General features: G+C 44.3%; 3 protein-coding genes and 1 pseudogene across 4 annotated transcripts; all 4 read right to left on the minus strand.

The window, feature by feature from the left end:
• Positions 1-25,081: 25,081 nt before the first annotated feature.
• LOC125555588 (midasin-like protein) lies at positions 25,082-63,580 on the minus strand. 2 transcript variants are annotated; one of them, XM_048718500.2, is made up of 66 exons: positions 63,101-63,580; positions 60,617-60,695; positions 59,949-60,220; positions 59,705-59,866; positions 59,463-59,611; positions 58,689-58,798; positions 58,377-58,496; positions 58,132-58,210; positions 57,768-57,890; positions 57,604-57,703; positions 57,428-57,524; positions 56,583-56,714; positions 56,447-56,503; positions 55,981-56,157; positions 55,415-55,540; positions 53,316-55,064; positions 52,680-52,747; positions 52,403-52,598; positions 52,200-52,304; positions 51,809-52,114; positions 42,934-45,165; positions 41,364-42,854; positions 41,105-41,291; positions 40,951-41,016; positions 40,539-40,621; positions 40,226-40,462; positions 39,902-40,037; positions 39,730-39,815; positions 39,569-39,645; positions 38,945-39,086; positions 38,777-38,866; positions 37,794-37,920; positions 37,226-37,380; positions 36,858-36,965; positions 36,029-36,181; positions 35,727-35,906; positions 35,291-35,488; positions 35,083-35,184; positions 34,781-35,008; positions 34,579-34,701; positions 34,235-34,316; positions 34,033-34,160; positions 33,795-33,959; positions 33,632-33,707; positions 33,275-33,387; positions 33,112-33,188; positions 32,917-33,030; positions 32,698-32,766; positions 32,462-32,621; positions 31,718-31,845; positions 31,547-31,644; positions 31,204-31,430; positions 30,815-31,051; positions 30,595-30,721; positions 30,433-30,494; positions 30,191-30,349; positions 29,703-29,921; positions 28,854-29,141; positions 28,614-28,748; positions 28,298-28,504; positions 26,556-28,223; positions 26,159-26,440; positions 25,901-26,080; positions 25,718-25,816; positions 25,506-25,631; positions 25,082-25,415 (listed from the first exon to the last, which is right to left on the minus strand). In XM_048718500.2, exons 1-66 carry the CDS (start codon positions 63,514-63,516, stop codon positions 25,383-25,385), a joined length of 16,083 nt encoding a protein of 5,360 aa, XP_048574457.2. In that variant the 5' UTR covers positions 63,517-63,580; the 3' UTR covers positions 25,082-25,382. The 2 variants fall into 2 exon arrangements, with proteins under 2 accessions (XP_048574457.2, XP_048574449.2); XM_048718492.2 differs by having other exon boundaries at positions 26,556-28,226.
• LOC147990760 (uncharacterized) lies at positions 47,883-51,802 on the minus strand (annotated as a pseudogene).
• Positions 63,581-65,887: 2,307 nt separating the features above from the next.
• LOC147990761 (uncharacterized) lies at positions 65,888-69,510 on the minus strand. Its single transcript, XM_087531391.1, has 3 exons — positions 69,434-69,510; positions 69,140-69,329; positions 65,888-66,124 (listed from the first exon to the last, which is right to left on the minus strand). Exons 1-3 carry the CDS (start codon positions 69,508-69,510, stop codon positions 65,888-65,890), a joined length of 504 nt encoding a protein of 167 aa, XP_087387517.1.
• LOC147990762 (uncharacterized) lies at positions 66,129-67,976 on the minus strand. The gene is made up of 3 exons (XM_087542889.1): positions 66,469-67,976; positions 66,296-66,380; positions 66,129-66,152 (listed from the first exon to the last, which is right to left on the minus strand). The coding sequence occupies exons 1-3, from the start codon at positions 67,974-67,976 to the stop codon at positions 66,129-66,131; spliced, it is 1,617 nt and encodes a 538-aa protein (XP_087399015.1).
• Positions 69,511-144,179: the final 74,669 nt, after the last annotated feature.

Consider the following 144,179-nt stretch of genomic DNA (forward strand, 5'->3'; position numbering starts at 1 on the left):
ATCACGTTCACCACTTCCACCAGCTTGTGCTTCTTCTGAAGGATCCAGATCCGCTCTTGAAGAGCGTCGACTTTTTTTGGATTTCCCCACTCTAGGCCTTGCTTCTGCCATGACACCAACTTCCTCGGAGGGGTGCCGATGAAGGTGGGAGACGCGGCCTAGACCGGATCGAGTGGCTCGGTGATGTAGAACCACTTGCGCTACTAGGTCTTCATGGTCTCGATGAAGGTCTCCTCCAGCCAGACCGACTTATGAGCTTACTAATCATGGTGCCGCACTTAGCGAACTCGGCGCCACCACTCGGCTTGACGTAGAAGGTCTTTAGCCATAAGCTAAAGTACGGCTCCACGTGCAGGAAGGCCTCACATACTATGATGAAAGTGGTGAGGTGCATGATGGAATTCGAGGCCGAATTATGGTAATCTAGCCCATAGAAGAACATGATCGCCCATGCAAAGGGGTGTTGGGGGAACCCCAGACCTCAGACGAGGTGGGGGATCAAGATGACCCGCTCCCCTAGATTGGGAGTGGGGACGCGTTGGCCGGGCTCTAGGGCCCGGCAGGTGGCATCGACGGGGATGTACCCCGCCGTGCGGAGCTCTGCAATGGTGGTGTCGGTGAGCTTGGTGGCTACCGACCTCCCCTTCACGTCCGCATCAGCCATTGGTGCAAATGCAGAAGGTGGGGAAGAGCTTTTGGATTGAGAATGAGATTGGGGATGCGAAGGCTCAGAGGGTTTGGGCACTAGAGCAGAAGGAGAGCGTGGGAGTATGGAATTGACCCCTCTTGCTCTTTATAAACCAGTAAAAGGCGAAGCGCCCCTCTGTTGCACCGTGAAATCGCCACGTTTTGGCCTATCATGCCGTTATGGCCACTTGGGGAGAAATAATTGATTGATGATATCCCCTAAAATGTGGGCGCGATCTCTGTTTTCATATTACGTGCCAATAAGAGGTTTACCTCAAACCACGATTCAAATAAGTAATAACCGACACATATGATGTCATGGGTGGTCGCGCTTTGGTAACGTTGTCAGTAATTGACTACCGAGCTCACCTACACTGCTAGTCTTTAAGGATAAGCAAGCCCTTCACTTCAGATAAAAAAAGGTGTGTTTTTGGTAACGCATGGCCAGATTGGTTGTGCCCCCTATCAAAAGGGAGGCACTAAGGGGCCCAGAAGCTTTGTATGGAGCTTGGCGGAGGACATGCAACTTGCCTTTCGAGTCAAAGATCGTCTAGCCAAAGACATTATCTGATGAAGGTTATTAACCTGGGCCTCGAAGACAAGTTCGAGGGCTACTGACGGTGTCCTGGAATAGGGGGTCCTAGCCCAATTGGACTAATGCATGGGCCGGACTACCGGCCCATCAAGAAGGAGAGACTTCGGAGGCCTTCAACTGAACTCAATCAAGGACTTGGCATGTACTTCAAGTATATGTGTAGATTCGGCATGTAATCCCTAGATGGCAACCGACCATGCGTAACCCTAGATACCCTTGGTGCCTATATAAACTAGAGGGCTTACTCTGTAGAGACACATTCATACCTTCATTCATCCATCGTCATACCCCTAGGGTTTAGACCACAACTCACGATCTCGTGGTAGATCAACTTTGTACTTTGATACTCTCATAATACAAGCAAGAGCAGGACATAGAGTTTTACCTGGGTAAACTACTATGTGTTCTTCCTCTTGTTACCCATCGATCTGATCTAACAACTCGGGCCGCCCTACCCCTGATCTGCCGGTTTTGACACCGACATACATGGTCTGACCATCCGCCCGTCTTACACCTTAGAACCCATTTTTATTCATGTGGTCATAACGCACTCCAGAATGCTATGTGTCATAGATGGTAGCAACACTGGGCAGAGCACCTTTTAACTTGATATTTACTGTGATAGATCACCCTAATAATTGACTACTACGCAAGCAAAAGGGTGCAATAATAAATGGATAAACATCTCAGGAAATTCTTAATAGCATGATATGGTATAGCCCTGGGCATCAGGAACTCTTCACAGTCCTCTTGAATCTTCAGTCAAACCGTCGTCGTGGCGGCAGAAAAATCATTGTCGTGGTAGCCTTTTCAAAAAGCTACCGTGGTGGCAATTTTAGTAAACATGGCCGTGGTGACCATTTCAAAAACATTGTCGTGGCACCAATTTTAGAAAACACTATCGCCGCACGAAAATTTTCATCAGCTCCTCCTACGCCTGGTACACCCTCTCCATGCCATGGTCCTCCACATACACTTGCCACCATCACCTATAACCTGTAGGCTATCTCTACATCTATTGCACTAAAGTGGCAATCCTGTGGCTCCAGCCATCATGCCGTGACGCGCAGGCCACTTAACATTACAACATGTAACCATTTAATACATAAACTCATTATCATGACAAAGGCTATACCACATCATATGCAATCCTGCAAAACAAAGTTAGATGTCCTCTAATCGATTTGGCAAATTTTAATTATGTGGCTTCTAGGGTTTGCAGATGACACTAGCTATCTACGCCCACCATCAAGGTGATAATGCTTGTTGCTAGATTAACTTTTGAGGTGTGTGAGGGAAGAGACTTAATTAAAAGTCTCTAGCCCCACACTAAACTTCGTCAAATACGCATGACCCCCTAGAAGATCATTCATATTCATCGCCCTCTTGTGTTTACGACGATTTGCTATTCTTGACTATGCATGATGAAGCCCAAAGAACTATTAGCAGATCGTCGATAGCCAGAGCCGAACGATTGTCGAAACTTTGTACAAAGCTACATCATGCCGCCAATGAACTGGACCAAAACAACACTCGAGGGAATTATAGCAAGAACATCAAACCCTCACATCCACATGTGATCCAGATCGAAACCTCCATCTACTCATAGAACCGCTCATGATGTCACTGTTGGGAAACGTAGTAGAAAACAAAAAATCGCCCTACAATCACCCAGGAACAATATGAAGATGCGTAAACAGTTTGGATCACGATCATTATCGACTCCGAGTAGCAACGGAGGTAGACAAATCGGTGTAGATCGTACTTGGAGTCCCCAGAATCGTAGATGCACGATCCTGCAAACTACCCACGAACGATCCTTCGAATGGAAGATCGAAAGCACGACCTCTGTACTTGGTTGCAAGCGTACGGTCTTCATGACTCGTCAGTGTTTCTCCGTCCAGAGCTAATCTTCGCTAGAGAATTAGAGGGAGGTCGTGCTTTCATCCCCCATACCCAAAGAATTAGAGCTAATCATCGCCAGAGAATTAGAGAGAACCAGGACCAATTAGAACTAGAACTAGAGGACTAGAGGAGGCTCCAAAACTTGTGTGTTCAAAATTGCCTAAAATCTCTAGTATATATAAGTTGGGAGGGGGCACCGCACAAGGGGGTGGAATCCTCCCTCCTTGTGCCAGCTCTAGGGGGAGGAGGAAATCCTCCCCCATGTCCAATTTGGCCTCCCTACAAGGGAATTGGGGGGCGCCACCCCTACATGGACCTATGTGGCCGAATTCTCCTTCCACCACTTGGCCTTTTAAGGCCCGTTGATATTAAATTAAATATAAAAAATCTAGCAATTACTAGATCTTTTATTATTAATTTAGCATCACCTGAAACATTTTCCACCTATATATTATTTATCAGGAATACATGGTATTGCTCGATAAATTCTAAAACCCTTCTGGTGACACCGAAACGCTTCTGGTTCCTCTCACAACTATTCTGAATATTAATGAAATAATTCCACAAATAAATCCTTGATACTCTCGTCCTACTAACACTAAGCAAATCGTGATTACCTTAAGCTTGTGACCCTATAGGTTCGGTAAAACATAGACATGAATGAAACCCCTTTCTTCAATCACTACTAGCTAGGGAAAAGCCTAGCAGTTGCGCAGGTCAAATACCTAGTAGTAGCACGGGTAGCCATGCTACTGCTACGGTGCTACGACTAACTTTTAGCAGTAGTGCGTGTTGGGCCATGCTACTGCTATCTATAGGTAGCAGTAGCGTGTGTTACAGAAATGCGCTGCTACTAATAGATGCAGCGCCTCAATTTAAAGAGTGCTACTGCTAAGCACTCGTTGCTGCTAAAATCATACCCCATGCTACTTTTATTAGTTTATGGAAAAAATTGATGCATATTTCCTTTGTATTTGTACAAGTTTTATATAATAGTCTCTAGCATATCATACACATACAAATCTAATCATATCATACACATACAAATAGTCTCATAGAATCATGTCATCATCATAATCATCATCCAACACAAATGATGTCTCTCGTCATCATCTCGAAATAGCGATACAAGTTATGACATGTCTCGAATACTTGCAACTACATCGTCATCTATCTAAACAATGATGTAGACGAGAAGATCTATCACTATGAATGAGAGCGGAACTATGAAGTACATGAGGTGGCGGTTCTGATTCCTCTATCGCGCTAGTGTGAACCTCAAGTAACTAGCTTCTGCTTCTTGTCTGCTATCGAACCCTTTATGGCTGACACTCGAGAATCGCTCCACTGGAGCCTGACACTAGGGCCACTCGTCGTACACTCCCAGAACCTTCCCTATGTACATGACATAGCACTTCTTCGCCATCAAGGATCTATGTACCCGTTAGAGATGCATCTTCATCAAGGGAATCAACATAAATATGCAACATAATATAATTGAGCAACACAAAAAGAAAGGGTGTTAGCAAATAGATGCAACATATAGTAAACTTAATTAATTAACACGGGTTCATCGTACCCAAACTAATTAACTAGAGGTACGTAGGTCATTGTACACAAACTAACAAACTAGCATTACGCAAGTTCGGCAGGGACCGCTTACATCACAAAGTTTCATCGCCACATAAAGTACCAGTTCAACCGACACATCATCATCGGCATTGTCAATCATTACTAGAAGTTCCATCCATCCGGATCATCGAGGATGCACCCTAGCTTCTTGAACGGCGTCAGGTCTTGACGTTGTAGGCCTATGTGATTTCGGGCATCAGCTCACGATATAGGGCCGTGGTGGAACAGCCCCTTCTCTTCGACGACTCATGATGATCATTGCAATGTCTCTTTGGATGCGAAGAAGTCATCTCTGAGTTTTTAATCCGGTTCTTCACCTAAGGATTCTGCCCATTTGTGGATATGATCATCGTTTCTGGTTTTCATGTGAAGCTGATGGTGATCCCTTCTGAACTCCATCATGAGATGGATGAGGTAGAATCCATTGTTCTTGCTTGATGTCAGTTGATGCATGTAGGAGAAGGTAATTTTATGCGAGAAACCCGGCCTGCTCTTCCTTTGTTTCCTGATCTCGAGGTGGCCACCCCTCATGCTGAAGCCGTGGAGAGCATCATCCAGAATATCCATTATGTGGGTGTAGTCCTTCTTCTCATAGTTTCTGGACGCGTTGAAATAGACAGCATGGCAGACACGTGGGGAAAGTATGATAAGGACGGCGTGCCCGTTGTTGTGGGGAAAAGAGAACACCTCAAATTATTCTCCACATTAGTGAGAAGGAATGATTGAAATGTACGAAAGTGTTTTCCGGCAATGACTTACATTGGATGATAAGGTAGGAGAACCGTTTCCTTGTCCTCATTCATTATCATGAAGTTTTGGATGTAGTCCCTAGCAGTTTTACGCTCAAAGTCACCGAGACTCAAGAAGGACTTGTGCATATAGAATGGATCCGCCACATAGATTTGCGAGATTTGTTCTCTCCTGATGGCTATGCTCATATGTAGCGCAAAAAGGCGGACGATTGTAAAATCGAGCTGCCTCATGAGAAACATCTCAAAGATATAATCAGACCGCGGGAAGAACATCTTCGTGGGTAGTGTGTCGACGTAGCACTTCCCCTCAGGCACACAAACCGCGTATAGCGGATATCCTAGATCTTGTGAGGCGAGAAGGCTTATCTCAGTCGAGAGCACATGGTCGTGTAGTCTCCTGAGATCCCCTGATATGCCCTCCAGCGGACCTGGCGATAGCATCGGCTCGCCCGCGACATGGTACATCATCATACCTTTGACCGGTACATAGTCTACAAAATCGGTCGGCGGAGCAGAGCCTCTCTTCGGCAGTCTCTTCCTCTCCTTTTTCTTGGGCTGACCTTCCAGAACCTTCCTTAACCCCACCACCAGTGTTGTTGGGCTAAGCACTGTACAACCCTTGGCTAGTTGACCCTACGTTGAGGCGGCATCTAGAGGCGTGTCCTGTGAGGATTGCATGAAGAGAGACTTCTAGCAATCAACCCTAGGACGTTCCTGCCCGGGCACATCATCCATCTCCTCATCCGCATGCTGATAGCCCGAGTCATATGGCTAACTCATCATTTCTAAGTCCTCAATGGTGCCTGTATTGAGGAACCTAAGAAGGTCCTCCTCGTCCATCTCATCATCCATTCTTTATTCTACGAGGGCGATTACGTCATCCACTATTGGACCCCCTTCCTTGTGCCGTCCGCCGCTCTCACCCGACACTATAGGCGCTGGTAATTGCGTAGGCGGGGTGGTGGTGTTCATACCTGCTTGCTGATGTGTCGTCATTGGTGTGATCTCGGCCGCCTCCAGATGAAGAAGATTCTTCGGCCACGGCAGCATCCAACCCTTGCAGTCTCCAAGCCGCATCGGGGTCTCGTCCTCCTCTCCCTCGAGCCATACTGGAGGAAGCAAATCCTCATGGCCCACTTTCACACTCGATAAGTTAACCCTGAAGTTGCCAACGGGGATCGACTGGCCGTGGAACATGAGTTCCAAGGGCTTCGTTATCACTGTCTTCCCCACGTCCACCTTCTGGCCTTTGATCACGTAGAGTACGATGCACGGGGTTTTTTGGCCTGCAAAGACATGTCTGCGGCGTAAAACATCCAAAAGGCAACGAAAACATAAGATTCTAGATATATGTTAGTGCGACGTGTAATTACCGTGAGGGTGTCGAGGTCAGCCAAAGACGAAGGCCCGCCTAGCACGCCAAAGACAGAGGACGGGCTGCTATGAGCGGGTGCGGGTGCAGGAGCAGGTGTTGTTGCGAGAGCAGGTGAAGGTGTGGTTGTTTTGTTCACCGAGTTACTCCCAACGAAGCTAGGCATGGGAAAATTATGTGCCATCTTGTCTGGATTTTCCTTCGTCCAGTTGATGACAGACGAGATCAAGTTAGTAGTGAAATCATGTCTGCAGGCAGCTAAAGCTGCAACGCTTGCCTGCTGGACCAACTCATTTTTGGCATGAGCTACTTTTTTCTCCTCCTTAGCTGTTTTTTTCTTGAACGCAAGCTTCACCTTCTCGTTGATGTCCGCCTGACTGAACTTTAGTTTTTGCGTCTTGGCCTCCGGGCCCTCATTGTAATAGAACTTCCATGTGGCATCATCTCCGATGCCGTGCACACGTCTATATTGCGGCTGCTGGTCCAAAGGGAGTCCCTTCAGTTCATTCAAGGCCCGTTTGAGAGGGGTGTCCCACTTGGGCCTCATCGACGAAGAGTCGCTTTCGGCTTCAAGCATGTGTTGTTTCTCCTGCAAAAGGAACATGAACCATTTACGAATGTGTGGCTGACTTGATCAGAAGCTAAATGTAAGGTGCTAAAAGAATAATTACCAGTATTCTAATCAATTTCCTCGTGATCGGGTCCATGTAAAAAACCTTCTTTTCCTTATCCCACTTGTATAGGTCCCTGATGAAGTCATGCTCCAACGGGCCGGTGAACTGCGCGAAGGGGTCTGGGATCCCTGCGGTTTCACGTTCCACGTCCTCCTTATCTCGTATGGGCCTTTTGCCAAGGTAGCCACGGCTTCCGAGGCGTTGGTTCCCTGTGTTCCTTTGTTGAAGCTCCTTGTATTTCTCATACTTAGCCTTGGCTGCGTCGGTAGCGCAAGTGTCCTTGAACTTTTCAAACTCCTCTTTTATAAGTGTCGGATTATCCTCCAAAATCTTGGACAGGGGTTCGTCAGCCCCAATAGCTCGTTTCACCCTCCCTTTCCAGGAGGCCAAATCATTGTTGAACATGACCATGGCATGGTTGTTAATATTTTTCATGGCAGGATCATCCCACGGGTCTTCTATCTCTTCATCCCAGCCGGGGAACTTGAATCTCTTGTGCAGCTTCGCTAGGAGCAAGTGCTCCATATTTGGCTTACTCCTTAAGTCATTGTTGTTGATGCTCACGCTTTCCTGTAGGATGCATCCTACTTGGTTCCCGTAGCACTTGCGAGCTTCAGCCGACTCTAATGGCTCAAATTTGCTGGGGTGCATCTTTGTGGCCATTAGTCTTCCGATGCCGAGTTTGTTAGGTTTTCATGTCCTCTTCTTCTTCTACTTCTTCTTTTCATTAGCGGCTTCGGCATCAATACCTTCCGCGTCAGTACCTTCTGCGCCAGTCTCGGCGCCGCCTTTGTTGTGGATGTCGGCGTCAATACCACCATCGAGGGTGCCCTGCAAACCTTGACTATGCTGACTAGACAAAAAGTCGAGGTAGTCATGTTCACAGTCATATTGTATGTCGTCTGCAGCATGGTCAGAAGCCCCGGTTTCTTTGTTGTTCGACATGTTTCGTACGATGGAGTCTGCTCGTTTAAGTCTTAAACTATAATAAAATGAGTAATGACATAAAAAAGCCTATGGTTTGCTGGAATGTCGTTTCATTCCCGTCGCAGCAAATCCCGGGCACTCGGTATGCCTACTTTCTAGCACAAGTCATACCGAAATTCACGGGAAATTTTGGCATGACCTTTGCTAAAAGGTGGACATATCGAGTGCCTGAAATTCGCCGGAACATAAATGAATCAACATTCCGGCGAAACATAGGCCACTCGTAGTTTCCCTGCATATAGAAAAATGGCTATGCTTGCAAATTCAGTATCACTCAATGGATATCATCATCGCGTACTGAATGCAGACCATCATGCTCAAATTACAATACAAAAAGTACTAACATTGCACTAAAAAAAGAACCTAAAATTTTGTTAACCCCCTCTCACTCACTAATATGGCACACTCTCACTTGATCACCTAAAACACCTAAAATATCTAGAATTCATTTAACAGAAACACCTAAACCCTAGAATTAACATAACTAAACACCTAAAATACCTAACCCTAGAATTAACATAACTAAACACCTAAAATATCTAACCCTAGAATTCAGTTAACTAAACACCTAAACTACAGTTAACTAAAACACCTAAACCCTAGAATTACCTTAACTAATATTACACTAAAACACCTGAACACCTAAACTATAGTTAACTTCAGTTAACACCTAAACTACAATACACCTAATTAAACTACAGTTAACTAAAACATACACCTAATTAAACTTTAGTTAACCTAAACACCTAAACTATAGTTAACTACACTTAACCCTAGAGAGGAGAGGTAGGGGATTACAGCGGCGAGGTGGAGGTCGGGGGAGACGGTGGCGGGGTGGTGGAGATTGTGACGAGGCGGCGACGAGGCATCGGAGGGTGGGGCGATGTCGTGGAGGGCAGGGGCTCCGACAGGGAGGAGGTAGGGGCTCTGCAAGGGCAGAGACTCCAGCTCTAGTGAGGGTAGGGGCTCCGGCGAGGGCAAGGCTCCGGCGGCGCTCGAGGCTGGGGTGCGGCAAGGGCAGGGGCTCCGGTGGCAACGAGGGGGGAGACAGAGAGAGTGTGGAATTGGGGGAGGAAGGAGGAGGAAGGGAGCCCACGCAGTGGTTAACTCTAACTTAGCAGTAGCACGGGCCTGGACCCGTGCTATAGCTAAGAAGAAAGGACAAACACATGCTACAGCTAAGTTAGCTATAACGCAGATCCATACCCGCGCTACTGCTATTCCTTCTGTTTTTCTTTTCTTTTTCTTTTTCTTTTTTCCTTTCTTATTTTTGCTTTTATTTTCATTTTCTTTTTTCCTTTCTCCTTTTTTCTTTTTATTTTCATTTTCTTTTCTATTCCTTGTATTTTTTTCCTTTTCATTTTCTTCTTTCCTTTCTGAGTTTTCTTTTCCGATAGACGACCGAGCCGGAACCATGCATAGTCTTCCTCGTTGGCGACTTCATCCATTCTGATCATGTTCCTTTTGCCTCTCCTCATGACAACACGGCTGGGATTCTCGGGTCGGTTATGAAGAAGCATTGTGTCACGTGCTTAGCGTGTACACATGGCTCTTTTTTGTGATGGCGTTCACGGCAACGCTCTTGGAGTTGGGTATAGACATGGTAGTGAAATATCGGTTTTATCTTTCGACATTCTTAGCCAATCTGACACGGAACATCGTCGCATTGTGCAGTCCAGAGTAGTCAAGCTCCCAGATCTCCTCAATCCTTCCATAGAATCTTTCAGTTGCGGCGTTCTCACCGGTCATGCATTCCATCGTCACCCCTGAGTTCTAAAAATCATTGTTTATATCTTTGGCCTCCATGTAGAACATGTATCCGTTGATATCATATATCTGATAGGTCGCGAGGTTGGCTGCGGGGCCATGTGCTAAGGCGTATGTGAGCAATCTGTCCGTAGAGCCCTCTTCCAGGGGATTAGCAAGAATATGCTCTTTGAACCAATGCAGGAAAGTGGAGTTGTGCTCTCTAATAACTTCGGAGTTCGTCCTAGATAGCCCCTGGTCACGATACTTCTTTGCGTTGGTTTCTTTGTGCAGTGTCACGAAAGGAGCTACCATGTCTAGGTGATGTCTCACTACTAATTTTACTATGTCAAAGTCATTGCATCGATCCGAGTAACCCACATGCAGTTCCATGTGACCTTTGGAGTGACCTTCTCCTTCGAGCCTCCCAAGGTGATTCTTAACGGGCAAACCAACAATAGGCCGGTCTCCGCCATATAGAGAATTCTTGTAGAAAGAGATGCACTCTTGTGTCAGATAGCCTTGGACGATGCTTCCATCTGGACGCGACATGTTATGAACGAATCCTTTGATGACCCCATGCATCCTCTCGAACGGCATCATGATGTGCAGGAATGTCGGCCCCAGGTCTATTATGTCGTCCACAATGTGGACACACAGATGCACCATGATGTCAAAGAACGCGGGCGGGAAGTACATCTGAAGCTCATTTAGTATCACAACAATCTCTTCCTGTAGCCTCCGGAGCTGCTTCACACCGGTCGACTTTTGAGAAATAACGTCAAAAAAAGTTGTAGAGACCAATAAACATGTCACGGACATGCTTGTCCATTATCCCTCTAAGGGCAACAGGTAGTATCTGCATCATCATCACATGACAGTCATGAGACTTCATCCCGTTGAACGTTTTCTTCTTCGTGTCTAGAAATCTGCTTATCCTCCCATAGTAAATGGGACCAACTTTGATTCCGTAAGGCACTTTAAGAATTGATCGATCTCCTTCGGACTTAAGGTAAAGCAAGAAGGGGGAAATAATTCTCTTCCTTCTTATTCACTTTTTTGCCCTGCTCCCGCGCCTCTGTCTCCGCCTCCTCTGACTTTTTACGGGGCGGCATGTGGAGATCTGCCCTGATTTTCAAATCTTCCAAGTCTCTTCTTGCCTTCGGCCCATCCTTGGTCTTATCCGGCATGTTCATTAGTGTTGCAATCAAGCTCTCAAGGACATTCTTCGTGATATGCATTTGATCAAGGCAATGAGGCATGTCGATTGTGGGCCGGTACTCCAAGGCCCAAAAAATAGACCTCATTTTCCATACCTTCAGCAACGGCTTCGACGCCTTTTTCATCATCTTTCCCGGCGCGGGGCACTGTTCCCAGTTTTTCAATAGCTCATCGATTTCAGCGCCGCTCCGCTTACGTGGAGGTCCTTGATGCTCAGCCTCACCATTGAATAGATCTCCATGGTTTCTCCACGGGTTGTCCTTCGTGAGCCATCTTCGATGCCTCATGTACACGATTTTCCAAGACCCACCATCTTTCGTTAGCTGCTGGGATGTTGTATCATCCATGCACCGCATGCATCCGCAATATTCGTGCATCATCATCATCAGCGCGGCTCTCATATAGAAATACTCGCCTTTGCTCCTCTTGGCCGGTGTCCCATGTCTTGGCCGGTGTTTTCCATAACGTGTCTAACTCCTCTTGAAGTAGCCCCAGATACAGATTAATATTATTTCCCGGTTGTATCGGCCCTTGAATCAGCATGCTCATGTGTGTGTACTTTGACTTCATGCACAACCAAGGGGGAGGTTGTACATCATACAAACATGGGCCATGTGTTATGGTTGGTGTTTTGGTTTCCAAACGGATTCATACCATCGGTACTCCCGCCAAGCACGATGTTCCTTGCATCACCTGCGAAATATCGATATTCGGCATTGAACACTCTCCAGTGGCTTGCATCCGTGAGGTGTCTCAGCTTCGGATCATCTTCATCGTCGGGCTTTTTCCTCTCCGCATGCCAACGTATGAGTTTTTCTTCCTTAGGATCTACGAAATAACGTTGCAGACGGGGAGTGATCGGTAAGTACCATACAAATTTCTGGGGAGATTTCTTTCCGGCCTTCTTGTATCGAGAAGCATTGCACACCCAACAGCTGGTTTTTTCCGCGTGCTCCTTCTGAAAATGACGCAATCGTTGATGCATGCATGGTATCTAATGTGCGGCAGATCAAGAGGGCACACGAGCTTATTGGCCTCATCCACACTAGTAGGACATAGATTCTCCGCAGGAAGAATCTTCTTTAGGTACTTGAGAGGCTCGTCCAGGCTTATGTCGGTTCATTTGTTTTTAGCCTTCGTCTTTAGAAGTTCGACCGTGAAACTCAAGTGGGTCACCTCGGTATCGCAACCATCATACAATGGAGTGTTCAAGTCTACCTCCAGTTGCTCTAGCTTGGCGTCCTCTCTAGAAGCAGCTCTGTCGGTACTCATCTCCTTGCGAAGCAGGTCTCGAACATGAGGGTCCCGCACGATTGAACTTAGTAGCGAGGAAGGTTGCAGTGTGTCCATGTCTTCTCCGCTGCCATGTTCGGCCTCTTCTCCACTGCCATGTCCAGCCCCTTCTTTATTGCCATTATCGGTCATATCTTTGCCTGGCCCAGTGTCGTCATTGGCTGCCCCATCGGCGTCCTCATCATCATCTTCAATTATCCACCGAGTCTAGTCATCCATGAAACCAGTCATGAGCAGGTGCGCCTTCAAACGACCATCCTTATAGGGGTTGAGCCAAACTCCTTTGCATCTTCAACACAGACATAAAATCTCTCTCCGGTTATTTGCATTCATGTCCTACACCGCCGATCGCAACCACCTTTCCACCCTCGTTCCACTGACCATCATTATCGCATGTGTGGTAATAATAAACAAATTTATTATAAAAATGCATGCATGCATCAAAGTCATACAAAAATTCGGCATGACCTTCCCTAAAAAGAGGACATGTAGAGTTTGCCCGAAATCCGCCGAAACGGAAATAAGTTGACATTTCGGGAAAACATAGGCAACTCAAGCACAGTTCGGCGGCAACTCATGTCACACGCACTATTTCCATCTTATTGCCCGATTAGGCAAATATATCGCACACACACAAATATGACGTTTGAGTAACCCCGAGGCTTATCGTATGGTAAGAAGTGGTCTGAGGAACAAAAACACATGTTAACACTCCGTGTTATAACAATTGATTTCAGGCAATATTACCTCAAAGTATAATGAGAAAGTTTGGGTCGATCCATTCTTCTAACGTCATACTCCCAATGTTGCTTTAGGACTATCGTTACACTTAATGATATTCTAAGATCCGGAAAACATGATCACCAGCCAGTCTTAGAGGCAAGACTAGGAACCTGTTCTTTATTGTTTATCATTTCACACATGCATGAGTTTTTCACTATATCACATATTGCAGGATCATAGCAGTTATAGCATGAAATATAAACTCTTTACTATGAAAATGGAAATATAATAATACAATATTATTGCCTCTAGGGCATATTTCCAACATTAAGTTCATAACAAACAGAGTAATGCTTGAAGCGTGATGACATAATGTATACAAAGCAAGACCAAATAATATGTTCGAGGCCCATCGTTTTACCCTTAATGCTTGAAGCATGATGACATAATGAACCTACTACCAAGCACCTCTCCTATTGAAGATAAATCAATCTAATTGAAGATAAATCAATCTAATTGAAGATAAATCAATCTAATTGGCCAAAGTAAGGACACCAGAAGATTGAACCTACTACCAACCAACTCTCCCATTGAAGATAAATCAATCTAATTGGCCAAAGAAGATGGATAGATCGGAGAGAATTGCAAGGCTATAAAATCACACATAAATAAATCTCAGAAAATAACTCGAATCTGACCGTAAACCCATAAATCATTGGATCCCAACAAACGTGCCGCGAGAATTGTAGATCTCCAAAGAGCTCGTTGTATCAAAGATCAAAGAGAGACAGAGAAAGCCATCTAACTAAGAAAGCCATCTAACTAATGCTATGGACCCGTAGGTCTTGTGGGGACTACTCACACATCATCATGGAGGCAACATGGTTGATGAAGATTGCCTCCCCAATGGTTTCCCCCTCCGGCAGAGTACTGGTGGAGGCCTCCAGATGGGATCACGGAAGAACAAAGGCTTGTGGAGGCGGAAGAATTGTTTCGGGTCTCGCACTAGGGGTTTCTGGATTTTAAGAAATTTATAGTGTTGGAATTAGATCAAACGGAGCCACGTGGGATCCACAAGCTCACAAGACGTGACCCCCCTGGCGTGCCCCTTGTGCCTCCCTCGATCAACCTGTGGTGCATCCATAAAGCTTCTAGGGTATATTCTGGTCCAGAAAAATCACTGTAAAGTTTCATCGTATTTGGACTTCATTTGGTATGGTTTTTCTGCGAAACAAAGAAATAGGCAAAAAACAGGAACTGGCACTGGGCAGTAAGTTAATAGGTTAGTCCACAAAAGGGATCAGTGGGAGGAAGAATTTTGCTGCTCCAACAAATACTTTTCTAAAGGATCAGTGGGAGGAACGGCAATTGCGGCAATCCTTCCTATCTCATCTACACAAGGCAAATCTTTACCATGATGTTGTTTAGTAAACTTAGAGAAATTAAAACAAGCACTTATACTAGCTCCAATATCACACAACCCCTGATAACAATAAGTGTCAATCTAACAGGCACACCAATAGTTTGTTGAATAATAAAACTGGAATATCATCCATAAACAAATCTTTCATACCTATTTCAAGTTGTGTTTTAGATTGATCATAAGGTTCATGAGACTTCTGAAAATCGCATCCTGAGCTACTTGGATCAAGGCGTTTGATAACACAGTTTAACCATAGTTAAACAAAAATCCTCTACGACTGGAATAACAACCGGCTTGACCTTGGCATCCTGTAACGCCCCGAGTCCGATGCGCCAGGTGTCTTCCAGTTATTCGTTGTCTTTGCCATGTCATTTGTTTGCGTGTTGCATTTTGCCATGTCATCATCCACATTGCATCTGCATGTTTTCAAAACTCGCGTCCGTCCCAGTCTCTCAGTTCCTTCTATTGTCCGTTCTAAGCCCAGACACACTTGCGCGCGCCCGCGGCACCTCCGAAAAATTATTTTATAAGTGGCCAGAAAATGTTCTCGGAATGGGACGAAAGTTGGCGTGCAGTCTTATCATAGCGTAGATAGACCGGCTGTCTAGTTTCATCGCATTCGGAGCTCGTTTGATAGCCCAACCGTTAAACATATAGCGGCATTATAGTCGGTTTATTCGTCGGACGTTTCGGTCCCCAAAACTGTCGTCGGGCCTCTCCTTCTCTTCTCTCCTCTCAGCCCAAGGCCTCTCGTCAGATCCCACTCCCACTCTAAACCAGCCACCAAACCCCCCTCCGACCGGAACCATCGGATCGCGATCGGAGGTCCAGAAACACCTCCAAACCCCTCCTAGCCCTAATCCTAGCCCCCCTTTCCTATTTAAAACCCTCCCCTTCCATTTTGGCAGCCACCTACCCCTCCTCCTCAATTTCCATGCCCCTAATCATCAGCCGCCGCCACCCTCTTCGTGTTTCGCGCCGGCCACCTCCCCGCCGCCACTTGGCGTCGTCTAAGTGGCCGCGCCGCCACCCAGCGCCGCTCCTGCGCACTCAGAGGCCGCCACGTCGTCCCGCAGCCCCTCTCCATCGTGCGGCCTGCCGGAGGCCGGATCTGGCCCGCCAGGCCCAAGCAAGCCCGAACCGTGCCGCCGTGCCTCCCGAGCGCCCGCAGCCGCAGGAGCCTTGCTTCCCTCGTGCTCCCTCGTCACTGACCCTCGTGCAACGCCTCCCACCGTCGTTCGCTCCTCCGACGGGTCACCGAAGCTGGCCCTCACCGGCAACCGTGGCCGCCACCTCTGTCAGGTCGCGGCCTCCCATCGCCCTTCTCCATGCCCTCCTCTTCCTTCCTCTAGTTCCTTCGCTCTCCCTCACATCTCTCTCTCCCTGTTTTGCCGCAGCACGGAACCGTCGCCGCCTGGAGCTCCAACCCCGTCGGATCTGGCTGGAACCCCCTGGATCCGCCCATTCCAGCCATCAAACGCCCGGATCCGTCGTCCTTCACGTCGGATCTCGCGCCGCCGGCCGCCATTTTTCCCCTGCATCACGATGACCTGGACCACGCCTACACACACGCGAGCTCTGCCTTGCGTGGGCCTCGAGGAGCGCCAAAGCCCAGCAACCACTCCCAGCGAGCAGCACCGAGTCAGCCTGCCTCCTATGCGCCGTCGGCCCCACGAGTCGGCCTAGCTGTGCGCCCTCCTGCCGGCCTGCCTCCTCCACCGACTGGGCCTCAGCCCTTGGTGAGCCGCCCAAACCACCCCCCTATGCGTTGTTGGCCCAAGAGCAGATTCGGCCCGTAGATGTTTTTTTTTCAGTTCTGCGAATTTAGTAATTATCCAGAGGCTGCCAGTTTTACAGAAAAGCCCTTGCACTTCATGCATTTAATAACTCACAAACCGTGCATCAGATTAAAATGTTTTATATATGTAAAATGCTTAGAATTGCATCTAGTTTCAGAATATGTTACTTCCATCCATGTTAAAAATGTTTAAAATGATGTTTGTGTTTATTTTGCATAATGCCATGTTAAAATGATTTATTTCATAACTAAATAACCGTAGCTCGGAATTAAATAAACTTCATATGTAAATGGGGTAGAAAAATGCATAGTTTAACATGCTGCACTTTATTTTGATGTTTAACAACTTTAAAATATGATTTAGGGCAGAACAGTACCAAATTCAAAATATGCATATGGGGATTTTCCGGAATTGTTGTTTGTTGTTCCAGCCTCATTAAAACTTGCCTAGATAGGTAGTTTTATTATGTTTCACCTCTTGCCATGTTTAACAACATTTAATATTGTTGAGTAGCATAAACGAGAGAGAACTAAATAATTGAATGTGGTGTTCCGTCAATATGCAACTCATTGCATATTGAGCTCCACTTAATTTTTAGTATTGTTTGTTGCACTTTGCCATGCCATGCCTCATTAAACCGGACATGCATCATACTTGATTGTGCATCGTGCCATGTTTATGTGATGGTTGTTTACTATGTTGTTTGCTTCTTTCTAGTTGTGCTTCTTCTCGATAGTTCCGGTTACGTTGTGATTGTGAGGATCCGTTCGACTACGTTGGCTCGTCTTCTTCATGGACGCGTTCTTCTTCCTAGCGGGATTTCAGGCAAGATGACCGTCACCTTGGATATCACTACTATCTTTGCTATGCTAGTTGTCTCGATGCAATCTCTATGTCGCGCTACCTACCACTTGTTATCAAGCCTCCCAAATTGCCATGATAGCTTCTAACCTTTTCACCCTTCCTAGCAAACCATTGTTTGACTATGTTACCGCTTTGCTCAGCCCCTCTTACAGTGTTGCCAGTTGTAGGTGCAGTTGCAGGTTGTTCCATGTTGGAACCTGGATATCATGAACTTTGTTGGGATATCAAAATATCTCTTACTTAATTAATGCATCTATATACTTGGTAAAGGGTGGAAGGCTCGGCCTTATGCCTGGTGTTTTGTTCCACTCTTGCCTCCCTAGTTTCTGTCATACCGGTGTTATGTTCCTTGATTTTGCGTCCCTAACACGATGAGGGGTATGGGACCCTCTTGACAGTTCGCCTTGAATAAAACTCTTCCAGCAAGGCCCAACATTAGTTTTACCATTTTCCTTATCACCTACACTTGCATAGGGACTTGCCGGCCCCCGTGGATTTTTATTAGCCCCCCCTCCCCCGGGCCAGTGCTCCTCTGAGTGTTGGTCCGAACCGAGTAGATTGCGGGGCCACCTCGGGGAAACTTGAGGATTGGTTTTACTCGTAGGATGTCTCATCCGGATGTGCCCTGAGAACGAGATATGCGCTGCTCCTATCGGGATTTGTCGGCACATTCGGGCGGTCTTGCTGGTTTTGTTTTACCATTGTCGAAATGTCTTGTGCACCGGGATTCCGAGTCTGATCGAGTGTCCCGCGATGGAGGATTGTCTTCGCAGATCGTGAGCTTGTCATGGGCTAAGTTGGGACACCCTGCAGGGTTTAAACTTTCGAGAGTCGTGCCCGCGATTATGTGGCAGATGGGAATTTGTTAATATCCGATTGTAGAGGACTCGAAGTAAACTCTTTTAAAATACACCAACCGTGTTGCGTAACCGTGATGGTCTCTTTTCGGGGAAGTTCGAGAAGAGAACACAGTTTGGGCTATGTTTGAACGTAAGTAGTTCAGGATCACTTCTTGATCATTACTAGTTTGCGACCGTTTGCATAGTTTCTCATCTTACTCTTGTATTCATAAGTTAGCCACCATACATTGCTTAGACACTGCTGCAACCTCACCACTTGCCCCTTCCTTACCCATTAAGCTTTGCTAGTCTTGATAGCCATGGTTATGGGATTGCTGAGTCCTCGTGGCTCACAGATTACTCCACCAACAGTTGCAGGTACAGGTTATGCGACGATCATGACGCGAGAGTGATGTTTACGGTTTTGGAGTTCTTGTCTGCTTCTTCTTTGTTCAAGGGACAAGTTCCTAGTCGACAACCTGGGCTAGCAGGGTGGATGTCGTTTGAGCTTCTGTTTATGTTTCATCCGTAGTCGGATGTTGATCTTATGTATGATGTATTGATGTAATCTTGCGGCATTTCTATGTTCTATATGTATCCCCATCTATTATGTAATGTTGATGTAATGATATCCACCTTGCAAAAGGGTGTCAATACGCGGTTCTATCCTTGGTGGGACCTTCGAGTCTCTTTAGGATAGTATCGCATATTGGGCGTGACAAGTTGGTATCAGAGCCTCGACCGACCATAGGAGCCCTCTTGATTGATCGCTGGCGTTGTTGAGTCTAGAACAAAACTTTTTGAGTCTTAGGAATATATATATATCGGAGAGTAGGATTTCTTTTTACTCCTCAACCCCTTCATCGCTCTGGTGAGGACTCCTAACGTAGATGTTTTAACATTCCTCTCCCCAATTTTCACTAAAAAAATTTAGGATCACGCGGGTATCTTGGAGTTGTTCCAATAATTTTGTGACGAGAACATTGTTCTTGGTGCCTCCTGTCATTTAGGGGTTGTGGCAGTGTCCCGGGGAGTTGAGCTCCGAGGTGTCGTCGGCACAATTTTATCGTTGCAGTTCCAGTATACCTGAGTTTTCGCCGACATTGAAAATCTCTTATATGCAGTTAGTGGTGAGATAACCTCGACGCCACCCAGTACTGGGGTGGGAGTTCAAGAGTATTGCCACAGCTCATATATCGGATGCTTTTCGAAGGTTGAGGTACACGATTTATGGAGTTTTCTTGGTTATGTGTTGATGGATGGATACAGTGGAGCGTAGGGCTTGCTAGTTGTGTGATATATATTGTGCCTCCATGTATCCCCAACACCAGATTGCATAACCAGAAAGTTTCGGGAGTTTTCAGGTGGGAATTCAAGTATCACGTAGGATATCTTTCCAATAGACACATGATACGATATGGGGTCTATCATATGTTTGTTCCGGCTTATTCCGCAAGCCAAATCCTTTGTTTTGTTTTGAGTTGGGGTATTCGAGTTGCTTCAATGTCAAGTGTTGATTCCATACCTTTCCTAAGTGGTGTTCTCATACTTCTATGTGAATACTAATCCTTCTTGATCATCGAGATTGTCTTGTCAATCCTTTTCAACCGGTGCTTTCATCTTCAAGTTATTCCATCCACTTCATCCTTGTAATATCAACTCTTATTTTCTCTACGGTGTCGTTTCCCCATCCCCATTTATCTTCTTTCCCACCCTCCCACCCTTTTGTTCACGGAGTCTAAAGTCGCTAATAGAGTATCCTTTTATTCATGATGAATGGTCATGCCAATTCTTTTCCAACCGACGTGCTCCTCTTCAAGTGGATCTGATCATTTTCAACATCCGCAAGATCAATTCTAAGTTTTCTCAACAGTGTTTGTTTCATCTGTACCAAGTTGTCTTTGTTTTCCCCGCCCTCCCACCCTTTTCTTCAAGGACTCATATTTCCTAATCAAGTATCCTTTTTTTATTGATGGGAAGTCTCTCAATTCTTTTCCGTCAATGTTATTATCCGGTGACTCTCACGAAGATAGTAAGGAAGCTTACAGTTCATCATTCTTCATTCTCTTCCTTCTCCGGTGGTCTAAAATCAAGTTTCGTTGTTATTCATAACTCTTCCTTTTGGTTTACATGATTTCCATGTTGGAATTTCTTATCCATGGATGTCTTACTTATTCACCTCTCTCTATTCATATCCGGAGTGTTGGAGATATCTCAAAAGATTCGCATTTTCCAATTCTTAATCGATTCAAGCTATTTCGAGGTGGATATCTCGTTCAAGCCATTTAAATCAACCGGTGCATTATCTCTTCCGCAGCAATCCTTTCCAACGGTACTTCTTTTCAGTGGGCCCTAACCCATGGGTCTTTTTCCAGGATCTTACCTGACTCTTCTAATTTTCTAGAGTTATTCTAAAATTATTTTCGAAGTTTGACGTAAGTATGGATTTCATCAGCCAGATGCTTTTCCAAGATTGATTTCAAACCATTTTCATTGTTGGATTAACCTCTTCGCTTTATATTCTCCCAGAGTACCTCAACAATTTTGGTGGTGTTTCTTGTCATCATTCTCAACATTTGAAGACCGAAGAAGATTTTTTCCTCTAAATCTTGTCCGTTCTCTTAGAGATTCATGGTTCTAGCTTCATGTTATCCTCTCAAATTGTTTCTAATCATGCGATTCTTTTCTTAACCATCCGAAGTATTTCAGGAGTTGTTTTCCGTTTCGATTATCCGGAGGCCTCCATTTCAGAAGATTCCTTCGTTCCAAGCCTTCAGCTTCGTAAGTTCCTTTATTTGTACCAGTGCTTCGTTCAAGCATTCTTTAATCAGTTCGCGATCTCTTTGTTCTCTTGCTTCTGGATTCACTCAAGTACCTTCGTCCGTCTGTAATGTTTTCTGGAGAGTCATTCTCTTTTTTGTAATTCATTTTCTAATTCTTACGGTGGTTCGTTCTACATTCCTATTCCTTTGTTATCGTATCAATTCATTCGTTCTTTGTAGTCCTACCGGTGGTTCATGAAGACTTTCTCAAGTTTTGCGCGATATCGCCCCTAATCTCTCCCAATGTGAATAAGTAGTATGCAAATCCATTGCTTCTCATCAATCTAATTGGTGGAGGATAAGCATAACACAATTCTTATTCTTCTTTCATCAAGTTGTTTAATCTCTTCCTTTTGGAGTTTGCTCGTCATATCACATTCTCGGTTCAATGTGTTTCATCTTTTCTTTTCCAGAGTTCAAAGTTTTCTCGGTTATATCATCGGAACCTCCATCTTAATCATCGCAAGGCTTTAATCTTATTCTTTTCATACTTCAATTCCATCTCATCATTCTTTTGTTATCGGAGTTCTTCACGGTGGTTCGTAAGGATTTAATTCATTCTTCAAGAGTTCATTAAGATTCTTGTTGGAGGAGTGCAAGTATCTTTTCCTCTTGCGTCTCGAAGTACAATTAATTCTCCGTATTCTTTTGAAGTGGAGTTTTGTTCATCGTTCTTCTTAGCTATGCAATCATTCCCGGTTGTGGCCGATTACCACCTCATAATTTTGAGATATTTTTCCATAAGGCCACAACAAGCTTATTCTTTTCGTTGTTGAATTTCCAACAACTCCGTTCAATATTTCCTTCTAAGTTTGCTTTCGAACTCAATTGTGGTAGAAGATGTCATCTTCTTCTCCGTTCTTTTCATTCAACTCTTTCAATTCGTACGGAGGCCTTGTGTGGTTTCTCTCGTCTAGTATCGTTCCATCTTATCAAGTTCATGTTGTATTCTTTCCATGTTTAGCCGGAGTGCTGCTGGAATTCTTTCGTTCTTATTCCTATTCTATCTTGTCCTAACCAGAGTAGTTTCAGAGTCTTTTTCCTTGAGCTTTTGATTCTCGTCTTAATCATCGTTCCTCTTTTCTACTCGAGTGTTCTCGACTATGTTCATCTTCTCTCTTGCACTCTTGGTTACCTCATCCTCTTTTCTTCCGTCTCGGTTCTAAGATCTCGGGACGAGATCTCTTGTTAGTGGAGGAGACTTGTAACGCCCCGAGTCCGATGCGCCAGGTGTCTTCCAGTTATTCGATGTCTTTGCCATGTCATTTGTTTGCGTGTTGCATTTTGCCATGTCATCATCCGCAATGCATCTGCATGTTTTCAAAACTCACGTCCGTCCCAGTCTCCCTGTTCCTTCCGTTGTCCGTTCTGAGCCCAGACACACTTGCACGCGCCCGCGGCACCTCTGAAAAATTATTTTATAAATGGCCGAAAAATGTTCTCGGAATGGGACGAAAGTTGGCGTGCGGTCTTATTATAGTGTAGATAGACCGCATGTCTGCCGTCGCACTCGAAGCTCGTTTGATAGCCCAATCGTTAAACATATAGCGGCATTATAGTCGGTTTATTCGTCGGACGTTTCGGTCCCCAAAACTACCGCTGGGCCTCTCCTTCTCTTCTCTCCTCTCAGCCCAAGGCCTCTCTCCACAGCCCACTCCCACTCTAAACCAGCCCACCAAACCACCCCCCCTTCGACTGGAACCATCAGGTCGCGATCGGAGGTCCGGAAACACCTCCAAACCCCTCCTAACCCTAATCCTAGCCCCCCTTTCCTATTAAAAACCCTCCCCTTCAATTTTTGGCAGCCACCTACCCCTCCTCCTCAATTTCCGCACCCCTAATCATCAGCCGCCGCCGCCCTCTTCGTGTTCCGCACCGGCCACCTCCCGCCGCCACTTGGCGCCGTCCGAGTGGCCGCGCCGCCACCCAGCGTCGCTCCTGCCCACTCAGAGGCCGCCACGTTGCCCCGCAGCCCCCTCTCCACCGCGCGGCCCGTCGGGCCCAAGCAAGCCCAAACCGTGCCGCCGCGCCTCCCGAGCGCCCGCGGCCACAGGAGCCTGGCTCCCCTCGAGCTCCCTCGTCATTGACCCTCGTGGAATGCCTCCCGCCGTCGTTCGCTCCTCCGGCGGGTCACTGCTACCTCTTGAGCACCGTTGGTTTTCCCTTGAAGAGGAAAGGGTGATGCAGCAAAGTAACGTAAGTATTTCCCTCAGTTTTTTAGAACGAAGGTATCAATCCAGTAGGAGATTACACGCAAGTCCCTCGTACCTGCATAAACAAATAAGAACCTCGCAACCAACGCGATAAAGGAGTTGTCAATCCCTTGGTCACTTACGAGAGTAAGATCTAATAGAGATAATAATAATAATAATAATAATAATAATAATAAGATAAATATTTTTGATAATTTTATGATATAGATTAAAGTAAAGATTGCAAAATAAAATAGATTGGAAACTTATATGATAGAAGATAGACCCGGGGGCCATAGGTTTCACTAGTGACTTCTCTAAAGATAGCATATTACGGTGGGTGAACAAATTACTGTCGAGCAATTGATAGAAAAGTGTATATATGCATCACGTCCGCGACAAGTAGACCGAAACGATTCTGCATCTACTACTATTACTCCACACATCGACCGCTATCCAGCATGCATCTAGAGTATTAAATTCATAAGAACAGAGTAACACATTAGGCAAGATGACATGATGTAGAGGGATAAACTCAAGCAATATGATATAAACCCCATATTTTTATCCTCGATGTCAACAATACAATACGTGCCTTGCTGCCCCTGTTGTCACTGGGAAAGGACACCGTAAGATTGAACCCAAAACTAAGCACTTCTCCCATTGCAAGAAAGATCAATCTAGTAGGCCAAACAAAACTGATAATTCGAGAAGACTTGCATAGAAGAATCAAATATTATTCATAATACATTGCTTAGACGCTGCTGCAACCTCACCACTTGCCCCTTCCTCCAACAGTTGCAGGTACAGGTTATGCAACGATCATGACATGGGAGCGAGGTTTATTGTTTTGGAGTTCTTGTTCCGCTTCTTCTTTGTTCGAGGGATAGGTTCCTAGTCGGCAACCTGAGCTAGCAGGGTGGATGTCAGTCGAGCTCCTGTTTGTGTTTTATCCGTAGTCGGATGTTAATCTTATGTATAATGTATTATGTAATCTTGCAGCATTTGTATGTTCTGTATATATCTCCATCTATTATATAATGTTAATGTAATGATATCCATTTTCCAAAAGCGTGTCAATATGCGGTTCTCCACCTTCGTACCTAGCTTCACCAACAACTCTAAGCTCCTACAATTGCACCTTATGCCCAAGCTAACTCCACTACAAGTTTGAGTATAAGCTCCACCTTATAATCAAGCTACTCCCTCCGTTTCTAAATATTTGTCTTTCTAGTCATTTCAAATGGACTACACATACGGATGTGTATAGACATATTTTAAAGTGTTAATTCACTCATTTTGCTCCGTATGTGGTCATTTATTGAAATATCCATAAAGACAAATATTTAGAAACGAAGGGAGTAGATGCTACTACAAGTTCCTACAAGTACGACACTTATACTCGAGCTACATGCTACTACAAGTTTGAAGCCTCGGGCGACTACTTCAAGTCGGCCACCTAAGTGCCTACAAGCCTCGGGCTAAAACAATCACCACTCCTTCAAGAATTCTCCACCGGGTCATCCCTGAATCCTCTTAGGGCACAAGATTAGTGTTGTATGGTGACAATGGCAAGCGATTTTGCATTAATCCCTTGGTATTGCAATGTGCGTTTTACTCAAAATCTGACCTCCCATAAGTCATTTACGTGGAAATGTAGCATATTTCGTACAAAGGAATGTTTACACAACAATTTGTTCCGAAGTGTAAAACAAGCTACAACAGGTGTGGTATATTTTGTACAAAACCCGGGACTTTGGACCACTAATTGTTCCAGTATGAACCTAGAGAACACCCATGGGTTTACAATATCGGGTTCCCTGAGCAATTTGACAAGCTGGCAACGTCCCCAAAGATCATTGGTTCGCGCTCTGCATCAGCTCAAACCACTGCGCAGCAGAAAACAGCATAGATATGAATCCAGCATCCATTTGTTAACTAAGGAATGACATGAGCCAAAAATGTGTGTTGCTCCATACCTGTCTAAGCAAATCGGCCAGTGTGCGAGGCAGCGCTTCGATGTTCTTCAGCATAACATAGTAAGGGAACGGAAATGAGTCCATATATTTTCCCAAGATTAGCTTGTCTCCTTCATAGCATGCTTCCTGGAAAGAAAATGCCGTCAGAATATAAACTACCTAAGTTAGATGGCTGTGCAAAACAATGTCAGTGAAAGTATTGAAGTACACACCAGTGAGTTCATAATGGATTCCTCATGACTATCTAGGAGTACATATGCAATCATTCTCCTTCTGTTTAGAACATTCCTGATACAGCGCCTCAAATTTTCCTGCTCCCATAAAGTAAACTTCAGCACTAAAACAATAAGCATTGTTTAATCCATAAGCAAATATGAAAGAAAAAGTGTTTATACCTTTTCATGGAACTTTCCATCAGATATTACAAGTATGAGTTGCTGAAGTGGATTTTGTCCTGATGGCGTGCGCGACCTTGCCACAGCAGCATCAAGCATTATATTCAGATGCATCAAGAGATCCGCAACTGGTTGATCCTCAATTTTGTTGTCTTGCTCAAAGGACAGACTAGAGATCATCTGCAGAGAGAGAGACAGAGACAGACAGACGTTAGTATTACTCTATTATAACTGACGAAAGCAAAAGAGATGCCCTACCTTGACTCCAGCTTCGGCATTGAAGATCTGATCAAAATCATGCAAGACTTTAACATTCCCTCTTTTCCCGAAACTTGCAACTGCAAACTGTCCAACCTCAAGCTGCGACATGGCCCGGCAAACTGTAACTAATGCTTCAATTGCAACTTTTCCACACTTGCCCTCGGACATGCTTCGTGAGTCATCGACAGCAATAACCACCTGGTAATTTCGTTTATTGGGTTTAGTTCGTCGCAACCATATCTTGTCCCTGCGAAACTGGCTCGCAATATATGGAATGACCTGACAGAAGAAAAAAATAATGTTTGTATAAGTGCACATTCTTGAGAGGGACATCAAGAGAAAAAGAGGAGAGCATGTTACAATGACTGACAAGGGGCAAAGAGAATACAAGTACCTTCTTCATGTTTATTCTCTTTCCAGTTCTGTAATCTCCTTGAAGCTTACTTGCAAGAGTTGGTTCCATGACAAGGCGCAATTGCTCAGCCAGTTCTTGGGACAATTTCATGGTAGCCAGTTCAAGATTTCTCCAGTCCATGATAGTCCTTTCAGTTTCTTCATTAATTATGTCCAGATCCATATGAGTAGACATCTCCCTGTCACTGGTTAGGGCATCCAGCTGAACCATCCTGTCATCTGTCAGACGCTGCTTGAATGAAACAACATCTCCAAAAGTGTCAATTATTTCATCTTGAACCAAATCCTCAATGGATGCATCAGTCTGAATATCTCTTCTCTCCAATCTGTTGGCACTTTCGGACTTGTTGGCACGTGATTGCGAAGTTTGAAGATGGGGCATTTCAGGCTTGTCATCCCCGGGTATCCTCTCATCGGGTTGTTCAACTTCGGCACGGGTTTCATCTTCTAACATAGGTTGCCTGACTTGCAGCTCGTCATTGATTTGATCAGCTGTCGCATCACCTAATGCTTGAGAGGTGCTCTGCTCACCCTCAGGCACATAACGAAATTCAGTAGCACTCTCATCATCAATATGGTGTTCAGTTTCGGGTTGATGATCCTGGGTATCATCTGAGACTCTTGCTCGTTCTTTCCAGTCCTCCAATGCGTCCCCAATGCTCCTGAAAGGATTTGTCTGCTTGATGTGTGACGGTGGAGCATCAGGCTGCAACTCTGGCTTGGAGTTGGACAAATTTCTTGAACCTTCACCAGAGTTGGGCATAGAGATTTCCAGACTAGGCACTTCATTACTTGAAAAATGGACAGAAGGAGCAACTCGACTGCTCATGTCCATGCTGTTGGCCAAGTTTGCTTCAGATTCTCTGTTGGAGTCTGTTTCCAATTGGTTGGGTTGTATACCTTGTGAAGGATGTGCAAGTGACTCCATTTTGTCCAACTGTTGCTTCTCCATGTTGTTTGGCTCGACATTTCCATCTTCATCATGATCCCCTTCATTATCAACCACATTGTTACCATCATGTGTGGCATCGTCTTCCTCCATATCTTCTGACGCAACTGCACTATCATCTTCTTGCTGCCCCTCTTCTGGGCCCATATCTTCGTTGTCAGGATTGTCAGCACCCATGCCATCGGTTTGTTCTGCATCATCCATGTTGACATCCTCATCATCATTGTCCAGTTCAGAGAGTTCAGGTCCTGTTCGATCATCATATGCATCAGCTTTGTTCATTACATCATCAGTATTCTCATCAGCATCCTCACAAGCACTTGGTTCATCATCCATATTATTATTCTTGCCTTGCTCGTTATCATCTGTCTCCACGGGATCTGTCTCCATGGGACATTCGTCCTTAGCACGCAATTCCCTATCATTCTCATCTGCCCCCTTGGCTAATGAACCCGACTCATACTTCTCGTCAGACGTCTTAGAATCATCATCTTCATTCTTGTCCCAGGATTTCTTGGCAACCATTTCACTGGCATCACCAGTGTCACCCATCTGATTATCCAAGTTGTCTTCACCCTCGCTGCCCGAGTCATTGCTTTCATTCTCAGAAACATCAGCTAATTCAGCAGCAAAATCTCCTTCCATTTCAATTGCTTGATCATCATCCTTAGGAGTTTGATCTGCCTTACACTGAGCATCCTGCTAAATATCAGCAGACGGGTTAGCTTCACTAAAAGAATCTAAGATTAAAACTATTGTTCAAACACACTAACCATTTCATTGGTGCCCTCAAGTTGTGATATATCATCAATTTTAGAGCTTGCACTCTCTTGACCTTCCCCCTCACCCATGCCAGTTCCAGTTCCTGTTGCATCTTTCTGTCCGTCTGAAGCATCTTCAGCTGCATCTTCGACACAACCAAACCCCTCCGCACATAGATAAATAAAAAGATCCCCGAGTGCATGAGTCATTTCAGATGTCTGGAACCATTAGGGGAAAAAGCCAATGAGAAGGGGGGGAGGGGGATCATTACAATCAAAGCAGGGGAAAAGGACAAGTAAAACTTTACTAAACCAAAGACAAGCTTACTCTTCTGTGAGCTTCCAAAAGTTCAGAAAGTATGCCTTCGGCTGATGACAGGATCACACGCAGCAAAACACGAAGATGCATTAACTGCGCCTCTATTATAGAACACATCTCAGGTTTGTAGTCCAACAATTTCCTCTGTTGGGTAACAATAAGGATCAGATGGCAAAGCAAAAAAATCCATAGGTATTAAAGGTGAAGGAACACACACCAAGAAGACAAACAAAGGGCGAAGGAACATACCACTAAAACAGAAAGATTTTCACCAGCGTCACAGACATGGTCCATTTGAAGATTCATGACATACGAATGCAAAATATCTTTCCAGGAAGTAATATTTCCCTCTAAGGAGGGTTCTTTAGTTTCATCAACGGATCTCCCAAGACCAGTGAGCTGTCCTACAACACCGACAGCTAGTGCGAAAGTTTCCTTAAAAGCTTCTGTGTATGAATCTTCAGGCTTTCGTTCATCAGAGAATAGTCCATACTTGTCTTTAAGTTCTCTAGAGAAACTCTCTGTTGCTATCTTCCCCTACACGACATTAACCCATGCTTAAGAACCAAACATCCATACAACACAAACGAAATGCATCAAATAGTAACACATGAGAAATTCCTCAAGCATGATTGCAAAATGAAGAGACAGAAATTTGAAATAACTACATCCATACAGGAGCAAGATATTATTAGTCCACCTGCTGCAACATCAGACCAAAACATAAATTCTTCTTTTTCTGCATTTTGGGGATGCCTATAGTAAAAAAAGTGTTCTGTAGTGCATAAAATAGGAAGAAGTCTACCAGTCACCCAGCAAAACAGGGCAACTGAAAATGTTACATAACTCTCAGTAACATTTCTGCAGGACCTACACCTCTTAAGCATACTAGAGGAAAAACTAATAAGCATATCACCAGTACAACAATCAAAACACCAAGCATCCTTTGCATTACACGTCTTAAGCATACTAGAGGAAAAACTAATAAGCATATCACCAGTACAACAATCAAAACACCAAGCATCCTTTGCATTACACGTCTTAAGCATACTAGAGGAATAAAATTAAGTATCCTTTGCACTGGTAATTAACACGAACCTTGTCCAGTAACTCTTCGAAACGAGAGAGCAGAACTTTCTTCACAGATCTCAGTGAAACATCCTGGTGGCATAAAACCTGTATATCCTCTCTAAATGTGTCGACAAGCTGGCAATTTGCAGCAACAAGTTGCTCCATCTCTATTGTAGCAAGAGGCATATTTTTGTGGGCACCAGCAAGGATATTGTTGGATCCAACTAAGAATTTGTCTAATAAATCCTGCAAAAAAATAGAACAGAATTATGAACTTATTCGAAGAATATTCGGCTCAGATGGAGCAACTTGTTATAGTACTCAAAGAATATCCGGCTCAAGTTATTGGACCAAAAAGGCACATTGCAATGTCATCAACTTATTCAAAGCATGCATAAAAAATAAGGCATAAATTCTCAGATGACAACCAAAAGGACCCCTACCGTTCCTGGTTTCAGCTAGCTCATACACATACGATACGCAAGCTGTAAGTGTCAAGAAACAAACAATCTTACCTTGGATTCAGAAAATCTTGTAATAAACTTCTCCAAAAGAGTTGACATCGCGGCAACTTCTACTTCAAAGTTGTCACAGGAGGCATGATGAGAACCTTTGAAGGTTTTGAGCAACAAGTTGGTGTCCATGGCCATAGCTAGCACATTGTCAAAAAATTGCTACATAAAAAGTGCAAAAACACGTGTCAATTAAATACATAGAATCCATACAACTTCAAAGCTTGAAGTAGTGGAAATCATACCTTTTGCTGCCACATGGAAATTAGCAGTACATTTTGGCAGGATGATAGAGATTCGCTCTTCCCTACAAAAGGATAGGTCATAAGTTTTCACTTAGGATAAGTCATAAGTTTCACTTACTTAAATATATAACAGGAAAAGAAAAGGCACAGATCTAGAGGTACCTCCTGAACCTAATAATAAGATCATATGCCGGAATTGGTTCAGCTGCTCAAATAGATCATAAGCAAGATGTCTTTGTTCACATAACGTAGTCAAAAGATGGTTCATAAAGGACGCAGCCTTATTAACCTGCAAAAGATGGCTCAACCAATTAAACCATAAACACGAATTCGATAATGCATCATCTGTGGCATCAAAACAACAAAACGTAAAGGAACTAACCTCTTGCAAGTCTAGATCTTTGTTAAATTTCAAGGAAATTTGCCTAAGTTGTTGCACCGTTGCCAAACATCTGAAGTACTGCTGATTTGCAAGCTTCCAGTTATTTGCGCCCAATAGGGTAGAATGAATAGTGCTAACATCTTCACACGCTTTTTGCGTGATCACTTGGAGTAAATGTGTTGTGTTGTATGACTGCTCCAAAAACAATGGGCTTGGTGCATCCAACTCGTTTCCCCACTAGAAGACATTAAGTTGTCAGAGTCAATTTTGCAGACAAAAATCAAGACAACATTAAAATAAATAAATTTCTTTTAATTTCACATCACAGCATTCAACAGCCAAACAACATATAGCGCAAGTGGAAAATCAGTTTTTGCCATTAGCAGTACCTCATGACTAATTGGCCTGTGCTTTGAGAGTCCACATTCCTCAAGTGTCTTGAACAAACTGGACAAAGCAGTTTTCTTCTGGTTCTTTTTACCATGCTTCAGTATAGAACCAAAATCAGCCGCGTTACAAATCCTCTCAAGTGCATACCAAAAGAATTTCAATTTGTCGTTGAGTTCAGCTTCATCTTGTTGGTGGTCCATATTGTGCACAACAGCATACACAGATTCTGTGAACAAAAAGAACAATGGTTCACAATAATAACACACACTAAAGGAAAATGAAGGGACAAAACACGTGGGAAAAGAACAAGTTTCCACAGAGGGGTGGGTGGGGGGTTATCACCTTTCACGTTGGGAACTGCAGCAGCACTATCGTTTGCATGCAATAATGTTTGCAATGACAGAGAAGCCTGGCTTTTCCACTTGTTGTACCACAAAAACCTGGAAGAAAGAGGGGAACCTAAGAACATGCAATGGTGCAGATTAAATAAATATATGGTCCTTATGGGACAACCTTTCACTAAGTTTCTCCGTGTCAACAGGAAACTGTGATTCAGGTATCTCAGGATCAAGCCAGCATGGAACTTTTCTTGCTGTAGCCTCTTCATTCAGTAGGGTAATAACAGGTTTCTTCAAAATATCCTATAAAAAAGTAAACTGCCCAATAAATGTATTTTCCAAAATTGTTATTGAAGATAAGCATAAATGTCAGAACAATGGAGCACTAAGCAATACACCCTTTATTCCTGTATGCAGGATGCATTAGGTTTTGTTAATATAAGGCTTTGGACATTACTCCATTAATACATGTTTATATGATACAAATCAAAGTTACCAGTAGGTACTTTTGAAAACGGATCTAGTGATACCAATTTAATGTCAATAATTCTTTTATGGAACACATAAAGTAATTCTTGGTGTGAAAACATTGTATTCACGAAACTTAATATGCCCTGCATACGGAAAGAGAGGGAGTGGTAGTTTAGAAACCCTATTATACATGATTGCTTCGATAATGGCAAAAAGACTAATGGAAGTGCTAACGACTAGCAGAAAAATGTTTCTGTTGTAATTACAACTAGAGATCATTCGAGAGGAAATTTCCAACTAGAAATGTAACTAAGTAATTCAATTGACTGTTGTTTGATGGGCACAATAGGGTTGCAGAAGAAGCCCTATTCACAGTAACAGAATAAGCTAAGCTGCCCTAGCAAATTCATTCACATGAAAATAACCACAGTAAGCAATTAGTACATACATTGAACCGTTGCAGAAGCTTAAAAATTTTCTGCCTCGTCCTCTTGAAATTTTCAATCGAAGCAAGACTGTATGGATCTTGATCCCATCGATAAAGCTTAACCTGATCTTTCAACTCCTTTTCAACTGATTCTTTACTGACCTCAATTTGCTGAAGAACACTGAGGAGCAAAAAAACCTATTATAATCAACCATTAAGAAATGAGCTAGCAATAACTTCACGTGACAAAAACTTACAGTGACAAAAACTGCATGTAGTAACCAAACACGTTGTACAGAATGTTCTGGATTTTCTTCACTGGAGTACTGCCAAGAGAGAGAGAAGATATTAATATATTAAGGCACATTTTGAGAATGAAGGGACCAGTTTGAAAAATATCAGAGATGCAAAAACACGAAAAACCCAACTTCCATAAATAACATGAGATCAACTACACAGCAAACTCTAGACCTCACCTTAAATAAACACCCACACTAGAACCATCAGAAAATTCACCATGGAAGGCAAGGAGGAGATGCAATCGTGTCTTGAATTCTCCAAGATTTGATGTTTGGACGAACTCCTCTATGCTGCATTTTGGATCAAGCTAACATAAGAAAATATAGACAGAGACATGAACAGAGAACAAATGCAGAAGCACTGAAGCATACCTCTTGATTATAGACAAATCATCATTCGTTGGAATGTCACAAGACTTTGAAAGCAATGCTCTCAGTGGAAACCATAGCTGCACAGGTCCAACAATATATTATGTTGAGCAAAACTGAAACTATTAATAAACTATAATGGCACGCAAATTAAATACAAACTCACTTTTGCAGCATTAGTTTCATACTTTCCCTGGACCTCCTCAAGCAGGATAGGCCAACATTCTAACTCAAGCCTTTGCCATGAAGATAGAAGCATGAATATTGCTGGAAGATGATCTGTGGGGGAAAGAATTAGAGCAATTGAACAGCATAGCTTCGATTTACCAGAGATTTGAGATGCTGGAAATGTTACGGCCGTAATACAAAACAAATTATACAATTTTACCACAAAAATTTTACAGCACGTAAGCACAAGTAAATAAACAGTCCTACATTTTAAAGTATACGATGTTACCACCTGAACACAAAGGTGGGAATGAGAAACTAGAATTCGTCTTGCTACTGAAGATTCAGCCTTTACCTTTAAGAAAGAACTTGGAGTCATTTTCCTGCAATGTTTGAGCTTTCCCAGCCAAAAGTTGCAATCCAAGTAAGACCTGCAAAAATAAGGGGGCAGTAGACAAGGATAGCTTAGTATTGAGCAGCAAATTAGTATTATACAAGCAATTTATTGGGTACCAGACCTTAGAAAGTGGAGCACTCAGGGGCATTGCCAAAAGGGAAGCAATTATCTCCAATATTTTCAGTAAACCTGGATGATCGGGCCACTCGTCTAAAAAGGTCCTAACTTTCTCTTGAAGTGCAGTTAGTGGCTCAACCATTTTGAATAAAACAGGAGGATTCGGGTCCTGCAAATAAGCAAGTAAACTTAGTAAGAAGGAACGACTGGGCATCAAAGGTATAACTTGCAGGACTCGATACCTTGTAAGCATTATAACTATTGCTGCCTAGAGAGGCTGCACAGGTTCGCTGATATTCTAGACAAACACGGAGTAAATGCTCAGGCATGAGTTTCTCATCTAGTGTTGAAGAAGTCAATTCTGGCAGGCCTGGAAAATGATATCAAAAATCAGCAAAGAGTCCAGCATACACCACTGTCTGAAATCATAGTCCATGTACATACCTTTCAATATTCTTGCACCAAAATCGTACGAGTCTACAAAAGACTTAAGTTTCTGCTGATCACTAATTTGGAATCTTTCAGTCTGAAACAAATACATCAAGAAAAATATTAGTTAGCTATGAGAATGTACAAATTTTTCAGTCTGAAGTTCCTGCGTTCATCTTATTTATTATCTTGGCCTCCTATGTCAAAGAAATTACCATCTAAAAGAAGGTCAGAAAGCCAACACCCAACAAAGGTCAAGAAAATTATCAACTACTGTTACCGTGAGCATCCATATAGGCATTCGAACTGATCATGAAAGTTAACAGAAGATGCATCTTCTTTCTCATGTTACTATTTACCTTTTCAACAAGATCAGGAGATCCAAACAATTGGTTATGTGTTAATATAATACATTTCAGAGCAGACTCTGGAACAAGATCCCATTTGTCTTCAACAGAACCATCATCTTCGTCACTTCTCTCCTGAATAAAACAATAGTGTTCAATAAAAATATAAAATGAAAATACAAGCACTAGTAAGGAATACAGAACATTGGAATACCATAATTTTGAAAAACTCAAGCTCCAATTTTTCTTCATTATCTGGACCAGCATTGCCATCAGAGTCTATATCTGAAATTGAAGGCACATCTCCTTCAAAGATGTCCTGTATATCGATGATACGGGACCTGAACTTGTAATACTGAGAACCATCATTTTCCCTAGCCTTCACGCTAGATTTCATATTGATCCACATGCTTTCAAAATAATCGAAGATCTTCTTCAAAGACTGGAAAGAGAAACTGGTAAGACACACATTATTTCAATTCGAGGTTTATTAACCATGACGATAGGAGTACATACCAGATAAGAAGTTTTATCCATGATAAGGGAATGAAAGATACGGTATGTTGTCCGTACTAAAGAAACGTGATGAAATGTTACTAGCATCTGCGAATGGGATCTCTGCAATCAGTACAGAAAACACTTACAAACAGCTTCATTCTCCAAATACTTATAATCTACAGAAGCATAAAATTGAATAGGATAGAAGACGGTTCAATTAACTAACCACTTCATCTGCAACTTCGCCAACATTTAACTGACTCGACACACGAGACAGCTTCTCCAATATATCTACATCCTTGAACTCACTGTATTGAGTTTCCAATTGATCACCCATTGAATAATTTGTTAAATCTGGAACGCCCACTACAGTCATTCCAGCAACATGTCCATTGGGAAACTGCATAAAAGTAAAAACTGCACCCTGCAGAACAGAAAATGATAACAGTACAGCCATAAGCACCATATATTCATTGAGTGTGTTCCTATTAACATTAACCAGGGACATTATATTGCTTCACAACATCTTCAAACAGATGTGAACTATTGTTTGGTGAAGAACAAATTTGACTATATGAAGTGCACTCTAGACATTATATTCTAAAAGATTGTCCATGGAAGAAACTTGCATATTTCAACTTCAGCTGCAAACATATACATACCAGAACTTTTTCAATATCATCTTCTTTCACCTTCTTCAAATATTCTCTCTCAAGAGAACCAGATAGAGCAATTGCCAAGCCAAGTTTCATTTCGTATACGGCAACTTGCACTGGCTGAATCAAATCCACATATTCCCCATACTCTTCTGTCAGCCTCTTAATAAAGTTACTTGATGTTATCTGTCATAGAATGATTGCACGACCAATCAATTTTAACTGCGGTTATGAGGAGTGGAAGAGAAGAATAAAAACAGCCCCATGGCTATAGCTAAGACATTAAAATCAGTCCCAACAAATCTCACCTGCCAATTGCAGATTCTATTGACCTCCAATTGCCCAGCACCATTGCAGTTTAAATGAATTAACAGATCCTTGCAGTCAGACAACCGTCCCTCAAACTCACAGCATGCTGCAATCAAACTCTTGTGTTTAGACTGTCGAGGTCGAAATACAACCTGCAATAGTGTATGAGGACAAGTAAGAATCTCGTCCATTTGCATGCATAGATTACATAATGCAAGATTCAATAATCAAGTTGAGGGCTTGGCATGCTTCATCTTATGCAATAGCCAATCGATCCAAACATTTAGAGATAAATTTCATATTAGCCAGCTATTCCAGCTTGTAGCATCACCAATTCACCACCATGGCCAAGAAACCACCGTAGCACCATATCACAGAGAGAACAATGTACATTATGCATTTTATCAATAAAAAAAAGCACATGCATACAAGATTGAATAATCATGTTGAGGGCTTGGCATGCTTCATCTTGTGCAATAGCCAAGCGATCCGGACATTTAGAGATAAATTTCATATTAGCCGGCTTTCCACAGCTTGTAGCATCACCAATTCACTACCATGGGCAAGAAAACACCGTAGCACCATATCACAGAGAAAACAATGTACATTGTCATGTTACTTCCGGAGATAGGACATTCATCTAGCTGTGAAACATGAATATTTACAATAGTGCATCTAATTCCTGACCAGCAAAGAATTAAGAAGTGAAAGAAAAAACTAGCAGCATGGTAGAATCGGCAAGATACCACGGGATTAAAAAAAGTATGAAACATCTAGAACTTAGAATTGAACTGCAAGCTCTGGGTGCTATGCTATTATAAACAGAACCTTTGACCGGAGATTCTTCTCTTCAGTTTTCAGCTCTTGCATTAACTTCTGATCATGACAATCTCCTGCTAAGTTAGAGCCCGCCAATTCTTCACATTCATGACGAACCTATTAGAAAAAAGATGTCATAAATTTACTTGACCTTTTCTTGAGTAAAGACAATGTCTTATGAACACCCTCTAGGTATATGATTTTATAAAACAATCAAAATACAGTTTCAGCACTAACAAAATAGCAATGACTTTATATGAATGACTGATACAACATAGAAAGTTGGATTATATGAGTTCACGATGCTTGCATTGCACCATTCTGTATAGCACAAAACAGCTTACAGGAGCTATGTGCCATAAACAAGAGATTTTTACCTTTCCCTTGAGATCTACGAGTGAAATCTTCTCCAGAATCTGAGAATGCATAAAAGCAGATAGGAACGCAGGATCTGGATTGTATGAGCTCAACAATAGCTGGAAACGCAACATCCCAATATATACCCAGGCAGCCCCAAGATGCAATAAAGAGTCTGCAAGCCCAAAAAGATAATTAAAAATAAGTGCACAGCGTCTGCTAAAATGAATAATCAGAAACAACAAAGAGAGCAGAATTCAAAATATTGTAGCAAGCCCTTCACGTTGAGACAGCCTGTTGCGGAATAACACGTATGAAGGATTTGTAAACTGTAATGGGTGGTGCTGTGCCTAAGTGTTCTCCGTAGTCACTCTTTATCCTGTGCTAAACAGGATACTATCTCAACAACTCATCAGGCCAGAAAGCAGCACATAATTGAGCTAACCAATGTAAATCCATATATATTCCGTTAAAAAAGCAAATACATATATCATACCAGCAAGTTTAGACACTGTTGAGGCTGAATTGGTAAACTTGCGTATATCACAAATCATTCATTCTAGTTCTAGAGATCCAAAAAGAACATACCACGCGAGTACGATGAGTACAACTCCAGAAGCAGGGACCCTATGAGTTTATTTGACCCTGAGAATGAAGCAAGTACTCCATGACTTGATGAAGATAACAATGCACAAGCAGTATGGAGGCATTTATCCTGCGATAGAGCAAGACATGTCAAGAAGAATGCAAGGCCAGAAAATTGTTTCAAGAAAAACAAAAGGTCGGCAATCAAGGGTACCATCTACCAAGATGTACTGTGATTATTAGTGACAATGGAAGACGCCACATAAGAAGAAATTACAAAGACCATAATATGATGAAGTTCAGAAATTACCCTGTATAATGTTGGTCGATTATGTTCACATTACTCAGCACCTAAGAACAAAACCTACAACCATACTAACTTGTGTTGCTTTGGATGCACACAGGCATCGGTGTGAAAGGATTTCTTGTTTGCCATTTACGTGACTGTAGACAATCCTTCAGTTTTTTACTTGTTTTGCGCCCTTATTAACTACCCATCTTTCAATCCCCAATACCAATAAGAATTTAATAGGCACATCTGGTGAAAAACTTGTCCTTGGAAAACATATCGAAAAGTATTCGCAACAAAAGCTTCCAGTGATGACATATATTTGGATTGAGATAATATTGTTAGATTTCTATGCTAAAATATAACCCACGGTTCAGGTTTCAAGCATGAAAGCTGGTAATCGCAGTAAAAAACAAGTGTGTACAGGAATTCAAGGTCACCATTATCATTCATTATGTAGTGTGCCCACAAATTTTCCAAACAGAAATTAATAAATTTCAACAGTAGCTTAAAATCTAAACCATAAAATGTCCCAAATAAACGCTGGCGGAGTCTCTGGCATAGAAAATGCACTTCCGCGTGTCAGCTAAAATGGTGACTATGATTAGAATTAAAAGAATGTAAATAAAGTACATGCAACTCGCAAGTAATGTGGTACACAAGACTTTAAACAACATCACAAGGATGATACACAAACCTCCAGATGATGTTCCGATTGTTGAAACAGGATGTGCTCCAACTGGCTGTACTCTTCTGGCTTGAGATGCTTCTTATGGGCAAATATGATCTGCAACAGATTGTCAGAACTCAGAACAGCAACTAAAAGGGATGGTTGCAAACCAAACAGGGATAGATAGAACATTACCTGTTTGAAGAGGGAATCAGCAGCAGAATAGAGACCATCAACTAAGTTTCCCGCATACGAGACACCTTCCCAGAGACTTCTAGATGACATTCTAAGCATTAAACTGTTCTTCTGATAATCCATCACACATAAATCACCGCGGCTGCAGAAACAGACAAACAATAAGAATATTGTCATCCTGTAGAGCATGTACAATGGGGTGTTGTCAGCTTTCTCTTAGGGATGCCACGTAGGGTAACTGCTAAGTTGGAAGAGAGAAAATAAATAAGGGGTGTCCCTTCTCTTTACTAAGAGATGACCTCTTAGCGCTTAAGATAAGACATTTTTCTCCATTGTACCACTGCCAGATGTCATCTCTTAGTCATACGTTTGCTTATTTAATTTTGATCACCACATAATTCTAGGCGCATGCAAAAAGTAACTGCAACAGATAACACTAAAGAGATAAACCATTGTATAATGTGCTTTTATTGTCATAACTAGATGAAGACATGGAGGCTTAAACAGAGGACTGCCTTCTCAACCACTGTACATGCCCTTAAGGCACAAATATCAGCATAATCACCTCCAAGCAGTAGCGCATAAATGAGAAACAAGGAACAAGCACTATGTGAGATGACATACATAATAGTATTGATGGCGTCCATTTTTGTCAGGTGTGCTAGATCAGAGGTTTCATCGTGTGTAAGAGGGAACAGGGCCTGAAAATGAATAAAATCGTGAGGAAAGAATCATGGTTGTATTAAAATACTTACGGAACTGTATGTAAAATCTAAGAGAAAAACCTTTGGACTTCCAGAGCAATAAGTCCACAGAGACGTATGATAGTTGTACCATATTTCAAGAAGCGAGCTAGCAAATTTTGCATCGACTGCACAGCATTTAAGTGTCAACTTCAAGTTATAACCCAAAAAACAGACAATGAGTTGCACCCAAAGTAGAGATATTGATTTTTACCATTCTCAACTGTGTCCCAGGTATGATGAATCCACCAAACGATCTTATGCTGGGTAAACTCCAAAGGAGATCTTGACGATAACTCCAATGAGTAGTCAATAGCATATGTAAGCAGGGCTTCTGAGTTTGCTATACTCTGTGTAGCAAAAGAAAAAACTGCATAGTATTACAAATGTCTGCCTCCTACTGATATCTCACAGAAATTATTCAGTTATCATGGGAAAGAATAGACAACAAATATAATGGGTTCAAGAGCAACAAATTGTATGATCGATCAATGGAGAGGACAAAATAATCCAAAAGTTAAGTGAGAGGGAGAGAGACCTGGCGAATTTGAGAAGAATCTATTTGTATCCACTTGGATAGGCATTGAAGTAAAGCAGTGTCCAAGTTCAAGCTCTTCAAATTGAGCAAAGGAAGACTCGCTAACCAACCATTGAAACCACAAGTGTTACACAAGATATCAGATGAGACTGAGCAACAGACTTTAACTTCAGCATTGGAAGTCTTCAACAATAATCCTAGATTATTCCTCTCATACTCAACCTTTCGAACAAGACTCTACATCAGGAAAATGTAGTAAGACAAACAGTTGAGGATAAAGCCATCTTAGGAAAACTACAGGTAACTAAAAAACCTTATGAATTTCATCCAACTGGGCCAGAACTGTCGACTCCTCTTCCTCAGGCTCAGATACAGCACATAAAGCTATATAAACACCTTGACACAAAAACAATAGTCATAAAGGGTTAATGGGTCAGAATGTTTCAAACTGGTAATATTATACTTAGCAAATGAAGTGAAAATACATATTAAGAAAGCAACTAGACCTTCGTCAGTTAAACAAAATTGTGTTTCAGCTACATCTAAAGATCAAACCACAACTAACATAAGAGAAAAAGAAGATAAAGTATATTGCCGAACATAAAAATAAAAATGAGGAACACTCTTCTTTATAATAAGTGTAGCTCTTCCTACAAGTCCTCCGTATAATACCCTAGAAAAAGTATTAGCATCAAGGAGATCTCTTGGAATAATAACAGGAGTACCTTCCAACGCAAGGCATCTAAGATCCTGATTGGCTGACAACATGGCATCAATTATTTGTTGCTTATCTGCAAGCAGCAAAAGGTAATTAAATTTGGATGGGACCAAGATAAGAACAAGTGATTCTTTTTAGCTGCCAAATCTGCAATATATTACCATCAAGCTGTTTCTTTGAAAGATTCTTGCATGGCCAAACAGCTGCAGAAAATGCTACAATTTCTTGGAATTTGTAGAAGACTCTTCCAGATGATGGTACAAGAGGATGGCCACCATGGATCCACAAAGTTGGTTTGCTATTTTGTGAATTGAAATCTTGGAGGTTGTTCAGATTGACGCTTTCCATCTGTATGATTGTGATGTCAGTTCACAATCATAGTATATTACCAAGAAAAAAATGATAATGATTATAACTTACCAGAAAGATACCAACTACTTCTGGGAATTTTGGCTGCAGCTTCAGAATTTCCTTCCTCAGAAGATTCCAAACAACTGGTAAGCCCTCAAACTGAGACGAGACTATCATCTTCCATATTGATCTGTGATAATCCAGGATACGAGTGTATATCTGCAGCAGCTTCCGAGAGCTCACAATCAACTTGAGTACCTCATCCTCCAAGCATCTGAGGGACTTCAATGCCGGCAACAAAGCAGCTTTTAGAACACCAAAATCAGGAAGAACTGTCTCAGATTGCCATTGCCATAATGTAAGCCGCAACAAGTTCAAACCATTAAGAGCCTTATGAAGCCGCTTTTGGCAAGTTTTAAGGGTGTCACAACCAGCCATATCCAGCAACCTCGTCGACAGCAATGGAATAGGATGAACAGCATCAACCTTGTGATAAGCAGTTATTTCCCCATAACATTCGAGGATGCTATGCCAGACAGGATGCTCGGATTCTTGCTTAAGAATATTACCATAGTTTTCAAAGAAGCTGCAGTATGGCTGGAGCAGACCATTATACCATTTAAACCATATCCCATACAAATCAAGATCGCTCTTCGTAGATTGCTCCATTACCCAGTTTGCGGCAATGAAAAGCATCTGATCAGCTAACTCTGAATTAAATCCCCCAGTTACACGAGTCTTAAGAGAATGCTGACCGGACAAAGTCGGAAATTGCAGTGCATATAAGCTTGAAGCAGGAAGAACATATGGATGGATGTTACTAGGTCCTATTAAGGATGAACTACCTTCCAAATTGTTTAGTTGATAAGCAGCATACTGGGCACCCAATGATTGTAGATACATGCAGTTTCTTTGGACACAAGATTCTTTCGAGTACCAAATAAAATCCCTTAGTTTCAGTTCAATTGGCCAACCACCAGGCAAGGACAACGAAAAATCACAAGGCAAACCAGCTGAACAACCGTCAACATTGGTCAAAAACCTTAATTTTCCCTCCTCAACAACATCAGATCCACTAACTTGACCCAACGAGGGTAGGTAAGTGTGTTCCCAACTTAGATGTAGGCTCCAACTAAGCTGATTTCCTTTAATAAGAAGTTGTTGGAACAGTTGAACCCATCGTGTGATCTCAAGAATGGTAATATTTATACCAAGACGTAATCCCGCAGCTTTTGCATAGAGGTGTGCTTCAGTCATTGATGAAATCAATTCCATTCTAGGTATACCACAAGAAATTAAAAATCTTGTCACGTCCTTCCTCTCACTAGTCTCAGGCACATTCGGGCACCCTTCCAGACACCGACTTTGCTCCATCAGAAATATCTCCACTCCTCTATTTCGCATGGCTCTTGAAACTTCACCATACTTCGCATTAACTGTCAAAAACATTCTGAAGTTAGTATGAGCCTTCAGAACTACAGGATTTCCATCAACGAGACCACATTCATTCACTACAATGGACCTTTCTTTCTCAAACAAAGAATTTATTCTATCAAGTACCTGAAAGATCAAAGAAACAAAAATTAGCAAAACCAAATTGTAGGATAAATGACAGAGTACAAGAGATTAGTAAACATACAGTAGGATTACACAAATTCGCATTGTCCAGAATAACCCATTCACCGCGTTCAATGGCCCTGATCAAGTCTCCAGCGACCCATTCAAATTTAACTGGTTGGTATAGAGCTTCTTTCTGCTGCAAGCTGTAGATGGACTTCAGTGTTTTACTCAAATCACCTTTGGTCAGTGATATAGGCAAGTCAAGCAATTCCAGATCACTCTTCATCTGCTCAACTATGTCTATGACCAAGCTCAATGGTGGCAAAGATGCATTCCTGCCCATCTCAATAAATGTGGAAGTGTCGATTGAAGAATACTTTTTCGCAACCACAAATTTAAACCATTTCTCAAACAAACCCTTTCTGACCATAATCAAATCCTTCTTCCAACGTATATCCATACTCAAGCTGAAATATTCATTAACATAACGCTCAACTTGTGATATGACCTCTTTGTAGTGTCTGAAGAAGTTATACTGTTCAAAGCACCCCAGCAATTCTGACACATCAGTTGCAGATGACAAATTCAACTCATTCAATGTATTGCCAGACAGCTGAGCAAGCAAGCGGATTAACGAGGTTTTCCCAGATGAGTGTTGTCCGACAAGAATGCACAACCAACCTTGATGGATACAGTGGATAGCAGCTTCAAGGCTATGAAGAATACCAGGAAGTATGTTTAGTTGGTTAATCTGAACTGCATATGACCGGGAATTATTTCTTCTAATAGACGCATTTCCAACAACTAAGCAATGCGCATTGACATAAAGCATTTTCGACTGATGAATGCTAGGCTTTATCTGAAAGACTTCTTCAAAAAGCTTGAGAACTTCATTGCGGTCAACCGCAGTTCGCATTCGTTGAAGATATACAGTATTTAGAAAGCAGTCATTCTTTGAAGTATCTGGCGAATCTGCTATCATCTGACAAGACCTCATAATATCACGTAGATTAAATTCCCAAGGAGAACCTCCTTGGCCATACTTCCTGTGTATCATGGTATCTGTGAAGAGCCTATTGTTAAAGCAAATCAGGTTTCTGAGCAGATCATCACCGAGTAATGGATATTCTGATTTACAAATGGAAAAATAATCGTCTTCTTTTAATTCATCAACATAAACCTTGGTGAAGCGGTTCAAGAAAGACTTGGGGAGGCCTTTCCGCCCACCACCCTGTGATGAAGGATTCTGGCACGCAAAGACACGAAAGGACTGTGGACATTTGTAGGTCTGGCCAAGCTCGGGTATATAGACCTCTGCACGGTGGTCTAGAATGGCATTAAGACCCTCTAGGACAGATTGGGGGGCCAGATTGAGTTCATCCAACAGAACCCAACTTCCATTCTTTAAAGCCTGAAGAAGAATACCATCCGACCAGGCAAATTCTATTCCATTCTCCCCTTCAAGTGGTAAGTCCGAACCTAAAAGATCCATCATATCTGTCTGCTCAGATAGGTTTATTCGCACGACATTGTGACCAGAAAATCCAGCTAATGACATAATTAAGCTTGTTTTACCAACTCCAGGACTACCTTCTAACAAAAGAGGTTTGGGTAATTGCATGCCACGCAATACTCGCAAAACATTCTTGCTGGTAGTGGGTGCCGTGAATAAAAATCCCTGTTGCTTACAAGCAAAATGACCTTTAGTGATATAGAATGGTGCAATGCCAAAATCATCTGGATGATTACAATCAATATCAGTTTTTGTTATATCATCACCCCAGCCATAGTTCTTTAGATCATTCAAGCCTGAATTTAAGGGTTTCCCCTCAACCTTCTGCAGCTCTTCTAAAATAAAGGACATGCATGTTCTTCTCAACTCAGTAGCCTCCGATTTAGCAAGATTCATTCCCAATGTGAGCCCATCAAGTAGTACAAGGAACAGACCATGTATTAAAGCTTGTTGTGATCCAAGTTTCATCTCTGTCAAATTGATAAACGAAATCCAGGATAACAGATCGCGTATGGTGAGCATTCTTCCAGTGTGCAGGTGGTTGAACCACTTCAAGAAATTAACAATACAATCTCCAAAGCAAGAGAGTTCAGCTTCGCTGAACCTCTCTACAGCTATGCTCTTGAGTTCATCAACATCTGTAACAGCTGGAACCCACAATTCTGTGAATCGGTTTCTTAGTGCTGGAGAAAGCTCTTTTTTTCCATAGTCGCCACCTGGATTCATTGTTGCAAGGATAAAGAAATTTGGATGTGCTACAATCTTCTCTAGCACAGAACCACCTTGCTCGGCCAGTGACTACAAAATAATAAAGAAGACACAAATGCACAATCATAATTAATAAAACTGAATTTCAAAAGAGAATAGTTGATTGTTCAACAAGCCTTTGGAATCAAAGACAACAATTGCATGATTGGATAAGCAGGGGTAAGCATGAGAGAACTATTGTTATGGCGCTGCTAGAAGGAGGGCGCAAGAAGGCCGGCCGGGGGCCTTTTGCCCACGGCCGGGCAAGATGGAAGGATTTCCTTCTTAATTCTTGCTTGATTAGATTGATACATCTCCTCTCTTTATATAGAGAGGTTTACTTGACTCCCAAGCAAGGCTTACTTGACCCCTAAGAAAGCGACTCTTATCTCTAATTAACCCTAAGACTAACGGGCCTATTAGGCCCATTACGTACTCTAACACTACACCCCACCTGGACATGCAGCTTGTCCTCAAGCTGCAGCCTAAGAGCATTACTAGTAGTACCCCTAAACCCTCAAACCCTCATAAATAACCGCTTTTTTGCGGGTTGCAACAAAAAAAACGCAAAGACTAGAACCCCTAAACCCTCAAACCCTCAAAAAAAAAGTAAGGGTCCAACCCTCAAACCCAATTTCGAACCGTAGAAGTGAGGGCTGGAGGGGGGCGCTCGACCCCAGCCCGCACTCCCTTCCCCCGTCGCGCAGGAGGGAAGTTTCCCTTCCCAACCTCCCGCCTCCCGGCCTCCCGCGCCGCCGGCCGTCGCCCGCCGCCAATCCGGCCGGCCCCCCGCCTCCCCTCGACGCCCCCCGCCTCCCGCCCCGCGCCCCGGCCGCCCCGAGCCCCGCCCCCCGGCCTCCCGCGCCGCCGCCTCCCGCCCCCCGGCCCCGCCCGCATCAGCCTTCGGCCCCGCCCCCCGCCCCCAGCCGCCTCCCGCCCCCCCCAGAGGCCAGAGGCAGGCCGGCCTCCTCGAGCCGCCGCGCCAGACGCCCCCGCCTCCCCTCGACGCCGGCTGTCGCCCGCCCCCAACCCGCAGGTATGCTTCCTGTTCTTCCTTTTTGTTTTATTTTTTTCCTTTTTGATTCATTGTTGGCACCCACAATTTATTGTTTGTTGTATTGTGTAGATGGAGGTGAACAACAACGACATGGACTCGTTGTCCGATTCGTCGGGTTGGTCGTCATCCGACGATTCGGACATCGACGAGTTGTTGCAAGACGACGACGTCGAGATGATGAGCCTCCTCATCGACGTGCAATCGTTTGAAAACCGCGTGAGGCTGATGGATCAGAGGAGAGGGTCGAAGATGGGGCGAGTCACCATCTACCGGAACCGCGCTCTCGGACACGAGCATTTGATGGAAGACTACTTCGCAGAGGTACCTACATACCCTCCTCGTCTCTTCCGCAGAAGGTACCGAATGCAGCGTAGTTTGTTTGTGAAGATTGTCAACGATTGTGAGGCCGCCTCCTATTACTTTAAACGTCGTAGATCCGCCGCCGGTATCATGGGGTTTAGTGCATATCAAAAGATATCAGCAGCAATGCGGGTACTCGCTTATGGCATACCCGCGGATTATACCGACGAGTATCTTCGCATTGGGCAAGATACAACCACGGAGTCAGTCCGTAGGTTTGCCAAGTTGGTCATTCGGCTGTACGGTGAGCAGTATCTTCGGGCACCAAACGAGGAAGATACAAAGAGATTAATGGAAATGAATGAAAAAAGGGGATGGCCGGGGATGCTAGGTAGTCTTGACTGCATGCATTGGAGGTGGAAAAATTGCCCAAAGGCATGGCACAGAATGTATTGCGGTAAAAGCCGTGATGCTACCATTGTGCTTGAGGCCGTAGCATCTCAGGACACATGGATTTGGCATGCATTCTTTGGGTTGCCGGGAACACTCAATGATATCAATATCCTCAATAGATCTCCTTTGTTCAAAAGATTAATTTCTGGGGATGCTCCAGCTTGCAACTACAAAATCATGGACAATGAGTACTCAATGGGATACTATCTCACCGATGGCATCTATCCCGAATGGGCAACTCTTGTGAAGTCCATCAAGGAGAAAAATGGGGTGCCCTTAACAAGAAAAGAGGCTCATTTCACCAAGGCACAAGAGGCAGCCCGCAAGGATATTGAGAGAGCTTTCAGTGTTTTGCAAGCAAGGTTTGCCATAGTTCGTGGTCCAGCTCGGTTTTGGGACAAAAAAACCTTGATGAACATCATGAAATGTTGTGTGATTCTACACAACATGATCCTAGAGGATGAAAGAGGGTTAAACCTCCCTTGTTTCTATGACAATGTTGGTACCCGTGTGCAACCGGAAAGAAATCCTTCTCGCATACACGCTTTTCTTCAAGCACATCGTGAGATTGAGGATGCAACCACTCATGGTCGGCTCCGGGATGATCTAATAGAGCACCACTGGCAGTTGGATGGGCGGCGCATTGGCCCATGATGTATCTTTGTTTTACTTTTCTATGTCCTATTTGATTCGAACAATTAGTGTAATTTGCTCAAACATTGTTGTAATAATTTGAATGATTGTTGTTTTATTCGATGTTGTAATAATAACTAGAATGATTATTGTTTTATGTCAAATGTGATGGAATTTGTGATATGTCATATGATGAAATGTGATGAAATGTGTGATATATGAAATGACAGTTTTAAAGGTTGGGGTTGACGCAAAGACTAGAACCCTCAAATCCAACCCTTAAAGCAGTTTAAGGGTTGGGTTTGAGGGTTCTAGTCTTTGCCCCTGTTTTTCAACCCTTGAAAGTGTCAAAAAGTGGCACTTCTCAACCCTTAAAACTGCTACAAGGGTTTGAGGGTTTAGGGGTTCTACTAGTAATGCTCTAACCAACTTATAACCATGACTCGACGCAACCCAAACCTAACACCTAAAAACAAGCCTTTTACATCTCGGCTTGTTTTATTATTCTCAACCTGAAATGGACTGGGACGATTTATTTTGGACCTCTTAACAAAAAGTGGATACCATCCGCACGTCGGACGTGCACGTGTACAGCCACCTGGATCCCATGGACACCATCTGGACAAAAGGAGTGCATGTGTATGGCCACCTGGAAGTGGTCGCAAGAGTGACCAGCAGAGGCGCCCTTGCGGCGCCCGGTGACGGAATGCAGTGGTGCTACGTGGTGCGTTGTTGTCGGTGACACCATGCCTTCTTCCTGCCGGACGGCTGTTGGTCTGCACCGCACAGGGAAGAGTGGGGGGCTTGCGATGGAGAATGACGAGGAGGGGTGCGCCCCCCCAACCGCCAATGTCGCAGACTTGGAGGTCGCTGCCCGTGGGGAAAACAGCATGCCCGCTGCCCGTGGGGGAAACCGCATGCCCAAGATCCCCGGCGCAGCGGATGAGATCGAGGTCCTTTGTGCAGCGAAGGGCAACTTGGAGGAGCGGCAGCTGCAGACCACGCATCTCCCGCACACGCCGACGCGCTAGGAGGCCGCGCGCAGTAGCCTGCAGCCTCACCGCCGCCGACACGTGGCGGGTAGCGATCCAAGACGGAAGCGGTGACGGCGACGGCGGGGACTGGACTTGGTGGAGCGGGACTCCCGCCGACGCGGTCGATGCGGGGCCGGAGCTAACCGGCGGTGGCTGCGGCGGTGGCGCACCGGGCAGCGGCTGCTGCGGCGGAGCGCCGGGCGCGGCGGAGGCCGGCAGGAGCGGCGGCTGCCAGTGCAGCCAGGGCCAGGCGGTGGTGGCGATGGATGGCAGCTGCAGTGGCCCGGCGAGCGCGGCGAAGGCCGCCTAGTGCGGCGGCTGCCACGACAGCCAGGACGGGGCGATGGATGGCAGCTGCAGCGGCTGCTGCAGCAGCCCGGCGAGCGCGGCGGGGGCCGCTTGGTGCGGCGGCTGCCACGGCAGCCACGGCGGCGCGGTGGCGGTGAAGGGCGGCGCAGCGGGTGTGGCCCATAGGACCCGGCCAAGAACAGGTGGATCTCCTGGACCGCCTGTGTTAGGTCCCGCAGCGCCCCGGACACCTCCGGGGTGAGGACGACGGGGGCGGGCGCGACGGAGGATCCCGGCGCGGGCAGGAGCGGGGCGACGGTCGTGACCGGCAGCGGAAGAGACGGGTTGGGCGGCGGTGAAGACATGATCGAACCGAAGCTAGCTGATACCAAATTGTTATGGCGCTGCTAGAAGGAGGGCGCAAGAAGGCCGGCCGGGGGCCTTTTGCCCATGGCCGGGCAAGATGGAAGGATTTCCTTCTTAATTCTTGCTTGATTAGATTGATACATCTCCTCTCTTTATATAGAGAGGTTTACTTGACTCCCAAGCAAGGCTTACTTGACCCCTAAGAAAGCGACTCTTATCTCTAATTAACCCTAAGACTAACGGGCCCATTAGGCCCATTACGTACTCTAACAACTATTAAGAGGTACTATAAAGGCACAGAATAGTGTAGAGTTACATGAATCTTAGGGCCAGTTCTTTTGAGGTGCAGCTTATTCATAAGCTGCGATGGGAATAAGCCTCATAGAAGCTGCCGTGGAAATAAGTCCATGAGAATAAGCTATACAGTTCTTGTCTCAGCTTATGTTCCGAGTTCTCTGGAGAAAAGTCTAGAATACCCCTAAGATGTAATTGTATGACATTTAACTGAATTTTCTGTATATTGTAGCAGGAACTTGGACAACTTCATTCATACTCTCTTGCACTTGCAGAAAATACTAGCAGGACCAAACCAAATAACAATCAAAATGCTAGTGCTTGCATACAAATTTCTGAATGCATTCACTAGCAACATTCATCCTTTTTTTACAGCAAGTAGAAACTTGGACATGACCAAAAACTTCCTGTCAACAAAAATCAGCTACATGTATAACTATGTATACAGTTACCTGACATGTAACTGACAATTTCTCATGAAAATTCATATGCATCTCCGTGAATACTTCATTTAATCGCCGTGAGATTGTCAAGCATTTGCTGCTCGATGGACAATCAGAGAACTAGCAGTAGGTGGCCATGGCGTCCAGAGAAGTGCAGGTGTCGGGGCAGTGTGTTGACGACAACGGCGGCGATGTACCAGGGGCTTCTTTGCCATGGGACGAGAGTGAGCGGAGTGGGGCGTCGGGGAGGAGCAGCCGGCATCGATCCATGCGGGGAAGGGGTCGGCGTCGATCCAGTCGAGCCCGGAAGCCGACGCCCACGGCCGCCGAAGGCGGGCAGCCGTCCTGCTTGCCAGAGGGGTAGCCGGTGTGGAGCAGAGCAGAGGGAGGCGGGGGAGGAGCGCGTCTACCCAGCACCGCCGGCGTCCGAGAGGCGAGGCGAGGTCAGCGGCTGGAGGCGGGGTCGACGGCGGCGGGGAAACCCAAAAAATTCTCAATCGCGGGAGGAGAGGGATGACAGGGGTGCAGAGCGCTGCGGGTGTTTTTTTCCTTCAGGGGTGGTACAGGGGAGGGGCGCGGTGGCATTTCAGCTGTAATTGTGTTCAAGTGCGAGGGCAAAGGGATATACCGCTTCGGTTTTTAAGTGATTGCCGCGAGAAGCTGCGGGAAGCTGCCCTGCCCCCAGCTTTTTTCCATTGTGAAGGAGAGAGCTGTGGAAATAAGTTAAGCTCCACTTCTGAAATGAGTTCTTTTGGGCTTTTGGCTTATTTTCACAATAAGCTGAAATAAGCTGCAAAAGAACTGGCCCTTATGGGATAGGTCAGGTCAGGGCTATGAAAGGAACTGTCTTTTATGAGAACAAGGAAGAAGAAACGTCATTGCACTGTAGTATTTGCTATCTCTAAACCCCTCTCTCATCCAAATATATGTACATCCCTTCTAAAACCCAATCCTCTTCAAACCATGTCATCTAACCATCCCCGCAAAAAAATGTTTGTAGTTAGTAACAAGATAAGATCTGCCTTTGCATCATGATAAGAGAAATCGATAAAGAATTTTAACAAAGACATGTGCCTAAGTTTATCTATACCAATATAAAAAGACCCAAATGGGCAGATCCAAACTATCTCGACCGTCAAATCATGTTATCTAGTGGTTCAAATCGCTCCAATGTTGAGCACCAAACACGTTTTGACTCAACACTATCCCTTGAAATCTGCCATGTAATTAATATCTTACCATTCCCACGAAAAAATAATTGATATCTTACCAAATACCAACATGCAACAGATATATCTTACCTAAAATAACGTGCAACTAATATCCCACCTAATATAAATGTGCATTGCACGTACATTATTACTAGTAGCTTAAAAACTACGTTACATGAATGGATGAAAACCTAAAATTTTACCAGATTGCTAAGGTTTTACTGTAACTAGATTCCACAGCAAAGCACGGCAATGCAAAGCTGGCTCAAACACCTCTACACCAGGAAACTGAACTTAACAATATCATCAGTGTAAATGCACAAATACTCCCTCCGTCACATATTAATACCCCCCGAGTAACATTTAGAGTAAAGGTATATGTGTTATCTAAAAATTGTGTTATTTAGGCCCTATAGTTTGCACGTTTATCATCTATTAGGTGCCCAAATTTGCAAGGTTGTATCACTTAGGTCCATAAGCTTGCGAGTTAATCCATTAGGCCCCTAAATTTGCAATTTCAGCTCCTTTTTTATTAACCTAATTATCCATGAGTTGCTACTTTAGTAAGAAAAGCAGGCAGTTCCAGCATAAAGAAGCAAACTGAAGAAAGCATACCAATTTTCTTTCAGGTTCCAGAACACTGTTCAGCCGTTCAAGTACACTGTCGTCAGCCAAAGAAACTTCGTCAATAAGGAAAAGATCTCCGCTCTTCATTGCTTGCAAAAGTGGCCCATCCTGCCAAAGAAAAATTGCCTTCGACTTCTGATGAAGATGCATCAATTTCAACTTAATTTGCTCCATGTCATCAATATCTTGAGGTGGCACCTCCGGAAACAGTTCCTTTTCTTTTCTGTATCTATCAAGTATTTCATTCATACGATTCACGACGCTAATGGCTCCAGATATATCAGATGGAAATAGCTGTGAACAATAGAGAATCAGTTACCTAATTTGAGAAGTGTATATCTGCTGTTGAAATACCACATGTTAAAAACAAAGAACATACCACATCTCCAGCAACATGAATGAAAATTTTCATTCCCTTCAATGTTGAAATAAGATGCTTGTACTCCAACGCTATTGTTGACCTATCACGCACAGGACAAAATCCCTGCAAGTAACAGCATTATGCTAGTGAACCAAATATCTGAAGCACAGCAACAGCAAATAACAACTCATGGTAAAAACTTGAGAGACAACAAAACCTACCCCGATGAAGTCTGATGTCTCAGTATATTGGTGGCAGTTCAAAATGTGTAACTTCACTCCAAGAACAGCACTCAAGACCTGGCATACTGTTGTTTTCCCCCCACCAGTTTCACCAACAAGGAGGACAGGTTCCCGTGACCTGTAACAACGCTCAATGAGGAAGAATAGCCTCCACATACTTTTCGTCCAAGTGATACTGCAAAGCTCAAAAAGATATTGCATTAGATGCGGAGAAGGCAAAAACACATGCTGTAGCCTAAAGTAAATGAGAACTCACTGTCCAAAGCTTTCTTGTACTCTTTGTCTTATAGCATGAGAAGATAAGCTCTCCCCGTAGATGCTTTCCTGCAAAGAAAAAAACACTCAATTAGACGACTGGCTCAAAGGCCATGCAGCAATCATCAAACAAGTATCAACATACAGAAAAGCATAAATATGCCATGCAGAAACTCTACTTCAATATTTTTTTGCATTAATAAATAACATAACAGGGAAAGGTCACTGCAGAGCAAACAATGTCAAAAGAACAAAGAAGTATTTTCTAGAATGAGAATCCTCGCCCATCAAATAACATCCGTCCTCTAGTAGAGTATGTCAGCATATAGTTTCCAATGTATTGCAAAATTTCATACATGTACATCAACTACAAATCGACACCTTCTAGTACCTCACATTTAGAAAAACAGTCCAGTTCATTTTTACATTGAATACCTGCTAAGCAGCATCCACACATTTTCAGAAATTTAAATCATGTTATTTTAGTATCAAGTGCCATATAACATGATATCAGTGCAACATTATGATTTATCCACAAGTGTTTTTAAAAAAGTGGACTTTCATCTACCATGACATCGAATAGAAGAAAGAAAGTTAATGAATAGTTAGACATACGCCATAGAAAGATTCAACTTACCAAGTTATATAGATCAGGGATGTTGAGTTTAACACGTAGGTGACGTTCCAATGCTTCTTGAACAACTATTTTCTCATTGTCGTCCCTCAATCTCTCTGCAAGAAGTAAATACCCATCCTTAGCCAGATCCTCATATGACTTCCCCTCGAATGTTCGGTACCGATTGGCCCAACGGAATAAATCTCTTGGTGTAATGAAACCATGTCTGCCGGCAAACACTCTACTGTTTTGTCTATGCATTTGCAGATCTTTCATAACTTGAACCATTTTTGTGGCATAACTGCGAGCAACCATACAGCGCTGCTCCAAAATTGTGATTAGCTCATCTTCTGGGATTTCATCAACATTCACTTCAATGAAACGGTTGCGGAATGCCCTAGACAGCATTTTACGTCCCCCATAGAGCACAGGTGGATTTTGAGTAGCAAAAAGCATAAAGTTAGGATGAGCAGGAATAGTCTCTTGAAGCTCTGGAACAAACAGCTCCCTGTTGTCATCTAACAGCCGATTCAAAGCTTCCAAAACATCAGAAGGTGCAAGATTTAGCTCATCCAACACAATCCAGTGCCCCTCACGTACAGCCTTCACCAAAGCACCCTCCTGAAACTGAAGCTTCCCGTGACTGTCAGGGACATACGTACCAAGATATTCTTGAAGATCCGTATGCTCATGGTTGTTTATGCGGACAAATTCATGGCCAGTTTTTGCAGCAAGATACCTCACTAAGCTAGTTTTGCCACTTGATGTTGGACCTTGCAGGAGAACAGGATATCTTTTAATGTAAACAGCCCGGGCAAGGTTGACAATGTGCTCAGTAACACTGCTGGTTAACACATAGCTGGACAAAAATTCATCTGATTCGGAATCATTTAGTTGCTTAGGCTTTTCAACAAAGTAGTCAGCAAAAGAAATGCTTGGTGGCACTCTTCCATTCAACAAAAGAGATACTATTAAGTTCTTAATGATTTTTGCACTAGGGACATCCAGCATTGTAAGAAAGAACATACAGAAGCCATCATAAAGAGCTTTTCTGAAGCCAAAAGATTTCTCTGCCATTTTTACATAACCTAATGCACGAGAAAGAGATCTCAGAGTAAATTGGGGCTTCTGATTGGCTCCATCCTGCAGCTTCTCCTCAGATTCCTTTTTCGCCGCCTTATAGAAACAAACAATGCTATCTATAACTCCTTTAGCAGTATGCAGACCATCCAAATATTTACTGACAAAAAGACGGAGATCATCATCATCCATGAGATCATCAACAAAGCATTCTGTAAATCTGCTCCTAAAAGCATATGGCAACTCTCTTTTCCCAGCATCCGTTGCCGGATTCATGCAAGCAAACATACGAAAGCGAGGATGACGTTCAATATAATCCACATCACCCCTTTCAGCAAGGCACAGCGTGCCCTTCTCTCCATCCAGTACAGCACCAATTCTCTGAAGAGTCTCTGGAGGTGCAAGGTTGACCTCATCAAGCAAAATCCAATGGCCATTTCTTAAAGCTGAAACAAAAGCACCCTCTGCAAACTGAAATGACATGCCACTTGCTGAACCAAGTTGACTATGGGCAACATTTAGCCTGGAAAAAAGGGAGTCCCATTCACCCAAAGACCTTTTTCTCTTATTGGAACCCCCTTCAAGTAGCTTATGAGCATTCTTAGCACACTTCGCCAACGAATTTAATAATTTTACCCAATTCTTCTCCATTGCATATACATCAAAATAACGTAAAAGATCTTCATTCCCCTGAACAACCAAACAATTCAATTAATAAATCAATGTAGATGATCTCTATGGCTTGCATCGTGTATGCAAATCTTAGGCTTATGAACAAGATAATCTTGGTCAATAATGCAACTTATCGTTCACTTCACCCACAAGCTTAAGCCAACCTTGCAATAAACCACGAGCCACAAAAAGAAAGTTTATATGTCTTAAGCTGAACAAAATAACATTTTTAAGATTTGTCTTGGTAAGCGCATCTTAAACTTATGATCTATTAGAATATTAGAAACAATAAGATCCCAAGCTAACTGCAAGCTACATTGAGCAGGTTAGTACGGGGCAAAACCATAAGAAGCTAACAATGGCCGCACCTTTTTAGAAAAACTTTGAAAAAATAGATCCTTGAACTCCATATAAAGAGGAAAGCATATTGACCGAGCATCTGTAGGCTTAAATCCACCAAGGAGATCAGATATATCACTTTGCTGGCTTAAGTTCTGAAAGATGTCAAGACAAGATATTAGTATATTGCAAATCTCAAAAATTGTGCGACCCCGCTAGATCATATAAATTACAAAAGAGAAACACATTTTGGACTTTTTATGCCATGGCAAAAATGGAAATACAGATTTTATGCCACTAGCTGATAATCTTCTGTCCTTTCAAACATTTGCAAACAGTAACACTGACACATGCTGTATTGCTGTGCCCAACTTCCACCATGGCCACTGGTGAAGCAAATGGTAGCCAGGGCAGCACTACTGAATGGTGTAGAGGTGCTTTAGGAGATTATATCCTTTCCACAATATTAAAACTTTTGCACCAGCATAAGCAGATACAATCAATTTCTGGGTAACAAATTTGATAATCAATGGATTTGCAATGGTAAACAAGTTATGCTTTCAACACAAGGTAATTTGTTACTGTTTGTCCGTACCACTACAGTCAAAGGTTGTTTAAGCCAGGAAGCAAGATTTTGCACGAGAGTAGTCTTCCCCGTGCCGGTTTCGCCAACAAGAAGAACAGGCTCATTGAACTTTATTGAACATGCAACCCTCTCAAGAACATCTAGTGCGCTGCGAATATCAGCAAAAGGCCCCTTCTGAATTAATGCCTGCATAGTTTTTAAACCCAGCGTGAGCAAACAAACAGAAGCTTACAAAATAATACTCCCTCCGTTCCTAAATATAAGTCTTTGGAGAGATTCCACTATGGACCACATACGGAGCAAAATGAGTGAATCTATACTCTAAAATGCATCTAGATACATCCATATGTTGTCCATAGTGAAATCTCTACAAAGACTTACATTTAGGAACGGAGGGAGCACCTCTGTAGTGACCTAAAACGTCTTATAAAAGTTTACAGAGGGAGTATGTACTAAAGAAAGGAATAGTAATTACTGGTTTGTCGCTGCATTGCAGAGTAACTCTGCCAACTTGCAAGTCAGTGTGCCGAGCCTGTGTTTTAGGAACTATTAATTTTGTCAAAACCAAATAAACAAAACATGTGTTATAGATAAGAAATTGCTACACATGCCTGAATAATGGGCTTGTCGGTAGGATGCATGGTTTCTGCCTGATGAAATAAACCCAATATTCTAGCAATTTCTCTTGCTACATATTGCCTTTTATCCGGAGATGATAAGGAAGCAGCAAAAATATCAGCAGCCTGGATTTAGGAAGACAAAGGTTACTGAGAGCCTGGAAAGCTCATGGTATCCCCATGGGAAGTTGTTTCTTATGAATCACTGGTTCCCACTAGGAAAATGGCATGGCAACATGAGTGCATATCAAAAAAAATCATCTTTCCTACCATGTACTTTATGTAGGTGCCTTTTCACAGACAGCAGTACTGTTCTACATTATACAGCATAACCATACTGCAAGTCCATTAACACTATATCCTTAAATAAAAATACTGTAGACAAAGTTTAGCTGCCAACATTTGGCCTTGTATCATGGGATTGGAATTCAACTCCAAGAATAGTAGTGTTTTGGAGTATTGCATCCAAAGTGATCGTAAAATACATGTCTGATGATGAAGAATTATACAATGGTTCAGTTCTCAAAGTGTTATTACATTCATAAAAGCAGAATAATCAAATAGTCATTTTTTCTTCTCAACGCATGCATTCGGATACTCGTAAACAAAAATACTTTCAATCATGTCCAAGATGCAAGTTGAACAAGCTGGTTTTCATCACATTAATTCTAGTTATAATGGTATTGGAGTATAGATAGGGCAAACCAAAACATGTTTAAAAGTGACAAATCTAGATTATGCAGTCACAACATTTGACTGCAGGCTTCCCACAATGACAAGGGCCGGTAGCCACAGGTAGAATGTCAAAATACATATTAGAAGGAAGAGAAAACAAAAACCTCATAATAGATGAATTGGTAACCACTAGATGCAAGTCCCAGACCCTCAAAGTTGAGATCAACTCCAACTATTCTCTTGCACCATTTGAGCAGGTCCCTAACAAATGAAGATTGTAAGGATTGTTCTCATCGAATGTTAAAATAAGAAATACACTGTAACAGCAAGAATTATGCACCTTAATGAGAATCTGTGTAGAATGCCATCAGAAAAACCTCCAGCTAAGTTGAGCCCACCAAACTGGTAAGATACCAGAGAATTGACCTTCTCAAAGGTATCTACATGGAGATATGTTAGTTACACAATTCACAACAACAAAAACGACAATATAATTCTATCTACCTATGAGTTTAGAGGAGATAGTATCCAAGCTTGGGTAGCATCCATTAACTATATTAACCATGTCTTCACGGTTAGGTTCTCCCAGCATCACTTTTCTCCACAGGCCACTATAGGTTAACCTCCCTGATTGAAAAGATTCAAACAATGAATGATTGTCAGATTACAGGTCACTACTTTGCTCATTGAAGATGAGAAGTTGTGGGGTTGTAAAAATGTACAACTATCACTCTGTGGTTGAATAGTTTGTATCACGACTCTGGTTTTATGTAATTTTCAAGTACACACCTATGAGCAGAAATGTTTTGTGGTGCATAGTAAAGCAAGATGTGACATATTATGCAGTATTTTAATCAAATGGACAAACCTTCCAGGGCATGTGAAAAATCATGCTTTGAGGTGGTGACAGTAGCAAATAAACGGAAACCATCGGCAACTTCAACTGCCTGCGTTAGAAATTAAAAATCCGCAACTGGTAAGCACCACCAGGCAAGTGGCATTCATCAAAATGTACACATATTCGGTACTTTTAACAACAGAAATAATACACCTCTTGCAGTCGCATTGTAGTTATAATTACGTTAAACAATTAAAAGAAAAAGGCAATTTCACCTCCGCATGCCCAATTGAGAAGGAGCTTGAACCTTCCAATAAGGGTAGTAAGATTGACTGCACATCAGTGGGTGCCTTGTCGATGTCTTCAAACACAATCCAAAACCCTTTGACAATGGCCTGACCCATAAGATGGTAAAGATAAATATGTGAGAACAATCCCCCAGAAATATATATAGGGTCTGACCAAATCAAGGTGCCAAGGCACTGGTGCCCCAGATAATTTACCTATATACATATACATACATACATACATAAAGAGAGAGAGAGAGAGAGAGAGTGAGAGAGAGAGAGTAATGCTCATGTACAGACCTGTGTGAGAGAACCAGGAGCCCACTTGAATTCACCAGGTTTTTCAGTGCAAACATAACTCCCAACTAATGTCCGGCCATCCATTTGCTCGTCCATGTGGATAAAAAGTACTGCAAACATAATTGGCAATAAGCACTTAGTAAAAAATATGCACTGAGAATTACCAGTATCAGGGATGACATGATTAGTTGAGTTCCAAAAGTGTCGAGAAGATATAGTTTTCAATGGACAAAATTACAATGAAAGAACACTTTCATTCAAACTTACTATGACAAGTGCAGACCATGGGTTTGGCTTAACTCAAGTACTGCATGATAAAACAGGGAGTTCACCTCTCTATTGCTGGAACACAACATTCCTATGCAGCTATTTTCATGATATAAATATCTAACGAACCTCTATTTCCCCTTTCTGATTGTCAAGTGCAAGTGTCAACACATTAACAGTGAAATAGATTGTGTTGTATACAAAACTGAATACTGGCTGTACATGTTTTTCTGGAATAAACAGGCCAACATGTATATTAATAAATTTCAAGTCAGAAATTAGCAGACAATAGAATGCTTTACCGGTGAGTATACAACAGTTTCCATGGTATACTCCCTACAGGTGAGTACGCAACAGTTTCCATGTGCGCTCTCTTTTATACATATATAAGTACATAATCCTATAGAAAAATCAATTGGGCAGAACCTTCAGGGTAGTTTTGAACTTGCATAAAACCTTCTAGCAGATTTCTAAATGTTATACCAGTTGCAGGTTACAGATATATACCTCGATTCCCGCAATTCTTTGCCAACTCATTAATGAGTGCGGTTTTCCCCGCTCCAACCGGACCATAGAGAAGTACAGGCCACCTCTGGCTAACTGCCATCAGAGCTACCTCATGACTCTTGTGCATAGTAGCAGTGAGCACAAACGGACTAACAGAGAAAAACAACTTAGAAATTGTATAAGCAAGATGAATCTAGCAAGCCATAGAGCAATTGTAGTTAGATGAAATGAAATGCTCATACCATATGTTACATCCAATGTTATATTCCTTTCCCGTTGTAACCTCTGACCAATCCAACAAAGTATCAGACAAAGAAGTTAAATCAATGTTAGAATTGCCTTCCTCAGTCTGCAGATACAAAGAGGCTTTCTCTAACGAAGTGTCCGTGCAAAACTCCTTCCATCTACAAATCAATAAGTGTACCATTGAGACATGGAAGTCGACATCAAGAGAAAACAATATTAAAACAGAGTGTGAAAAGGAACCTCAGTAAACATGTAAATGCATCATCCGCCCCAAGACCAAAACTTGCATTGCCCATATCACTTGCTTTAAAAACCACCACGAGTATTTGTATTGCACACCATCTTAAATCCAATACAACACTATGAAGTGAGTCGTCCGCTAGCCTATAATCAGTTGTACCATTTACAAGGTCCAAAAAGCAAGACCAGTCCCATTGTTCACAAAATACCCTGGGTTCCAATTCTAGAAACCGGTATGATACTTGGGTGGCATCAAGGAACAGATGTAATCCCTGAAAGCAAATAACAATAAACATGTCACCGCACTGATAAAAATGGTTTATTAGTATGAACTCTGCGGAAGACGCGCCTAGAGAAAAAGGCTAGTAGTGCCACATGCAAAAAAAAAGAAATGCAGCACAAAAATCGCATTATGTCTCCACAGAATGTATAAATATTTTAGCAACACTAACTTGCCACTTTTTAAACTCACATTAACACACTGCATTCATCAAAATAATGTTACTTTGTCACTGATTTAGTACAACTTTGTACTTGTACTAAATCGGCGACAATTAATATGGATCAGAGGGAGTAACATTATGTGAACAAGCAAATAAGTTGCTGAGGTAATTTTGCAGAAAGGAGAAAAAACATGGGCTTCAAATTTACCACATGAATATTAATACCTTAGTAAACGATGAAACACCTTCACAAAGAAGTCTCTGGAATGGCGGTGGAGAGAACTTGAAATACTTTAATACGCGTCTGCAAAAATAACAGTTTTTAGCTAATTATATAACATAGAGCAGCTCATCATCACTTACATGCCATGATTGCACGAAATAGTTAATGTAACTGTGGAAGATGAAATTTATAATAAGTGAACAGCAGTTATTATAAAATTTATCAAACCAATAAACCAAATACGTCTTGTGAATTCTAATCCATTAGTTCTCTCTGATGGGCTTATGTGATTTGCTGAGAAGTAGACCACTAAATCACTGCATGCTACTTTTCAATAGAATGAATTTATCACTAGTCCTTAGGATGTACTCCCTCCGTTCCTAAATATTTGTCTTTCTAGAGATTTCAACAAGTGACTACATACGGAGCAAAATGAGTGAATCTACACTCTAAAATATGTCTATATACATCCATATGTGGTAGTCCATTTGAAATCTTTAAAAAGACAAATATTTAGGAACGGAGGGAGTAATAAATAACTCTAGCACCAAGTGAAATAATATCACAACATACTCCCTCCTTTTTGGTTTGTTAAGGCACACGTGTACTCCTAGATCATTTTGATCAACGAAATGTGAGTTATGTGCCACCGAAAGTATACTATTAGAAACGTCTTTCATATACAAATTGAATGGTACTGTTTTGTACAATATAATACATATTTAAGTAGTAAAATTGATGATCCAAGAATATGCAAACGCCTTGTAAACTGACAGTCCTGCCTGAAAATTACAATACCTGTGTAAGCATGCTTGAATTCTTGATCCTATCTGAGACTAGTGGACTGTAGCTTTACAGATTTCTCAAGATAAAATAACTAATAAAGCCTGCCATAAAGTTTTTCTGTGTGACTTGGACTTGCTACATGTAATTCCAAGATTTAAGTGAACCATTAAATACCTACCCAGAGAGACTGTCAAATGCAGTAACTATTGTCCATACTCACTATATACAGGCATGGACGGTACACGTGGTATTGCCTCAATTCTGACCAGAGGAGATTTTAGAGGAGATTTTGATCATTTTTCAAAGTATATATGTGGAAGAAATGGAATTTCATGAAGACCTCTGTCCATGTCACTTTCCAAGCTAAACGGCTAATGGCAGGATGGGGCAACAGCGCTGAATGAAGTTTAACTAGCCAAACATAGACAGCAGATCCACCAGAAATCATTTAGGGTAAATTCCGCATGAAAATCATTGAATCATACATAAATCTATGTTAATTGTTGTGAATACCAAGGGTCGTTGCTAAAGGAAATAACCAGGACACAGACAGTGACACAAAAGGAAGCAACAAATTTTCACGCACATTCAACTCTGAGGACAGCATGGACATACCATACACAATGATCCTGGTCAAGCAAAAATTGTCCAACTGGCAGATCAAAATGACCGCATCGTTATTGTTAGCTAAGACCTGAGGTTAGATGCATTAACTATTTTGATAACATTGCATTGGTTATTGGAGATAACTAAGAGAGGACTCGTCCTGTTACAATTAAGAAAATTAGATGAATTATTAGTCTAGACCGCCTCTCCTTGATTTAGTTCCTCTTTACCTCAGCAAGAACCATCTGCCACCCTCTTCAAAGGGTCATTCTTCCTTCAAACCAGTGACGCCAACCTCTTTTCTACATTATTTCCTCATTAATGTAGTAGTGTACGACACAAAGGTAGCTATTTTTGTTTTCCCTATATAAATGCAAGAGATACCACTAATATAATTTATCAAACTGCGAGTATCTACAAATTGATTTCCATTGCCCTTCAGTGTTTAGCAGTTGCCTTTTAACAGGATTGTAGATAGCCTCAGCAAATGGCATATCACTTCACATACTTTCTCAGTGTCAATGCAGAACTTTGTGTGACGCAACCCCTAACTTTTCTGATAACTGTAAAGTCAAATGTAATGCGACGCTCCCCAGGAACATGGGAGGTCAATGGGTTCGTGTATGTTGAAATAGACCTGGTCCCAGAGTACACGATATGGGATATTATACCACAAAATATAAACAAATACAGAATCTAACTCAAATGAACACTGAAGACAATTTGATACAGAGCCTGACTCAGATGAACTCAAAGGTCAAAACTGAAAACGATTTGCCAGATTCCACACATCGTCAAAATTCTACAGAAAAGACGTTTATACTGAGTACAAAGCATTGAAAGTTAAACCTTCTGTGTGACTCGACCCATTAAACGAATGCAAACATTTCTAGTGGCATGGAAATTTTGGTGTGTCCATACCTAATAGAAGGTCAGTGTTGCGGTGACTTTGAGTAATAACGAACTAAATGACGAGTCAATTTTTTGTACCGAAATACAGATGTGCAAACAGATAAACACGTTGATTGTAGCACTCGAAATTTAAATTCCATTGAATCATGCGAGAGTGGCGTGGGAAACGACAGCCAGTTTACCGAATCAAGTGGGGCGCAAGGTCGAGGGCCCGGGAGAGCGCGAGGCACGCGAGCTCGTGCAGCCGCAAGCCCCTTCCCCTGGAGAGGTAGAACTCAACGACGCGGGTATCCCCCTCCCCGACCTCCTCCTCCTGGCTGGATACACTGTCGACGAGGAGGGCGGGCGCTGCGGTGCGGAGGAGCTCAGAGGCGTGGTCGACGAGTGCGGGCGCGAGTGGACGGAAGCAGCCGATGATGGGGACGGTGTAGCGTGGGTGGAGGAGCGGCTCGGCGAGCGCTGCGGCGAAGTCGTCCCAGGTAGGTGCGGCGGGCGCAGACGCGAGGGCGAGGAGGCACGGGTCGGCGCCGAGCGCGGGGCAGCGGGCGAGGAGGCGCGAGAGGGCGGCGGAGGTGGAGAAGCTCCGGTCGAGCGACATGTCGGGCGGCAGCGACACCGGCAACGGCGGTTGGGGGGAAGGGAAGTCGTCAAATTTCTGTGTGCGTTGCGTATATATGGGGGCGCTGGGTTTAGGGTTTTAGGTCGAGTCTTGCCGGTGCGGAGGTAGCGCCGTGGCGGTCACGTTCGGCTCGGTTGGGGACCTGATTAGGGCGGTTTGGAGGATTTTTATAAAAAACACATAGAAATAAGGATCTTGGAAGAAAAAAATTATAATACGTTCGGTTTGCAGGAAATGTGTATAGGAATTTCGTAGAAATACTATTCATTTCCTGTGTTTTTGAAGAAAATTACACATCCACTCAGGCATCCTTTGGTTCATAAGGTAGAAAAATTGTAGGAATAGAGAAGTCATAGGAAATGAGATAATATGTATCTCAAACCCTATGAGTAGGAATAGAAAAGAAGATGCCCTTTAATTCACATCATAGGATTTTTTTTTCATTGAGTCTAGGCTAATGTTTATTTTCCTATAAAATGTGGAGAATAGGAAGAATTTCTCCATAAAAATAGGGTTCCATTCCTACAAACCAATGGGCTCTAAAGGAATTTTTCCTATAGAAATCATATCCCATAAAATTCCTACAAGATTCCTATAAACCAAAGGAAGCATCAAAACTTATTTTGCGCATAGGAACGAGGCGAGTCAATTCCTTAGGGTGGCAAGTGTCATCCTATAAAATTCTTATACTAGTCCTAATTCCTACGTTATGAAATCCTCCAAACTGAATGAGTCCTAAAACTTTTTTTTTCCTCTGTATATACTCTACTACTACTCCCTTTTGTTTCAAAATAATTAAAGTCTTGAGATTTTTATATTTTACTCCCTCCGTTCTTAAATATAAGTCTTTTTAGACATTTTAAATGGACTACAACATAGGGATGTATGTAGACATATTTTAGAGTGTAGATTCATTTATTTTGCTCTGTATGTAGAATGTAGTTATTTGTTGGAATCTCGAAAAAGACTTATATTTGAGAATGGATGGAGTATAAATTATAAGCTTTTTAAAGTTTAATCAAATCTATAGAAATATATACTCCCTTTATTCCTAAATATTTGTTTTTTTAGGGTGTGCTTGGCTGCAGTCATGGGCCGAAATGTCACGGGTTCAATCCATTCTAAGGCCTCGTTCTCGCGTTCGGTTATCAAGTGGAACGATCATCCCCTCGTTCCCACAAACCGAATATTCGGGCCAAATCCGAAACGGAGTGAGACCTCCAAATCGAGCGGACCACGCCGAACCGCTCTTCTCCTCGCGCTCGCGCAACCCTATCTCTCTCGGGCGATTTGATTTTTTGCCACCCCTTACTTTGGACTTTGATAATTTGCCAATCCTTACTTTGTAATTGATCTGGTGACACTTCTTTGTTTGGACTTTGATCGTTTGCCACTTTTCAACACAAAACAAACTTTGTAAATAATAGACAACATAAGTGAACAAAATAGAGGACTATTATACCCTTGTACCTCTCTGATCCAAACATACCACAGGATGAACTCGTACTCCTGTACCTCCCTCCTCTCCTGCACCTTCCTGCTGCTCCTTGCTGGCCCTTGCTGCTCCTCGCCGGCCCTTGCTGCCCTGCTGCTGCCGCCCCCTCTTGCTCCCCTCATGCATCTTCTACCCTGCCGCTACTGCCCCTACCACTGGAGTCTCCTTTTGCTGCTGCTCCTCGTCAAGTTTTGGTCCAAATTTGCTCAAACTAGTTGAAATGCATAGATTCGTTGAACCAATGATCCAAATTGCATGAAACTTTCTCAGATTAGTCACACATATATGAATGATTTACTGTATTTTTTTCAATTTTTTCTGACAACTTTTAAATTTCGGTCAAAATGTGGTCAAACTAGTTAATCTGAAAGTTGAGATGCATTTTCCCGTTGAACCAATGATCCAAATTGCATGAAACTTTCTCAGATTAGTCAAACATATATGAATGATTTACTGTAATATTTTCAATTTTTTCTGGGTTGTTCGGAAAAAAGTTCAAATTTTGGGCAACATATTGGCCCAATTTGGACAGCATTTTGCTTGTTATTTCACTTTTCAAGATATGTATGCACAGAACAGAAAATTCAAACATATATTTCCAGATGAACATATTCATACACCATGACACAATATCAAGACAATATAGCAAAATAAAGCAGTTTAACATGATCATACACCATCTACCATAAGGCCATAATTTCTGCCATGTTTTACAACCAAAAGCAGGAGGCCATTGTAACTGCCATGTTACAACCAAAAGCATAACACAATAGTTGCTGCCATGTTACATCCAAAGTAAAGGATGCTAAGTTTGTCATATTACAACCAAAAGCATAGAGAAGATCAAGCACAATACTAGTACTTCCTTCTCTTTGGGGTCAACTTTCTAGCTTTCGAGCTTGAGGCCATGTCATATGTTATCATGGTGTCCTCCACAGTTGGGGTAGGTTGCTGCGACGCCTCATCAGCCAATGCCATGGCCAACATCCTTCTTGTGACTGGATTGGGACTTCCTTGGAGACTCTGTGGCATAGTGATCATGTGCCTGGTTGGAGTGACAGCCACATCAAGTTGTGGTGCTGCATGTGTTGCCTCATCAGCCAACGCCGAAGCCAGCATGCTGCATGTATCGAGAAATGTAATAAGTGCAAGTTAAAATAGACATTGTTGTAGTATGTGGATGTGTTACCTTCTTGTCACTGGTTTGGGACTGCCTTAAAGACTTTGTGGCATGGTGATCATGTGCCTATTGGGAGTGACAACTTCAGGTTGTTGGGATGCCACTTCAGGTTCCAGTGCTGAGGCATCATCATCAACTGGATATCTTGGTGCTCTCTTCTTTCTTTTCCTGCACAAGGTAGTACACAGTAAAATAAGTGATGAAATAAACATTGATCATTACAAGTGATGAAATAAACATAGATCATTAAACGTACCTTGGCCTTGGTCCATTCAGCGGACAGGTGGACTGCCTGTGGCCTAAAATGTGGCATCTTTTGCATCTATTCTTGCTGCCTAGCTGTTTTGGTTCTTTCTTCTTTTTAGGACCACCATCTCCACCTTCAAGGAAGCTCTTGTACATGTTTTTTCTAGGCCTTCCAACACCTATTTTCTTGTCTAATGGAGCCTCCATGTCAAATGGAAATTGTACATGTGGCCATTGAGACCTATCTGTCAATGGCTCAACCTCTCCAGCATATGCTGCCCAAAACTTCTCTAGAGAGAAATAGTCATGCACATAATCCTCCCATTTGGGGTTCCTTCTATCCAGCAAGAAAGCAAGTGCATGCTCACAAGGCTTCCATGTGTGCTGCCACTCCAAGCACGTGCATTCGCTTTGGGTAGTTTTCACAACATGTCGCAAGTTGTATTTACTTGTATCCCTCACCTCACAACTTGCAACTCCAGATTTCCCAACTTTCAAATGTTTAAGTCCCCTTGTCCTATTATGAATTTGTTGGATGATGGCTGGAATAATTTTTCCTTTCAGTTTCATTCCAATCTTTCTCCTTTTCTCACGAAGTTTCATGACTAGCTCTCTAAGAGTGTCAGCTAGCTCATCAGGTGGCAACTCTTTGTAATCTTCAATCCAGCCATTAAAAGACTCGACAAGGTTATTATTGATGTAATCACATTTAATTGAGGGGTCAAACATGCATCCCATCCATTTTAAGCTATGGTATATTGAGAGATACTCATGCACATCAGGTGCTTCTGCTAGGATTTTATTCATGTGGTAGTTAAAAACTTGTGGCCTATATGCCCTAGCAGCTGGCCACATTCTGCCAAACACATCTCCTTGGAACTTTTTAGAGAAGTTAGCCATGAGATGCCTAAAACACTCTCTTTGATCTGCACGAGGGAATATTTTTTTGACTGCATTCTCTAAACCTTTACATGCATCTGTGCATATAGCTAGAGGGGAAACATGACCTAATGCCCTGTTTAGTTGTGACATGAACCATGTCCAATTTTCATCGGTTTCACCGTCAATGAATGCAAATGCTAGAGGGTACATCCAATTATGCCCATCTAATGCTGTACAAGCTGCTAAGTGACCTCTCCATTTACTGGTGAGTGCAGTTGAATCTATACTAAGATATGATCTACAACCAACTTTAAAGCCATCAATGCAAGGTTTAAGAGCCATAAAGATTCGGTTAAAGCGAACAATACCGTGAACCATCTTCATATCCACCTCTACAATGCTGCCTGGGGATCTCTTCTCAACTTCTGCTTTGAAGTTAAACAAATATTGAAAACTCTGCCTCATGCTACCATATATCTCTTTCTGTGCTATATCTTTGCCTTTCCACACTGTATGATACTCAATGGTTGTGCCATATGTATCTTCCAAATGCCCCAACAGCTCTTTGCATCCAATAGTAGGGTCACTCTGTATAATGGGTACAGTCCTCTGTGCTACCCATCCTTGAGATGTCATGCTGCTTTTTATTCTACCAGTAGAAGAGCACTTGTGCTTCACGGAAATCTTGGTAACCTGCAATACAAGAAGAAACACATCACAACATAGGAAAAACTTATGAAAAACATAGAAAAAACAACAACAATAACAATCCTTAAATAGAACGTTAGTACCCTTATGCTTTGTCCATCAGTCCTTATTCTAGCTGTAATCCTCCATGGACAACCCTTGGCTCTACATTTGCCAAGATATCTTTTCTTATCAGTCTTATATCCCCAAATGTCAATTTCCCTTTTAATTGCATATTGTCTGATAGCCATCCTAAAATCTTTCATTGAAGGAAACAAAGCACCAAGATACATCTGCGGGTTCTCTTTGTCATATGCAATCTCCTCCTCTGGTGGCAGCCTCAATGAAAAGCTGACGATCCTCCTCATCGGTCATGTAAACTTCCTCACTAGGTGGAGAAGGTGGTGGCTCGGGGACCGCCTCATCGTTGATACCAAGAATATCACACATATTCTCTTCGGTTATGAGAATGTCGACATCATTGATACCAAGAGGATCGCACATATTGTCATCACATATGGGAGGATCTATCTCAATCAAGCTCCAATCTATGGGTGGTTCTTCCTGAGTAAGCACAGAGGACTCACATCTCTCACTACTATCAACCACATCACAAACACTTTGAAATTGCATTGTAGCTGGGTGGTCAACATCATCCGGTGAAAACTCCATATCATCTGGAAAAACTCTATACTGACTCCCCATTGTCTGTGCCAACTCAAAAGCTGACAAGTTTGAATTATCAACAACCATAGATGAGCTAGCACTGCATTCTACAGAAGTGTTTGTTGTTGCCTTCTTACTAGCAACACTTGGCTTTTGGGAGCTGGTGGGTTTTTGGGTTTTCTAGGAGCACTTGGCTTTTTGGGGGCAACTAATTTTTTAGGAGCTGGTGGTTTTATGGGATTTGTTGGGGCAGTTGGCTTTTTGGGAGCCCTCTTCTTTCCTACTTTCTTTGCAATCGGTGCCTCCAATGTAACAACCTCAGCTAACAGAAACGATTTCTTGGCCTCAAAGTCCCAATGATTGCCAATAAAGTGCGAACTCAGTTGTTGACCATTAAGTACAAGATCAACAGTGCTCTCAATGGTGTCTAATGCAAACAACCGCACCTCTTGGCCAATCCCCATTTTGATATGTTGTGCCACAGCTTCATTGAAGCTAACCCATGACATACCGGAAATGTTAAAATCAAACACAACATCATGCTTGTCAACAACTTGCTCGCTTCCATCATCAAGCTTGTAGACATAAGGAGCTACTCTAATAGTTAATGTATACACCAGCGGCGGCTGATGCGGCCTACTCGATAATGACCAATAACAAACAACATACGATGGAGTTAGCGTTTGTTCACTAACGTGCATTCAGATGAGCACCAAAAATAAGCTACTTTGCTTTCTCACCTCGGCTTGGGAACAAGCAAAGGAGGAAAGTCGAAGCCGTCTGCAACAACGTGCTCACCCCTCTCCGGTTCAGCCATCTCCAACACCTAGCTCATCTGAGTTATGTGGCCTGTAACAGCAAGAAATCAAGCAAACATCATGAGATATACAACAGCAAGTAAGCAGCTCGTGTACAGAATGACTTAGAACATCAACAGGGTCAACTTGCTCGTGTACAGCACATAGCTGCAGCAGCAGAAGCACACAAAGCAGCGGTGGCACACCACGGCCACAACCAAGCCAGAAGCCGCCTCGCCGCCTGCCCTAACCCTAGGGTCGGCCGCCGCTGCTCCGCCTAATGGTTACCCTAACCCTAGGGGCGCCGCCGGGGAGATGAGCGCAAGAGAGGGAGGGAGCAGGAAAGAGGAAGGGGGGAGAGGGACTCGCCAGGGCCGCCGCCGTCGAGTATCCCCAGGGCCGCCGTCGTCGCTGTCGTCCAGTAGCCGCCGGGGTTGTCGTTTGTGCTGGAGAGGGGATGAGAACGAGCTCCTCTATTCCTGGTCAATCGAGATGTAAGGGCAAGTATGTCTTTTTCTACAGGACCCATATGACAGAGGGTAAAATAACAAACACCCAGATAAAGAGTGTCATCAGATTAAATACAAAGTAAAAAGTAGAAAATAGTCAATGTACCAAGTAAGGGGTGGCAAATAATCAAATTGCCCATCTCTCTCGTACGACTCCTCTCCCCATCTCTCCTCTCCCGCGATTTGCGCCGCTGGCCCTCCTTCTCCGGTCTGCGCCGCTGGCCATCTTCCTTCGATCTACAACGCCGGCTCCCTCGTCTCATCCTCCTCTGAAACACAGTCTCCCTCTCCTCTGAACCACGCGTGGCGAGCGAGCGGGTTCGTGTCGATCTTGCAACAGGGCAATAGCGGAGCCACACGTCAGAAAAGCGTCGCGCCGCCATGCTCGACGGAGAAGCCGGCTGTGGTCGCGCGTGGGGACGCCAAGGCCAAGCCGCTTATCCAGCCGGTCGCCACGCTCGGCTGTTGTTTTTCTTCTCTTGTAGTTGTTATTTATCTTGTGGTTGAATTCGATTCTTGTATCTCACACCCCTGTTCGTTGCGTGGATGGATGGATTCTATTCATTGATGCTCAAACAAAAATTGCTTGAGTCCGGTTCGATGATTCTCACACCCCTGTTCAGCGAGGCATACTGCAGTTTTGTTGTCCCGGTTCAGTTCTGTGAGGCAAACTTCAGTTGCAGGAACTACTTATCCAGAAAAGAAAAAGTTAAATGTACAATGACTTTGTTTTACGTGAAACTTTGGCACCGATTTAAAAAGTAAAAATGTTTATCTCCATGTATATGTAACGCCCTCGATGCGGCTATATCTCCCGCGTGTCGAAGCACGACTTAGAGGCATAACCGCATTGAAAGCAATGTCGCAAGTGAGGTAATCTTCGCAAACAACCCATGTAATACAATAGGGGAAAAGATACATAGTTGGCTTACAATCGCCACTTCACACAATTACATGAATAAAGCATTACATCATCCAAATACAAACAAGGTCCGACTACGGAACCAAAATAAAAGAAGAACCCCAAATGCGACAAGGTTCCCCGATCGACCCCAACTGGGCTCCACTACTGATCAACTAGAACGAAACAACACAAAGGACAAGATCTTCATCGAGCTCCTCCTTGAGCTTGGTTGCGTCATCTGCACAGACTCATCGGCACCTGCAAGCTGGTTTTGGAAGTATCTGTGAGTCACGGGGACTCAGTAATCTCGCACCCTTGCGATCAAGACTATTTAAGCTTATGGGTAAGGAAAAAAGGTATGAAGTGGAGCTGCAGCAAGCGACTAGCATATATGGTGGCTAACATACGCAAATGAGAGCGAGAAGAGAAGGCAAAGCACGTCCAAGAATCTATGATCAAGAAGTGATCCTAGAACAACCTACGTCAAGCATAACTCCAACACCGTGTTCACTTCCCGGACTCCGCCGGAAAGAGACCATCACGGTTACACACGCGGTTGATGCATTTTAATTAATGTCAACTTCAGGTTTTCTACAACCGGACGTTAACAAATTCCCATCTGCCCATAACCGCGGGCACGGCTTTCGAAAGTTCAAAACCCTGCAGGGGTGTCCCAACTTAGCCCATCACAAGCTCTCACGGTCAACGAAGGAATATACCTCCTCCCGAGACGTTCCGATCAGACTCAGTATCTCAGTTCTTCAAGACACTTCGACAGGTTAAAACAAGTCCAGCAACACCACCCGAATGTGCCAACAAATCCCGATAGGAGCTGCACATATCTCGTTCTCAGGGCACACTCAGATGAGACATCCTATGAGTAAAACCAAACCTCAAGTTGCCCCGAGGTGGCCCCGCAGTCTGCTCGGTCGGACCAACACTCAGAGGAGCACTGGCCCCGGGGGGGGGGGGGGGGTTAGAATAAAGATGACCCTTGAGTCTGCAGAACCCAAGGGAAGGTGGTAGGTTGTTAGTGCAAATGGTAAAACCAAGGTTGGGCATTGCTGGAGGAGTTTTATTCAAGGCGAACTGTCAAGGGGTTCCCATTATTACCCAACCGCGTAAGGAACGCAAAATCCGGGAACATAACACCGATATGACGGAAACTAGGGCGGCAAGAGTGGAACAAAACACCAGGCATAAGGCCGAGCCTTCCACCCTTTACCAAGTATATAGATGCATTAATTAAATAAGATATATTGTGATATCGCAACAAGTAACATGTTCCAACAAGGAACAAACTTCAATCTTCACCTGCAACTAACAATGCTATAAGAGGGGCTGAGCAAAGCGGTACCATAGCCAAACAACGGTTTGCTAGGACAAGGTGGGTTAGAGGCTTGGTTCAACAAAGTAGGAGGCATGATAAGCAAGTGGTAGGTATCGCAGCATAGGCATAGCAAAAGAGCGAGCAACTAAGCAAGCAAAGATAGAAGTGATTTCGAGGGTATGATCATCTTGCCTGAGATCCCGCAAGGGAGAAGAACGAGTCCATGAAGAAGACAAATGGACGTAGACGAACGGGTCCTCACAAACGCGACGTTATCGGAACCAACCCGAAGAAGCAACACTGGAAAGAAGCAAGCACCATAGTAAACAACCACCACATAACATGGCATGATGCACAACCAAGTATGATGCATGTCCGGTTTAAATATGCATGGCATGGCAAAGTGCACAAACAACCCTACAAATTAAGTGGGGCTCAATATGCAACGGGTTGCATATTGACGAAACACCACATCAAGTTATTAAGTTTGATCTCGTTTATGTACCCAACAATATTAAATGTTGTTAAACATGGCAAGAGGGTGAAGCAAAGAAAACTACCTATCTAGTCAAGTTTAAATGAGGCCGGAAACAACAAACAACAAGTCCGGAAGCTCCTCATGTGCATATTTTAAGGTTTGGTACTGTTCTGCCCTAAACCATGTTTTAGAGTTGTTAAACATGCAAGATGAGTGCATCATGTTAAACTAGGCATTTTTCCACCCCATTTACATATAAAGATTATTTAATTCGGAGCTACGGTTATTTAGTTATGAATTAAAGCATTTAAGCATGACATAGGAGCAAATTTAAACAAACAGCCTTTTAAACATTTTGAACATGGATGAAAGTTGGATATTATGAATATAGACAAAATTCTAAGCAAGTTTCATATATAAAACATTTTAATCCGATGCACAATTGTGAAGTTATTAAATGCATGAAGAATAGGGACTTTTCTGTAAAACAGTCATCTCTGGAATAATAGACAAATTCGCAGGGCACAGAAAAAAACAGCTACGGGCTGAATCTGAGAAGAACTGGGCTGCTCACCACGGGCCTTAGCAGGCCGGCTGGCCTAGCGGATCTGGTGCGGCTGCTAGGTCTGCGCGGATGGGCCAAGGGTAGGTTGGGCCTTGGAGAGGCAAGGAGGCCCACGTGAGGCGAAGGAACTGGGTAGGTCGGCTGCTGGGCTCGGCTCGCTGGATCTGGACCAAGTCAACGAGGGGCGGCCTCGTTCGTGAAACAGGGCGACGGCTGCGGTTAACGGGCAGGGGCGGTTGGATCGAACGAAGAGGAAGGGGGCGCAGTCAACAGCGAAGCGAGACCAGGCGCTGGGGTCGTCCTCCTCGCGTGCGATGACGAATCAGAAGGGGGCGGCGCAGGGACTTGCTCTGGGAGGCGAGGAACGGCGCGGGAATGGAGGCAGCGATGGGGATCTCTGGTGGCAGAGCTCGACGCGGAGGCCGGCGGTGGCTTGACTCCGGTGGCGCGGGGCTGATGCAGGGCTCGGGCGCGAGGGCGCCATGGCAGGGAACGGCAGCAGCGCTTCGACGAGGGGCTCCTTGGGAGGCGCGGGCATGGCCCAGGTTGAAGAGGCCGGTTCCCGTCCGGATCGAGCCGATGCGAGGTGGTCGGGCGGCAAGCTCCTGTTTAGAACAGAGAAAGAGAAGCAGGGAGGTAAGAGGAGGGAGGCAGATAAACAGCAGGAGGAGGAGAAGGGTAGCTGTGCTCATCTCGTGATCGCCGGCAGTGGAGCTGGTCGCCGGATGACGAGGCACGGTGGAGGAGCACGGGGAGGCTCGTGGCTCCAAGGATACTGGCGCGGTGAGGAGATCGGGACTCGGGCAACCCGATTGACCAAGCGTGCAAGACCAGGGAGACGGTCGGGGAGGATTTTGGATCGGGGAAGATGGAGGTTGCTGGTTGGATCGATGGGGATCCCGAGGTGGAAGCGACCAGGCGGCGGCGTGCGGAATGGGTGGATGGATGGGACAAGGCTAGGGTTCCGTCTATTTATATAGCAACGAAGATTTTTGGTTAGGGGTATTTGGAGCCTCTGATCAAAATCGGACGGTCGCGAATAAAATCTCTAGGGAGTCCAAATAAGAAAACGGTGACGTTTTGTAGACGTTTGGGGATGATCCGGATCCAACGGTGACGACTGCCCGGGTCGGGTCCGAAACAATTTCGGACGCACACGTGAGGGGTTCGATGCACTGTGCAGAGAGGGTTTCGGACCGTGCGGTCGCATCGGACAACTCCGGAAGCGAAGAGGGGAAGGAGGATGGACTAGGTGGGCTGTGGCGAGACTGCGAGGGGGAGAAAAGAGAGAGAGAGAGGGCCCGACATCTGTTTCCGGAGACCGAAAACGTCCGACGATAGACCGGCTATAGTGCCACTATAGTTTAACGTTTGGGCTATCAAACGAACCCCGAATGCGATGAAACTTGACAGGCGGTCTATCTACACTATAATAATACCACACGCCAACTCTCATCCCATTCCGAGAACATTTTTCCGGCCACTTATAAAATAATATTTCGGACATGTCGCAGGCGTGTGCAAGTGTGTCTGGGCTCAGGACGGACAACGGAGAGAGACTGAGGGAATCCAGACGAATGCAAGTTTTAAAACATGATAATGCAATGCACATGATGACATGACAAGATGCAACACGCAAGCAAATGACATGGCAATGACGGCGAATAACTGGAAGACACCTGGCACATCGGTCTCGGGGCGTTACAACACTCCACCACTACGAGAGGATCTCGTCCCGAGATCTAGAATGGCACCGGAGGGGAAAACGGAAGAGAAAGAGAAGAGGTAAAACTAAGTTGCTTCTTTGACAAACGAGTGAAACCAAAGAACCTTGAAAAGGTTAAGCCAATTTGAGAAAAGAATACAATGGAGATGAATGAAGTTAACAGTCTCCGTCAGAAAAGAGAAACAAGGAAGAGCAACTTTGGGCAGCACTCCGATTGAAAAGAAAAGAAATTGAATAAGAACTTGGCCAGATGAGAACATACTTGATGAAATCACAACACACTGCCTCCAAAACTATTGAATGAATGTAACAAGGGGTAAGAACGATTTCAGACGGCACTCCGGTTGAGAAGGGAGCCAAAACTTGACAGAATGGGAAGAACTTGAAAAGAGGGCATGACACTCCGGTTAAATGGATAAACCAAGAAAAGAACACGATCCTGACAAAACAAGAAGATGGGTTGAAGAGAGCAACATCACAATGCCTCCGGAACGAAAGAATAGAATATAGATAATTGAAATAAAAGAATGGAGAAGCAAATGCCACTTCTGTCACAAAAAGAGTTTGAGAAGGCATCCTTAGGAGAAGGGTCGAACGGAGTTGTTGGAACACCAACAACGAAAAGAATAATCTTGATATGGTCTTATGGAATACATCTCAGATTATGGGGTGACAACCTGCCACTCACGGGAAGAAGAATTGAATTGATATGGACAAGGAGACGAGAAAGTTATTTCACCGGGAGGATAGATGAAGCACTATGATCATATATTATCACCATTAATAGCAACAATCCTTAGGGAAAGCTTTAGTGAAATATAACCCAGATGACTCCAATGACGAGATTGATGGATTTAAAATATCCCAATCTTGACAACATGTGAATCATGAAAACATGAACTCAAATTATCAAGAATGACATAATACCACCTCCAATGATACAGTAGACAAAAATGCACTCCGGATTACAATATGAAGAAAGCTTGAGCTCCTCTGAAAAGAAAGTTGATGAACGTTTCGAGAAGGAATATAAAACCTTGATGAACCATCATGTAGAACCTTCATGAAGAACTCCGGTAAACAAAAGATAACGAAAAGAGAGAGAAGTTGAAAACACAAGGTGAAACCTTGTAATGATTTAGATGGATCTCCATGATAATTTGAGCTTGGAACTCCGGGAAAGAAAGATGAGCACTTGAAACCAAGAATAAGTATGATGAGCCACTCTGGAAAACAGGAATTGAATAAACTCGATGAAACAAGAATAAGAATTACATTATGCTTATCCTTCACCAATTAAATTGATGACAATCAACGGATTCGACATATTACTTATTCTCGTAGAAAAGATTAAGAGAGATATAACACAAACTTGAGAAAGTCTTCAACGATCCACCGGTAGAATTTGAAAAGCACGAATGCATAGATATGATACACGAAGGAAGAAAACTCTTGAACGAACCACCGTAAGAATTGAAGATGAACGAAGTAAAAAGGATGAATCACCGGGTAAGAATTGTGAAATGAACGAAGATACTTGAAGGAATTTAGATACAAGAGAACGAAGGGATCACGAACTGATTAGAGGATATTTGAGCGATGCACCGGTAATATTTGGAGAATGATAGCTGAAAGCTAAGAAAGAATAAATCTGAGATGATGGGCTCCGGATGATCAAACTGAAAAATACTCCTGAATTTTCTCCGGATAGGTGAAAAGAATTGTCACAATCGAAAACAATTATGATAGGATGGCATAAAGCTAGAATCACGAATCTTGAAGAGAATGGAGCAAGATTTAAGAGAAACTCGGTCTTCAAAATCTGAGAATGACGACGAGAAACACCACCAATAATTATTGAGGCACTCCGGAATGAAGAATGGAAAGGTTGAGTCAACAATGAAAAGAATTTGAAAGATCTTGGAGAAACCCTCTGACTGATGAAAATTCATTCTTACGTCAAACTTTAGAAGATTTGAGAATACTCTGGGAGAATAAGAAGAGTCAGGTAAGATCCTGGGAAAGACCTGTGGGTTAGGGCCCACTCAAAAGATACACCGTAGAACGATTGCTTGGAAGAGAGATTTGTACCGGTTAAATAAAATGACTTGAATGAGATAACAACCTCGAAATAGGTTGAACTGATCTTGAATGAAAAGACGAGCCTTCTGAGATATCTTGAGCACTCTGGAACAATAGGATAGCGAGAGGTGAACGATTAAGAATTGCACCGGCATGAGAAAGCATTTGAAACGAGGAAAGGCTATGATCAGCAAAGCTTGACTAGAATCCACCGGAGAAGAAAAAGAATGAAGAAAGATAAACTAGAAGCTCCGTTAGGATCTTCATGAGAATCACCGGATAAGAATATGAAGGAAAAGAATGGAGAGGCTTCACATGAATCAAAGGATACTTGATTAAGAAATCTGAGTCCTTGAAGAAAAAGGGTGAGTGGGTGGGAAAAACGAAGGAAACTTGGAGACGGGTGAAACAAACACCGTTGAGAAGAAGTGATAATTGATCTTGCGGAAGTTGAAATGATCGGATCCACTTGAAGAGAAACACGCCGGTTTAAAAGAAATTGGCATGACAATCTCGATTATCATGAAGGATTAGTATTCACATAGAAATATGAGAACACCATTTAGGAAAGGCATGGAATCAACATTTGACTTCGAAGCAACTCGGATACCACAACTCAAAACAAAACAAAGGATTGGCTTGTAGAATAAGTCAGAACAAACATACGATAGAGATTTCGTCCGAAGTTTTCGTGGTGGGGCCTACACGGGCTCGATCGTACAGCACCATCATGTACAAGGCAGTGCACATGACATACGAAGCGTCCCCGAGTCGGCATAGCCAAGGACTCTTTAAGACACAACGAGACCACTGTAAAACCAACCGTGGATAGGCGGACCACTAGACGTCGAACCCCAATTTCATATCATACATCTGTCGGAAAGATATCCTAAGAGCTACTTGATTTCCCACTTATAAACTCCCGAAACTTTCCCAGTTATGCAATCAGGTGTTGGGGATATAGGGGAAGCATAATATCTCACCCAAAACTAGCAAATCCTACATCCAGCTGTATCCATCCTTCAACACATAACCAAGAAACCTTCAGAAATCATCTACCTCAACCTTCGAAAAGCATCCGTTATACGAGTTATGGCAATACTCCCGAACTCCCGCCCCAGTACTGGGTGGCGTCGAGGTTATCTCACCAACAAACTGCATAAAAGAGATTTTCGATGTCGGCGTACTAAACTCAGGTATTCCAGAACTGCAATGATAAAATTCTGACGACAACACCTCGGAGCTCAACTCCCCGGGACACTGCCACAAAACCCCTGACAGGAGGCACCAAGACAATGTTCTCGTCACAAAACCATCGGAACGATTCCAAGATACCCGTGTGATCCTAAAAAAATTTAGTGAAATTTGGGAGAGAAGAGACAAAACTCTACGTCAGGATGCCTCACCAGAGCGATGAAGGGACTGGGGAGTAAAAAGAATTCCTAAACTCTCCGATATATAATTCCTAAATGACTCAAAACATTTTTCTAGACTCAACAACGGCTGCTAAAAACGATCAAGCAATGGGGCTCCTAAGGTCGGGGAAGGCTCTGATTACCAACTTGTAACGCCCTCGATGCGGCTATATCTCCCGCGTGTCCAAGCATGACTTAGAAGCATAACCGCATTGAAAGCAATGTCGCAAGTGAGGTAATCTTCGCAAACAACCCATGTAATACAATAGGGGAAAAGATACATAGTTGGCTTACAATCGCCACTTCACACAGTTACATGAATAAAGCATTACATCATCCAAATACAAACAAGGTCCGACTACGGAACCAAAATAAAAGAAGAACCCCAAATGCGACAAGGTTCCCCAATCGACCCCAACTGGGCTCCACTACTGATCAACTAGAACGAAACAACACAAAGGACAAGATCTTCAACGAGCTCCTCCTTGAGCTTGGTTGCGTCATCTGCACAGACTCATCGGCACCTGCAAGCTGGTTTTGGAAGTATCTGTGAGTCACGGGGACTCAGCAATCTCACACCCTCGCGATCAAGACTATTTAAGCTTATGGGTAAGGAAAAAAGGTATGAGGTGGAGCTGCAGCAAGCGACTAGCATATATGGTGGCTAACATACGCAAATGAGAGCGAGAAGAGAAGGCAAAGCACGTCCGAGAATCTATGATCAAGAAGTGATCCTAGAACAACCTACGTCAAGCATAACTCTAACACCGTGTTCACTTCCCGGACTCCGCCGGAAAGAGACCATCACGGTTACACACGCGGTTGATGCATTTTAATTAATGTCAACTTCAGGTTTTCTACAACCGGACGTTAACAAATTCCCATCTGCCCATAACCGCGGGCACGGCTTTCGAAAGTTCAAAACCCTGCAGGGGTGTCCCAACTTAGCCCATCACAAGCTCTCATGGTCAACGAAGGAATAGACCTCCTCCCGAGACGTTCCGATCAGACTCGGTATCTCGGTTCTTCAAGACACTTCGATAGGTTAAAACAAGTCCAGCAACACCACCCGAATGTGCTGACAAATCCCGATAGGAGCTGCACATATCTCGTTCTCAGGGCACACTCAGATGAGACATCCTACGAGTAAAACCAAACCTCAAGTTGCCCCGAGGTGGCCCCGCAGTCTGCTCGGTCGGACCAACACTCAGAGGAGCACTGGCCCCGGGGGGGGGGGGGGGGGGTTAGAATAAAGATGACCCTTGAGTCTGCAGAACCCAAGGGAAGGTGGTAGGTTGTTAGTGCAAATGGTAAAACCAAGGTTGGGCATTGCTGGAGGAGTTTTATTCAAGGCGAACTGTCAAGGGGTTCCCATTATTACCCAACCGCGTAAGGAACGCAAAATCCGGGAACATAACACCGATATGACGGAAACTAGGGCGGCAATAGTGGAACAAAACACCAGGCATAAGGCCGAGCCTTCCACCCTTTACCAAGTATATAGATGCATTAATTAAATAAGATATATTGTGATATCCCAACAAGTAACATGTTCCAACAAGGAACAAAATCTCCATGTTCCAACAAGGAACAAACTTCAATCTTCACCTGCAACTAACAACGCTATAAGAGGGGCTGAGCAAAGCGGTACCATAGCCAAACAACGGTTTGCTAGGACAAGGTGGGTTAGAGGCTTGGTTCAACAAAGTAGGAGGCATGATAAGCAAGTGGTAGGTATCGCAGCATAGGCATAGCAAAAGAGCGAGCAACTAAGCAAGCAAAGATAGAAGTGATTTCGAGGGTATGATCATCTTGCCTGAGATCCCGCAAGGGAGAAGAACGAGTCCATGAAGAAGACAAATGGACGTAGACAAACGAGTCCTCACAAATGCGACGTTATCGGAACCAACCCGAAGAAGCAACACCGGAAAGAAGCAAGCACCATAGTAAACAACCACCACATAACATGGCATGATGCACAACCAAGTATGATGCATGTCCGGTTTAAATATGCATGGCATGGCAAAGTGCACAAACAACCCTACAAATTAAGTGGGGCTCAATATGCAACGGGTTGCATATTGACGAAACACCACATCAAGTTATTAAGTTCGATCTCGTTTATGTACCCTATAATATTAAATGTTGTTAAACATGGCAAGAGGGTGAAGCAAAGAAAACTACCTATCTAGTCAAGTTTAAATGAGGCCGGAAACAACAAACAACAAGTCCGGAAGCTCCTCATGTGCATATTTTAAGGTTTGGTACTGTTCTGCCCTAAACCATGTTTTAGAGTTGTTAAACATGCAAGATGAGTGCATCATGTTAAACTAGGCATTTTCCCACCCCATTTACATATAAAGATTATTTAATTCAGAGCTACGGTTATTTAGTTATGAATTAAAGAATTTAAGCATGACATAGGAGCAAATTTAAACAAACAGCCTTTTAAACATTTTTGAACATGGATGAAAGTTGGATATTATGAATCTAGACAAAATTCTAAGCAAGTTTCATATATAAAACATTTTAATCCGATGCACAATTGTGAAGTTATTAAATGCATGAAGAATAGGGACTTTTCTGTAAAACAGTCATCTCTGGAATAATAGACAAATTCGCAGGGCACAGAAAAAAACAGCTACGGGCTGAATCTGAGAAGAACTGGGCTGCTCACCGCGGGCCTTAGCAGGCCGGCTGGCCTAGCGGATCTGGTGCGGCTGCTAGGTCTGCGCGGATGGGCCAAGGGTAGGTTGGGCCTTGGAGAGGCAAGGAGGCCCACGCGAGGCGAAGGAACTGGGCAGGTCGGCTGGCTCGGCTCGCTGGATCTGGACCAAGTCAACAAGGGGCGGCCTCGTTCGTGAAGCAGGGCGACGGCTGCGGTCAACGGGCAGGGGCGGTTGGATCGAACGAAGAGGAAGGGGGCGCAGTCAACAGCGAAGCGAGACCAGGCGCTGGGTTCGTCCTCCTCGCGTGCGATGACGAATCAGAAGGGGGCGGCGCAGGGACTTGCTCCGGGATGCGAGGAACGGCGTGGGAATGGAGGCAGCGACGGGGATCTCTGGTGGCAGAGCTCGACGCGGAGGCCGGCGGTGGCTTGACTCCGGTGGCGCATGGCTGATGCAGGGCTCGGGCGCGAGGGCGCCATGGCAGGGAACGGCAGCAGCACTTCGACGAGTGGCTCCTTGGGAGGCGCGGGCATGGCCCAGGTTGAAGAGGCCGGTTCCCGTCCGGATCGAGCCGATGCGAGGTGGTCGGGCGGCAAGCTCCTGTTTAGAACAGAGAAAGAGAGGCAGGGAGGTAAGAGGAGGGAGGCAGATAAACAGCAGGAGGAGGAGAAGGGTAGCTGTGCTCATCTCGTGATCGCCGGCAGCGGCGCCGGTCGCCGGATGATGAGGCACGGTGGAGGAGCACGGGGAGGCTCGTGGCTCCAAGGATACTGGCGCGGTGAGGAGATCGGGACTCGGGCAACCCGATTGACCAAGCGCGCAAGACCAGGGAGACGGTCGAGGAGGATTTTGGATCGGGGAAGATGGAGGTCGCTGGTTGGATCGATGGGGATCCCGAGGTGGAAGCGCCCAGGCGGCGGTGTGCGGAATGGGTGGATGGATGGGACAAGGCTAGGGTTCCGTCTATTTATATAGCAACGAAGATTTTTGGTTAGGGGTATTTGGAGCCTCCGATCAAAATCGGACGGTCGCGAATAAAATCGCTAGGGAGTCCAAATAAGAAAACGGTGACGTTTGGGGATGATCCGGATCCAACAGTGATGACTGCCCGGGTCGGGTCCGGAACAATTTCGGACGCACACGTGAGGGGTTCGGTGCACTGTGCAGAGAGGGTTTCGGACCGTGCGGTCGCATCGGACAACTCCGGAAGCGAAGAGGGGAAGGAGGATGGACTAGGTGGGCTGTGGCAAGACTGCGAGGGGGAGAAAAGAGAGAGAGGGCCCGGCATCTGTTTCCGGAGACCAAAAACGCACGACGATAGACCGGCTATAGTGCCGCTATAGTTTAACGTTTGGGCTATCAAACGAACCCCGAATGCGATGAAACTTGACAGGCGGTCTATCTACACTATAATAAGACCACACGCCAACTCTCATCCCATTCCGAGAACATTTTTCCGGCCACTTATAAAATAATATTTCGGACATGTCGTAGGTGTGTGCAAGTGTGTCTGGGCTCAGGACGGACAACGGAGAGAGACTGAGGGAATCCAGACGAATGCAAGTTTTAAAACATGATAATGCAATGCACATGATGACATGACAAGATGCAACACGCAAGCAAATGACATGGCAACGACGGCGAATAACTGGAAGACACCTGGCACATCGGTCTCGGGGCGTTACAGTATAGATGGGCACTTACAAATCCATTCCATCCCATCCATCAAACCAAACATCAATATGTAACCATTCCATTCCTTTGAATTATCCGCACCAAACATGAGAATGGAACGGACCCATTATACTAGAATGAAACTATGACATTCCATTACACTTCGTTCCCGAACCAAACACACCCTTAGAGATTTCAAATGGACTACCACATATGGATGTATATAGACATATTTTAGAGAGTAGATTCACTCATTTTGCTCCGTATGTAGTCACTTGTTGAAATCTCTAGAAAGACAAATATTTAGAAACGGATGTAGTATATAATAATTATATAAAATCAAATACATGCATATATATAATATGAAAATATATTCCATAATTAATCTAATGAGGTAATTTCGGTTTTGTAGTTGTTGACATACTTTTTATATAGACTTCGTCAAACTTTAATGGATTGACTTAGGACAATTCCAGAACTTCAATTTTTTGCCAGCTCCAATGCATGACCGCAAATGGACACGGTTTTTGTCCGCTTTTCATCCGTGTGGGTCGGCCAAAGGGGCGACGACCGGCCTCTTCTCTGTTTGCGTGGGCAGTGCGCCCAACCGGCCGGCACATTTGTTCTGCGTGGATAGCATACCGTCACATAAAGTAATCATCATATGCTACCACTCCCTCCCGAATACGATTGAACACATGTCTCGCCATCCGGAAGCGGCACCGGAAAATCTTGGGATTGGAGTTGAAATACGTGCGAGTGGAAGATTTGACTCGGGAAACAGCAACCATGGAAAAGGGAAGGGCAAGAACTACGACTCGGATGATTGGAGCTGAAATATGTGCGAGTGGAAGATTTGACTCGGGAAACAGCAACCATGGAAAAGGGAAGGGCAAGAACTACGACTCGGATGATGAGAAGAAATCAAAGAAGTTCTTCAAGAAGAAGGACAATTACTCCAAGTCCTCGTCAAGATCTTCCTCACGAAACCCTCCAAGTCTTCGTCCAACCACGAGAACACCTCTCTCAAGGCCAAGGGTACATCAGCAAGGAGATGGACTCTGATGAAGAAGAATCATCCGACTCCGAAGAAGTTGTTGAATCTGAGGATTATTTGGACTTTAGAATGGCTGGCATAGCATGTGCTTCTGGCCCAACAACGAACTTCTTCGAGAATCATTTGAGCGACAACGAGTGTCCAGCCTTCTGCTTCATGGACAAAGCTTCGAAAGAAAAGGACTATGTGTTAGAATACAACTTGTATTAGGATTATGATTCCTACTCGGTTTGTAATAAGGCTAGGTTAGGTGCGGCTTAGCTCTTATATATACTTCTTGTACCGGCACAATATTGCATCAATAATTATTCAATATAATTATACATGGTATCAGACTTTCGATCCTAGGGTATGGCTAACCCGCCAGCCCTGCCACCGCTGCCGCCGCCCGGCTACTTCGAGCGGCGCGCCACCATCGTCGCCGCCAAGGTCGCCGCGACCATGGCCTCCTCCGCCTCTACCTCTACTCTAGCTCTACCTCCACCAATACCCCCTTCCATCTCCTTCACCGACATCATCTCCGATATTAGCCCCTACATCCCCGTAACCCTAGACCTCGCTGCTCACAACTACTACGTCGACGTACACCTTGGGCGATGCAGTCTCCGCTCTCACGTTGCCGACGACTCTCTTCCTGAACTTCATGATCTACAATGGGTCAAGGATGATCTTGCCATTATTTAATGGATCTACATGTGAGTCTCCACAGAGATCTTCAATCTCGTCCACTGTGACGGTGCCTCCGCCGCCGATCTACGGGCGGCCCTTCGTCAGCTCTTCCAGGACAACGTCGATGCTCACGCCAACAATCTCCACACCGAGCTTCAGAATACAGTGCAAGGTGATTCACCAGTCAGCGTCTACTGCCAACGCCTCAAGGTGATCGCGGATGAACTCCGCGAACTTGGTGATCCGATCGACGATCGCCAGCTCATCAACGTCCTCCCCGTTGGGCTTAGCGAGCGGTTCGAGAAGAAGACCTCCTTCATCCCTATGATGCATCCGCGTCCCTCCTTCGCCGAGGTTCGCTCGATGCTCCAATGGGACAATCGTGCCCTAACTACGAAGGACTCCCGTCCTCAGGTCCTCATTGCTTCTCCTCGCCCGCCTGCGTCGACGCCGCCACCGCCACCTCCACCAATAGCACCTCCTCAACCATCCAGCTGGCGTCCAAGTCCCAACTACCGAGGCAAAAACCCTAGGCCACCACAGTTCCGCACGATGCCCGCTCCTGCTCCGCCCCCGGCTCCACCAACTGCACCACCACCGCCCCCGGCTTCATCAACTGCACCACCACCGCCGCCCAGATGGCGCCCATCTCTTGATCCATGGACAGGGCTAGTCCAGGCGTGGCCTATGCCATGGTCCGCCCCTACGCCATATGGTGCCCCGCCTGCCTATACCGGTGGCTGGCAGCCCGGTGCTCGCCCTCACACCGGCGCGCCCGTCCTCATGCCTCGACAGCCGACGGCCGCCTACCATGCTGCTCCCTCTACACGCCACCTATCTACAACACCAGTCCGTATGCATCCTATGGCGCTCCATCGCCCTCCTACATGCAGTGGTACAATGACGGTGTCTCTCTCTTTACGCCGATGCCGCTCCTACTGCCGACGCCACCACACCCGCAAGCTCCCATGCCTACACCGGCCTCTACTTCTACTCCGAGTTGGGACCAAGTTGCTTTTCTACAAGCCATGAACAACTTTGCTGCACAAGGGAACTCAGGTATGGATTGGATTTTTGATTCTGGTGCTTCTCGTCACATGTCTGCATCGACTAATTTGCTTTCTTCTTGCACACATTCGTCTTTTCCCTCTATTACTCTCGGTGATGGATCTTCTATTCGTATTTACTGTGTCGGTCAGGCTCAAATCCAATCCCCAATTAAGCATTTGCTTCTTCGTGATGTTCTTGTAGCTCCTGCTCTTATTTAAAATCTGATTTCTGTACGCCAAATCACCACTGATAGTCATGTTTCTGTTGAGTTTGACCCCTTTGGTTTGTCTATGAAGGACTACCTGACCAAAGCCGAGATCGCTCGATTCAATAGCTCCGGTGATTTATATTCTCTCCATGGTGCTCCGATCGCTGCTCCTCCAACATCTATGGTGGCCTGTTGATCTATGGCGCCAACGTCTCGGCCATCCCAATAAAAATGTGTTATCCACATTTCTTAGTGAATTTTCAATACCTTGTCATAGAGACTCTCATAATTCTTCTATGTGTCAGTCATGTCAATTGGGCAAACATGTCCGCCTTCCCTTTAGTTCCTCTCAATCCTCTAGTACTTCTCCTTTTGAATTACTTCATTGTGATCTCTGGACATCACCCATAGAAACTGTATCTGGTTTTAAGTATTATCTCGTGATTCTTGATGATTTTACTCATTATGTTTGGACTTTTCCTTTACGTAACAAATCCGACGTTCATAATATATTCCTTAACTTTCAGCGCTATGTCTCGGTCCACTTTTTCCTCCCTATAAGATTCATCCAATGTGATAATGGTCATGAATTTGACAACTTTAAAAATCGAAATTTCTTTCTGCGATATGGAATTCTCTTGCGCTTCTCCTGTCCTTATACCTCCCCTCAAAACGGCAAAGCTGAGCGTTCTCTTCGTACTCTTAATGACATCATTCGCACTCTGGTTGTTCAATCTTCTATGCCTCCGAAGTTCTGGGCTTAGGCCCTCCACACGACCACATATTTACTCAATATTCGTCCATCCAAAGTTAACCCACAAACTACTTACTTCTCTTTATTTCTCTCTCATCCAAATTACTCCGACGTTCGCATCTTCGGTTGTCTTTGTTTCCCAAACTCCTACTCCACTTCTCCTAACAAACTTTCCCCGCGCTCTACCCCATGTGTCCATCTAGGTTTTTCTGACGAGCACAAGGGTTATCGTTGTCTAGATCTTGTTAGTGGCCATGTTCATGTGTCTCGTCATGTAACATTCGCTGAAAACATTTTTCCCTTTTCTGAGCGTCAACAATTAGATCCCAACTCACCCACGCCGTCCACTAGTTCCTCTCGTCACAATCATCATCCCTTCTTTCACCCGCCGACCTATCCAGTGAAACCAGCTAAATCCTCTACCGTGGTAGCGGATCCTGCCACGACCACTTCTCTCATTACCTCTGCTCCGGCAAAGGAAAAACCATTACACTCTGTCGCGGCAGACCTCCTGCCACCGCAGTCTTCACCGCCATCTCCCGCGTCCGCTTCCTCCGTTGCGCTGGACACGTACACCACATCTTCCCCACCCCTCCTACTCATGCTATTCCCGTTCCAGCACCGACTAACGATCATACCATGCGCACACGTGCCAAGTCCGGGTTTTGCTTACCTGCAAAAGATCGTCTCAATCTTCATGCATATATATCTCCTTCCTCTCTACCCAAATCTTACAAATCAGCTCTCCTAGATCCTAACTGGACCACAGCTATGAAAGATGAATATGATGCCCTTCTGCAAAATAACATGTGGCAGTTAGTTGCTCGTCCTTCCAATACAAATATCATTTCAGGCAAATGGGGTTTTTGCCATAAATTTAATTCTGATGGGAGTCTTGCACGTTATAAGGTTCGATGGGTATGTCGTGGTTACTCTCAGCAACACGACATTGATTATGATGAGACTTTCTCTCTAGTTGTCAAGCCCGGCACTATTCGCATTGTCCTTAGCATCGCCATCTCTTCTTCCTGGCCAATTCATCAACTAGATGTCAAAAATGCTTTTCTTCATGGCTCTCTTCAAGAAACGGTCTATTGTCAACAACCTCTTGGCTTCGAACATTCCTCCTATCCTAATCATGTTTGTCTTCTTCAAAAATCTCTTTATGGTCTTAAACAAGCACCACGTGCCTGGTTCCAATGCTTTTCTACTTATGCTCAAACCATCGGTTTTACCCCTTCCCGTTCTGACACTTCAGTCTTCACCTTTCATCACAACAACAATACTGCTTACCTTCTTTTATATGTTGATGATATTATCCTCACAACTTCCTCACAACAATTTTTAGATCATATTATCTCTCTTCCTCGCCATGAATTCTCTATGACAGCTTTAGGTCGTCTTCACCACTTCTTAGGTATTGCTGTTATCCGTGACTCCTCTGGTCTTTTCTTGTCTCAACGTCAGTACACTCTGGATCTTCTTTCTCGTGCTGGTATGCTTGATTGTCAAACTTACCGTACCCCTGTTGACACAGGTTCCAAACTCTCTGCCAACAGTGATCCTTTCTCTGATCCTTCTCTTTATCGTAGTCTTACCGGTGCACTTCAGTATCTCACTCTCACTCGTCCTGAAATTTCTTTTGCTGTCCAACAAGCTTGTTTATACATGCATGATCCTCGTATTCCACACTACAATCATGTCAAACGTATTCTTCGGTATCTCAAAGGCACACTAGACTTAGGTCTTCATATCAACAAATCCTCTCCCACCTCCTTGACAACTTACTCTGATGCAAACTGGGTTGGTTGTCCAGATACTCGTAGGTCCACATCCGGATTTTGTGTTTTTCTTGGTAACAATTTGGTTTCTTAGTCTTCAAAAAGGTAGGTTACGGTCTCCCGCTCGTCTGCTGTAGCTGAGTACCGCGATGTGGCTCATGCGGTTGCTGATACGGTTTGGTTGCGCCAGTTGCTATCGGAGCTGCACCGTCCTATTGAGCAAGCTACCATTGTTTACTGTGATAATATTTCAGCTGTCTACATGTCAGGGAATCCGGTTCAACACCATCACACCAAGCATATTGAGATCGACATTCATTTTGTTCAAGAGAACATGGCTCTCGGTCAAGTTAGCGTTTCCACGTGCCTACTTCTGCTCAGTTTGCTGATATCTTTACTAAAGGCCTGACGACTACTCCGTTCCAAGACATTCGTTTTAGTCTCAACGTCGTCGAGCCTACCGTTGACACTGCGGGGGGATGTTAGAATACAACTTGTATTAGGATTATGACTCCTACTCGGTTTGTAATAAGGCTAGGTCAGGTGCGGCTTAGCTCTTATATATACCTCTTGTACCGACACAATATTGCATCAACAATTATTCAATACAATTCTACACTATGTCTCCGGGTGTACCGAATGGATCATGGATAGTGGATGCACTAGTCATATGACCGGAGACAAGTCATTGTTTGTCGACCCCGACTTAATTGCTTCATCTCTGAAGTATATTACTTTCGGTGAAAACAACAAAGGAAAGGTAATTGGGCTAGGTAAAATTGCTATATTCAAAGACAAGAACATTGACAATGTTTTACTTGTTCAGTCTCTTGGATTCAATCTCATGTCAATTGGCAAGCTATGTGATCTAAGCATGCTAGTTCTATTTTCCATCACCAAATGCGTTGTCTTTATGGCCACTGACAATTCCATCATCTTAGAGGGAAATAGAAAAGGTGATTTATACATTGTGTATTTCTCTAAGGGACCCTGAGTCCAGACTTGTTTGCTTGCAAAAGCAACCGAAGGTTGGCTATGGCTCTACAGATTTGGTCATGCAAGCATGAGAAATTTGCAGACCCTAGTGAATAAAAATCATCTTCATGGCATTCCTGATGTGAAATTCGACAAGGGTTGCCTATGTGTTGCGTGTGAGGACGGAAAATTGGCCAAGAAGTATCACTCATCAAAAATTGTCATGATCACGACAAGACCTCTGGAAATTCTTCATATGGACTTATTCAGGCCTCAGAATTATGCCAGCTTCGGTCGCATTCATTATGGTCTGGTTCTTGTTGATGATTTATCTCGCTATACTTAGGTATTCTTTCTCAAAGACAAGACATGCACCCAAGACATCTTCAAAAGATTCGCCAAGAAAGCTCAAAATGAATATGATGTGTGCATAAAGCACGTCAGAAGCGACAATGGCATTGAGTTAAAAAATACTCATATTGAGGATTTTCTCGATGAAAATGGTATTAGTCACGAGTTCTCTGCTCCATACACTCCCTGATACGTCTCCAATGTATCTATAATTTATGAAGTATTCATGCCATGTTTACAATATTTTTATATGATTTTGGTATGATTTGATTAGAACTAACCCGGACTGACGCTGTTTTTAGCAGAACTACGGTGGTGTTGTTTTTGTGCAGAAATAAAAGTTCTCGGAATGCGATGAAAATCAACGGAGATTTTTTCTGGGAATTATGAAAAATACTGGAACGAAAATCCACCGGAGGGGAGTCACGGGGGCCCCACGAGGGTGGGGGGCGCGCCCACCCCACGGGGGCGCCCCCTTGCCTCGTGGACTCCCCGAGGTCCCCCCTGACGTGAAATCAACGCCAACTTCTCCTATAAATACAGAAACCTCCGAAAATTAACCTAGATCGGGAGTTCCGCTGCCAGAAGCCTCCGTAGCCACCGAAAACCAATCTAGGCCCTCTCTGGCACCCTGTCGGAGGGGGCCATCATCACCGGAGGGCATGGAGGAGGATCCCGGAGGGGCCATCATCGTCATGAAGGCCAAGGACCAGAGGGAGAACCTCTCCCCATCCAGGGGGGAGGCCATGGAGGAGGAAGCACAAGGGGGAGAATCTCTCCTCCTCTCTCTCGGTGGCATCGGAGTGCCATCGGGAGGGGAATCATCGCCGCGGTGATCGTCTTCATCACCATCATCATCACCATCCTCATCTCTTTTACACGGTCCACTCTCCCGCACCTCGTTGTAATCCCTACTTGAACATGGTGCTTTATGCCACATATTATGATCCAATGATGTGTTGCCATCCTATGATGTTTTGAGCAGATATCCTTTGTCTTTGGGTTGATTGACGATCTAGATTGGTATGAATTGTATGTTTTACTTTGGTGCTGTCCTATGGTGCCCTTCGTGTCACGCAAGCGTGAGGGATTCCCGCTGTAGGGTGTTGCAATACGTTCATGATTCACTTATAGTGGGTTGCGTGAGTGACAGAAGCATAAACCCGAGTAAGGGGATTGTTGCGTATGGGATAAAGGGGACTTGATGCTTTAATGCTATGGTTGGGTTTTACCTTAATGATCTTTAGTAGTTGCGGATGCTTGCTAGAGTTCCAATCATAAGTGCATATGATCCAAGAAGATAAAGTATGTTAGCTTATGCCTCTCCCTCATATGAAACTGCAATAGTGATTACCAGTCTTGTTAACAATTGCCTAGGACAATTCCGCACACCGATCCACCATTATTCCACACTCGCTATTTATAATACTTAGTAATATATTCTAACTTTATGATAACAGCACCTACTTTCATATTTTAGCTCTCCGATATCATACAAAGTTATCCACTTCATACCCACAACGTAGTTTTATTTCTCGTTTCTAGTTGGAAGCAAACGTCCGGTGTACATAGAGTCGTATCAGTGGTAGATAGGGCATGAAAGAATATTGATCTTACCTTTAGCTCCTTGTGGGTTCGACACTCCATACTTATCACTTCCACCTTTGGAAATTGCTACGATGATTCCCTGCACTTGGGGATTATCAAGCTCTTTTCTCGCGCCGTTGCCGGGGAGCAATAGCGTGGGGTTGATATTCTCGTGTGTGCTTGTTTGCTTTCTTCACTAAGTAGATTTTGTTTTTCCTTTTTTGTTTCTGTTTAGTTGTGGGTGAAACATACAAAAAAAATTAAAGAATGAAAGTACAAAAAAATTACTTGCCTCTCATGCCTAAAAAGTTTTTCAAAAAGAGAAGTGATTGGAAAGTTATGCATTGAAGAAGTGAGGGTCGACCTTGAGCACTCGTGATCATGCTCACGGAAACAATGTAGAATTTTTCATGGAAGCTTCTCTGAAAATAATTATCCCCTTGTGCATATCCATTGTATTATAAAAATAATGTGCCAAGCTTTGGTTTTAGGATGACTAGATTGCTTGTTTACTATGTGCAGAACAAAAAACAGAAACTTTGGCTGTAGCGCATGATTTTACATTTTTTACCAGAAAGTCAAATGGGTCTGAAACTTTTTGCACATTACTTCTGTACAAAAGTTTCAAATTTATTTCATAATTTTTGGAGTTACATAAGTTTACTAAAGCTCGAAATTACTACAGACTGTCCTCTTTTAGACAGATTCTGTTTTTCGTGTGTTGTTTGCTTATTTTGATGAATCTATGGCTAGTATCGGGGGGTATGAACCATGGTGAAGTTGGAATAAAGTAGATATAGTTCTAATATGAAATTGGAATGAGTTTGAAACAGTACCTAAAGGTAGTGATTTGCTTTATTATACTAATGGATCTCACAAAGTTTTTGTTAAAGTTTTGTGTGGATGAAGTGTTTGAAGATCGAGGAGCTATCAATATGAGAAGAATAAAGAGAGGCAATATTTCAAGCTTGGGGATTCCCAAGGCACCCCAAGTAAATATTTCAGAGGATACTCAAGCATCTAAGCTTGGGGATGCCCCGGTTGGCATCCCATATTTCTTCTTTAACAAATACCGGTATACCTCGGTTTTTGTTTCGTTCACATGATTTGTGTCATTTGTGTTTTTCATTTTATTTAATAACCATGCTAGTATGAGATGTCCCTTCATCAATTTATAGAATACTTTGTGTGCTTCACTTATATCTTTTAAGTATGATCTTATAGAATTGCTATTTGAGCTTCACTTAAATCCTTTGAGTATGGTTTTATAGAATGCTTCGTGTGCTTCACTTATACATTTTGAGATTGGATATTGGTTAGTTTATATTAATTGTAGAATGCTCCATGAACTTCACTTATATATTTTGTAGTATGAATAATACTATCATCTAAAGCGGGTTTGGAAGAGTGTCAACTTTAGGAACTAGTGATCCCGCTATTCCGAATGAGGAGAATTTTGCTTATGTGAAGAGTGGTAAAATTTATATGCTTGTAGATGATGAAAAGAATGCTTTGTGTGATGGTTATATTGTTGAAACCATTCATTATGGTACTGAAAATTATTATGAGGGAGGAATATATGCTTGTAGGAGTTGCAATAATATCAAGTTTCCTCTCTATGTGCTTAAAGTTTTGAAGTTATCTTTGTTTTTCCTTCCTATGCTAGTTGATCCTTGTTCCTATAAATTGTGTGCTCACAAAATCCCTAGGCATAGGAAGTGGGTTCGGTTTAAATGTGCTAGTCATATTCTTCATGATGCTCTCTTTATGTTTCAGTTCTTATCTTTTATGTGAGCATCATTGAAATCATCATGCCTAGCTAAAAGGCATTAAAGAAAAGTGTTTGTTGGGAGACAACCCAATATTTATCCTTACTGTTTTTGTGTGTTCTCATGATTAAGCTACTGTATAATCATGTATTATAGCTTTTGTTTCAATAAAGGGCCAAGTAAGACCTTTGGGAAGACTTGGGTGAAAGTTATTGTGATCTTGCTGTAAAAAACAGAAACTTTGTGCTCACGAGATTAGCTGCCATTTTTTACAGAAGAGTGCTTTGGTGCTGATTATTTCTGCATAAAATTAATAGAAAAATTCCTCACGTCCACCAATTTATTTCATAATTTTTTGAGTAGCAGAAGTATGGTTAGTGTTCAGATCATTACAGACTGTTCTGTTTCTGACATATTCTGTTTTCATTGCATAGTTTGCTTGTTTTCTAGTTTCTATGACTTATATTTCTCAATATAAATTGTAGAAATGATATGGTACAGTAGGCATTGTGTGAGAACAATTATGAGTCTTGTCTTTGACAGTACCAAAGTGAATGGTTTACTCTTTATCATACTAACCTATCTCACGAAGTTCCATTAAGTTTTGTGTGATTGAAGTTTTCAAGCTTTGGGTGAGATATCGATATGAGGAGAATAAGGAGTGGAAAGAAGCTAAGCTTGGGGATGCCCAAGGCACCCCAAGGTAATATTCAAGGAAGACTCAAGCGCCTAAGCTTGGGGATGCCCTGGAAGGCATCCCCTCTTTCGTCTTCAAAAACTATCGGTATACCTTACTCGGAGCTATATTTTTATTCGTCACATAATATGTGTTTTGCTTGGAGCTTATTTTCAATTTTACTTGCTGTTTGAATAAAATCAATGGATCTGAAATCTTAAATGAAAAAGAACACTCCCATGGCTAGTTAATTATTTGACTACTCAGTGTCCTTCACTATTATCTTTTGGAGTAGTTTGTCATTTACTCACGTGCTTCACGTATATCCTATGAGTAAATTGTTGAATAATTGAATATCATAAATCTGAATTTATATATGTTTCATATGCTTATACCATGGGGAGTAATGACTTCACATAGAATAAGTATAGGTAGTAAACTTATTGAAAGTTTGCAAACGTAGAATTGTTCACTTGAACAATTCATGAAAGAATATTGAAGGAAGAGAGATTTCACATATAAATACACTATGTTGGACATATTTTATAATTGTGAGCACTCATTAAAATATGACATGCTAAAAGGTTGATGTCGGACAAGGAAGACAACGTAATGGGTTATGTTTTCTTATATCCGAAATAAAGTATATTGTCTTGGATCATCCAACATGTTGAGCTTGCTTTTCCCCCTCATGCTAGCCAAATTCTTTGCACCAAGTAGAGATACTACTTGTGCTTCCAAACATTCCTTAAACCAGTTTTGCCATGAGAGTCCACCATACCTACCTATGGATTGAGTAAGATCCTTCAAGTAAGTTGTCATCGGTGCATGCAATAAAAATTGCCCTCTAAATATGTATGATCTATTAATGTGGGGAAAATAAGCTTTTATACGATCTTGTGATGTGGAAGAAATAAAAGCGACAGACTGTATAATAAAGGTCCATATCACAAGTGACAATATAAAGTGACGTTCTTTTCCATTAAGATTTTGTGCATCCAACCATAAAAGTGCATGACAACCTCTGCTTCCCTCTGCGAAGGGCCTATCATTTACTTTTATCTTCTACCTTATGCAAGAGTCATGGAGATCTTCACCTTTCCTTTTTACATTTTATCCTTTAGCAAGCACATTGTGTTGGAAAGATCCTTACATTAGAGAGATGCTCCCATATTTATTTCATATTTTTTGATAACTTTTGAACCGTTAGAAGTTTAGGGAAACTTAACTAGTTCTGTGGCAAGCTATGGTAGACACAGTTTTACCTATATATATATATAGTGATACTATTCATCACCCAGAGTGCAGAATAAGTTATTCTTCACCCGAGGTAATCTTACGATCATTTCTGAATTAAATTATGTTTGGAATTCAAATAGTTACATTTCGATTGATTCACTACGTAAAATTTGGCATAAGAAAAATTAAAATATAGGTCATAATACAAGAAAATCTGCAGTTTATGTGTATTTTACACTATGTTTTTACGTTTGTAATTTTACATAACATAAATTATTTTTTACGACGATTATATATTTTCTTACGGTCTATTTTTACGTCGGAAATAAGACAAAACTTACGAAACGTAAAATTACGGTGCATTGATGATAAAATAGAGGGGGGTGAAGAATAACTATTCCTCACCCAGGGTGACGAATAGCGCGACTCTATATATATATATATATCCAACTGGATGTAAGTTATCATGAACTATTATTGTTGACATTACCCTTGAGGTAAAAGTTGGGAGGCGAATCTATAAGCCCCTATCTTTCTCTGTGTCCGATTAAAACTTTGAACCCATAAATATCACGTGAGTGTTAGCAATTGTGAAAGATTAGATGATAGTTGAGTATGTGGAGTTTGCTAAATCAAAGCTCTGACATAGACCCTTCCTGAAAATAAGATGAATTGCAATTGTTTGATGACTGAGAATATAGTTTGTTAGTTTCAAGAAATTTTATGATCTATAATTTAACATGTGAATAGCTTGTTACTTGATCATGAAAAGTTTTATGAAGATGAGCCACCGATATGATATATAATGATGCTAGAAAAAGTGAGTGGAACTATCATTGATCAAACTTGTGCACTTGCTAGCATTCACACTTCATAAATTATTTCTTTTATCATTTACCTACTCGAGGACGAGCAGGAATTAAGCTTGGGGATGCTGATATGTCTCCAACGTATCTATAATTTATGAATTATTCATGCCATGTTTACAATATTTTTATATGAGTTTGGTATGATTTGATTAGAACTAACCCGGACTGACGCTGTTTTCAGCAGAACTACCATGGTGTTGTTTTTGTGTAGAAATAAAAGTTCTCGGAATGCGATGAAAATCAACGAAGATTTTTTCTGGAAAATATGAAAAATACTGGAACGAAAATCCACCGGAGGGGAGTCACGGGGGCCCCACGAGGGTGGGGGGCGCGCCCCCCTGCCTCGTGGACTCCCCGAGGCCCCCCTGACATGAAATCAACGCCAACTTCTCCTATAAATACATAAACCTCCGAAAATTAACCTAGATCGGGAGTTCCGCCGCCAGAAGCCTCCGTAGCCACCGAAAACCAATCTAGGCCCTCTCTGGCACCCTGTCGGAGGGGGCCATCATCACCGGAGGGCATGGAGGAGGATCCCGGAGGGGCCATCATCGTCATGAAGGCCAAGGACCAGAGGGAGAACCTCTCCCCATCCAGGGGGGAGGCCATGGAGGAGGAAGCACAAGGGGGAGAATCTCTCCTCCTCTCTCTCGGTGGCATCGGAGTGCCATCGGGAGGGGAATCATCGCCGCGGTGATCGTCTTCATCACCATCATCATCACCATCCTCATCTCTTTTACACGGTCCACTCTCCCGCACCTCGTTGTAATCCCTACTTGAACATGGTGCTTTATGCCACATATTATGATCCAATGATGTGTTGCCATCCTATGATGTTTTGAGCAGATATCCTTTGTCTTTGGGTTGATTGACGATCTAGATTGGTATGAATTGTATGTTTTACTTTGGTGCTGTCCTATGGTGCCCTTCGTGTCACGCAAGCGTGAGGGATTCCCGCTGTAGGGTGTTGCAATACGTTCATGATTCCCTTATAGTGGGTTGCGTGAGTGACAGAAGCATAAACCCGAGTAAGGGGATTGTTGCGTATGGGATAAAGGGGACTTGATGCTTTAATGCTATGGTTGGGTTTTACCTTAATGATCTTTAGTAGTTGCGGATGCTTGCTAGAGTTCCAATCATAAGTGCATATGATCCAAGAAGAGAAAGTATGTTAGCTTATGCCTCTCCCTCATATGAAACTGCAATAGTGATTACCGGTCTTGTTAACAATTGCCTAGGACAATTCCGCATACCGATCCACCATTATTCCACACTCGCTATTTATAATACTTAGTAATATATTCTAACTTTATGATAACAACACCTACTCTCATATTTTAGCTCTCCGATATCATACAAAGTTATCCACTTCATACCCACGACGTAGTTTTATTTCTCGTTTCTAGTAGGAAGCAAACATTCGGTGTACGTAGAGTCGTATCAGTGGCAGATAGGGCTTGAGAGAATATTTGTAACACCCACGATGCGGCTACATCTCCCACGCATCGGAGCACAACTTAGAGGCATAACCGCATTGTAGGCAATGTCGCAAGAGGGGTAATCTTTACACATCCCATGTACTGAACAAGAAAGAGGTACAGAGTTGGCTTACAATCGCCACTTCACACAATACATGAATAAAGCATTACATCAACAGATACAATCAAGGTCCGACTACAGAACCAAAATAAAAGAAGACTACCCCTAATGCTACAGATCCCCGATCGCCCCAACTGGGCTCCACTACTGATCAACTGGAAACGGAACAACATAACGAATACGATCTTCATCGAGCTCCTCCTTGAGGTCAGTTGCGTCACCTGCACGATGTCATCGGCACCTGCAAGCTGGTTTTGGAAGTATCTGTGAGTCACGGGGACTCAACAATCTCACACCCTCGTGATCAAGACTATTTAAGCTTTTGCGTAGGTAAAAGGTATTTGAGGTGGAGCCGCAGCAAGCACTAGCATATATGGTGGCTAACATATGCAAATGAGAGCGAGAAGAGAAGGCAAAGCACGTTCGAGAATGTATGATCAAGAAGTGATCCAAGTCTACTTACGTTCAGGCATAACTCCAACACCGTGTTCACTTCCCGGACCCCACCGAGAAGAGACCATCACGGCTACACACGCGGTTGATGCATTTTAATTAAGTTAAGCTTCAGGTTTTCTACAACCGGACATTAACAAATTCCCATCTACCCATAATCGCGGGCACGGCTTTCGAAAGTTCAAAACCCTATAGGGGTGTCCCAACTTAGCCCATCACAAGCTCTGACGGTCAACGAAGGATATTCCTTCTCCCAAGACAATCCGATCAGACTCGGAATCCCGGTTACAAGACATTTCGACAATGGTAAAACAAGACCAGCAAAGCCACCCAGATGTGCCGACAAATCCCGATAGGAGCTGCACATATCTCGTTCTCAGGGCACACCGGATGAGCGCTCTTTACAGCTAAAACCAAACCTCGAGTTTCCCCGAGGGGGCGCTGCAAAGGACTCTAGTTTGGACCAACACTCAGAGGAGCACTGGCCCGGGGGTTTAAATAAAGATGACCCTTGAGTCTGCAGAACCCAAGGGAAAAAAGGCTAGGTGGCAAATGGTAAAACCAAGTTTGGGCCTTGCTGGAGGAGTTTTATTCAAAGCGAACTGTCAAGGGGTTCCCATTATAACCCAACCATGTAAGGACCGCAAAATCAAGGAACATAACACCGGTATGACGGAAACTAGGGCGGCAAGAGTGGAACAAAACACCAGGCATAAGGCCGAGCCTTCCACCCTTTACCAAGTATATAGATGCATTAATTAAATGAGAGATATTGTGATATCCCAACAGTAATCATGTTCCAACAAGGAACAAACTCCAATCTTCACCTGCAACTAACAACGCTATAAGAGGGGCTGAGCAAAGCGGTAACATAGCCAAACAACGGTTTGCTAGGACAAGGTGGGTTAGAGGCTTGACATGGCAATATGGGAGGCATGATATAGCAAGCGGTAGGTATCGCGGCATAGGCATAGCAATAGAGCGAGCAACTAGCAAGCAAAGATAGAAGTGATTTCGAGGGTATGGTCATCTTGCCCGAGATCCCGCAAGGAAGAAGAACGAGTCCATGAAGAAGACAAACGGACATAGTCGAACGGATCCTCACAAACGCGACGTTATCGGAACTAACCCGAAGAAGCATCACCGTAAAGAAGCAAACAACATAGTAAACAACCACCACATAAACATGGCATGATGCACAACCAAGTATGATGCATGTCCGGTTTAAATATGCATGGCATGGCAAAGTGCACAAGCAATCCTACAAAAGTGGAGCTCAATATGCAACTCCATTGCATATTGACGAAACACCACATTCAAGTTATTTAGTTCTCTCTCGTTTATGAACCCAACAAGATTAAATGCTGATTAACATGGCAAGGGGTGAAGCAAAACAAAACTACCTATCTAGGCAAGTTTAAATGAGGCCGGAAATAACGAACAACAATTCCGGTAAATCCCCATGTGCATGTTTTAAGGTTTGGTACTGTTCTGCCCTAAACACAATTTTAGGGTTGTTAAACATGCAAAGTGATGCCACCATGTTAAACTAGACATTTTCCGACCCCATTTACATATAAAGTTTATTAAAAACCAAGCTATGGTTATTTAGTTATGGATTAAATCATTTTAGCAAGTTATTTAAGCAAAAATTTAAACAAACAATATTTTAAACATTTTAGACATGGATGAAAAAGACATATTAAGAAACTACACAACATTCTAAGCAACTTTCATATTAAGTTTGTTTTAATCCGATGCACAGTTCAACAATTATTAAATGCATGATGCTTGGGGGGTTTTCTGCAAAACTGTTTTACTGGAATAATTAGGAAAATCGTAGATCTGAAAAAAAACATGAATGGGCCAAAACAGAGGCCAACCCAACTAGCAACAGGGGCGGGGGCTGCTCACTTAGCGGGCCATGGCCCAAGACGGCGAGGCCGGATCTGGATGTGGCCTTGGCGCGGTGCAGTAGAAGCAACCGGGCGGGGTCGCGGCCCATGGAGATCGACGGGGAGGGCGCGGTCGATCTGGAGTCGGTCAACGCGAGCGCTCTCCTCTCTTGCTCAATCTGGCAGCAGAGCGAGCAGAGGCATGATGCAGGGGAAAACTTGGCGCAACTCGGCGAGGGTCGGCAGGGACGTGGGGACGGTGAGGAGGCAGGTTGCGGACGCGGCTGGAGGTGGGGCCCATGGGCTGACGAAGCCACATACGTGAGTGGAGGAGCTCGTTGCCCGCGACCATGGCTGCTCTCCCACGGCTCCGGTCAGCTCGAGGGTCTCCGGTGATGGAGAGAGCATTCCATGACGGAGCTTCGTTCGGTTCCCTGGGAGCAAAAGAGAGACATATGTGATACGAGAGGGAGAAGGAAAGGAAGAACGGAAGGGCAGTAGGGAGCGGAGGGGCGGCCTGGTGGTCGAAGTCGCCGGCAGCAGGGCTCCTCTCCCTGGCTCGCGACAAGGGAGACAGGGAGGTCTGTGTCGGCTCGGGGAAGAAGGCGGCGGGGCGGATTGGGCGGTGGCAAAAACCAAGGGAGGCGGTGGAGGCTACCGGTTGGTGGAATTGGATCCGGAGGGATCCCGAGGTGGATGGCGGCGGCTCGACGGGACAAGTCCCTATATTTTAGGGTTTGTCCAAATAGACTAGGAGTGGAGTATATATACATCATAGATTAGGTTAGGGGCTACCTCGTCCCTCCGATCGCAATCGGACGATCATGAATAAATAGCTAGGGAGTCCAATTAACAAAACGGAGATGTTTTGTAGATGTTTGGGGATGATCCGGATCCAACGGTGACGACTGTCCGGGTCGGGTCCGGGACAACTTTCGGACGCGCGCGAGGGGTTTGATGCACTATGTAAGGAGGGGTTTCAGGGCCTGGCGGTTGATAGCGGACTGTGCAGAAAGCTTTGGGCTGAGAGAAGAGAAGAGAGAGAGACCCGGCGATTGTTTCTGAAGACCGAAAACGTTCGACGAATTGACCGACTATATTGTCGCTATACTTATCTGTTGGGGCATCAAACGAACTCCGAATGCGATGAAACTTGACAGGCGGTCTATCTACACTATAATAAGACCACACGTCAACTCTCATCCCATTCTGAGAACATTTTCCAGCCACTTATAAAATACTATTTCGGACATGCCGCGGGTGCGGGCAAGTGTGTCTGGACTTAGAACGGACAACGGAAGGAACGGGGAGGCCGGGACGGATGCAAGTTTGAAAACATGATGATGCAATGCACATGATGACATGACAAGATGCAACATGCAAGCGAATGACAAGACAACAACATCGAATAACTGGAAGACACCTGGCGCAACGGTCTTGGGGCGTGACAACACTCCACCACTACGAGAGGATCTCGTCCCGAGATATAGGATGGCACCGGGGAAATCAGAAGAGGAAGGGGAAGAGGTAAAACTAAGCTACTTCTTTGACAAATGAGTGAAACCAAAGAACCTTGCGAGGTTGAACAAAATCAAGAAAAGAATACAACGAAGGTGAACAAAGTCAAAAACACTCTGTTAGAAAAGAGGAATAAAGAACATTGCGAAAAACCTTGAGGTTGAAGGGCAAGATATATATTGAAACCACTCCGGTTAAAACAAGATAGAGAAGGATTAAGAATGATATAATTTGGAGAGCACTCGGACTGAAAAGAAAAGGAATTGAATAAGAACTTGATAAGATGAGAAGATACTTGATGAAATCAACAACACACTGCCTCCGGAACTATTGAAAGAATGGCACAAGGGGTAAGAAAAACTTTAGACAGCACTCCAGTTGGAAAGAGAGGGAAAACTTGATAAGATGAGAGAACTTGAATGAAAACATGACACTCCGATTGAATGGATAAGCAAAGGAAAGAACATGATATTCACAATACGATATGATAGGACGAAGAGAGTAACATCACAATGCCTCCGGAACAAATGAAAGACTGGAATGTAATGGACGGAGGGGAACAAGATCTTGAGAGAGCATGCTTACAACAAAAGCTGGAATGGCGTTGTTGGATTATCAACAACGAAAAGCACAAGGTTGTAGTGGGCTTATGGAGAACATCTCAAAACTTGAGGTGAAAACCCGCCACAAACGAAAACAACTGCTTGCTTGAGAGCGACGGAGAGATGAAATCGTCTTTCATCGCGAGAATAGGAGGAAACTTGGATTATTGATAAGCACCATAATGGAAACATTCCTTAGGGAAGGTTTTAGGTGAAATATAATCCAAGATAACTCCAATGAAGAGATAGATGGATTTAAGATACCTCATTCTTGTGAATGAAGAATGATATATTACCACCTCAAAAGATAAGGGAGAACAATTGTACTCCGGATTGCAAGATGAAGAAAACTTGAGCTCCTCTGAAAAGAACCTCAATGAACACTTCGAGAAGGAATTAAATCCTTGATGAACCATCATGTAGAGCCTCCATGGAGAACTTCGGTAAACAAAAGGATAACGAAAAGAAAGAGAAGTTAAAAACACAAGGTGAAACCTTGTAATGACTTAGATGGATCTTCGTGGTGACATACTTGAAAGAGCTTGGAACTTCGGGAAAAGAAAAGATGAAACAAATGAAACCGAGAATTTGATGAGCCTCCAGAATAAGGAATTAATCACTTGGATGAAGCAAGAATAAGAATTAAGTTATGCGTATCCTTCACCGATTAAATTGATGACAAGCAACGGATTTGGCATACTACTTATCCTCGTAGAAAGATTAAGATAGATATAGCGCAAACTTGAGAAAAGACTTCAACGATCCACTGGTAGAATTTGGAAGGCATGAATGAATAAATTGATATGATAAACGAAGGAAGAAGAATCTTGGAAGAAACACCATAAGAATTGAAAGAATGAACGAAGTAAAGGGATGAATCACCGGTAAAAATTAGCAAATGAACGAAGATACATGAGAGAGTTTAGATACAAGAGAACGAAGAGATTATGAACTGATTAGAGGATATTTGAATGATGCACCAGAAAGATTTGGATAACGAGAGCTGAAAGCTGGAATGAAGATGGCCTTCGGAGGAAAGAAATGGAAACAACTCATGCAATGCTCCGGATGGGTGAAAAGAATTCTCACAATCGAACACAATTATGAGAGGATGGCATCAAGCTAGAACTGAGTATCTTCACGAGAACGGATATGATTGAAGAGAAACTATTCCTCGGTCTTCAAATGTTGAGAATGATGACGAGAACCACCACTGAGAATTTTTGAGGCACTTCGGAAAGAAAATTGGAAAGGTTGAGCCAACGATGAAAAGAATTTGGAAGATCTTGGAGACTAGACATATGACTGCTGACAATTCATTCTTACGTCAAACTTCGAAAAGAATTTGAGAATACCTTCGGTAAAAATTAGAAGAGTCAGGTAATATCTTGTGAAAAGACCTATGGGTTAGGGCCCACTCAAGAGAAACACCGTTGAAGTGATTACTTGAAAAGGAGAATGCACCGGTTGAATTAAGTGGCTTGAATAAGATAAGACCTCGAAATAGGTTGAACGGATCTTGGATGACAAGACGAGCCTTCTGAGATATCTTCAGCACTCCGGAACAATAGAATAGCGAGAAGTGGACGATTAAGAGGTGCAATGGCATGGGAAAGCATTTGGAACGAGGAAAAGGGATATGATCAACAAAGCTTGACTTGAATCCACCGGAGAAGAAAAAGAACGAAGAACGATGAACTTGAAGCTCCGTTAGAATCTTTCTGAGAATCACCAGATAAGAATATTGACGGAAAAGAATGGAGAGACTTCCCATCAATAAAAGAATACTTGATTAAGAAATCTGAGTCCTCGAAGAAAAAGGGTGGGAGGGTGGGAAAACAAAGGCGACTTGGAACGGATGAAGCAAACAGCATTGAGAAGAACTAATAATTGATCTTGCGAATGTCGAAAATGATCGGATCCACTTGAATAGAGACACACCGGTTAAAAGGATTGACATGACAATCTTGATTATCATGAAGGATTGGTATTCACATAGGAATATGAGAACACCACTTAGGAAAGGTATGGAATCAACACTTGACTTAGAAGCAACTCGAATACCACATCTGAAAACAAAACAAAGGATTGGCTTGCAGAATAAGCCGGAACAAACATATGATAGAGATTTTGTCCAAAGTTTTCATGGTGGGGCCTACACGGGCTCGATCATACAGCACCATCATGTACAAGGCAGTGCACATGACATACGAAGCGTCCCCGAGTCAGCATAGCCAAGGACTCTTTAAGACACAATGAGACCATTTTAAAACCAACCGTGGATAGGCGGACCACTAGACGTCGAACGCCAATTTCATATCATACATTTGTCGGAGAGATATCCTAGGAGCTACTTGAATTCCCACTTATAAACTCCCGAAACTTTCCGGTTATGCAATCAGGTATTGGGGATACAGGGGAAGCATAATATCTCACCCAAAACTTCCTACATCTAGCTGTATCCATCCTTCGACACATAACCGAGAAACCTTCGGAAATCATTTACCTCAACCTTCGAAAAGCATCCGTTATACGAGTTATGGCAATACTCCCGAACTCTCGCCCCAGTACTGGGTGGCGTCGAGGTTATCTCACCAACAATTGCATAAAAGAGATTTTCGATGTCGGCGAAACTCAGGTATTCCAGAACTACAACGATAAAATTGTGACGACAACACCTCGGAGCTCAACTCCCCGGGACACTGCCACAACCCCTAAATGTTAGGAGGCACCAAGAACAAACCATCAGAACGATTCCAGGATACCCGCGTGATCCTAAATTTTTTTTAGTGAAATTTGAGAACAGAAGAGTCAAAACTCTACGTCAGGATGCTTCACCAGAGCGACGAAGGGACTGAGGAGTAAAAAGAAATCCTACTCTCCGATATATATAATCCTAAATGACTCAAAACATTTTTCTAGACTCAACAACGCCAGCAATTCGATCAAGCAGGGGGCTCCTAAGTCGGGGAAGGCTCTGATTACCAACTTGTAACATCCACGATGCGGCTACATCTCCCACGTGTTGGAGCACGACTTAGAGGCATAACCGCATTGTAGGCAATGTCGCAAGAGGGGTAATCTTTAGACACCCCATGTACTGAACAAGAAAGAGGTACATAGTTGGCTTACAATCGCCACTTCACACAATAGATGAATAAAGCATTACATCAACAGATACAATCAAGGTCCGACTAAGGAACCAAAATAAAAGAAGACTACCCCTAATGCTACAGATCCCCGATCGCCCCAACTGGGCTCCACTACTGATCAACTGGAAACGGAACAACATAATGAATACGACCTTCATCGAGCTCCTCCTTGAGCTCAGTTGCGTCACCTGCACGATGTCATCGGCACCTGCAAGCTGGTTTTGGAAGTATCTGTGAGTCACGGGGACTCAGCAATCTCACACCCTCGCGATCAAGACTATTTAAGCTTTTGGGTAGGTAAAAGGTATTTGAGGTGGAGCCGCAGCAAGCACTAGCATATATGGTGGCTAACTTACGCAAATGAGAGCGAGAAGAGAAGGCAAAGCACGTTCGAGAATGTATGATCAAGAAGTGATCCAAGTCTACTTACGTTCAGGCATAACTCCAACACCGTGTTCACTTCCCGGACCCCATCGAGAAGAGACCATCACGGCTACACACGCGGTTGATGCATTTTAATTAAGTTAAGCTTCAGGTTTTCTACAACCAGACATTAACAAATTCCCATCTGCCCATAACCACAGGCACGGCTTTCAAAAGTTCAAAACCCTACAGGGGTGTCCCAACTTAGCCCATCACAAGCTCTGACGGTCAACGAAGGATATTCCTTCTCCCAAGACAATCCGATCAGACTCGGAATCCCGGTTACAAGACATTTCGACAATGGTAAAACAAGACCAGCAAAGCCACCCAGATGTGCCGACAAATCCCGATAGGAGCTGCACATATCTCGTTCTCAGGGCACACCGGATGAGCGCTCTTTACAGCTAAAACCAAACCTCGAGTTTCCCCGAGGGGGCGCTGCAAAGGACTCTAGTTTGGACCAACACTCAGAGGAGCACTGGCCCGGGGGTTTAAATAAAGATGACCCTTGAGTCTGCAGAACCCAAGGGAAAAAAGGCTAGGTGGCAAATGGTAAAACCAAGGTTGGGCCTTGCTGGAGGAGTTTTATTCAAAGTGAACTGTCAAGGGGTTCCCATTATAACCCAACCGTGTAAGGAACGCAAAATCAAGGAACAACACACCGGTATGACGGAAACTAGGGCGGCAAGGGTGGAACAAAACACCAGGCATAAGGCCGAGCCTTCCACCCTTTACCAAGTATATAGATGCATTAATTAAATAAGAGATATTGTGATATCCCAACATGTCGGATTTCGGGTTCCGGCAGACCCTTGAGGTTCGAACACTGGGGTGCGGGCGGAGATCTCTCCCCTACCGATCTGCGTCTGATCCTCTCATTCGAACTGAGATGAAAATGATGAACATCACAAGAGACATGGGGTTTATACTGGTTCGGGCCACCGTTGTGGTGTAATACCCTACTCCAGTGTGTGGTGTGGTGGATTGCCTCTGGGGCTGATGATGAACAGTACAAGGGAAGAACAACCTCGCGAGGGGTGTTCTTGAGGTGGTGCGGTGTGTTCTACTTAGTCTCTACTGGGTTCTCCCCTTTCTTCCTCTCCTTCTGTGGAGACTGGCTCTATTTATAGAGGCCCTGGGCCTCTCCCCAAATAATGAGCGGGAAGGGCGCCAACACTTGGCCATTTTGAAGGGGAACATATGGTACAAGTTATCCTGACCAAAGGTGGTCTTCGGCTGCCAAAAGCACTGGTGATGACGCCGTCTTGGGCTCCACGGTGACCTCCGTCCGGCCGTCCGGCTGGTCTTGGTCTCGTTGCACCAGAATGGTAATATTTGCCTGATACCTTGGCCTGTGCTTGCCCCCATTGCACCAAAGGGGAAACAAGGACACTGCACAGGCCGGCGCCCGCCTGGCGCCCGCCTGGTCTCGATCGTCATGGCTTGCGTCACGGGTTCCTCGCGAGACACCCTTGCATTGATCTCTCCGCCTCCTCGCGAGCCTGCCTGACGAGGCTGCCTCTGAGGAAGCTTCATGTCGTCCGCCCCGCGAGGCTTGGCCCCTCGCGAGGGTCTTGAGCTTGGGCTGATGAAGATGGGCCGTGCTGGGCCCCTGCCTGAGCCACGCCGCAGGCCGCAGGCAGGCAAGTCTGGGGACCCCCATTCCCAGAACACCGACAGTAGCCCCCGGGCCCAAGGCGCGCGCGGGCTTGGCTTAGCAGAGAAGCGAAGGGGCAAGCGCGAAGCGCCACAAGCCCTAACAGCCTGCGGCCTTGGGTGCCACGTGGCGGTTGATTGGACGTGGGCGTCTGTGCCTCCCATGATGCCTCGGCAACCGCATGACTCGACAAGTTCCTGCATGCAGAGATATGGGTCATGATTACTTGAGGTCATGGTGCTCGGCGGTTGGCCTTCCCCGGCTATAAGTACGGGGCTGCGTGAGCTCCGCCAGTTCACCCCTTTCCATTACTCCTCCTCTTCTTCCTCATCCTTGCTTCCTCTTGCACCAATGGCACCGATCCGCCGGTTTTCAGCTAAGGAGAAGGGAAAGGCCCCCAGAGAGGGTCCTGACCCCCTCCCGCCGAAGAAGCGGCCAATCCTCTGTCACCGGGACGAAGGCGGCTGGCAGGTGGTGTCGAGGCCGTGGTACGAGCGGCCGCCGCCTGGGGAGGTGCTAGCAAGTAGCATTCCTTAGGGTTAGCACCTTTTGTTCCATGCGAGGAATTAAAGCAACACCCTGCGGGGGTATGTAAGGCGTCTGCCGCACTTTTTGTAAATATTATATCCTTAATATGAATTGGCGTGAGGTGTCCGTTTTGTCCCGGCTAAGCTCCCCCTTTCTATCCTCACGAGGACTTGGCGCTCTACGCTGATAGGTCCCAGTCCCTAGGCAAGCTTCAGCCGTCGCTGGTATGCCAGGTCGCGATGCCGTGGTCAAGGCCAGGAGGTGAGCGGCCCGAGGTCCGGTAAGAGCCCCCGAGTCGCGATGCTCGGGAGGTCCCCTTTAGCGCTCAAGCAATCCTTGCTGGGCGAGAAAGGAAGGTAGCGTCGTCGTGAGAGAGTTGCACTGGGCGGGGATTTAGCGCTGCGTTGGTCTAGCTCTTGAGAGGGCGCGACTTATCTTGTGCGTCCGATGTAGCTCCTCGGAGAGGCGCCCGGCTCGAGAGGCGGTGGCCGAGGTATTGCTGGGTGAGGCCCTCGCGAGCTTCTTCCCGCTCCCCCGCACTTTCCTTAATGCTCTACGTCCTCAGGTCCCGGCCCTCGAGCCAGCTCAACCGCCGCTGGTATGACAGGTCGCGATGCCGTGGGTCAAGGCCAGGGGGTGAGGGCTGGAGAGCCAGTAGGAGCCCATGAGTCGCGATGCTCAGGTACCCCCCTTTTAACGTGCAAGCGGTCCGTGCCGGAGAGAGAAGAGAGAGCTCATGATGCCCCCAACATTGCTCCTGGAGTAGGTCCTGCACACCAGTCATAAAGAGAAACAAGACCTGTTGTTACGGTTGCCTGCCAACCCTTGGTCGCTCCGAGGGAGTGATTGGGGCACTGAGGGCCTGGTGAGGTGGCACCTTGCGGGGCTGCCGCAGCCAGAGCTCGACCACTTAGATTTATCAACGTTGCAGGGACGGACCCATGCGCACGCGCCGTGCCAGAGCGAGCGGCTCTTCGGATAGGCGTCGATCAAGCAGGTGATTAGGTCAGGTATGTTAAGCACATAGGAGGAGATCCAATTTCAAGCAAGTGCATGTAAAAGCAACCGCCGCTGGGTCGGGCCCGAGCGGCATGGGGATGGTGCAGTCCGAGGGGCGCCCCCAACAAGGTAAGTAAAGAGCATAAACAAAATGGACACATGCCGCGGGGACGGACCCACGTGGCCTGGGAATGGTGCAGCCGTGTGGGCGCTCCCAGCTGAAAGTAGAACTCTGAAAGATGTCACCTGGTGCTGTTGAAGATGAAGTGATGCTGAGGAAGTGAGCGATGCGCGGTGAAGACGTCGGCCCTCATGAGCCCCCAGGCCCAGGGGCCTCGGGAGGCTCCGGCGGCACATGCAGGTCTTCGGGGACCATCGCCATCATCGCCAGGTCCGCGCGATGCCTGACCTCCTGAGCCTCTAGAATGCTCCTCAACAGGCGCTTATGTGCGGTGACCACGCTCGGCAGGCCGAAGGGCATGCGAACGTAGCTGTGACGTGGTCCCATGCAGCACCCTACGGCCGAAGGCCATAGGCGCTCCTGGGACGCAGCTCGGTTGAGCTCTGGTATGTCGACGTAGATGCACAGTCCTCCATCCTCACCCGGATGTGAGGCCACGGCAGGTAAGCGGCGGCTGCCGCGCATGACTCTGGACTCTTCTAGCTCATGGGTGTTCCTTGCGATGAACTCCTGGGGTTTGGTCTCCTTTGACTTGTACCTTCCTGAGGGAAGCGTGCTTGAAAGCAGCCCTCCAAGTGGTGCCCGAGCGCCTCCCCCGCGACCTTGGCAAGGTCGGTGGCTCTCCAAGAGAGAGCCCCCGAGCCCCGCCCGAGGAGGGCGTCGGGCACGCCTTCCTATGCGCGAGAGGGCGGCGCTCCCTGATCAGGTGCGAATCCTGACGCAATACCTCCGGAGGTGCCTGCTTCCTTATGGCTCGGGCCAGGTGAGGTCTTCTTATTCTTGAGGGTCGCCTCGGGAGGCCTCCCGCTCCTGCGATCTGGGTCTTCGATTGCTGCGTCTTGGAACGCACGCTCAAGCGAGCACACAGCATCCCTTCCTTCACAGGGTACGGTGATGACTCCACTGCTTCCTGGCATCTTGAGGACATTGTAACCATGGTGAGTCACTGCCATAAACTTGGCTAGGGCTGGGTACCCGAGGATGGCGTTGTACGGCAGGCGGATGTGAGCGACGTCGAAGTCGATGAGCTCGGTGCGGTAGTTGTTGCGTTGCCCGAAGGTGACCGGAAGGCGAACCTGCCCAATTGGAACAGTGGAACCATCGGTGACTCCTGAGAAAGGCTTGGTCGGCTGAAGCTGGTCGTACGGCACTTGGAGATTGTCGAACGTCTCGACGGACAGGACGTTGAGTCCTGCCCCGCCATTGATGAGGGTCCTGGTGACCTGCACGTTGCTGATGACTGGGGAGCAAAGCATCGGGAGGACTCCGGCCGTTGCTGCACACTTGAGCTAGTCTGCGGAACTGAATGTGATCGCGCACGAAGACCACCTGAGAGGGCGCGTGGCCTCAAGCTTGGGAAGGACTGCATTCACCTCGCGAGCAAACTGCTTGAAGATGCGCTGCGAGGCTGGGGCCTGGGCGCCGCCCAAGATGCAAGCAATTGCACGCGGCTCTTGGAAGCCCCCAGCCCCATCGTCTTGGTGTTGGTCGTCGTTCCTCCTTGGTGGAGGCGGCAGAGGAGGGAGGCCTGCATTGCCGTTCGGGTGGCCCTCACGAGGCTGGTCCCTCTAGCCTCCCTCGCGAGGCTGATCCTGCCAGTGGTCCTCGCGAGGGCGGTCACGCCATCCCTGGCGAAGGCCACGGTGTTCCCATCATCCGCCACCTCTTCCTCCTCCTCGGCCATAGCCCCTGTCGTTGCGCTTTGGGCGTCGGGCGATTCGCCCATCTCGCACGGCTCTGAGTTCTTGACATTCATTGGTGTTGTGGGTGTGGAGGTCGTGGTACACGCAGTACCGTCCGCCCTTGGATGACTCAGGCTGATCCCTGCGTCGCTTGGTGTCCGGTTCCGCTGCTAGCACAGCAGCCCCCTTGCGCTTCACGTCCTTGGCCTTGAGCTTCTTTTCTTCCAGGTCAGCAGCCGGGAGCTCGAGGAGGGAGAGACGCCCTTCCTCAGCCCTGGCGCACTTGGTCGCCAGGTTGAACAGCTCCAGGGATGTGCACAGGTCTTCATGGATTGCTAGCTCTTCCTTCATCTTGACGTCGCGCACGCCGTCGGAGAAGGCTGAGATGATAGCTTCTTCAGTTACCTTGGGGATCTGGAGGCGAGCGTAGTTGAAGCGCTGGATGTACTTCTGCAGGGTTTCTCCTGCCTGTTGCTTGATGCAGCGCAGGTCGCTCATGGCCGGGGGCCGGTCGCGAGTGCCCTGGAAGTTGGCGATGAAGCGGGTGCGCATCTCGCTCCAGGAGGAGATCGTGCCGGGAGCCAGGTTCAGGATCCAGGTGTGGGCGCCGTCCTTGAGCGCCATGGGGAACCAATTCGCCATGACCTTTTCGTCTCCGTTGGCGGCTACGATGCCCAGCTCGTAGAGCTGCAGGAACTCCGCGGGGTCCGCTGTGCCATCGTAGCGGGAAGGGAGGTCAGGCTTGAACTTGCCTGGCCATGTGACGCCGCACAGCTCGGGGGTGAAGGCGAGGCAGCCCGCCGTGGTCACCGGCACCCTTTGTTGGTGCTGGACTTGTTCTCGCGGGTCACCACGCGCCGCCACCGGGAGCAGCGCGGGGTCTTGTCGTGGAGGCGCCGGGGCGCGATCTTGGCGCGCCGGCGATGGGAGCACGCGAGCACCTTCCCGGGGACGTGGGATCTCTTGGCAGCTCCCTTCTTACTGCGCAGGCACCGGACGTGGAGGGTCCCGCCCTGGGGCTACGCGCCTTGGAGCCAAGGCACCTTCTTGGGGAGGAGGCAGCGGAGGCGCCTCCTGATCCTCGCCCCCTGCATGGGACGGAGGGCGAGGCAGCGAGAGGGACCGCACGGGTGTAGGATCTAGAAGTAGATGTGTCTAGAGGGGGGGGGGTGATTAGACACTTTGTGCTGAAGTTGCAATTTTTAGGCCTTTTTGGTTTGAGTGGAGTTTTAGGCACAATTTCAACATACACAATACATATCAAGCAAGCATGCAAAGAGTATATGAGCAGCGGAATGTAAAGCATGCAACTTGCAAGAATGTAAGGGGAAGGGTTTGGAGAATTCAAACGCAATTGGAGACACGGATGCTTTTCCCGTGGTTCGGATAGGTGGTGCTATCCTACATCCACGTTGATGGAGACTTCAACCCATGAAGGGTAACGGTTGCGCGAGTCCACGGAGGGCTCCACCCACGAAGGGTAATGGTTGCGCGAGTCCACGGAGGGCTCCACCCACGAAGGGTCCACGAAGAAGCAACCACCCACGAAGGGTCCACGAAGAAGCAACCTTGTCTATCCCACCATGGCCATCGCCCACGAAGGACTTGCCTCACTAGCGGTAGATCTTCACGAAGTAGGCGATCTCCTTGCCCTTACAAACTCCTTGGTTCAACTCCACAATCTTGTCGGAGGCTCCCAAGTAACACCTAGCCAATCTAGGAGACACCACTCTCCAAGAAGTAACAAATGGTGTGTAGGTAATGAACTCCTTGCTCTTGTGCTTCAAATGATAGTCTCCCCAACACTCAACTCTCTCTCATAGGATTTGGATTTTGTGGAAAGAAGATTTGAGTGGAAAGCAACTTGGGGAAGGCTAGAGATCAAGATTCATATGGTAGGAATGGAATATCTTGGTCTCAACACATGAGTAGGTGGTTCTCTCTCAGAACATATGAGTTGGAATTGTGTATGTGTTCTGATGGCTCTCTCCACGAATGAAGAGGAGGTGGAGGGGTATATATATAGCCTCCACACAAAATCCAACCGTTACACGCAGTTTTCCAATCTCGGTGGGACCGAATCAACAAACTTGGTCGGACCAAAAAGGTAAACCTAGTGACCGTTAGAGATTTTTGGTGGGACTGACATGCAACTCGGTAGGACCGATATGGTTAGGGTTTGGGCATAACGTAATCTCGGTGAGACCGATTACACAAACTCGGTGAGACCGAGTTTGGTAATAAGCTAACCAGAGAGTTGGTCAGGTAAACTCGGTGGGACCGATTTGCTCTTTCGGTGAGACCGAAAAGTTACAAAAAGGAAATATAGAGTTTACACTGCAATCTCAGTGGGACCGATTCGCTCTTTCAGTGAGACCGAAAAGTTACGAAAGTGAAACAGAGAGTTTGCAATCCCATCTCGGTGAGACCGAGGTCCCTATCGGTAGAACCGAATTGCTAGGGTTTGGCAGTGGCTTATGACAAGTGAAACTCGGTGGCGCCGGATAGGAATAATCGGTAGGTCCGAGTTTGGCTTTGGGTTTAGGTCATATATGGAAGTGGGAAAGTAGCTGAGGATTTTGGAGCATATCATTAAGCACATGAAGCAAGAGGATCATTAAGCAACACCTCATCCCTCCTTGATAGTATTGGCTTTTCCTATGGACTCAATGTGATCTTGGATCACTAAAATGTAAAATGAAGAGTCTTGAGCTCGAAGCTTTAGCCAATCCTTTGTCCTTAGCATCTTGAAGGAGTTCCCACAACCTTTAGTCCATGCCACTCCATTGTTGAACTTATCTGAAACATGCTAGATAGAAATGTTAGTCCAACAAGAGATATGTTGTCATCAATTGTCAAAACCACCTAGGGAGCACTTGTGCTTTCAATCTCCCCCTTTTTGGTAATTGATGGCAACATACATCAAAGCTTTAGATAAAGATATAAAGAACAGCAAGTAAAGCTTTGGAAGGACATGTAACAAGCATAGGCTCCCCCTACATGTATGCACTCATGTAAATATGAAATATAGAGGCATGTGAGAGCATAACCATGACAGAGTAGGCAATGTGTTACATGTATCTTGGCGATATGCATCAGAGCAAAAGATTATCAAGGAAAATACCTTCATGCTCATGAGTCCTTCTTGCAAACAGTATGTACATAAGCAAGAACTCCTCATACTCAGGATTTTGATGCATATACTTACCTTGTGGTCTTGAGTTGGCTTAGGATGGAATGAACCTGCACAAACAAAGTTAGATAACACAGGTACATCCACTAGCCAGAGCAAACAAAAGAAACCACAAGAATACCAAAACTGGGATGACATGTAGAGAGTGAGTACAAGGTACCACATTGGATTCAACATGTCCCCAAGAATAAAGATATGCAATGAATTTGACTGATTTCTTTCCCTTAGGTGTCTTGCTCCCTTGAATCTTACATGGGATATTGGGAGAAGATAGGGAACAGAAAATCAGAGCTGAAAGATACAAATGGATAGAACTTCATGCAAATACATGTCTTTCCCCCAAAAAGGCATGTGACATCTCTCCTCTTGAACATCAAGCATCTGGGATCCTTGAGTATTCTCTCCCCCTGGAAATCTCTTTCTCCCCCTTAATACTTTCTCTCTTGTAGGTTTGGTCCTTGAGACTTTTTCTCTCCCTTGATGTGATCTCTCTCTCCTACAAGCTTTGATGTGATCTCTCTCTCCCCCTTTGACATCAATTTCCAAGAAGGGCTTTCTGGAATCCGTCGTATAGGTTTGGTCCTTGAGACTCAGCACAAAGCAATGGATAAAACTGTGATGCTTGTAGAGGACAAGATTCATTGAGTAGAGCTGGATCAGAAGAAATATAGAACAAGTGGCAAACTGTTTTTCCTGTTGCGAAGTCGGTGGCACCGAGTGGTATGTTTCGGTGGCACCAAAAAGATTCGGTTGGACCGAAAATTACAAGTCGGTGAAACCGAGTTTACACAGAGAAAAACATTTGTCACCTCAGCTCACTAGACATGTAGGATCTCACAAAGATTTGCAATGAATTACCTGAAGGATTTGCAAGGAATTAAATGTAGAAAATGCAGAACAAAAACAAAGAGAAAAAAAGAAGAAACTGAAAGATCTAGATGAAGTTTTTTTTTGAAAAAGAGAAAGAAAATAAACATGCATGAGACAAATGCAATAACACAGAAAAGAACACAAGAGAACTTCATCTAGAGTTGGGCGGTGACATAGTCACCTATGTTAGAGTATATTGACTTAGGAGTCAAGTGAGAACACTTGATCATAGGTCATACTCATCGTTTAAGCTCAAAATGGGGTTACCATTTTTCGTTTAAGCATCTTGATGTATTCACATCTTGTTGAGTTGCTTTGACTCATGTCTTGGAGTAAAGCTTCTCTAAGATGGAATAACATACCTTGGGTGGTGGTGTGGTTCTTGCTCATGTAGTTGAACTTGTGTGGGTGCTCAAGGTTGATGTAGCTCATCAAGAGTTGGGAGCACCACTTGGGGTTTGAGTTCATCTACCTACATGGGTTAGTTCTTGCAAGGGAGAGCACTTGTGTATCCAAAAATGACAATCATGAAGCTCAACATAGAATTTGTCAAAGGATATGTTTGAATGGTTTTGTGCTTCCTTGTCTTCAACCACCATTGTGTAGAGTCTTGGTGATGTAGAGATTGCTCAAGATGTGAGTGAGTCGCAATCTCATGGAATTAGATTCAACCAAGCACCTACATGGGTTAGACAACATGCAAGGTGCAAATATATCCAAGACATAAGATAGTTATCATAAGAGATATATCATGGATTAGTCATAAGCTCATGTCTTGCATGTATCCAATGGAGTTTCTACTCCAAGTTCGAAGCATCAATGATGTTCAATTCTCCTCTCAACCTGCAAAACACTTTCTCATCAAGAGGTTTAGTAAATATATCCTCTAATTGCTTATCGGTGCGAACGTGCTTAAGATTAATGTCACCCTTAGCAACATGATCTCGAATGAAATGATGACGAACTTCAATATGCTTAGTTCGAGAATGTTGTACAGGATTATGACCAATTTTGATAGCACTTTCATTGTCACAAAGCAGTGGAACATGTTTCACATAAATCCCATAATCTTTAAGAGTTTGGGTCATCCAAAGTAATTGAGCACAACATGAACCAGCAGCAATGTATTCCGCTTCGGCGGTGGATAAGGATACCGAGTTTTGTTTCTTGGAAGACCAAGACACAATAGATCTACCAAGAAATTGACAAGTACCCGAAGTGGACTTTCTATCAACCTTGTCTCCGGCATAATCCGAGCCGGAATAGCCAACGAGATCAAAAGAAGATCTCTTAGGATACCAAATGCCAAAGTTTGGTGTATGGATTAAGTATCTCACTATCCTTTTCACAGCCTTAAGATGACATTCTTTAGGAGCAGCTTGATATCGTGCACACATGCACACACTTAGCATAATATCAGGACGTGAAGCACATAGGTATAACAATGAACCAATCATAGAGCGATAAACCTTTTGATCAACCGGTTCACCATCTTTGGTCAAATCATTATGTCCACTAGTAGGCATGGGTGTAGACATACCTTTGCATTCTTGCATATTGAACTTCTTGAATAAGTCCTTGGTGTACTTCGTTTGAGAGACAAATGTACCTTCCTTAGTTTGCTTGATTTGCAAACCGAGAAAGAATTTGAGTTCACTCATCATAGACATCTCAAACTTCTCTGACATTAGCTTTCCAAACTTTTCACTAAAGAGAGGGTTAGTTGAACCAAATATGATATCATCGACATAAATTTGGCATACAAATAGTTCTCCATTAACCCTTTTAGTAAAAAGAGTAGAATCAATTTTACCAATTTCAAAACCACTTGCAATAAGGAACTTGGTCAAGCATTTATACCATGCTCTAGGAGCTTGTTTAAGACCATAAAGAGCTTTGTGAAGTTTGTAAACATGATTTGGTTTCTTAGGATTGATAAAGCCGGGAGGTTGTTTGACATAAACTTCCTCCTCTATTTCACCATTTAGAAAAGCACTTTTAATGTCCATTTGGTACAAGGTGATATTATGGTGATTAGCATAGGCAAGTAAGATGCGAATGGACTCAAGTCTAGCAACGGGAGCATATGTCTCACCATAGTCCATACCTTCGACTTGTGTGTACCCTTGGGCGACGAGACGTGCTTTGTTGTGAACCACTTGTCCATCTTCATCTTGCTTGTTGCGAAACACCCATTTGGTACCAATGATGTTGTGGTTGTTGTCGGGCTTCTCAACCAATGTCCAAACTTGGTTTCTCTCAAAATTGTGTAGCTCTTCATGCATAGCGTTTATCCAATCCGGATCTTCCAATGCTTCTTCAACCTTCATAGGTTCAATGCTAGAGATGAATGAATAGTTTTCCCAAAAGTTAGCTAAACGAGTTTTTGAGCGAGTGATTCTCCCGGTTTGTATATCATTGAGGATTTGCTCGACGGGATGATCTTTGGCAATTCTTGCTCGAACTCGTGAGAGCTTTTGCTTGGGTCTTCGTTGAACATCTTCTTCATCTTGTTCTTCTTCTTGGTCTTCTTCATTGTTGATGTTGTCGTTCTCTTGTCGTGGTGGAGAAAGAGGTTGTTGATGTTCGTCTTGATGCATTTCCTTGTCTTCTTCATCTTGGTGTGTCCCACTTGTGGATGCTTCCGTGTCGATTCTTGGTTCACCTTGTCGTGAAGTAGAAGCTTCCACTTGGACGGATGAAGTACTCTCCTTCACCTCCGTTGGACGAATTTTGCCAATGGACAAGTCTTGGATTGCTTCTGAAGGGTCTTTGTCTCCTACATCAATTGGCAATTGCTCTACTTGCGAGCCATTAGATTCATCAAACTTCACATCTACCGTCTCTTCAACCTTTCGGGTGAAATTGTTGTAGACACGGTAAGTGTGAGAGTTTGAGCCATAATCAAGTAGAAAACCTTCATGAGATTTAGGAGCAAACTTTGAACGACGATGCTTATCAAGAATGTAGCACTTTGAGCCGAATACTCGAAAGTATCCAACTTGGGGTTTGTTACCGGTGAGAAGCTCGTATGCCGTCTTGCCGAGTAGCTTGTGAAGATATAAGCGATTTGTTGCGTGACAAGCTGTCTCAACCACTTCTGCCCAAAAGTGCTTCGGCGTCTTGTATTCATCAAGCATCGTTCTTGACATTTTGATGAGCATCCGGTTCTTCCTCTCAACAACTCCATTTTGTTGAGGTGTGTACGTAGCCGAGAACTCGTGTGAAATCCCTTCTTCGTCAAGAAAGGTGTCCACATTTGCGTTCTTGAACTCCGTTCCGTTGTCACTCCGAACCTTCTTGATCTTCACGTCAAACTGATTTTGGGCCTTCCTAGCGAAGTTTATGAAGATCTTCTGGACCTGCGACTTGTCATTAAGAAAGAACACCCACGTAAATCTTGAGAAATCATCAACTATAACTAGACCAAAAGAATTTCCACCGAGACTCTTGTAGGCGTTGGGACCAAAAAGATCCATATGAAGTAGCTCGAGTGGCCTTCTTGTGGTCATGATGTTCTTCACGGGATGCCTTCCTCCAACCTGTTTACCTGCTTGACAAGCACTGCAAAGTCTATCCTTATCAAATATGACATCGTTAACTCCAAGGATATGATTTCCTTTAATAAGCTTGTCAAGGTTTCTCATGCCAACGTGACCTAGTCGTCTATGCCACAACCAACCTTTTGAGGATTTAGCAACGAAGCAAGTTTTAGGTTGTGCCTTTTTAGAGAAATCGACAATGTAAAGATCACCTCTACGCATACCGGTAAAGACCATTTTATGATTGTCTTAACGAAATACTTGGCACTCTACCTCAGTAAATAGGACATTCAAACCGAAATCAGCAAGTCTAGATACTGAAAGTAAGTTGTAGCCAAGAGATTCAACGAGCATGACATTTTGAATGGAACTATCATGTGAGATGGCCACCTTACCAAGGCCAACCAATTTACCCTTTGAATTATCACCAAAGGTGACATATTTTCGAGGGCCATCATTTTCAGCAAGCTCACGAAACATCTCTTCATCTCCGGTCATATGATCAGTACATCCACTATCAAGAACCCATTCCTTTCCTCCTGATTCATATCCCCGAAGATTTGCCATAAGACCAAAATGTCTCATTGCATCATCAAGATCGAAGTCACTATCATCATCATCATCATCATCATCATAGTATCCATGTTCATCATGATCTTGTGACTCATCATTTCCTAGAGAGGGTAATTCATTAGATAAATGATCATCAAAGTGGTCACTTTTATGAATTCTTATAGCTTCGAATATGATATCACTAATGATTCCAACATCTCCTTTAGCATGCTTAAGATTGGTAAGTTCAAATAGACAATTACCAAAACTAGGATCACTAGAGTTCATCTTACTCAAGGCAATAGATTTATGGAGAATTTCATCCAAAGTTTTCAAGGAATGATCAGGAAATCGTTCCTCAAGAAATTTCCATATAGTATAGGCACAATTAAGAGTAGGCAAACTAGCAATCAAATTTTTGGGCAATCCTCTAATGATGAGCTCAATAGTTCTAAGATTGCGAATCATGTCAATATCTTCATCTAGTGTAGGATGCAAAGGATCAATATGAGGTGCACAAGGACTAGCAATATACTTGTTCAAATGATATTGATTGAAGATTACAAGCATCTCATTTTTCCACTCGTGAAAATACTCTCCATCAAGAATAGGCACTCTATGTCTAAGACTCCCTAAAGTAGACACATCCATCTTCCTCCAATGGTGATTAAACTAAGGCAATGGAGACCAAAGCTCTGATACCACTTGTAGGATCTAGAAGTAGATGTGTCTAGAGGGGGGGGGGGTGATTAGACACTTAGTGCTAAAGTTGCAATTTTTTTAGGCCTTTTTGGTTTGAGTGGAGTTTTAGGCACAATTTCAACATACACAATACATATCAAGCAAGCATGCAAAGAGTATATGAGCAGCGGAATGTAAAGCATGCAACTTGCAAGAATGTAAGGGGAAGGGTTTGGAGAATTCAAACGCAATTGGAGACACGGATGTTTTTCCCGTGGTTCGGATAGGTGGTGCTATCCTACATCCACGTTGATGGAGACTTCAACCCACGAAGGGTAACGGTTGCGCGAGTCCACGGAGGGCTCCACCTACGAAGGGTAATGGTTGCGCGAGTCCACGGAGGGCTCCACCCACGAAGGGTCCACGAAGAAGCAACCACCCACGAAGGGTCCACGAAGAAGCAACCTTGTCTATCCCACCATGGCCATCGCCCACGAAGGACTTGCCTCACTAGCGGTAGATCTTCACGAAGTAGGTGATCTCCTTGCCCTTACAAACTCCTTGGTTCAACTCCACAATCTTGTCGGAGGCTCCCAAGTAACACCTAGCCAATCTAGGAGACACCACTCTCCAAGAAGTAACAAATGGTGTGTAGGTAATGAACTCCTTGCTCTTGTGCTTCAAATGATAGTCTCCCCAACACTCAACTCTCTCTCATAGGATTTGGATTTTGTGGAAAGAAGATTTGAGTGGAAAGCAACTTGGGGAAGGCTAGAGATCAAGATTCATATGGTAGGAATGGAATATCTTGGTCTCAACACATGAGTAGGTGGTTCTCTCTCAGAACATATGAGTTGGAATTGTGTATGTGTCCTGATGGCTCTCTCCACGAATGAAGAGGAGGTGGAGGGGTATATATATAGCCTCCACACAAAATCCAACCGTTACACACAGTTTTCCAATCTCGGTGGGACCGAATCAACAAACTCGGTCGGACCGAAAAGGTAAACCTAGTGACCATTAGAGATCTTCGGTGGGACTGACATGCAACTCGGTAGGACCGATATGGTTAGGGTTTGGGCATAACATAATCTCGGTGAGACCAATTACACAAACTCGGTGAGACCGAGTTTGGTAATAAGCTAACCAGAGAGTTGGTCAGGTAAACTCGGTGGGACCGATTTGCTCTTTCGGTGAGACCAAAAAGTTACAAAAAGGAAACATAGAGTTTATACTGCAATCTCAGTGGGACCGATTCGCTCTTTCGGTGAGACCGAAAAGTTACGAAAGGGAAACAAAGAGTTTGCAATCCCATCTCGGTGAGACCGAGATCCCTATCGGTAGAACCGAATTGCTAGGGTTTGGTAGTGGCTTATGACAAGTGAAACTCGGTGGCGCCGGATAGGAATAATCGGTAGGTCCGAGTTTGGCTTTGGGTTTAGGTCATATGTGGAAGTGGGAAAGTAGCTGAGGATTTTGGAGCATATCATTAAGCACATGAAGCAAGAGGCTCATTAAGAAACACCTCATCCCTCCTTGATAGTATTGGCTTTTCCTATGGACTCAATGTGATCTTGGATCACTAAAATGTAAAATGAAGAGTCTTGAGCTTGAAGCTTTAGCCAATCCTTTGTCCTTAGCATCTTGAAGGAGTTCCCACAACCTTTAGTCCATGCCACTCCATTGTTGAACTTATCTGAAACATGCTAGATAGAAATGTTAGTCCAACAAGAGATATGTTGTCATCAATTGTCAAAACCACCTAGGGAGCACTTGTGCTTTCAACGGGGGAGCCCCCGACAGCACTGACGAGCTCGATGATGTGGGCGAGCCAGTCCTCGTAGAGGTCGTCGACGGGGCGATAGTGCAGGAGCTCCCGCGCGAAGAGCAGTGAGGCGTGCACATCCATGGGTGCGCGACGGGCGTGGGATGACGAGCCAGCTGGAGTCAGCAACGGGGTGGCGGTGCGGCCATCCCGTCGCACCGAAGGATGCCGGGACGAGGCCTGCTGCTCGTTCCCTGCCGGGCTGGTGGCGGCGTTGGCGGCGGGCGACGGGGAACGACGAGGGGGGCCGCCGACGGGGGCCGTCTGGGCGATGCGAGTGGCGCGAGCAGCCCGGCGCTCGGCGCGAGCCCGACGAGCGTCAGCCATGGGCACGACGGAAGGTCACATGCGAACAGCGGAAGAAAGGTTCCGGCGCATCCCTACCTGGCACGCCAAATGTCGGATTTCAGGTTCCGGCAGACCCTTGAGGTTCGAACACTGGGGTGCGTGCGGAGATCTCTCCCCTACCGATCTGCGTCTGATCCTGTCGTGCGAACTAAGATGAAAATGATGAACAACACAAGAGACACGGGGTTTATACTGGTTCGGGCCACCGTTGTGGTGTAATACCCTACTCCAGTGTGTGGTGTGGTGGATTGCCTCTGGGGCTGATGATGAACAGTACAAGGGAAGAACAGGCTCGCGAGGGGTGTTGTTGAGCTGGTGCGGTGTGTTCTACTTAGTCTCTACTGGGTTCTCCCCTTTCTTCCTCTCATTTTGTGGAGACTAGCTCTATTTATAGAGGCCCTGGGCCTCTCCCAAAATAATGAGCGGGAAGGGCGCCAACACTTGGCCATTTTGAAGGGGAACATATGGTACAAGTTATCCTGACCAAAGGTGGTCTTCGGCTGCCAAAAGCACTAGTGATGACGCTGTCTTGGGCTCCACGGTGACCTCCGTCTGGCCGTCCGGCTGGTCTTGGTCTCGTTGCACCGGAATGGTAATCTTTGCCTGATACCTTGGCCCGTGCTTGCCCCCTTTGCACCAAAGGGGAAACAAGGACACTACACAGGCCGACGCCCACCTGGCGCCCGCCTGGTCTCGATCATCATGGCTTGCTTCACGGGTTCCTCGCGAGACACCCTTGCATTGATCTTTCCGCCTCCTCGCGAGCCTGCCTGACGAGGCTGCCTCTGAGGAAGCTTCTTGTCGTCCGCCCCGCGAGGCTTGGCCCCTCGCGAGGGTCTTGAGCTTGGGCGGATGAAGATGGGCCGTGCTGGGCCCCTGCCTGAGCCACGCCGCAGGCCACAGGCAGGCAAGTCTGGGGACCCCCGTTCCCAAAACACCGACGCAACAATAATCATGTTCCAACAAGGAACAAACTCCAATCTTCACCTGCAACTAACAACGCTATAAGAGGGGCTGAGCAAAGCGGTAACATAGCCAAACAACGGTTTGCTAGGACAAGGTGGGTTAGAGGCTTGACATGGCAATATGGGAGGCATGATATAGCAAGTGGTAGGTATCGCGGCATAGGCATAGCAATAGAGCGAGCAACTAGCAAGCAAAGATAGAAGTGATTTCGAGGGTATGGTCATCTTGCCCGAGATCCCGCAAGGAAGAAGAACGAGTCCATGAAGAAGACAAATGGACATAGTCGAACGGATCCTCACAAACGCGACGTTATTGGAACTAACCCGAAGAAGCATCACCGTAAAGAAGCAAACAACATAGTAAACAACCACCACATAAACATGGCATGATGCACAACCAAGTATGATGCATGTCCGGTTTAAATATGCATGGCATGGCAAAGTGCACAAGCAATCCTACAAATTAAGTGGAGCTCAATATGCAACTCCGTTGCATATTGACGAAACACCACATTCAAGTTATTTAGTTCTCTCTCGTTTATGAACCCAACAAGATTAAATGTTGATTAACATGGCAAGGGGTGAAGCAAAACAAAACTACCTATATAGACAAGTTTAAATGAGGCTGGAAACAACGAACAACAATTCCGGTAAATCCCCATGTGCATGTTTTAAGGTTTGGTACTGTTCTACCCTAAACACAATTTTAGGGTTGTTAAACATGCAAAGTGATGTCACCATGTTAAACTAGACATTTTCCACCCCATTTACATATAAAGTTTATTAAAAACCGAGCTACGGTTATTTAGTTATGAATTAAATCATTTTAGCAAGTTATTTAAGCAAAAATTTAAACAAACAACATTTTAAACATTTTAGACATGGATGAAAAAGACATATTAAGAAACTACACAAAATTCTAAGCAACTTTCATATTAAGTTTGTTTTAATCTGATGCACGGTTGAACAGTTATTAAATGCATGATGCTTGGGGGGGTTTCTGCAAAACTGTTTTACTAGAATAATTAGGAAAATCGTAGATCTGGAAAAAAACATGAATGGGCCAAAACAGAGGCCGACCCAACTAGCAACAGGGGCGGGGGCTACTCACTTAGCGGGCCATGGCCCAGGACGGCGAGGCCGGATCTGGATGTGGCCTTGGCGCGGTGCAGTAGAAGCAACCAGGCCTTGGGGGTCGCGGCCCATGGCGATCGACGGGGAGGGCGTGGTCGATCTGGAGTCGGTCAACGCGAGCGCTCTCCTTGCTCGCTCGATCTGGCAGCGGATCGAGCAGAGGCACGATGCGGGGGAAAACTTGGCACAACTCGGCGAGGGTCGGCAGGGACGTGGGGACGGTGCACAGGCAGGTTGCGGACGCAGCCGGAGATGGGGCCCATGGGCTGTTGAAGCCACATACGCGAGTGGAGGAGCTCGTTGCCCAGGACCATGGCTGCTCTCCCACGGCTCCGGTCAGCTCGAGGATCTCCGGTGATGGAGAGGGCATTCCATGACGGAGCTTCGTTCGGTTCCCTACGAGCAAAAGAGAGACATATGTGATACGAGAGGGAGAAGGAGAGGAAGAACGGAAGGGTAGTAGGGAGCGGAGGGGCGGCCTGGTGGTCAAGGTCGCCGGCAGCAGGGCTCCTCTCCCTGGCTCGCGACGAGGGAGACGTGGAGGTCTGCGTGGGCTCGGGGAAGAAGGAGGCGGGGCGGATTGGGCGGTGGCAAAAACCAAGGGAGGAGGTGGAGGCTACCGGTTGGTGGAATTGGATCCGGAGGGATCCCGAGGTGGATGGCGGCGGCTCGACGGGACAAGTCCCTATATTTTAGGGTTTATCCAAATAGACTAGGAGTGGAGTATATATACATCACAGATTAGGTTAGGGGCTACCTCGTCCCTCCGATCGCAATCAGACGATCGCAAATAAATAGCTAGGGAGTCCAATTAACAAAACGGAGATTTTTTGTAGATGTTTGGGGATGATCCGGATCCAACGGTGACGACTGTCCGGGTCGGGTCCGGGACAGCTTTCGGACGCACGCGAGGGGTTCGATGCACTATGCAAGGAGGGGTTTCGGGGCCTGGCGGTTGATAGCGGACTGTGCAGAAAGCTTTGGGCTGAGAGAAGAGAAGAGAGAGAGACCCGGCGACTGTTTCCGGAGACCAAAAACGTCCGACAATTTGACCGACTATATTGTCGCTATAGTTATCCGTTGGGGCATCAAACGAACTCCGAATGCGATGAAATTTGACAGGCGGTCTATCTACACTATAATAAGACCACACGTCAACTCTCATCCCATTTTTTGAAAATTTTCCGGCCACTTATAAAATACTATTTCGGACATGCCGCGGGCGCGTGCAAGTGTGTCTGTATTCAGAATGGACAACAGAAGGAACGGGGAGGCCGGGACAGATGCAAGTTTGAAAACATGATGATGCAATGCACATGATGACATGAAAAGATGCAACACGCAAGCGAATGACAAGACAACAACATCGAATAACTGGAAGACACCTGGCGCAACGGTCTCGGGGCGTCACAATATTGATCTTACCTTTAGCTCCTTTGTGGGTTCGACACTCCATACTTATCACTTCCACCTTTGAAAATTGCTATGATGATTCCCTGCACTTGGGGATTATCACTCCCCAGCAAGATGGAGTTGTTGAGTGAAAGAATAGAACTCTTATCAAGATGGTGAGGACAATGCTCAGTGAGTATAAAACTCCCATTTGCTTCTGGGCTGATGCTATTAACATTGCTTGCCATGCTGTGAATCGTGTTTATATTCACACGCTTCTTAAAGAAAACTTCATACGAGCTTGTCATTGGCAAGAAACCAAATGTTTCTTATTTGTGTGTTTTTAGTCCACCTTGCTATATTCGTGATATGAATCACAGCTCCATATTTGCACCTAAAGCACATGCAGGTTTTCTTCTTAGTTATGGCTCAAACTCGCATATCTATCGTGTCTATAACTCTCATCATGGGAAAGTTATGTAAATGGTAAATGTGCGGTTTGATGAATCTAACGGCTCTCAAAAGGAGCACCTGCCAAATGTGATAGATGAACCACCTATTTCGGATGATATTAGGCAAATGGCTATTGGTGACGTCAGGCCTGTAGACGGAAATGCTCCTGACTCCTCCGATGATGATACTCCTATTGTTCGAGGAAGAACTCATCAAACTACCACTGAAGAAAATGCCAGTCTGAACCCAAATGGCGGTCCTAACCCAAATGCCGAGCAAAATGGCAATCCCGATGGAAATGGCAATGCCAATTCAGCTGTTGATACTGGGGAAAATGGTCATTTGGAAGGAAATCCTCATCCACGAGTTGCAAATCGAGTTGACCTTGCATTAATTCTCGAAGATCTCGAGAATCCAGGTTATCGACCAACTACTAGTTCTCGCACTCGTTTTGGCTAACTACTATGGTAGTTTCTCTTTTGTCTCATTAGCAGAACCTACCAAGTATGAAGAGGCCATGAATGTTCCTGACTGGATGAATGCTATGCAAGAAGAGTTGGTGTAATTCGAACTAAATGATGTGTGGGAATTGGTTGAGTGATTGAATCCTAAGAAGCACAATATCATCGATACCAACTGGATCTTCCGAAACAAATGAGATGAAGATGGCATTGTGGTAAGAAACAAAGCACGTTTGGTTGCTCAAGGATATACACGGGTAGAATGTATAGATTTCGGTGAAACTTATGTTCCTGCTGCTCGCCTTGAGGCAATTTGCATTCTTATTGCCTATGCAAATTACAATGATATCCTGCTTTATCAAATGGATGTGAAAAGTGTTTTCCTCAGTGGTTAAATTAATGAGTAAGTTTATGTAAGGCAACCACCTGGCTTAGAAAATCCTTAGTTCCCTAACAAGGTTTTCAGGTTGAAAAAGGCTCGGTATGGGCTCAAGCAAGCCCCTCGGGCCTTGTATGACACTCCGAAATATTTTATGCTCGAAAAAGGATTCAAGCCAAGATCTACTCTATTCACACATGCTATTAATGGTGATCTATCCATGTGTCAAATATATGTGGATGCTATTTTTGGTTGTACTAACAATGCTTGCAGCATGGAATTCGGGCGAATGATGTTCAAGAAGTGTCAAAATGTCTATGATGGGTGAACTTAAGTTCTTTCTCGGACTACAAATTCATCAATAGGACAATGTAATTTTTCATCTCTCAGGAGAAATATCGGAGAGATTGCCTAAAGAAGTTCAAGATGCAAGATTGCAATCATAAGGGCCACAAAACTCGTATGCCCATAAATGGTCAGCTAGATGCTGATGTGTACGGTAAATATTATGATCGGAAAGCTTATCATTCCATGATTGGTTCTTTGCTCTACCTATGTGCATCTAGACGTGACATTATGTTGAGTGTTTGTATGTGTACTTGTTTCCAAGCTGCACTAAAAGAATCGCATCACTGGCCAAGCGGTCAAGCGTATTCTGAGATATTTGGCTCACACCCCCACATTAGGTCTATGGTATCGGCCAGGCGGTCAAGCGGTCAAGTAGAGTTTGACCTCATTGGATATTTGACTTGGATTATGCAAGTGACCGGGTTGACAGGAAATCTACTTCGGGGGCATGACATTTCCTCGGTAGATCTTTGGTATGTTGGTCGTCAAGGAAGCAGAATTGTGTATCACTATCTACGACTGAGGATGAATACATTGTTGCCTGCACATGCTACACTCAGTTGTTGTGGATGAAGTAGACTCTAAAAGATTATGGCATCAAGGTCAAGTAGATCCCTCTATTGTGTGACAATGAGAGTGCGATCAAAATTGCACACAATCTTGTGCAGCACTCTCACACCAAGCAAATTGAGTTCAGACGTCATTTCGTTCGCAATCATGTTGCTCGAGAGGATATTGTGATCAGTCGCGTCAAGATCGAGGAGAATCTTGCTGATATCTTCACCAAGTCTCTCGATGAGAAAAGATTCTGTGTGTTACGGTGTGAGGTAAATATCCTAGATTCTACAAACGTGTAGTAAGCTCGACTCGGCACCCGTACCAACACTTCCACATCTTCGAAGGAATGGGTGCATAACACTTCAAGAGTTTGAAAATTTCGACAAAGTGAAATTTTCTTTTTGAGAGTGAATACATTAATGAAGAACTAGACTAACCGGGTGTCGTGACAAATTGTACGATGCTCGGGGTCATACAGTTCTTATGCGGTGGGTCATGATATGTCTCCAGCGTATCTATAATTTTTGATTGTTCCATGCTATTATATTATCTGTTTTGGATGTTTTATATGCATTAATATGCTATTTTATATGATTTTTGGGACTAACCTATTAACCTAGAGCTAGTGCCACTTTCTGTTTTTTCCTTGTTTTAGAGTTTCGCAGAAAAGGAATACCAAACGGAGTCCAAACGCAATAAAACTTTCGTGATGATTTTTCTTGGACCAAAAGACACCCAGGAGACTTGGAGTGCAAGTCAGAAGAGCCACGAGGCGGCCACAAGGGTGGAGGGCGCGCCCAGGGGGGTAGGGTGTGCCCCCAACCTTGTGGGCCCCTCATTGACCTCCTGACCTAGATCTTCCTCCTATATATACTCATATACCCCCAAAACTTCTGGGGGAGCCACGAAACCACTTTTCCACCGCCGCAACCTTCTGTACCCGTGAGATCCCATCTAGGGGCCTTTTCATGCATCCTGACGGAGGGGGATTCGATCACGGAGGGCTTCTACATCAACACCATTGCCTCTCCGATGAAGCGTGAGTAGTTTACCACAGACCTACGGGTCCACAGCTAGTAGCTAGATGGCTTCTTCTCTCTCTTTGATTCTCAATACAAAGTTATCCTCGATGTTCTTGGAGATCTATTCGATGTAATACTCTTTTGCGGCGTGTTTGCCGAGATCCGATGAACTGTGGATTTATGATCAACTTATCTATGAATATTATTTGAATCTCCTTTGAATTCTTTTATGCATGATTTGATATCTTTGCAAGTCTCTTCGAACTATCGATTTGGTTTGGCCAACTAGATTGGTTTTTCTTGCAATAGGAGAAGTGCTTAGCTTTGGGTTCAATCTTGCGGTGCTCGATCCCAGTGATAGAAGGGGAACCGACACGTATTATATTGTTGCCATCGAGGATAACAAGATGGGGTTTTCATCATATTGCTTGAGTTAATTCCTCTACATCATGTCATCTTGCTTAAAGCGTTACTCTGTTCTTATGAACTTAACATTCTAGATGTGTGCTGGATAGCGGTCGATGTGTGGAGTAATAGTAGTAGATGCAAAATTGTTTCAGTCTACTTTACATGGACGCGATGCCTATATTCATGATCATTGCCTTAGATATTGTCATAACTTTGCGCTTTTCTATCAATTGCTCGGTAGTAATTTGTTCACCCATCGTAATAATTTCTATCTTTGAGAGAAGCCTCTAGAGAAACCTATGGCCCCCGGGTCTATTTTCCAACATATAATCTTCCATTTCCCATCTTATAAGTTTTCGATCTACACTTTTAATTTCCTATTTACTTTCTTTGCAATCTTTTACTTTCCGTTCCATAAACTAAAAATATTACTTTACCGTTTATCCATCTATATCAGATCTCACTTTGCAAATAACCGTGAAGGGATTGACAACCCCTTTGTCGCGTTGGGTGTAAGTTGGTGTTTGTTTGTGCAGGTATTCAGTGGCTTGCACGTTGTCTCCTACTAGATTGATACCTTGGTTCTCAAAACTGAGGGAAATACTTACTCTACTTTGCTGCATCACCCTTTCCTCTTTAAGGGAAAAACCAATGCAAGCTCAAGAGGTAGCAGGAAGGATTTCTGGCGCCGTTGCCGGGGAGATCTACGCCAAGCCAAGACATACCAAGTACCCATCATAAACTCCCATCCGTCGTATTACATTATTCGCCATTCGCCTCTCATTTTCCTCTCCCCCACTTCTAGAACGATTTTTGAAAAGATTCGCCTTTTCTTCGCCCTCTTCCATTCGTCTCTTTCGCTTGCTTTTTGTGTGCTCGTGTATTGGATTGCTTGCTTTGTCACGATGGCTCAAGATAATACCAAATTATGTGACTTTTCCAATACCAACAACAATGATTTTATTAGTACTCCAATTGCTCCCGATGCTAATGCGGAATCTTGTGAAATTAATACCGCTTTGCTGAATCTTGTTATGAAAGATCAATTTTCCGGCCTTCCCAGTGAAGATGCCGCATGCCATCTTAATAATTTTGTTGATTTGTGTGATAATCCGGTTGTGTGAACAAATATCATATGTATGTTGTTTACTTGTTATGAATAAACGGGGTTTTGATAAACCCGCCCTGGTTATGGACGATACAATCACCAGTGGATTTTATATGGGGCATTATGACCCGCCCTGGGGTAAATCACCAGGGCACTTGTTATCTTCTTGTATGCAGGGCTTATGACAACATGATCGGCAAGATTGACAATAGTTACGAGCTTAATCAACAGATCTTTTAATCAGGTCGGGCGGCTCAAAAGTGTTATCCAAATAAACACACATGATGGCATGGCAAATCATGGTTTTTCAACTAGCCCATTACAAGGCATCATGTGGCCACAAAAGAATAAGTGTTTTGAGACACATGACGTTCAAATAATGTGGCTGGTAAACCGACTCATGGATCAAGACTCCTGGTCTTGGCGGGTCGAGGCTTCCGGATCACCCTGCGCTGGCTCTTCTTCCTCTGTTTTCTGGAAGTTAGGAGATGACCAATCGATCCCAGTCAAAGCTTTGAATACTGCTTCATCATCTATAAGGGTTGACGGGTCAATGTCAGGAGCGAAGGTGTGATTATGTGTTGGCAGGATAAGGTCCATGGACTCATGAACCGGCGCCCTTCACTTTGGAATTTGTAGAATCATAAATCAGATGGTATTTGGAAAGATCAGTTTCCTCAGCCAGCTTGCTTGCCCATGGACGCATCTCTCTTGCTATTTGAGCGAAGTCTTCAGCATTGAACGGAGAGCCATCTTCTTTGACACTGGGACAGACGGCTGATATTTCTTCTGGGTCAAGCTCAGCCTGCCACGCCTTTACCCGTCTTAAGGCAGTAATAGCACCGACTCTTGCGGCTGATCGTTTCAGTTCTTCCACCCTTTGTGGTAGCACAGACAACCTCTCCAATACTTCCTTGATGAGGGAAGGTGCTTGCTTCTTATACAAAGCTGTAGTAATAGCTCGTTGAGCACTAGTATACAGCTGCTCCACAAGGGTATATACCGCTTTCAGCTTTATGCGCATATCATCGCCAAGCTTGCAGCTTCTGGAACCTATATTAGCACATATGATTATAAACCGGCTCAATAGTTGTTCCAAATTGATGACGAAATATTGAAGTATACTATTACTTACCAAAGATGGCCGCTGTCATGCTGTTGATTTGCTTCTTTAAACCGGACAACTCACCCGTCACCGGTTTAAGGGCTGCTTCGGCATCTTCTGCTCTTTTGACAAGTGTTCCCCACTTGGTCTCCCAGCCGGCTTTGTCAGCATTGAAGTCTTGTTTAAGCTTCTCGATGTTTTCCAAGGAAGTCTTCAATTCTGATTTGGCTTTTGAAGTCTCAGATTGTTGGGTTTGAATATTGGCCCTCAGATCCTGGACTTGGGATTCTTTCATATTCAATTCAGTCTGCAACATGAACAACATAGGACGCATTATGATCATATTATTTGAAGTCCCAAGCACAATACAAGTATTTTACTTGGCACTTTAGGGCTAATGCATATTGCTCTTTTTTCAGGACAATTTTATGATGACCCTGCAAAACTGCTATGTCTATAGCCGATTCATGGGGGCTACACACTTGGATTTTATTCACAGTTATAATGATAAGTCTCGGCTTATCCATGCTGATTAAGCCGACCCTTTGGGGCTACATGTGCAAACTTAATCACTATTATTTGAAGTTCCGATTTATCTTGTCAGTTTAAGCCGGCCCTTGTGAGCTGTATATGTGAAATTAAGAGCTATGTTTTGAAGACCCGACTTTAGCTATATAGCTTAAGCCGGCCCTTGGGGGCTACTTGTTGATTCTGCAGTTCTACCAGACTATGACATGTATATCAAGTTCAAGATGAATGTTTAAAGTCTATAGCATATTCAAGTTTATCATATCCAGTAGACTTGGTGGCTGGCATCGATATATTTATATAGAGAAGATTGTAGTATTTACCTCAAAGTGTTCCTTCATAAGATTCACTAAGCTGGCTTCAAAGTCACGACTGGTGTGGAGGCGGTTCAAATAACCCGCATGAAGCTCCTAGGCATTGAATTGGGCATAGCTCTCCAAATCCAACTTCCACTTGCCCTTATCAACAACAGAAAATTCTTCTTTAGCGCTGTGTTCAAATAAGACAGTGGGGTTTCCTGGGGCTGTGTAAGCCATCCCAGTAATCATTATGTCCTCAGTCTCCTGAGCCGGTTGGGCGGGACTGGGCGGCTTATCATTTTCCAGGTCAATGTCCATAGCGTCTCTGGTGACAGTGTGTTCCTCTGGTGGTGGGTCATCTATGGCTGCTTCTGAAACTTGATGCAAAGACTCGGACGCTGTATATTTCTCCGGGTCAGCAGTCTTGGGTTCTTCAGCCGGTTTATCAACTTTCTGCTTCTTGCTGGGCTTGGCCATGGCACTGAAAATAGATACACATGATGAGATTAGTGTATTAATGGAGTAAAATATTAAGGTAAAAAGGCTTAAGTGTTTCTTACCCAGGAACGGTTTTGAACAAGGGAACTTGAGTCCTGGTTGAATCGCTAGAGGAGGAATGAGAAGTTCCCTGATAATTTGAGTCAGACAGATTAAGGGGTTTTCGAATAAAGCCCGCTTTTGGATATGCTAAGTCGGAAATTTGTGAAACCTCTGGACGGCGCTTGCGAGGGATCGGCGTGTTGGGTAAGCCGGAAGAAAGAACCCCACCGCCGCTGTTCCGGGTTGTGCGGTGAGCTTCATGTTGTTGTTTCTTCAAAAGAAAGTTGAGATCCAAATAAGCTAAAGGATGAGAAAACCTTACTTTCCGACTCGCTTGTCGAGTTTTCTGTCTTGGCAAATGTTCTGAGCCGGAGGAGAGAATAATTACCTCTCCACCATCTGCGTGGCTGCCTTCTGCGTCATCCTGATAGTGATCATTGTCAATAAGATGTATAAAAATGAGCCAAGGGAGTCAAGTTCTACCTCCGACTCAACATCCTCCAAATCAAATAGCTCGGAGGTGTTGGTTTTCTTCTTGGCAGGTTTTTTTGCGCCTTATTCTTCGTCTGGGTCTTCTTGACCGGTTTATCTTGCAATTTCCTGTTACAGAAAGGAGAGTCAGCCTGCAGAAGTTCAAAATAAGAGTAAGAAAGCAGATTGACAGATAATGAGTTAATGAAAATGGATAAAAAATGCTTACGACTGGCGGCTTGTTGAGAGCGCAGAAAGGATTTAGTCCAATTTTGCTGCAATCTGACAAACTCTCGTTCAGCAGAGACTTGGTCATGTCATTGATGTCATCATCAATTAGCTGAATTTGGCAGTGACGTTGTGGATCTTTTAAATCGCAGGTGTACTCGCCATCAAGCCAGAGCAGTGGCTTAAGGGCATAATCCTCTAGGCAACCCAACATCGAACCAGATCGATCCCGGTCAAACCATTGGCCATTAAGGCTCTAATCTTCGAAAAGACAGGCATATATTTGGCCCATTCAGCTGTACTGACCCGGTCGGGGAGGGGGTGCCTGTTGTTGAGCCTGCTCTCACAATAACCCGGCAGAGGATTTTCCCCTTCTGGAGAAGTGTCTTGACAGTAAAACCAGGTTTGACTCCAACCCTTGGGATGACTGGGAAGTTTGGCAATTGGGAAGGTGGCCTCTTTCCGTCGCTGAATAGAAATGCCACCTAACTCTAGGCTGGGCCCACAAGTGAACTCAGTCTGCCGGTTTAAGTAATAAATTCCCTGAATAGTTCTATAGTGGGCTCCTATTGAAGGTACACTTTGAAGAACACTTGAAAGTTGCAGATGTTTGAGACGGAATTGGGCCCAATATCTTGAGGGTGGAGCTTCAAAAAGTGCAACACATCACAGAAGAATTTTGAGCCAGGGGGTGAAACCTCGGAGCAGATGATTAGTAAAGACGATTACTTCACTATCCTTGGGCCGAGGAGGGATTTCTGTGCCTGGGACCCTCCAATGGATGACCTCTTTTTTGGCTAAGACGCCCGTTTGGACGTACTCATTCAGTAATTCCTCGGTGACCTGGGAGGCGACCCAGTTGCATGACGTGACGGTCTTGGCTCTAGACATTCTTGACTAAAAAGGGAAATATATCCGGTTTAAGATCATGCTGTTAAGCCGGCCATTGATTCAGTAAAGTGCTATAAAAGGCCAATGCGTTAAGCCGGAAGATAAACACTGAGGTATGAAGATGTGCATATTGGTGACTTAAAAGGGGACTAATGGTATCTAGCGGGTTACGATTTATCGGTTAAGCCGCCCAAACAGTTGCTATGTTTCAGATCTATAAGTGAGGATTTCCTAAGTGATGGACAAACAGATTCCACAGATCGACGCTACGATTTTGGATCTACAACAGTTTGGAAAATAAAATAAATTTTAGAGCTAATGTGAAGGCAGTGGAAGAACACATGTATTCGGATGGATCTTATACAGAAAAAGTACCTACCGCAGTTGGAAAAAGGGATGCTATGCTGCTACCGCACGTTTTTAATATCATCTTCAGATTCAACCATGTGATTTAGAGAAGAACAACGAAGAATAGAGGGGAACTCCGATGAACTGGGACTAGCCCTAATGGAGATCTGCTATGAGGAAGAAGAGGTACTCACTGATGTTGCTGGACAGTGGAGGTGCACCGCGGTGCTCTGGTTCATTCAGGTTGATGTAGCGACCGAAGTTGAGGAAGTTGATGAGGTCGACGACGGCGGAGCTCAAGCGCGTGTAGGCGTTGTAAGGAAGAAGATGAAGACGAGGAGGCAAGGGGGGGGAATCAAAAGGACCCCTGTCCCTATTTATAAGGGGACGGATAAAAGGCATGCATGGAAATCGAGGAGGCCAAAAAATGATTATGTGGCTGCACAGGCGCCTCAAATTTCAGGAAGTCTATTAAAGTCAAAGATATACTAACATGTTCTAGGCCTCATGCAAATGCGAGATGACGTCATGGCAGGTTAACACAATTCTGTGAGCTGACGTCATGGCGGGTTATATCAAGATTATAAAGATTGACGATGGAAGATTTTACTAAGTCAAGCACTGAAGATTGATGTGAACAAGTTCAAATCAACCTGGGGCCTAATGTTGGGGATATAACTACTGGGTATGACCCGCCCAGGAGGGGCCGGGTCATACCACTGACGGCTTAAGATGAGAAGTCCCAAGAGGATGATGAAGATGGTGGTCCATAGAGCAAGCTTATTGAAAGCCCAAGACCCGGAGGTGACTTGAGGCCCATGGGTATGAACCGCCATATGTTTAACTTGTATTGTAAGACAAGCTTAGTTGGTCACCGAGCCGGACACGTTGTGTATGACCCGGCCGAGACTCTGTAAGCCGCCGGGCATCAACCTATGTATATAAAGGGGTGACCCGGCGGCGGGTTGACTCAAATAAAAATCAATCGAGAGCTAGGTCAAGCGTATTTGCTCCCTAGTAATAGAAACCCAAGCAATACAACCTAAAGCAAGAGTAGGCTTTTATCTCGTTGAGAGGGGCTGAACCTGGGTAAACTCTCTGTGTCCTTTGTCCCGTTTAACCCCTTCAAGCTAACTACATCGCGATGGCTCCACACCTAAGTCCTTTTGCTAGGGCATCTGTCGTGTTAAATCTGTTGGGGAACGTAGTAATTTCAAAAAATTTCCTACGCACACGTAAGATCATGGTGATGCATAGCAACGAGAGGGGAGAGTGTTGTCCACGTACCCTCGTAGACCGAAAGCGGAAGCGTTAGCACAACGCGGTTGATGTAGTCGTACGTCTTCACGATCCGACCGATCAAGTACCGAACGCACGACACCTCCGAGTTCTGCACATGTTCAACTCGATGATGTCCCTCGAACTCCGATCCAGCCGAGTGTTGAGGGAGAGTTTCGTCAGCACGACGGCATGGTGAAGATGATGATGTTCTACCGATGCAGGGCTTCGCCTAAGCACCACTACGATATGACCGAGGTGGATTATGGTGGAGGGGGGCACCGCACACGACTAAGAGATCAAGAGATCAATTGTTGTGTCTTTGGGGTGCCCCCTGCCCCCGTATATAAAGGAGTGGAGGAGGGGGAGGGCCGGCCCTCTCTATGGCGCGCCCTAGGGGAGTCCTACTCCCACCGGGAGTAGGATTCCCCCTTTCCTAGTAGAACTAGGAGCCCTTCCAAGTAGTAGGAGTAGGAGGGAAGGAAAGGGAATGAAAAAGGAGAAGGAAGGAAGCCCCCCCTCCCTAGTCCAATTCGGACCAGCCCATGGGGAGGGGTGCGGCCACCCTTTGAGGCATTTCTCTCCTTTCCCGTATGGCCCATTAAGGCCCAATATGAATTCCCGTAACTCCTCGGTACTCCCGAAAATACCCGAATCACTCGGAACCTTTCCGATGTCCGAATATAGTCATCCAATATATCGATCTTTACGCCTCGACCATTTTGAGACTCCTCGTCATGTCCCCGATCTCATCCGGGACTCCGAACTCCTTCAGTACATCAATACACATAAACTCATAATATAACCGTCATCAAACTTTAAGCGTGCGGACCCTACGGGTTCGAGAACTATGTAGACATGACTGATACACGTCTCCGGTCAATAACCAATAGCGGAACCTGGATGCTCATATTGGCTCCTACATATTCTACGAAGATCTTTATCGGTCAAACCGCATAAGAACATACGTTGTTCCCTTTGTCATCGGTATGTTACTTGCCCGAGATTCGATCGTCGGTATCTCAATACCTAGTTCAATCTCGTTACTAGCAAGTCTCTTTACTCGTTCCGTAACACATCATCCCACAACTAACTCATTAGTTGCAATGCTTGCAAGGCTTATACCGATGTGCATTACCGAGTGGGCCCAGAGATACCTCTCCGACAATCGGAGTGACAAATCCTAATCTCGAAATACGCCAACCCAACAAGTACCTTCGGAGACACCTGTAGAGCACCTTTATAATCACCTAGTTATGTTGTGACGTTTGGTAGCACACAAAGTGTTCCTCCAGTAAACGGGAGTTGCATAATCTCATAGTCATAGGAACATGTATAAGTCATGAAGAAAGCAATAGCAACAAACTAAACAATCAAGTGCTATGCTAACGGAATAGGTCAAGTCAATTACATCATTCTCTAATGGTGTGATCCCGTTAATCAAATGACAACCCATGTCTATGGCTAGGAAACTTAACCATCTTTGATTCAACGAGCTAGTCAAGTAGAGGCATACTAGTGACATACTGTTTGTCTATGTATTCACACATTTATTATGTTTCCGGTTAATACAATTCTAGCATGAATAATAAAAATTTATCATGATATAAGGAAATAAACAATAACTTTATTATTGCCTCTAGGGCATATTTCCTTAAAAATCCACGACACAACCAGAAGGTTTTATTGATCCTAAAGGTGCTAACAAAGTGTGCAAGCTCCAGCCATCCATCTATGGACTGGTGCAAGCATCTTGGAGTTGGAATATATGCTTTGATGAGGTGATCAAAGCATATGGTTTTATACAGACTTTCAAAGAACCTTTATTTACAAGAAAGTGAGTGGGAGCTCTGTAGCATTTCTAATATTATATGTGTATGACATATTGTTGATCGGAAATGATACTGAATTTCTGAATAGCATAAAAGGATACTTGAATACGAATTTTTCAATGAAAGACCTTGGTGAAGCTGCTTATATATTGGGCATCAAGATTTATAGAGATAGATTAAGACGCTTAATAGGACTTTCACAAAGCACATACCTTGATAAAGTTTTGAAGAAGTTCAAAATGGATCAGTCAAAGAAAAGGTTCTTGCCTGTGTTACAAGGTGTGAAATTGAGTCAGACTCAATGCCCGACCATTGCAGAAGATAGAGAGAAAATGAAAGTCATTCCCTATGCCTCAGACATAGGTTCTATCATGTATGCTATGATGTGTACCAGACTTGATGTGTGCCTTGCTATATGTTTAGCAGGGAGGTACCAAAGTAATCTAGGAGTGGATCACTGGACAACGGTCAAGAACATCCTGAAGTACCTGAAAAGGACTAAGGATAGGTTTATCATTTATGGAGGTGACAAAGAGCTCGTCGTAAATGGTTACATTGATTTGCTGGCTTTGACACTGATCCGGATGACTCTAAGTCACAAACCGAGTATGTATTTATTTTGAATGGTGGAGCTGTCAGTTGGTGTAGTTCCAAGCAGAGCGTCGTGGCGGGATCTACGTGTGAAGCAGAGTGCATAGCTGCTTCGAAAGTAGCAAATGTAGGAGTCTGGATGAAGGAGTTCATATCCGATCTAGGTGTAATACCTAGTGCATCGGGTCCAATGAAAATCTTTTGTGACAATACTGGAGATATTGCCTTAGCGAAGGAATCCAGATTTCAAGAAGAATCAAACACATCAAGAGAAGCTTCAATTCCATCCGTGATCAAGTCAAGCAGGGAGACATAGAGATTTGCAAAATACACACGGATCTGAATATAGAAGACCCGTTGGCTAAGCCTCTTCCACGAGCAAAACATGATTGATACGTCTCCAACGTATCTATAATTTTTGATCATTCCATGCTATTATATTATTTGTTTTGGATGTTTATGGGCTTTATTATACACTTTTATATTATTTTTGGGACTAACCTATTAACTGGAGGCCCAACCCAAATTGTTGTTTTCTTGCCTATTTCAGTGTTTCGTCGAAAAGGAATATCAAACGGAGTCTAAACGGAATGAAACCTTCGGGAAAGTTATTTTTGGAACAGAAGCAATCCAGGAGACTTGGAGTTTATGTCAGGGAAGCTTCGAGGTGGCCAGGAGGCAGGGAGGCGCGCCTGCCCCCCTGGGCATGCCCCCACCCTCATGGGCCCCTCATGGCTCCCCTGACCGACTTCTTTCACCTATATATATCAATATACCCTAGAAACATCGGAGAACATAATAGATCGGGATTTCCGCCGCCAGAAGCCTTCGTAGCCACCGAAAACCAATCTAGACCCGTTTTGGCACCCTTCCGAAGGGAGGAATCCCTCTCTGGTGGCCATCTTCATCATCCCGGCGCTCTCCATGACGAGGAGGGAGTAGTACACCCTCGGGGCTGAGGGTATGTACCAGTAGCTATGTGTTTGATCTCTCTCTCTCTCTTGTGTTCTTGAGGTGGTACGATCTTGATGTATCGCGAGCTTTGCTATTATATTTGGATCTTATGATGTTTCTCCCCCTCTCCTCTATTGTGATGAATTGAGTTTTCCCTTTGAAGTTATCTTACCGGATTGAGTCTTTAAGGATTTGAGAACACTTGATGTATGTCTTGCACATGCTTATCTGTGGTGACAATGGGATATTATGTGATCCACTTGATGTATGTTTTGGTGATCAACTTGCGAGTTCCGTGACCTCGTGAACTTATGCATAGGGGTTGGCACACGTTTTCGTCTTGAATCTCCGGTAGAAACTTTGGGGCACTCTTTGAAGTTCTTTGTGTTGGTTGAATAGATGAATCTGAGATTGTGTGATGCATATCGTATAATCATACCCACGGATACTTGAGGTGACATTGGAGTATCTAGGTGACATTAGGGTTTTGGTTGATTTGTATCTTAAGGTGTTATTCTAGTAAAAACTCTATGATAGATCGAACGGAAAGAATAGCTTCATGTTATTTTACTACAGACTCTTGAATAGATCGATCAGAAAGGATAACTTTGAGGTGGTTTCGTACCCTACCATAATTTCTTCGTTTGTTCTCCGCTATTAGTGACTTTGGAGTGACTCTTTGTTGCATGTTGAGGGATAGTTATATGATCCAATTATGTTATTATTGTTGAGAGGACTTGCACTAGTGAAAGTATGAACCCTAGGCCTTGTTTCAACGCATTGCAATACCGTTTGTGCTCACTTTTATCATTACTTACCTTGCTGTTTTTATATTTTCAGATTACAAAAACCTATATCTACCATCCATATTGCACTTGTATCACCATCTCTTCGCCGAACTAGTGCACCCATACAATTTACCATTGTATTGGGTGTGTTGGGGACACAAGAGACTCTTTGTTATTTGGTTGCAGGGTTGCTTGAGAGAGACCATCTTCATCCTATGCCTCCCACGGATTGATAAACCTTAGGTCATCCACTTGAGGGAAATTTGCTACTGTCCTACAAACCTCTGCACTTGGAGGCCCAACAACGTCTACAAGAAGAAGGTTGTGTAGTAGACATCAAGCTCTTTTCTGGCGCCGTTGCCGGGGAGGTTAGCGCTTGAAGGTATATCTTTAGATCTTGCAATCGAATATTTTTGTTTCTTGTTTTATCACTAGTTTAGTTTATAAAAGAAAACTACAAAAAAATGGAATTGAGTTTGTCTCATACGCTTCATCTTTTTGATATATTTCATGAGAATGATGGAAAGGAAAATTGTTCTCAAATGCTAGAAGAAGAAGTCTATAAAATGTTTGGCACTAAATCTTTGAACGATGAGCATGATTGCAATGTTGTTAGTACGAACTCCTTGAATATCCATAGTACTAATGATGATTGCACTAGTCATGATGAAAATGTCTCTTATAAGCATGTCGATTTTTGTGGAGTGCATAGAGTATGCAAGTACATACCAAACAGGGAAGATAGATTTTGCAAGAGGCATAAGTATTTGGAAACTAAATGGTTGCAAGAAAGGCTAGATGTTTGTGCTGAAAATTTAAATTTTCTTAGCCGTACTTGTGAACTTTGCAATGAACGTGATCATTTCAATAACCAATGCAAATTGTTTCATGATCGTATCGTGTCCAAAAAATGTGATGACTTGATTTACCTTGCACATCATAATGAACTTAGTTTGCTTTTGTGTTACGAAGAAATGAAACGTATAACTAAGGTTATTCCAGAATTTGCCATTGATAGAGTTCTTGATTTTGATCTAGAGGAAATTTATATGTATTGTGCGGTGAATTGCATTGAAAATCCTTAAATTGCCAATTACATAATGAAAAGAAAACAAATAGAGGATGAAGAGAATACTAACGGAAGGGAAGATACTTCCCAATATTCTCCTATTATTTCTTATGATGAATCAGGTAACGAGGAGGAGCCTTCTATTCAACCAATCTCATTAATAAGGAGCTCCAAAAAGAGGATTGAACCCACACATGATGTGAAGAAGAAAAAGAAAAGACGGAGAAGCAAAGGTAGAAAGGCATCTCTCCCAGATGATGTTGCTCCTATTACTCATTGTGATGATGATAATTGCTATATTGTTGGTGCTATCCATACTATTAATGATGAGAGTGATTATGCTTATGATATGAAAAGGCCCAAGCTTGGGGATGCTATGTTTGATGAAGATGATGTTTTTGAGAATATATTTGCTGCAATTAATGTTTGTCCCAAGCTTGGGGATGCTACGTTTAATGTAGACGATATTTTTAGTCTCCCAAGTTTTGATATGCAAATTTATAATGATGATAGCATGCCTCCTACTTATGATGATTATATCGATGAAAGTGGGTTTGGAAGAGTGTCAACTTTAGGAAGTAAAGATCCCACTATTTTGGAGGATGTTGAATCTTATTATGATAATTATGAATGTGGATTTGGGGAGGTCATGACTTTATTTAGTGATGATTCCACTATCTTGGAAGAGGTTTCAATCGATTATGATGAGAACAAAGTTGCTACTTATGATAATTATTGTGATGATACATATGCTGTAAAAAGTAGTGATGATTATATTTATAGAACTTGTCATGATTATGATTACCATTTTTCTGAACATTACTCTTTTAATGTGGAAACAATTTATAGTATTCGAGTCTCTTATGATACTCCCACTATTCCGATTGAGAAGAATTTTGCTTATGTAGAGAGTAGTAAATTTTCTATGCTTGTAGATCATGAAAAGAATGCTTTAGGTGCTGGTTATATTGTTGAATTCATTCATGATGCTACTGAAAATTATTATGAGGGAGGAATATATGCTTGTAGGAATTGCAATAATACCAAGTTTCCTCTCTATGTGCTTAAAGTTTTGAAGTTATGCTTGTTTTGCCTTCCTATGCTAGTTGATTATTGTTCCTATAAGTTGTTTGCTCACAAAATATCTATGCATAGGAAGTGGGTTAGACTTAAATTTGCTAGTCATATTCTTCATGATGCTCTCTTTATGTTTCAATTCCTATCTTTTATGTGAGCATCATTGAAATCATCATGCCTAGCTAGGGGCGTTAAACGTGAGCACTTGCTGGGAGGCAACCCAATCTTATTTTTGTTCTTTGCTTTTTGTTCCTGTTTAGTAATAAATAATTCATCTAGCTTCTGTTATGATTGTGTTTTTTATGTTTTAATTAGTGTTTATGCCAAGTAAAGCATGCATGTTTTAATTCATCTACTCCCTCTGTTCCTAAATATTTGTCTTTGTAGATATTTCAACAAGTGACTACATACGGAGAAAAATGAGTGAATCTACACTCTAAAATATGTCTACATACATCCGTATGTGGTAGCCATTTGAAATTTCTAGAAAGACAATTATTTAGGAACAGAGGGAGTATCTTTTTGGGTTTTCTGTCATGCATGTACATCCATGATGATTTTATGACAGAATCAAGATAGTCATACCTGTGTTGTCGTAGAAGTGTTCCATGACATTACCAAAATTATCATCACGGCAGTGTCCACTTCCATGACGATAAATCACGCGCCATAGAAGTGTTTTCGTCAAGGGTGACCGACACGTGGCATCCATCGTAGCAGGTCGCCGTTAAGCTATCGGGTCCGGTTTTGGATCTGATAACCCGTGAACAGTCCGTACCAATGGCAATTTTCCACGTGTAAAATTCTCATTGGCTAGAGGAAACAGATGTCATCCACTCATTGGACAGGAGGCGCCTATGATACGTCGACATGTGGCACGGCCCAACAGAGGCCCATTCCGATGAAAAGGCCGACCCGTTTGACTTGGTAAAAAGGTAACGGGCTGGCCCACGGATAGCCTGTTAACGACATGTTCGTATATCGCCCATTTACGACCCGCTAACTCCCGGCCCATTACGGCCTATCGGAATTAAACCCAATAGCTTCATCTGGGCCGTCCAATATGATTCCATCCCATTGTTACTTCCGGCCCATGTATGGTCCATGATGTCTTTCGACCCATATGAGGCCCTTCGTAACTCTGGGCCCAATAAAGGCCCGAGATGAAACTGGCCCATAATGAATAGTGTATCGCTTTATACCCATTAATGACCCATTATTCCATCAACTGTTTCCAGCCCGTGTTAACTTTCGGCCTTCTAAGGGCCCATTTATTCTTGGGCTCATTTCTAGAATTCGGTTAGTTACGGTCCGTTATTGACCTGTTCCGTTTGTGGGCCAAATTCAGCCCGTGGTTACATTGGGCCCGTTTGTGGCTCGTTAACCCGTTGGGCTGTTTTCATAGCGTTATCAAATACGACCTATTAACGGCCCATTATGGTCCATGAATAGTACGACCCATGTTTGGCGAAATGATTATACGCCCCGTAGAAGGCCCATGGATCATACGGGCCGTAGAAGACCGATGGACCCTACGGCCCGTAGAAGGCCCATGGATCATACGACCCATAGAAGGCCCATGGATCCTACGGCCCGCAGGAAGCCCATGGATCCCACGGCCCATAGAAGGCCCATGGATCCTATGACCCGTAGAAGGCCCATGGATCCTACGGCCCGCAGGAAGCCCATGGATCCTACGGCCCGTAGAAGGCCCATGGATCCTACAACCTGTAGAAGGCCCACGGATCCTACGACCCGTAGAAGGCCCATGTTTGGTGCTAAAATCCTCCAGTGATTGCTGTTGCACCAGAAAGTATGCATCTGAATGCTCCAGGGACTTCTGCGGTCCTTCCGCTTCTTGTCGCAGCACAGCTGATCGATGTCTTTCAGCTTATAGTTGAGACTCAAGAAACCGAGCTGATTCAGACAGTGAGTTTGAATAGCTTGTGCAAGCGGTAGTGGCCAGTAACTCGAACACTAAACCAAGACAGGACTTTGGGGTTGTCTCACTGTCTTCAAGATAGTCTTCCTTAGCTGTTTTATCAGCTTTCTTGGAGACCAACAAGGATATCTCACTATCCTAAACCTTATCTGCATTACTTACTTTACCGTTGCTTAATAAGGCACTCTTCCCCAATATTCTGTCGGCATTCTAAAAGAAGAAACAAGCAGACACATAACAGGTTTAGCATGTACTAGTATACGAAACTCATTTCGGTGAACCAGTTCATTAGTAAGGTGGACAGGATTAAACTACCAAGTCTTCTATTGCCAAGTACTAGTACATAATAAAAGCATCAAACAAACATATATCTATGTCCTATGGTCACTGCATTGTCTTGCCAAATCAAAATAGAGACACGGTTCAAATCATATCAGTTCAAGGCAGAGCATCAGTGAAAGAATACAAAGCGTGGGAAACTAC

Source organism: Triticum urartu, chromosome 1A, assembly GCF_056163025.1.
Source record: "Triticum urartu cultivar PI428250 chromosome 1A, HENAU_Tu73, whole genome shotgun sequence".
Taxonomy (NCBI): Eukaryota; Viridiplantae; Streptophyta; class Magnoliopsida; order Poales; family Poaceae; genus Triticum; species Triticum urartu.

Bases quoted from the DNA above. Each gene is read 5' to 3' on its own strand.
- LOC125555588 (XM_048718492.2), bottom strand. From the start codon at position 63,516: ATGTCGCTCGACCGGAGCTTCTCCACCTCCGCCGCCCTCTCGCGCCTC. The intron at 58,799-59,462 runs GTATATATCTGT...TTATGTTTGCAG, and splicing joins AAAGAATTGCGGGAATCGAG to TACTTTTTATCCACATGGAC. The intron at 45,166-51,808 runs GTATGCTTTCTT...ATTATTTTGTAG, and splicing joins TGGAACCTGAAAGAAAATTG to TCACTGGCCGAGCAAGGTGG.
- LOC147990762 (XM_087542889.1), bottom strand. From the start codon at position 67,976: ATGACATCTCAAGGATGGGTAGCACAGAGGACTGTACCCATTATACAG. The intron at 66,381-66,468 runs GTACGTTTAATG...TACCTTGTGCAG, and splicing joins CTGAATGGACCAAGGCCAAG to GAAAAGAAAGAAGAGAGCAC. The intron at 66,153-66,295 runs GTTGTCACTCCC...CGATACATGCAG, and splicing joins TGGCATCCCAACAACCTGAA to CATGCTGGCTTCGGCGTTGG.
- LOC147990761 (XM_087531391.1), bottom strand. From the start codon at position 69,510: ATGGCTGAACCGGAGAGGGGTGAGCACGTTGTTGCAGACGGCTTCGAC. The intron at 69,330-69,433 runs GTGAGAAAGCAA...ATTATCGAGTAG, and splicing joins TTGCTTGTTCCCAAGCCGAG to GCCGCATCAGCCGCCGCTGG. The intron at 66,125-69,139 runs GTGCGGTTGTTT...TTGGCTGATGAG, and splicing joins AAATGGGGATTGGCCAAGAG to GCAACACATGCAGCACCACA.